The 144,179-nt window shown below is 43.8% G+C and overlaps 1 protein-coding gene across 1 annotated transcript; it reads left to right on the plus strand.

Moving 5' to 3' along the window:
• The first annotated feature begins 645 nt into the window (after positions 1–645).
• LOC126248426 (uncharacterized) lies at positions 646–66,821 on the plus strand. Its single transcript, XM_049949394.1, has 5 exons — positions 646–917; positions 46,337–46,564; positions 50,725–50,967; positions 52,039–52,145; positions 66,495–66,821. Exons 1-5 carry the CDS (start codon positions 698–700, stop codon positions 66,591–66,593), a joined length of 897 nt encoding a protein of 298 aa, XP_049805351.1. The 5' UTR covers positions 646–697; the 3' UTR covers positions 66,594–66,821.
• The last annotated feature ends 77,358 nt before the right edge of the window (positions 66,822–144,179 follow it).

Here is a 144,179-nt window from a genome sequence, read left to right on the forward strand (position 1 = left end):
TTTTTTTTATTCCGTCCGTCAGTCATATATAGGCTAGTAAAATTGTACCATACTACGCTGCAGTGCCACAGATGTGGATGGATGTAAGTAGTGTAGGCAATCTCTTCAGTAAATATACTGCACCTTCTAAGTATTCTGCCAACAAAATACGGTCTTCGGTTCAAAAATGGCTCTGAGCACTATGGGACTTAACTGCTGAGGTCATCAGTCCCCTAGAACTTAGAACTACTTAAACCTAACTAACCAAAGGACATCACACACATCCATGCCCGAGGAAGGATTCGAACTTGCGACCGCAGCAGTCGCGCGGTTCCAGACTGTAGCGCCTAGAACCGCTCGGCCACTCCGGCCGGCAGTCTTCGGTTCGCCTTCCCCCACAACATGTCCTCTGTGATGGTTCCAGTTTTAGTTTTTCGTAAATGTAATCCATAGTTATTTAATTGACTCGACTACCTTTAAATCTGGCTTTGTCAGGTAATGATTATGGTCACTGTTTTCTTTTGTAAAGTGTTAAGCCGCATTCGTTTGCTCGTTTTGAATTGGCGCGTCGCTGCGTGGAGAGCGGCGAATCCCGCCGAGCGGCGCTGCCGTCGGCTGCACTGGGACCGCGCGGCGGCACCCAAACTGCTTGGCAGTGTTGTAGCAGCCACCGCCCGGTCTGCAGCTATCATATTGAAGTCAGAGCGCCTTTTCTCATATGTCACAGCAAATGGTTACCGCTGCGGGGCCCAGCGGCGTGAACCCACGCCGACGAAAGCTACTCGACCAAGATGTTCCTCCTGAATTGCGCACGAAAAGGGCTAAACGAGCGCGTATTGCTCGTCGCCAGCGCCGGCAGCGTATTATTGAAGAGGAGGAAGAGTACCAACAGCTTGTACTTTTCTGGATAGGAGTCATCCAGTACTTCATGAATAAGGGTGAGTAAATCAGCAAGGCTCCGTCCACATGTACAAGCTTTACCGCGCGGCTACCTGTGTATTCCACTTTGTTACGGAAAACCTTTCTGTGTTTCCGTGAAGCTCGCGGAAACTGATGAACGTCTTACATATACATGCACCTGTTTAAGATACTACTTGCGCAAAATCATTTTGCACGGTAAAGCTTGTACTTGCGGACGTGATACCGGTCATGATACCTGTTTATCAATATTTTAGTTTTGTGACTGAGCCTGTAGAATAATTACTATTATGGCTCTGTAAGATAATAGAAGAACACAGATCAAAATGAGAAAAATTGGAGGACGTAAAATTTATAGCAAAATTGCATATTATTTGAATATTCTTTTTATTCTTAATACTTTTTGGTATAAACACTATTAACGTTTAAATTTGTAAACTGCTCTGAACTCAAATTTCATCCTGTCAACTGTTGCAATGAGTGTTTTATTGTGTTATTTGTTTTTCTCTGTCTTAAGCGTTCTGGAATTCAAGAGTGTTTGAAACCAGCCTTTTTTTACATTTTGTTTACAAAGCGTCATCAGCGGTGGTTGTTGTCCATTACTCTTTCTGTATACATGTTTTAAAGTCGACAGATTGTCTCTTTGTCCTTGGAACAGGTTGCAGTCGAGAACTTTTGCTTACATTTTATCCCTTCACGATTTTTCTATTACAGGAATCCGCTTTCTCTTTGCTGCCCTCGCGTCATTTACACTTCAGTTTCGCGAAAGCTCAAACAAACAAATTTACTATGGTTTCACCCTCTTTTCAGGATATGAATTCACTGTGCTCAGTACAAAACAGGTGAAACCACCATAAAAATGTCTATAAAGGCAACGTGTATGAAGTATAACGGAAGACAACTTCAGTGCAAAGAACGAAAATGTATCAAAGGGAAACCGGACCCTAAAACCAAACAATCATGAAGCGTGAAATTGCAACCAAGTTTTTTTCTGCCTACAGCCTCAGTTAATCACGAGGGGAAAACCTGTCAACTTCAGAAGCTATAAAAAGGAGTAACTGACACCAACCACCATTGATGATACTTTTTAAATAAAAGCGAAACGCATTTAGTGTAATACTTTCTTAAACTGCAGTATGCTTAAGACGGACGAAGTAATAACTGACTAATACACTAGCACTGTTTGAAGGGTAATGTTTTCATTTTTGACTGTCAGTTCAATTTCATCTGAAAGTACAATGAGAGTCATAGATGAAAATGGTTTCCTTCAACAAGTTCTACATGTCTTCTTCGACAGCTGCTCCAGAAAATATCGTCAAATACACTACGGAGATAATTATAGCACATTTACTGTAATTATACCTGTAAACGATGCTATTATAACGTATTGTCTACCAAAGAATGTTCAATTGAAATTGACTTCAAATTTCTTATGGCAAAGGAGAAAACTATATAAGTTATTTGTATAGTGCTGACGCTATGTCTTGGCAGTCAGCCGTGGTGTAAATAAACGAGAGCTTTGAAATTCCGATAGGAGAGGAGCGGAGAGGGAGAACGAGCCGCACCCCCTCTCGCAGCTTACGTCTGTTTTCTGCTCGCCTGATAAAGCAGAACTGCTGGTCATGTGAGGGTCGTACGCGAACCCCATCATGGATCATTGCAAAATACGAAAAGAAATGACCGACGGCACAGACGCGGATGTCGGAAGAAATTTATTCAGCTGGAGGAAGGGGGGTGAACATCAGTGAATTGCCCAGTTTCAAGACGTATCTTTCCAAGAAAAGTAAACTCTATAGGCGACACAAAAAACTTCCAGTACTCAAGAGAATATTGTCAGTTATCCATTCAGTATATGAATAAAAAAAAAAAACTCAGTAGTCCAGATACCGGAGGGTGAGGGCGGGGTAAGTGTTCTCCTTATGAACGCCTATCAACGCACGACACAACGAAGAGAGGAATACACAAAGCACTCACTAACGATTGCAGCGCAATTATTTGCTGACGTGGGAAGTGTCGCAAACGTGGCACTTCGAGCTCAAATTGACCAGTATCTTAAGCAATCATAGATCAAAAGACCCCAACCTAAAACTGCCACGATAAACTGCCAGCATAAATACACTATCTGATCAGAAATATCTGAACACCTATTAGTGGACCTTAATGTGGCCTATGGCTACTATCGCTCCTACAGGGTGTTCCACAATTCATGTTACACGCATCTAGAGCTTGTAGAGGAGACTTAGTAGATCAAGTTTTACGCAAGAACCTATGTACGGAAACGTTATCCAACGACGTTACAGAGCGTCAGAGTTATAAGCACAACGCTGCTTTTAAATGTTTGTATAAACAGGATGATTCGGTGACGATGTTACAAACTGGAATACTTGTTCAACAGAGGAAGTATGTTTCAAAGTAGCGAAAATGATCAATTGCTCATAGATCCTCAGGTAGGCATTTTAGAGCCCATATTTACAGGACTTTTTTCCTTGTTTTAGTCCATACTACCACCACTGAAAGCTGCCTACCCTACAGTCTTAGCAACAACAGTACCAGTACATATAGTTCACTGTTGGAGGAATCACAACGGATTTCGATTATAATTTTCCACTCGTTCGTTTCTGGTACAGGGACCCTTACCTCAGATTACTAAATTTATCCATCTCCAACATCCTACAAAGTTTGTAACATCGCCACGGAATCACAATGCATATACAAACAACGCCGGAGCCTGTAAATTTGACTCTCTGTAGCGTCGTTGGAAGACGTTCCCATATATGGATTCCTGTGTCAAATTGGTTGTACTAAGTCCCTTCTACAATCTCTAGAAGTGTGTAACATGAATTGTGAAACACTTTGTATGACGGATTGAATTCTGCTTGAGACATTATCAATCACTATTTGAATGCCTGTGGAGAAAAGCCTGCCCACTCTTCCTCAAGAGTTGAAAGCAGAGAACATAGTGAAGCCTGATGTTGCGATTGGGGCGAAGCCTGTGTCCTAACTCTCCCCAGAGGTGTTCCATTGGGTTGATGTCGCCAATCTGAACAGGCCAGTCAATTTCTGAAATATTGTTGTCTATACCGCAACATAATTTCTTCTGTACACAACTGATGGTGCTAAACATGATGGCAAATGCCGTTCTCCAAGCATTCGCCAAACCGAACCCTTCCATCGCATTGTCACAGGTTATAGTGTGATTCATCACTCCAGATCATTTCTGTCTTATCATCCACTGTCTATTTGCGTAGCACTTTATAATACCTCAAATGTCGCTCATTACCGACTACAGAAATGTGTGGTTTATGAGGAGCAGCTCGACCATTGTACTCGATTTTTCTTAATTCCTGACCCACAGTTACTGTGCTAGATGCGCTGTTGTTAGCACTTTGGAACTCGTGAGTGATTTCTTCCTCTGATCTCATGCGATTTTTTACGACCATCCTCTGTGACGCTATACAATCCCTGTCTGTCAGTACCTGAGAGTAGTGGAACAATGCCAGCGTCGCCCCAGTCTACATTGTTGCCACATTTATTCAAGATGGTGGATCCCAGTTGTTGGTGATAAATATGGCAACGATGCAATGACATCAACATGGGAAGTTCAAATTTTTGCGGTAAAATACGTCATTTGGGCTACCTCCACTAACCTAACCCCCTCTCCTCCCCCCCACCCCTACTGCCTCCCCCAGAAAATGGCGAGAAGTTCAAATTCCTGCAGGACAATGCAACACACTAACCTAAGAAAGTAGAGAGAAAAAAGGTCATTTTGGCAACCCTCACTAACCTAAGTCATCCAACTGCCAACTCTTCCTAGTAATTGGTGGGAAAATGAGTCAGCCTGTGCTGGATTGGATGGATATTAGACTTTATTTTCAGTCTTTATTTAAAGAATTTGAGGCAGTAGCTCCATCTAGTGTATTCACCATTAGCTCTGAAGTCCAACTGAACCAGTACACAGTACCACCACCAGAGGGTGCCATCGCCCTTCCTGTGACGTCATACAAGATGGCAGTCTGGAGGGCGGATTTGACATAGTGTATTTGTTCACTGATACAAAACACTCACCCTGACGTGATTGAGGTCACAGTAAATAGTCTACAGACCTGCAAATTACTCGTAAATAATGCAGCACACTGATGTGCAGAGACGCAGACAACTCATAATTAACAGAATAAGACAGTACACAGCGTACAGATGTGCAAACTACTTGTAGATCAGTGAAATAATATATGTGTAACACTGTACAGACATGCTAACAACGCTTAAGCAACCGAAAATAATGCAGTACACAAACACACAGTGCACGTAAAAAACGCATCGTATCAGAGAATTCTTCCAACGTGCGTATGTGCCTTGCAAGGCCAGCTGGACGCAGCCATTGCTGTCACGCTGTTGCCGACGACAGGTGAAAGTCAAGCCTACATTTACAGTTCTTCGAATGTTATACTGACATCACATGTCTATTTAAATAAGCGCCAAGTCAACCTGTGGGACGTGCTGCATGTTTACCATTGCTGGCGCTAAACCTCTCTACCTATGGACGCTATTGTCACAGGTCACACTATAGAAATCTGTTCCAATGCTTCCCATAATGACATCGACGGCTTTCTCCCTCGCAACTGCATCTGGCTGTGCATCCATTTACCTGCCTTGTAATGTCTCATCTTGTCTGCATGGATATTCCTGCCCTAACAGGAGCTATTTACGAAAATAGCTCAGAATAACACCGAATGCAGCCTTCCTGATGGTCCTAATGGGGCACCCTGTCCATCACATGTTAGCCTTCCTGGACATCGATAAGTCCTGATTTCAACAAACATCTCCAAAACACAAACGTTCTCACAGCTATGTAGGGGCACCTACGTCCTGGGACAAAGCATGTCTTGTGAATGGGTGGAGCCTTATTGTTAGCTGTTACTGAATTTACCTGCCAAACTGCTGATACCGCCAGTGTGTAAGCCCTGTCCACCTTTTTTTCTGCAGATGAGACTTTCAATGGCAAAAAACTCGTTTGTACAGTTCGCCATAATGCATCGACAATTAAACCCTGAAAAGAGGCCTACAAATCTTCAGATGCAGAAAAACTCTTGCTGATTCACACTGCTCTGCCACTGAGGATGGAAGATTGAATATTAGAGCGTGAAAACGATCGCCAACCCGGAAATATATCACCACGTGCCATGTAGATTTTATAAACATACAATTCGAATCCTGCACCATACAAAATCGTGCCTTTTACATAATTCATATAGCTATCGACCATCAAATATTCGTACATACGAGGTGAGACAAAGTAATGAGACTGATGTGAAAAAGAAAATGTTGCTCCCCGTTTTAGTCAGGTTTGTGTCGTCTCCCTTCTGATTGCACACAATTTTTCGAGCGCTGCTGCGATTGATGGTAACATTTCTGGAACTCATCTTCTGTAATATCTTCCAAGACCCTCGTCAGAGCTTTTTGGACATCTTGTGTTGTTTGAAAATGGTGTCCCTTGACCGCCGTTTTGACTCTTGGAAATGGAAAAAAGTCGCACAGGGCGATATCTGGTGAATAAGGTGGCTGTGGTAGTACTGGCATTTTTTTGTTGAGGTTAAAAATTGCTGTACTGATAGAGCAGTATGGGATGGCGATGCAGAATCCAATTATTAGCAATGTAGGCATGGACACAAGGAACTCTTTCATAAAGTCTTTCTAAAATATTTTTGTAGTAATATTGGTTAACTGTTTGTCCAAGAGGCATCCACTCTTTATGAACAATTCCCTTGGAATCAAAGAAGCACACAAGCATGCATTTCACTTTTGACTTTGACATGAGAGCTTTTTTTGGTCTGGGTGGTCCCCTTGTGCACCATTGCGAACTTGGCGTTTCGCCTGTGGATCGTTCTGAAAAATTCTTCTTTCATCATCAGTGATAACATTCTCAACAATTCTGGATTGATATCCGTTTGCTCTAACACATCGGCTGCCACATTTTTCCGTGTTTTTCGCTGTTGTGGTGTGAGACTTTTGGGGACCATTTTTGCAAAAATCTTTCTCACCCCAAGATCTTCAGTTATTATTAGATGAAACATTTCTCGATTGGTGTTCAGTTATTCTGCAATCATTTTCATGGTTAATCTTCGATCAGATCATATGAGTTCACACACCCTGGCCAAGTTGACATCCATCTGTGAGGTTGATGGTCGTCAACTGCGATCTTCAACTTACGTTCTGCTTTCACTAAACATTTTATGCCAACTTGAGCTCTTGACATAACCTCCTCTCCGAAAGCCTTCTGACGCTTAACGTAAGTTGTCGTCGCGCTTTCACCCAATTTAATTCAAAAAGAAACGGCATACTTTTGTGCAATATTATGCAATTCTAATTCCATAACGAGAGACACAAACACATGTTAACTTATTATAGCACAACTCACGCCTGAGCAGTTGCATCGATGTGCCGCTTGGACTGGGAGCAGCTTATAGACCAAGGTCAAAGATACTGTTCCTACGCAAACCTGCAGGGTTGCCACATCATCCAAAGAAAATCAGGCTCATTACTTTATTGTCGCACCTCGTGTACCGCTAAGATAGACAGCATAAGCATATGCATCATATACACTCCTTGCAGTACTAGATATTTTCCAGCAAGGTTGGATGGTCATCCACCACAACCGATAGTAATAAGTCATCCGCCCCCGACACGTAACCAGAGCGCCCTCAGTGGATCGAAGTCACTCTTAGAACTGTTGTACAAAGTTAGGCTCGGCTCCCCTCGGCACAAATGCATTACTGTCTCTGGTCCTGACATGCTTGCTTGCTTGCTTTCCACACCCTTCTCCACTCACTGGGATTACAAGAACATATGCAATTTCGCACGGTTTGCCAGAATATCAACCATTTTCGCGATACTTCTCGATATCAAGCACATAGCAATATCGATTGCTTAGCAGTATCACTTACGCAGTATAATTTCGATGATATAGACCGGAAATTATTTCTCTAGAAATCTGAGACCTTAGCGAGGTGCAGAGTGCTGCAAACCACTGAGTAACTAGAAACTGATCTCATCAACGAAGACCTTTACGTGAAACCTCCAAAAGAATAAAAGAAACTGATATTTCCACTCGCGAATACTGATGTCGTGATATAAGAGATTCAAAATCATCCTTATAATTTACAAAGTCAACTAAGGTGTTTCTCATGTCTAGAGAACCAGCAAATGTTTCCTCCACCCGTCTTTCACTTGCTAGATGCACTCAACACCACCACAATCGATATTCTCCCAGCCAAATAAAGAAAGGAAATGTGACGACGCAGTCAATCAGAAGGTTCAAATGGCTCTGAGCACTATGGGACTTAACATCTGAGGTCATCAGTCGCCTAGAACTTAGAACTAATTAAACCTAACTTACATAAGAACATCACACACATCCATGCCCGAGGCAGGATTCGAACCTGCGACCGTACGCAGTCAATCGCACAACTTACATAGGAGGGAATAATGGCCCAGTGCAAATACATGTCATAATGGATTTTCCCGTCTGCGAAGACCTTTCTGTGAAAACTAGCAAAAATAGAGGAAACTGATATTTCCACTTGCTAATGTCGATGTCGGTGATATAACAGATCCCAAACCATCCAGATAATTCATAAAGTCAGGTAAGGTGTTTCTCGTGTCTAGAGAACCAGCAAACGTGTCTTCCACCCGGTTTTCACCTGCTAGATACGCATACCACAGTCGATGTTCTCTCAAGCAAATAAAGATGACGAATTTGAAGAAGCAGGCGACCAGACAAAAAAATGACTCTAAGCACTATGGGACTTATTATCTAAGGTCGTCAGTCCCCTAGACTTAAAACTACTCAAAGCTAACGAACCTAAGGACATCACACACATCCATGCCCGAGGCAGGATACGAACCTGCGACGGTAGCAGCAGGGCGGTTCCTGACTGAAGCGCATAGAACCACTTGGCCACAGCGGCAGGCAGTCAACCAGACAATTTAAATTGGAGGGAATAATGTTCCAGCACAAACACACATCCATATTGAATCTTCTCAAATTTCTGCCCGACCCCGAAAGCCATCCAAGACACACTAAGTATTAGTTCGCTATTCGGCCGTCTAGAGGAAGACACGATTAAGTCACCTACATTCCTGCATCCCAACAAGCCTCTCCATTCGGACAGCTCCTAACGTTAGCTGGAAACTTGAATCATTTCCGCGACAGGCCACCGCCGGCACGCCACGCAGCCCTAGACAGAATCGTTCTAGGAATATTTGATCGCTATACTTACAATCAAATGTTACGATTGCGGTCTCAATTAAACAACATCTGACAGTGAGCGAAATATCAAAAATACACGCTGTTGACGACTGTGGCTCTGGAAATAAATATATCTGTACCATTCTTATTACTTGACGTACTCTTCCCCATTGCTATCACAGTATTCCACATCAAATCCATACCTTCCTTAAGATTGGACATAGTAATTTCATTTGCACACATCGGAACACAATCACATACTTTATAAGCGTGACGCTCTAGGTGAACCTATCACGCATCCTGTAATACTCAGCCAATAACTGATTGCTGGAGATACAAAATAATACTGAGATAAATTCAACGATGGGCGGACATGTCTCATAAGTTTCTCTTTGCGAAATGCACCACTGTGTCTTAGAAACAGAGGCGTAATCGTCTTACAAACCTCCAGATGTTAAAAAAAACACGATCGCAACAACTGCTATATGTTACTGTCACAAGCGGTCTTGGTTCTACAGGTGCAGGCAAGTATCCATGTTGAAAGTTATACACGCTGCTGTCTGGGATTTGGAATCAAGTCTTTCCATTCAAACAAATAGCTGCGTTGAATCGTATTGAGAAGTCCTTTAATGATTACAGCCACTAGTGAATCAAATTTCTGGAACCCTCGTATCCTGAAACGAATCACCTTTCCGAACCTATCAGTTGCAGCAAAATTTTAGATAGTTCCTATGCCTCTTGCAACTGCCACCCTTTTTGCAGTTTTGCGCATGTAATCGTTCCAATTTAAGTAGGACCTGAGCAGAATTAGTAGAGAGCTGTATCTACCACCTTCTGCAAACCATGTAGAAACAGAGTGACCTGAGTTAGTGCGAGAGGACCATGTTTTGACCATTCAGTGGAGATGGGAACATGTAGCCCACACTGTACGATGTGTAATGTCAGCACCAAACGAAGCCAGCTCCTGATGCACGAGGTAGTATAAAAGACAGTATGGGAACTGGGAGTAGGAGGAGGATTTTGCTACTGCATTGTGGTACGAACCCAAACTACCGGGTGATCAAAACGTCAGTATAAATTTGAAAACTGAATAAATAACGGAATAATGTAGATAGAAAGGTGCAAATTGAAACACATGCTTGGAATGACATGGGGTTTTGTTAGAACCAAAAAAATACAAACGTTCAAAAATGTCCGACAGATGGCGGTTCATCTGATCAGCATAGCAATAATTAGCATAACAAAGTAAGACAAAGCAAAGATGATGTTCTTTACAGGAAATGCTCAATATGTCCACCATCATTCGTCAGCAATAGCTGCAGTCGAGGAATAATGTTGTGAACAGCACTGTAAAGCATGCCCAGAGTTATGGTGAGGTATTGACGTCGGATGTTGTCTTTCAGCATCCGTAGAGATATCGGTCGATCACGATTCACTTGCGACTTCAGGTAACCCCAAAGCCAATAATCGCACGGACTGAGGTCTGGGGACCTGGGAGGCAAAGCATGACGAAAGTGGCGGCTGAGCACACGATCATCACCAAACGGACGCGCACAAGAGATCTTCACGCGTCTAGCAATATGGGGTGGAGCGCCATCCTGCATAAACATCGTACATTCCAGCAGGTGTTTATCAGCCAGGCTGGGGATGATGCGATTCTGTAACATATCGGCGTACCTCTCACCCGTCACGGTAGCAGTTTTGATGTCCAGCGCCATCTGTCGGACATTTTGTGAACTTCGTTTTTTTTTTTTTCTAATGAAACCCCATGTCATTCCAAGAATGTGTGTCAATTTTTACCTCTCTGTCTACATTATTCGGTGGTTCATTAAGTTTTCAAATTTATACTGACTTTTTGATCACCCTGTACATGACGGCCGGCCGGCTGCTACGGTTGCAGGTTCGAATCCTGCCTCTTTCATTGATGTGTGTTTTGTCCTTAGGTTAGTTAGGTTTAAGTAGTTCTAAGTCTAGGGGACTGACGACCTCAGATGATAAGTCCCACAGTGCTTAGACCCATTTTAACCATTTTTGAGAACTCGATAAAATTTTTCCCGTATCTCACTCCTCCCAGATATCGAAAACAATTAGCGTCTGCGTTCTGGCATCGACCACAAGTGACGATCCTATTAAATAGACAGCTGTTCATCCATTGCACGCCGGCCGAAGTGGCCGTGCGGTTAAAGGCGCTGCAGTCTGGAACCGCAAGACCGCTACGGTCGCAGGTTCGAATCCTGCCTCGGGCATGGATGTTTGTGATGTCCTTAGGTTAGTTAGGTTTAACTAGTTCTAAGTTCTAGGGGACTAATGACCTCAGCAGTTGAGTCCCATAGTGCTCAGAGCCATTTGAACCATCCATTGCACGGATCCGTGTAAAGTTGCTACACCTGTACTGTGTAAGGATGACCATATCCCACAAACTGTACAGTAAGTCTAAGAGACTCTCCCTGTGATCCTGTGTCGATGTTTGACACATTGATTTTTGTTCTGTAACACACTTTGTACAATGCCATACATTTTGTTTTTTTCCACTACGACTTCCAGGTCTGTGTCAGGTTCTAAACTGACATTAATACGTTCTGTTCGATTCCTTCCCACAGAAAACTGGATGGTGCAAGGTATAAGTCATGTTGTTACTGCTGCTACCATAACACACCACACACACTGGATTTTTAAAAATAAAATGCAGTTACAAGATAAGGAAAGTGGAAGGATTTGGCGGCGTTGTGGAGAGTTTCCAAACAGCTATCCGAAGGTGATTGACTACGTACGTCCATATATTGTTAATTCTCGTACACATACGTCATCAAAGTATACCTAACAGCACTCTACATATTTCTAGCACCTAGAGCATAGTGATTAATTAAATGTTGTATCTGTATGCGGATGGGAGTCAAAGAACACTCTCATAGTCTTCGGATAAAATTAGAGAATGAAAGACCCCTTCGCACTGTCTTTGACCAATCCACCCTGCAGCACTGTTACCGATTTAATCTGCAGCCGACCAGAAGTAGTCCGCTACATTCCACGTCTCATGAATGAATGGAGCTTACCAGGTCCTCACACATCCAACTGCACAAGATTTCTCCAGATGCATCCATGTCGTGGAGATTATCAATCGTTATCGATGTATAGTAAGAGATTTGAAATTGTCATGATGTGATAGCAGACAGTTAAGAAAAACAGGATACGGGTGATTTTTATGCATGGTGGACCTCCAGATGGATGGAGTTCGAAGCATTTTACGTAAATCAACTACGCTAGTAATTTTGAAGTATTGTTCTAGTGTATGGGATCAGTACCAGGAGAGTATTGGTAAGACGGAACATAAACACATGCACTCCTAAGGCTACACGGTTCTGCACTCAAAACAGACTATAATGTTGCATCGCTTCAGTTACCAACTTATCAGTCATGTGGAATGCAGCGCTATTAACATTCCAATGTAAGCAATATATTCCAAGCGGATGACATACATCCTTCCTGCAGGTTTCTCTACGTTAACTATGGTAACAAACTGTAAAATGAAAAAAAAAAAAAACACTACCTTAATATATCGATTCTGTGTGGTACGTGCTCAATGTAGTTTCCCAGAGATGTATAATGTCCACTGCTCACAACCGATCACGGTTCAAAAATTATACTACTCTCGGATCAGTCCTATATAAAATGGATGTTAGTAACGGAGAATAGCTCTTACAAGGAGCCAGATAAACGCACAGCAGCGGCGTCCGACATGTGAAATTACACGTGATGCCGCCACTAACTCTCTAAAGAGGACATCTGCCATGCAGCTGTATACTTGGGGATTTCTGTATCTCATAAACACTTATCGCTAACTTAGAATCATCTTAGTTGTCGAAACTTAACTCTCGATTTTAAACACAAGATGCGACATGCGATTGGAGTACATCGCATAAATCTTCGTTAGTTTAGAGGAATGTGTCGAAACAGGATGGTCTCGTTTCACCACACATTAGATGGATGTCCTCTGATGACGGAGAGGTTTGCCGTCAACGATCACAAGTAGCCAGTGCTCTAAGTCAAATACAGAACACGGTCTTGTATACGAGTCGAACGCAGGCTGTGTCACGCAACTGATACATCCTGACAGAACTGCAGAAGAAACGGTCAAATGACCTGCACCACCTTCTCCCTCTATCAAACAATCACGCTGTCCACTCTCTGTTATCCTGTAATGCAGATTCATGTTAATTTTAGAGGCAGGTGGTTCTCTGTTTTCCTCAAAAGCGTCAATCACTGTAGTCAAATCGCGTGTATCAACGTTACTCACAAGGGAACCTCCCCATCGCACCCCCCTCAGATATACACTCCTGGAAATGGAAAAAAGAACACATTGACACCGATGTGTCAGACCCACCATACTTGCTCCGGACACTGCGAGATGGCTGTACAAGCAATGATCATACGCACGGCACAGCGGACACACCAGGAACCGCGGTATTGGCCGTCGAATGGCGCTAGCTGCGCAGCATTTGTGCACCGCCGCCGTCAGTGTCAGCCAGTTTGCCGTGGCATACGGAGCTCCATCGCAGTCTTTAACACTGGTAGCATGCCGCGACAGCGTGGACGTGAACCGTATGTGCAGTTGACGGACTTTGAGCGAGGGCGTATAGTGGGCATGCGGGAGGCCGGGTGGACGTACCGCCGAATTGCTCAACACGTGGGGCGTGAGGTCTCCACAGTACATCGATGTTGTCGCCAGTGGTCGGCGGAAGGTGCACGTGCCCGTCGACCTGGGACCGGACCGCAGCGACGCACGGATGCACGCCAAGACCGTAGGATCCTACGCAGTGCCGTAGGGGACCGCACCGCCACTTCCCAGCAAATTAGGGACACTGTTGCTCCTGGGGTATCGGCGAGGACCATTCGCAACCGTCTCCATGAAGCTGGGCTACGGTCCCGCACACCGTTAGGCCGTCTTCCGCTCACGCCCCAACATCGTGCAGCCCGCCTCCAGTGGTGTCGCGACAGGCGTGAATGGAGGGACGAATGGAGACGTGTCGTCTTCAGCGATGAGAGTCGCTTGTGCCTTGGTGCCAATGATGGTCGTATGCGTGTTTGGCGCCGTGCAGGTGAGCGCCACAATCAGGACTGCATACGACCGAGGCACACAGGGCCAACACCTGGCATCATGGTGTGGGGAGCGATCTCCTACACTGGCCGTACACCACTGGTGATCGTCGAGGGGACACTGAATAGTGCACGGTACATCCAAACCGTCATCGAACCCATCGTTCTACCATTCCTAGACCGGCAAGGGAACTTGTTGTTCCAACAGGACAATGCACGTCCGCATGTATCCCGTGCCACCCAACGTGCTCTAGAAGGTGTAAGTCAACTACCCTGGCCAGCAAGATCTCCGGATCTGTCCCCCATTGAGCATGTTTGGGACTGGATGAAGCGTCATCTCACGCGGTCTGCACGTCCAGCACGAACGCTGGTCCAACTGAGGCGCCAGGTGGAAATGGCATGGCAAGCCGTTCCACAGGACTACATCCAGCATCTCTACGATCGTCTCCATGGGAGAATAGCAGCCTGCATTGCTGCGAAAGGTGGATATACACTGTACTAGTGCCGACATTGTGCATGCTCTGTTGCCTGTGTCTGTGTGCCTGTGGTTCTGTCAGTGTGATCATGTGATGTATCTGACCCCAGGAATGTGTCAATAAAGTTTCCCCTTCCTGGGACAATGAATTCACGGTGTTCTTATTTCAATTTCCAGGAGTGTAGTTATAAGTTGGCACAGTGGATAGGCCTTGAAAAACTGAACACAGATCAATCGAGAAAACAGGAAGAAGTCGTGTGGAACTATGAAAAAAATTAGTAAAATATACAAACTGAGTAGTCCATGCGAACATAAGCAATATCAAGGACTATGGGAGTAAAGGAGCGCCGTGGTCCTGTGGTTAGCGAGAGCAGCTACGGAACGAAAGATCCTACGTTCAAGTCTTCCCTCGAAAAATTTCATCTTTTATTTTGAGTTTATGTGACAAACTCTTATGATTTCATCAATTTTTTGGGAGTGATTATCACATCCACAAGAAAACCTAAATCGGGCAAGGTAGAAGAATCTTTTTACCCATTCGCTAATTGTACAAGTTAGGTGGGTCGACAACATATTCCTGTCATGTGACGCACATGCCGTCACCAGTGTCGTATAGAATATATCAGATGTGTTTTCCTGTGGAGGAATCGATTGACCTATGACCTTGCTGTCAAATGTTTTCGGTTCCCATTGGAGAGGCACGTCCTTTCGTCTACTAATCGCACGGTTTTGCGGTGCGGTCGCAAAACACAGACACTGAACTTATTACAGTGAACAGAGACGTCAATGAACGAACGGACAGATCATAACTTTGCGAAAATAAAGAAAATAAAGTTTTCGGTCGAGGGAAGACTTGAACCAAGGACCTCTCGTTCCACAGCTACTCACGCTAACCACGGTACCACGGCACTTCTGAGCTCTCATTCTCTTCGATGTTGCCTATCTTGCACATGGACTACTCAGTTTGTATATTTTACTAACTTTTATCATAGTTCCACACAACTTCTTCCTGTTTTGTCGATTGATCTGTGTTCAGTTTTTCAAGGCCTACCCACCGTGCCAACTTATAACTAAATCTGAGGGGGGTGCGATGGGGAGGTTCCCTTGTCAGTAGACGTACAGTGGAGTGCTGCCTCAATAGAAAAGAAGTAACTGTTTTCCTGTCTCCCTTCTCTTCCATGTCGACGTTTTTTCGGATTCCTCTTGCTGTCGCGCCAACCAAAAGAGACGCAATTACTTCCTCAATTTACCCGCATTTCAGCGTATTTTCCCGTAATTTGTACACTCCTGGAAATTGAAATAAGAACACCGTGAATTCATTGTCCCAGGAAGGGGAAACTTTATTGACACATTCCTGGGGTCAGATACATCACATGATCACACTGACAGAACCACAGGCACATAGACACAGGCAACAGAGCATGCACAATGTCGGCACTAGTACAGTGTATATCCACCTTTCGCAGCAATGCAGGCTGCTATTCTCCCATGGAGGCGATCGTAGAGATGCTGGATGTAGTCCTGTGGAACGGCTTGCCATGCCATTTCCACCTGGCGCCTCAGTTGGACCAGCGTTCGTGCTGGACGTGCAGACCGCGTGAGACGACGCTTCATCCAGTCCCAAACATGCTCAATGGGGGACAGATCCGGAGATCTTGCTGGCCAGGGTAGTTGACTTACACCTTCTAGAGCACGTTGGGTGGCACGGGATACATGCGGACGTGCATTGTCCTGTTGGAACGGCAAGTTCCCTTGCCGGTCTAGGAATGGTAGAACGATGGGTTCGATGACGGTTTGGATGTACCGTGCACTATTCAGTGTCCCCTCGACGATCACCAGTGGTGTACGGCCAGTGTAGGAGATCGCTCCCCACACCATGATGCCGGGTGTTGGCCCTGTGTGCCTCGGTCGTATGCAGTCCTGATTGTGGCGCTCACCTGCACGGCGCCAAACACGCATACGACCATCATTGGCACCAAGGCAGAAGCGACTCTCATCGCTGAAAACGACACGTCTCCATTCGTCCCTCCATTCACGCCTGTCGCGACACCACTGGAGGCGGGCTGCACGATGTTGGGGCGTGAGCGGAAGACGGCCTAACGGTGTGCGGGACCGTAGCCCAGCTTCATGGAGACGGCTGCGAATGGTCCTCGCCGATACCCCAGGAGCAACAGTGTCCCTAATTTGCTGGGAAGTGGCGGAGCGGTCCCCTACGGCACTGCGTAGGATCCTACGGTCTTGGCGTGCATCCGTGCGTCGCTGCGGTCCGGTCCCAGGTCGACGGGCACGTGCACCTTCCGCCGACCACTGGCGACAACGTCGATGTACTGTGGAGACCTCACGCCCCACGTGTTGAGCAATTCGGCGGTACGTCCACCCGGCCTCCTGCATGCCCACTATACGCCCTCGCTCAAAGTCCGTCAACTGCACATACGGTTCACGTCCACGCTGTCGCGGCATGCTACCAGTGTTAAAGAATGCGATGGAGCTCCGTATGCCACGGAAAACTGGCTGACACTGACGGCGGCGGTGCACAAATGCTGCGCAGCTAGCGCCATTCGACGGCCAACACCGCGGTTCCTGGTGTGTCCGCTGTGCCGTGCGTGTGATCATTGCTTGTACAGCCCTCTCGCAGTGTCCGGAGCAAGTATGGTGGGTCTGACACACCGGTGTCAATGTGTTCTTTTTTCCATTTCCAGGAGTGTACATATTTTCCATCTTTTTCGCAATTCTATCGATTTTTTATGTCAGTTCTACCCATGCAATCATAACATAATCTCTCGTTCTGTGTTTTAAAACTGCTTGTAAATGTAGTACAGCTGCAAACACCTAACGCAAATTCACTATTTTTCTAATCGGGACGGGTAGTACAGCACTCTATCGATTGCATCCATTCGCCTCCACCCACATATTCCACATTTGCAGTGCGTTTGCTCTGTTTTCTGTATGTCTGTGTGAGTGCGTGTGTTGTGGATGGCACGCAGGGCCCAGTCCTCCCACTAGTGGGCCCAGCTTCGAACATAGAACACGTCTTCGGATGTAACACGTGGTGGACCCACCTTCAAATCCTATCCCAGAAGTGGCATATTGTGGATTTACATCCCAACATTGCCCTGGATATAGAGCGCGGTAGATCCACACTCGAACGCAAATTCGTGTCTACTGCGGGGTCCTTGGGGCCATCCGCGACACATGCACATACACAGACATACAGAAAACACGGCAAACTCACTGCAGATGTGGAATATGTGGGTGGAAGCGAGTGGATGCAATCGATTACAGTGCTATACTACAACGCCTAATCAGAAAAATAGTGAATTTTCGCTAGGTGTTGGCAACTGTACTAAATTTACAAGCAGATTTAGAACACGGAACGAGAGGCTATGTCATGATCGCATGGATAGAACTCACGTAAAAAATCGATAGAATTGCGAAAAATGATGGAAAATACGTATAAATTGAGGGAAAATATGTTGAAATTTCGGGAAATTGAGGAAGTAATTGTGTGTCTTCTGATTGGCGCAGAACAGTTCATGTACATGGGGTTAAATATGCGACATCAAGAGGAATCCGAGAAAACGCCGGCATGGACGCGAAGGGAACCAGGGAAACAGTTACCTTTTTCTCCATCGAGGCAGCATTCGACTATACGTCTACTGAGGTAACATTGATACACGCGAGTTGACTACTGTATCTGGCTCTTTTAAGGAAAACATAGAACCATCTGCCTGTAAACTTACATCTACATCTACATCTACATTTATACTCCGCAAGCCACCCAACGGTGTTTGGCGGAGGGCACTTTCCGTGCCACTGTCATTACCTCCCTTTTCTGTTCCAGTCGCGTATGGTTCGCGGGAAGAACGACTGTCTGAAAGCCTCCGTGCGCGCTCGAATCGCTCTAATTTTACATTCGTGATCTCCTCGGGAGGTATAAGTAGGGGGAAGCAATATATTCGATACCTCATCCAGAAACGCACCCTCTCGAAACCTGGCGAGTAAGCTACACCGCGATGCAGAGCGCCTCTCCTGCAGAGTCTGCCACTAGAGTTTGCTGAACATCTCCGTAACGCTATCACGGTTACCAAATAACCCTGTGACGACACGCGCTGCTCTTCTTTGGATCTTCTCTCTCTTCCGTCAACCCGATCTGGTTGGTTCAAATGGCTCTGAGCACTATGGGACTTAACATCTATGGTCATCAGTCCCCTAGAACTTAGAACTACTTAAACCTAACTAACCTAAGGACAGCACACAACACCCAGCCATCACGAGGCAGAGAAAATCCCTGACCCCGCCGGGAATCGAACCCGGGAACCCGGGCGTGGGAAGCGAGAACGCTACCGCACGACCACGAGATGCGGGCCAACCCGATCTGGTACGGATCCCACACTGATGAGCAATACTCAAGTATAGGTCGAACGAGTGTTTTGTAAGCCACCTCCTTTGTTGATGGACTACATTTTCTAAGGACTCTCCCAATGAATCTCAGCCTGGTACCCTCCTTACCAACAATTAATTTTATATGATCATTCCACTTCAAATCGTTCCGGACGCATACTCCCAGATATTTTACAGAAGTAACTACTACCAGTGTTTGTTCCGCTATCATGTAATCATACAATAAAGGATCCTTCTTTCTATGTATTCGCAATACATTACATTTGTGTATGTTAAGGGTCAGTTGCCACTCCCTGCACCAAGTGCTTATCCGCTGCAGATCTTCCTGCATTTCGCTACAATTTTCTAATGCTGCAACTTCTCTGTATACTACAGCATCATCCGCGAAACCTGCGCTGCTTTAAGGGATAACAGAGAGTGGACGGGGTGATCGATTGATATGGAGCTGCAAAGAGGTACGATTTAATGGCATACTCATGAAGCATTCTAGAGAGGGAGGGAGAAGTTGGCGCAGGTCGTTTGACCGTTTCTCCCGCTGTTCTGTCAGAATGTACACTCCTGGAAATGGAAAAAAGAACACATTGACACCGGTGTGTCAGACCCACCATACTTGCTCCGGACACTGCGAGAGGGCTGTACAAGCAATGATCACACGCACGGCACAGCGGACACACCAGGACCCGCGGTGTTGGCCGTCGAATGGCGCTAGCTGCGCAGCATTTGTGCACCGCCGCCGTCAGTGTCAGCCAGTTTGTCGTGGCATACGGAGCTCCATCGCAGTCTTTAACACTGGTAGCATGCCGCGACAGCGTGGACGTGAACCGTATGTGCAGTTGACGGACTTTGAGCGAGGGCGTATAGTGGGCATGCGGAAGGCCGGGTGGACGTACCGCCGAATTGCTCAACACGTGGGGCGTGAGGTCTCCACAGTACATCGATGTTGTCGCCAGTGGTCGGCGGAAGGTGCACGTGCCCGTCGACCTGGGACCGGACCGCAGCGACGCACGGATGCACGCCAAGACCGTAGGATCCTACGCAGTGCCGTAGGGGACCGCACCGCCACTTCCCAGCAAATTAGGGACACTGTTGCTCCTGGGGTATCGGCGAGGACCATTCGCAACCGTCTCCATGAAGCTGGGCTACGGTCCCGCACACCGTTAGGCCGTCTTCCGCTCACGCCCCAACATCGTGCAGCCCGCCTCCAGTGGTGTCGCGACAGGCGTGAATGGAGGGACGAATGGAGACGTGTCGTCTTCAGCGATGAGAGTCGCTTCTGCCTTGGTGCCAATGATGGTCGTATGCGTGTTTGGCGCCGTGCAGGTGAGCGCCACAATCAGGACTGCATACGATCGAGGCACACAAGTTCAACACCCGGCATCATGGTGTGGGGAGCGATCTCCTACACTGGCCGTACACCACTGGTGATCGTCGAGGGGACACTGAATAGTGCACGGTACATCCAAACCGTCATCGAACCCATCGTTCTACCATTCCTAGACCGGTAAGGGAACTTGCTGTTCCAACAGGACAATGCACGTCCGCATGTATCCCGTGCCACCCAACGTGCTCTAGAAGGTGTAAGTCAACTACCCTGGCCAGCAAGATCTCCGGATCTGTCCCCCATTGAGCATGTTTAGGACTGGATGAAGCGTCGTCTCACGCGGTCTGCACGTCCAGCACGAACGCTGGTCCAACTGAGGCGCCAGGTGGAAATGGCATGGCAAGCCGTTCCACAGGACTACATCCAGCATCTCTACGATCGTCTCCATGGGAGAATAGCAGCCGAATAGCAGCCTGCATTGCTGCGAAAGGTGGATATACACTGTACTAGTGCCGACATTGTGCATGCTCTGTTGCCTGTGTCTATGTGCCTGTGGTTCTGTCAGTGTGATCATGTGATGTATCTGACCCCAGGAATGTGTCAATAAAGTTTCCCCTTCCTGGGACAATGAATTCACGGTGTTCTTATTTCAATTTCCAGGAGTGTATCAGTTGCGTGACATAGCCTGAGTTCAACTCGTATACAAGAACATGTTCTGTATTTGACTTAGAGCACTGGCTACTTGTGATCGTTGACGGCAAACCTCTCCATCTTCAGAGGAAATCCATTTCATGTGTGATGAAACGTGGCCATCCTGTTTTGACACATTCCTCTAAAAGAACGAAGATTTATGCGATGTACTCCAATCGCATGTCGCATCTTGTGTTTAAAATCGAGAGTTATGTTTTGACAGCTAAGATGATTCTAAGTTAGCGATAAGTGTTTGTGAGATACAGAAATCCCCAAGTATACAGCTGCATGGCAGATGTCCTCTTTAGAGAGTTAGTGGCGGCATCACGTGTAATTTCACATGTCGAACGCCGCTGCTATGCGTTTATCTGGCTCCTTATAAGAGCTATTCTCCGTTACTAACAACCATTTTATGTAGGACTGATACGAGAGAAGTATAATTTCTGAACCGTGATTGGATGTGAACAGTGGACACTATACATCTCTGGAATACTACATTGAGCACGTATCACACAGTATCGATATTTTAAGGTAGTGTTTTTTTTTCATTTTACAGTTTGTTACCATAGTTTAAAGTAGAGAAACCTGCAGGGAGGATTTATGTCATGCGCTGGAAATATATATCTTACATTGGCATTTTAACAGCGATGCACTCCACTTGAGTAATAGGTCGGAAACTGAAGCGATCTAACATTATAATCTATTTTAAGTGCAGAACTGTGTAGCATTAGGAGTGTATGTGTTTATGTTACTTCTTTCCAATACCCTCCTGGTACTGATCCCACACACTAGAACAATACTTTAAAACTAATAGCGTAGTTGAGTTGCGTAAAATGCTTCGAACTCCATCCATCTGGAGCACCATCAGGCATAAAAATCACCCGTATCTGGTTCTTCTTAACTGTCTGGTATTACATCACAACACTTTCAAATCTATTGCTATACGAGGTGCATTCAAGTTCTAAGGCCTCCGATTTTTTTTCTCCGGACTGGAAAGAGGTAGAAACATGCGGATTGTTTTAAAATGAGGTCGCGTCCATTGTCAATACGTCCTAGAGATGGCAGCACCGTACGGCAGATGGAATTTTACCGCCAGCGGCGAGAATGAGAACTGTTTTAAATAGTTAAAATGGCGACGTTTTCCTTACTTGAACAGCGTGCAATCATTCGTTTTCTGAATTTGCGTGGTGTGAAACCAATTGAAATTTATCGACAGTTGAAGGAGACATGTGGTGATGGACTTATGGATGTGTCGAAAGTACGTTTGTGGGTGCGACAGTTTAATGAAGGCAGAACATCGTGTGACAACAAACCGAAATAACCTCGGGCTCGCACAAGCCAGTCTGACGACATGATCGAGAAAGTGGAGAGAATTGTTTTGGGGGATCGCCAAAGGACTGTTGAAGAGATCGCCTCCAGAGTTGGCATTTCTGTGGGTTCTGTGCACACGATCCTGCATGACGACCTGAAAATGCGAAAAGTGTCATCCAGGTCGGTGCCACGAATGCTGATGGACGACCACATGGCTGCCCGTGTGGCATGTTGCCAAGCAATGTTGACGCGCAACGACAGCGTGAATGGGACTTTCTTTTCGTCGGTTGTGACAATGGATGAGACGTGGATGCCATTTTTCAATCCAGAAACAAAGCGCCAGTCAGCTCAATGGAAGCACATAGATTCACCGCTACCAAAAACATTTCGGGTAACCGCCAGTGCTGAAAAAATGATGGTGTCCATGTTCTGGGACAGCGAGGGCGTAATCCTTACCCATTGCGTTCCAAAGGGCACTACGGTAACAGGTGCATCCTACTAAAATGTTTTGAAGAACAAATTCCTTCCTGCACTGAAACAAAAACGTCCGGGAAGGGCTGAGCGTGTGCTGTTTCACCAAGACAACGCACCCGCACATCGAGCTAACGTTACGCAACAGTTTCTTCGTGATAACAACTTTGAAGTGATTCTTCATGCTCCCTACTCACCTGACCTGGCTCCTAGTGACTTTTGGCTTTTTCCAACAATGAAAGTCACTCTCCGTGGCCGCACATTCACCAACCGTGCTGCTATTGCCTCAGCGATTTTCCAGTGGTCAAAACAGACTCCTAAAGAAGCCTTCGCCGCTGCCATGGAATCATGGCGTCAGCGATGTGAAAAATGTGTACGTCTGCAGGGCGATGACGTCGAGAAGTAACGCCAGTTTCATCGATTTCGGGTGAGTAGTTAATTAGAAAAAAAAATCGGAGGCCTTAGAACTTGAATGCACCTCATACATTGATAAGGAGTGCTAACCTCCTCTACATGCATCTGGAGAAATCTTGTGCACTTGGATGGATGGGGACTCAGCTAGCTCCATTCATTCCCGAGACATGGAATGTAGCGGTCTACTTCTGGTCGGCTGCAGATTAAATCGGTAACGGTGCTGCATGGCGGGTTGGCCAAAGATAGTGCGAAGTGGTCTTTCATTCTCTAATTTTACCCGAAGACTATGAGAGTGTTCTGTGACCCCATCCACGTAGAGATAGAACGTAAATTAAGCACTATGCTCGAGGTGCTAGAAATATGTAGAGCGCTGTTTGGTATACTTTGATGACGTATGTGTACGAGAATTAACAATGAATGGACGTACTGCACAGTCATCAATCTGCATTCACAATGATACTCGCAAAGTAGAGAAGAGGCGGCTAAGCTATGATACTGAAATTGGGAAACATGCTGTCGCATCATTGGTCTGTGTTGAAATTACTTTTAGGAAGCCCACTACACCTTTTTGCTCTTTTTCTGAAGCCACCATTTCTCCGTTTTCAGCAAGACAGAGCAGTGCACGGTCGATGGCTGCACGTGATCGCTCTGTCGACATGTGGGTGTGCGCTCACGTCCCTCTAGTGCCGAGTTTGGGGACTCAGCAGTCATACGTGGACAACATCATCTTTTGTAGGCAATGGCCTTGCGGTACCTTCAGCGGTTTTTATTTTACGGGCCCCGCATCGGTTTACATTCATCATCATTATCGTCCATTTAACATCCACTGCTGCATACAATCTTTATTGGGACTTTACCAAGCCTTAGTTTCCAGCTACGCATATCCAGATTTCTCCGGCGTGTTTCCGAACGTCATCTCTTCTACCTTCCATTACTTCACTTCTCGGTCACGTCTCACCTCGTGGACTCTTGCAAAGAATTTTTTGGTCCATCTACTAGCCATTCAGCTCGTTGCATGTCCCGTCCACCTCATGTGTTTTTCATTACGCGCATAATTACGTTTTCTACCCTAGTCTGTTCACTGTCCCATTTGTGTACTTCCCTGTGTTTCCGCGTAATTTCCAAAATACCTGCCTCGATTGTTTGCTGAGAAAACTCAGTTTTTGAATCGTTTTCGCTTTAAGAACCACTACCTGTATAAAATGATGGTTATGAGCTTTTATTGTGAGACACGTCAATATCTTGTTTCGAAAATGCTATTCGTTGCGCCAAACGCACCGCAGGTCATTTCTACTCTTCTTCCCGTTCCTTTCACTGTGCATCTAGTCGTTTTCTTCAGTTTCTTAAATAGAAAAGACCAATCAGATGATTTTATGGCTTCACTGTTAATGCTTTTAAGTTGTACTATGTTTTCGCCATGATAGTTACACTTTATCTTCATCTTACAGTAAATGCTTTTCAGTTGTACTCTTACGCTTGCCAAAAGCGTACAAAATCCCGAAATATTACGTAGGTAAGCGCAGCGAGAGAAGGTGAGTTTGAGATGCTGGCAGAGGCTCGCTTGACGCCACCATTCCGACAGCGTCAAAACGTTGTTCCAGGGAGTCCTTGACGTCTCATAAAGACGTCCCGTTCTGCCGTCAGCCGCTGTGGGTGCCAACATTTGAGATGTGATTCCAACTTTCCGGAAACGACGAAACACCGTAACATTGATACTGGCCGGGGTTTTGAATCCTGGTTCTCCCGTACGCGAAACCAGTCAGAAAAAATGCGCCTCTTCGCTATGTGGCACGTCCGTAGGGTTTATATACTCGCACAGTCATTTTGGTCACGATCAGTTCTCGAATGGAGCAGACAGCGGTCAGACAAAAATCAGTGCGTAGTACCCACAATCTATAGGCCCAATGACCTGAGAGTATTCATGCAATTGTAGGGATTCCATCGAAAATATTTGCATTGGTTGTAGAATGTGTACACACTTCAGCAACACTGCTCGCCAACCTGAAATGAAAGTGTAGTTATCTGAAGATGGTGGAAAACCTACATGATCCATACGTATTTCTTTTCAACGTCTAGGATATCTTACTATTTTTTCAACTGTAATCTATCAATTGCAGAGTTTTGTAGAGAAATAATAAATGGTCATGTGTCAAACTTGCTAAAATGTCTTTCTTTATCATGATATGCTCCTGCGTAACTAATAAATAAAAACTTTGTTATATTCTTTAAGAAAGGCTCATGAAATAAACGCTCCTGGTTTGTCTGACTTAAAATGATGTACCCAACGGAAAATATTGCAGTAATCTTTTGCAGTTACGAACACAGACATTACAATTCTGGCAAGATCTACGTCGTAAGGAATACGTAATTCATAGTGGATATCTGAACTATTACGCTATTACTTCAACACTTTTACCTGAGTCCCCGTTACTTTTGGTGCTAGTGAAATTTCGTCTTTTTAATTGTTTCCACGCTGGCTATGTGGCCTCGTCCATTGATCATCTGTAAATAATATAATATTACTAGTTGCCATATGGTATGGTGATTTCTTCCAAATAGCTCAATCTTGTGCAATAAACGTGTAAGTAGTACAGTTGATTGCTGTCAGTCCGTTCAGTGGTCGTAGCGCATTTCCGGAACTAGGCTGCGACTCTATGAAGCGTATGGCCACCTGTTGAATACACGGAGTACCTCTTGAAATTCAGTTCCTGACTGCACAGTGCCGGAGCGGATAAATCTACAACTTCACTTATCGATAAGTATTTATTCTAGGTCGTTATTCCTTGTGAACGCTAAAAGGAACATAAAATACTACCGAATATACTATCCAATGACGTAAGAAAGTGCAGCAAAAATTTTATAATTATCGAAGCTCTTTCCATGTTCATATTATTGCGTACTAACCGAGCAGAAAAATATTTGCCATTTGCTTTTCCAACTTAGGACTGCTGGTGTTACGTGTAAACAAATAATCTCCCAGGCAAAGTCAGTGGAGGTGGCGCAATGATGAACATATTTAACTCGTTCTGGAAGGTCGGGCTTAGCATACACATCTGACCATCCAGATTTAGGTTTCCCATAATTTCTCCATAATGGTCAGCATATTCGGCACTGGTCTAAGACAGACGACTCGTGTTCGGGGTGAAATCATCTTCTGACTTCCGAGATTTAGGTTTCAAGTTTATATAAATTACTCAGGCAAGTGCTAGGATAGTCCACTCGGCAAAAACAGAGATCAGCAACGCCGATGAGCTATTAAATTCTAACTTTCCCTCCTTTGCCGGCCAGGGTGGCCGAGCGGTTCTAGGCGCTACAGTCTGGAACCGCGCGACCGTTCCGGTCGCAGGTTCGAATCCTGCCTCGGGCATGGATGTGTGCGATGTCCTTAGGTTAGTTAGGTTTAATTAGTTCTAAGTTCTAGGGGACTGATGACCTTAGAAGTTAAGTCCCATAGTGCTCAGAGCCATTTGAACAATTTGAACTTTCCCTCCTTTGCTGCGTGGGGTGGTTGGAGATCCTTCAGATGGTTTGATGTGGCCCGATAAGACCTCCTCTCCTGAACCAGTGTCTCCATCTTAGAGCAGTCCTACAACCACCGTTGTCGACTGTTTGATATATTTCAATATCTGTCCGCCTCTACGATTTTAGCCCTCTGCTGCTCCTTCTAGCTATTCCCTGATGTCATATACTGAATGGATAACCGCCAATATATGTCCCATCTTCGTGTTCCCTCCTCTAGTCATATTCTGGGAGAACCTCCTCATTTGTTGTCCTATCAATCCGTTAAATATTCAGCATCGTTCTGCATCACCATATCTCAAACGCGTCGATTCTCATTTCCGGTTGTCCCACATTCAGCAATTCAGTTTAATAGAATGCTGTGACCCAGGCATACCTTCTTCTTCTTACGAGTGGACTTCGTTAGAGAGCCATGTTCTTTGTGCCTGTGCTAGCTTGCTGCTTTATCATGATTCTCATTTTTGCTATACCTCTTTACTTTCGTATATTTTCAGTCCTTATACCGCATTCATTAGACTGATAAACCGATTCAACAGATCCTGTAATTTTTCTTCAGTTTCACTGAAGATAAGTGTCCTCAGCCAAACTTATCATTGATACCATTTCACCCTGAATTTTAACCCCATTCCGGCATCTATCTTTTATTTCCGTCACTGCTTGTTCGATGTACAAGTAGAACAATAGAGGAAGTTTAATTACAGTATTTAGGCTGTTTTTTATCCGAGCATTTCTCTGTTGGTCTTCCATTGTGTTTATTCCCTTTTGGTTTTTATATAAATGGTATATTACTCGTCTTCCCCTATAGCTTTTACTTAATTGTCTGAGAATCGAAAATATCTTGTACCAATGTTTGTTTCGGAAAGCTTTTCATGAGAACAGAGACAGTTAAGGCATCTTTATTTCTCTTAACTCTTGTTTCCATTATCAAGAGTAACAGCAGGACTGTCTCTCTGGTTAGGCAAGACTGTCCGTCATTTAATAGCTTCAGAATTTTCTTTTCCATTCTTTTATATATCATTATTTTCAGCAACTTTGAAGCGTCCGACCAGGGGGTTCACCACTCTTTTGCGGGTTCGTTCTTGGCTACCACAGGGCCCCAGCCTTTGCAGCATCTTTTCACTTCCGTGCTGCATGTCTATGCTCTTTCTATTCTTTTTCCCCTCCCTTCGGGAACATGTCTGGGATGTTATTGGGAATGATCCGCATTGTCTGTCACTGACATAAGAACAGTCTCGTTGCCTTTCGCTTTCTTTGATTCCACTCTCCTCTCGTTCCTCCACTTCGGCGTTTGAGGGTCCTCTTTTTCTTCTTCGTCCCTGTGGCGCTCCTGAAGGCCGGCTCATGCGTCTGACGCGCAACAGGTGACTGGGTAATGCGTAATTCCTAGCCCCAGGTCGACAGGTAGGGTGTGCATGTACCCCCTGGTACAGGTCACGCCCAGGGAGGGGTTATTGCCTGAGCTGCTACCTTCCAAAATTGTCGATTGGTCCCTCTGTCAGGTGTTCGGGAGGTGTGACCTGAGGTGTGAACAATCACCTAAGGCAGTTGCACCCCCTCGAGAAGGGGACCACCAGTTGGAAGGAGCGCACCATCGGAGACGCTGGCAACCATGGGGGATTTTCTCACAATGACCCAATCATCTTCACAATCAACGTCTACGAATCGTAAAAGGAATGAGGCCAATGATTGAAAGACCCTTCCAGCTGCACCACTGTTCCTCGTGGTCTCACGCACTGAATGCAGTTAGTCCTTCACCAAGGTAAATCCGTTTATTATTCAGAAAGGTGTTTGTGCAATTGCCGTCGGTGTGAAATCCAGCTCTCGTTTAAAAATGGCACTTTAATTTTGGAGACTACTTCGGATTCTCAAGCACAACAACTACTTGCCGCCTCACTTCTGCTCGGCTACCCTGTTCGTGTCAGGGTCCATGAAAGTCTGAATTCTTCCCGTGGTGTTACTTACACTAGGCTGCTCGATGGTCTGACTGAGGCCAAAATCCAGTCTTAGTTCTGTGATCAGGGTGTCATTGCCTTTCATCGGGTGATGAAAAAGTAGATTCCTCCTTAGTGCCCACACTCTTTATCTCACCTTTGATAGAGTGGTGCTTCTGCCCAAGATTAAAGCAGGCTATGAAATTACCACACATTCCCAACCCAATGCGTTGTTACCAGTATCATCGTTTCAACCACACCAGAACGTCTTGTCAACACAACGTATGGTAGGGATGCGCACAAGGTCGATTATGCGCCTCCTTCTCCCCACTGTATCAACTGCAATGGTGGCCATTCCGCCTCCTCTCGGGACTGTCCCATGAATCTAGATGAGTGTGTTGTCCAGGAGAATGGATAAAGCAAAAACTGCCTAACCCAGTCGCTCGCAAGTTACTGGCTAGTCGCATACCTTACATACTCCTGTCTGGCACCTATAGTTCTGTTCTTGTTACCACTCGCTCCATGAAGGACATGGCGATGCAGACATGCGACCTCAAATTCAGCCCAGTGTCAAGATAGCACCGCCATCCCCCCATCCAGCTGTGCAACAAGCCATCAAACTCTCACCTCAAGATGCGAAGACACCCGCTACACAACCGGTAGGCCAGAAAGGATAGAATGAGTACTCCCTTGAAGACTTCCTACGTCTCTCCTGCCAAACAACACCTGAGTATTGCTCTGCTAGCCGGAAAGGCTAGAAGAAGTACACCAAAAGCAAATAGTCTTCTCCTTTGCCGACTCGAAAATCCGCTTCACGGTATTGCCACGTGATACCTTGGCACGGATGGCCTCCGTGACGCCGGTGTGCACTGCCAATAGTTTTTCTGTGTTGTATTCCACAGGACAACAGAATAAGCAAGCCAATGCTTCTGTGGACCTCGTGGAACAGGATCCTCGTGCTTCTGTGCCATATCACAGCAAGTCCTCGCAGGTTGTCACTCGGCAGCCGCCGAGTTCTCATCCCTTTATCTCTTCCTCATCATGACTCGCCTCCAATAGAACGTTCAGGGTCTTCAGTCCCACAAAGAGGATTTACAGCTGTGACCCTTCAAGCTGCTTTTAACATCGCAGCGTCCCCTTGTACTCTGCCTTCAGGAAACAAAATCGCATCCTCAGGACCACTTCGATCTTCCACTTTTCTTCCCGGTTCGTTTTGACCTTCCTGCTGAGGTCAGCATTCCATCTCATGGGCGTGCCACGCTGCTCATATGGGATGATGTTCATAGTTAACCCATCTCCCTGACCACCCGTCTTCAAACTGTTGCAGTTCGCCTTCTCCTTCCTCATCTGACTTCTCCCCTCTGTACCATTTATGATCCTCCATCATTCGATGTCATCAGGGCAGACTTACTTTAGCTTACTGGGCTGTTACCTCCCCCATTTCTGCTACTCAGTGACTTTAATGCACGTCACCCCCTTTGGGGTTCTCCCAGAACCTGTCAGAGAGGCGCCCTCTTGGCTGATCTTCGTAATCGACTCATTCACTTCAGCCTTACCACTGGGACACCCACATTCCTTTCCTACTCCTCGCATACCTATTCCCATTTGGACCTATCCTTCTGCACTGCCCAGCTTGCCAAACGTTCTATCAGGTGTGTAGTTTCGAGCACTGGGCTTAAGCGATACTACCTCACATCTTTTGCCAAGAGACTAATAACCTCACATCTACGGGTACGTCGAGCACTCCGAACAATCGCAGCCAACAGAATTCTCAAGTTGTACAGACTGACGAACCCAGAAATATGTGGGCAGTTATGTGTATCATTTCAATAGATTTACACTTGTGTGAGAAAAGTCATGGAATACCCCCTGTCGGACCTCCTTTTGCCCGGCGTAGTGCAGCAACTCGATGTGGCATGGACTCAACACGTCGTTGCAAGCAAACTACAAAAACACTGATTCATGCTGCCGTCCATAACTGCGAAAGGGTCGCCGGTGCATCGTTTTGTGTACGAACTCATCTCCAGACTATATCCCATACATATCGACGGCATTCATGTCGGTCGACCCGTGTGCCAAACCATTCTATCTAACTGTCCAGAATGTCCTCCAAACGAATCGATTTCTATTGTGTCCGGGTGACACGACGCATTGTCGTCTGCAAAAATTCCATCGGTGTTTAGGGACATGCAGTCCATGAGTGGCTGCAGATTCAAAAAATGGTTCAAATGGCTCTGAGCACTATGGGACTCAACTGCTGAGGTCATTAGTCCCCTAGAACTTAGAACTAGTTAAACCTAACTAACCTAAGGACATCACAAACATCCATGCCCGAGGCAGGATTCGAACCTGCGACCGTAGCGGTCTTGCGGTTCCAGACTGCAGCGCCTTTAACCGCACGGCCACTTCGGCCGGCTGGCTGCAGATTGTCTCCAAGCAGCCGAACATATACTTTTCCAGTGAATGATCGGTTCAATTGGACCAGAGGACCCTATCAATTCCAGGGAAACAAAGCCCACATCATTATGAGGCCACAACCAGCTTGCACACTGCCTTGTTGACAGCTTGAGTCCATGGCTTCGTAGGGCCTGCATCACACTCGAAGCCTACCATTAAGTATTATCGAGTGAAATCGATTTGCCAGTCGTCTAGGGTCCAACTGATGTAGTCACAAGCCCAGGAGAGGAGCCCCAGGCAATGTCTTGTTCTTAGAAAAGGCACTCACGTCGATCGACTGCTGCCATAGCCCATTAATGTCACATTTCGCCGCCGTGTCCTAAAGGATACGTTCGTCGTACATCTCACAGTGATTTCTGCAGTTATTTCACGCAGTACTGCTTGACCGTTAGCACTGACAACTCAACGCAAAACGCCGCTGCTCTCGGTCGTTTTGTGAAGGCCGTCGTCAACTTCGTTGTCCGAGGTGGAACGTAATGTCAGTAATCGGTTATTCTCGCCACACTCTTGACACTGCGTATCCCGGAATATTGAATTCCCTAAAGATTTCTGAAAAGGAATGTCCCATGCGTCTAGCTCAAACTAGCACTCCGTGTTCAAAGCCTGCAAATTCCCGTCTTGCGGCCATAATCTCGTCGGAAACCTTTTCACATAAATCACATGAATATAAATAATGACAGTCCTGCCAATGTATTTCCCTTTTATACCTTATGTACGCGATTCCTTGACTTTGTCACCTCAATGTAGTTACTATAGCGGCGAGTGAGTTTTCAGTCGTTAAAATCTATTTATCAAAGAAACGGCAGTTATTTAGTTCTTCATTTTAGCTGTTTGGACCTGGTGTTAGTCTTACTTTTACAAGTGGAAGAAACGAGACATCTGTTTACTGCACAGTAAAAACGAATTTGAAATCTCGTTTTGAACATTTTTCAAATGGCTCTAGGCACTATGGGACTTAACTTCTGAGGTCATCAGTCCCCTAGAACTTAGAACTACATCAACCTAACTAACCTAAGGACATCACACACATCCATGCCCGACGCAGGATTCGAACCTGCGACCGTAGTGGTCACGCGGTTCCAGACTGAAGCACCTAAAACCGCTCGGCGACTACGGCCGGCTGAACATTTTTCAACTGTGGCCTTATGCATTGTTCTTACGTTATTATTATTACTATAATTATAATCATAATCATTATTACTATTATTATTATTATTACTGTTATTGTGATTATTATTACGGTTAAATAACCAAAGGAAACCGCACACCATCGGCATAGCAAGTGAAAAGCGTCTCTAAAGGGCAAAACCTCTGAGAGAAGTATTCGGCCGGCCGGAGTGGCCGTGCAGTTCTAGGCGCTACAGTCTGGAACCGAGCGATCGCTCCGGTCGCAGGTTCGAATCCTGCCTCGGGCATGGATGTGTGTGATGTCCTTGGATTAGTTAGGTTTAATTAGTTCTAAGTTCTAGGCGACTGATGACGTTAGAAGTTAAGTCACATAGTGCTCAGAGCCATTTGAACCATTTTTTAGAAGTATGCGACAATCATGGTGAGGGAACAGCATCTGACGAGGCGTCAATTAGTGTCTTAAAAATTGCAAACGCGTTCAGTGACGGAACTTCTTCGTATTCAGTGGGATCTGATTTGGTAAGGTGAGATGAAGAGAAGTCTTTGAACCGAGCACGTTACTAGGTCACATAATGAACGGCTGGTTGTTGTACCTTGCGGCCGGAGTGGCCGTACGGTTCTACGCGCTACAGTCTGGAACCGAGCAACGGCTACGGTCGCAGGTTCGAATCCTGCCTCGGGCATGGATGTGTGTGATGTCCTTGGGTTAGTTAGGTTTAATAAGTTCTAAGTTCTAGGCGACTGATGACCTCAGAAGTTAAGTCGCATAGTGCTCAGAGCCATTTGAACCATTTTTTGTTGTACCTTGAATTATCACATCATATGAGACTGTTACTCTGAATTCGTAATCATTCACCGTCGATATCTCAGAGGTAAAACATTTATAGTGTATGACATACCCATCCACGGTCATCACGCATTGTCCAAGCATTCAGTTTGTCATGTTATACACTCTTGAGCAACTGACTACTATAGCACCTCAATTTACAGATTGCGCGTCAAATGGAATGGTTAGCCCTGTCACGTGGACAGGGTGTCGTCAGGGCATTTACTGACCGTCGTCGTCATGGTCGAGAGCAGGCAGTGCGAGAGTCAAGCTGCAAGTTGATGTGACCACGTCCTGACGGTGGATGCCCGTCACAAGAGAACAGGATCTCCGAGGTAGTGCAGGCACTGGGCGTCTCACGCTCCACCGCGTCAGGCGTGTACCGTGAGTGAAGAGCCCCCACCCGACTCAACCGACACTGGCCACAACGTGTTTGTGACAAGGATTGCTGTCTGCTATTGCGTACTGCTCTAGCGTAAATACTGACAGATTTGCAGCATATCATCAGACAATCGAGCAACAACCGAAGAAAAGTCGTACAATCTAGAATCACTTCCTCACTGTGGGATGCAGAAACCGTGTCCCACGTGTATTCTGCTTTTTTCTGCACGGACACCGCCACTGGACGTTAGAAGCCCGAAACGCGATTTCCTGGACTGACAAGTAGTTATACACATTGGTACAAGACGACCGAGTTCTTCAAAACCCAAATGAGATGATGTACCCCATTTGATGGCAGATAACCATTCAGGCAGTTGGTGGAGGCTTTCAAGGGTGGCTATGACAATATGGGATTAAATGATGCTCCTGATTCTTTTGCCCTCATGTTTCACCGCACACTGATAGAAGAACCTTCTCTCCAACCACGTGTACTCACTAATTGCCTACAGCACCCTGCAGTCCAATTCAATCTCCAGCAAGACAATGCATCACCTCTTCGCTCCCGAACTGTGTCTTAATAAATTGAGGAGCACTCCAAGCGCATGAGAATACTTCTGTGGCCCCCATCTCACTGCTACTGAGTACGCCCAGGATGATATCGTGCAAGATGATACGTTTTGTACGCAGCTCCAAACAATGGACGTTAATCATCTTGTTGGGATTGGAATCTATTGTTGACGTTTTTCTCCTTGTTTGTGAATGAAGTCTGGATTTTAAAACTTTCCAGTCTGCACAACACGTTGCGTTTCTTTTTTCTATTCGTTATCTAAACATGTTTCAACATATATACGTCATTTTCAATGGGTATCGTTTTATTACTGTAAAAATAATAGACTAAGTTCGTAGTTTGTTTTATGTGTTAGGGCTAAAAAGATAATTTGTGCATTTCTTTAAATACTCAAATAAAACTGCATTATTTGTGAAGATGGAGCTTCACAGTTTGATTTGCTCTCATGCATTGTATAGATTTACAGCATGTTGTCTGCAAAGTAGTCGGAAGAATTATCTTGGGCTGAACATACCTTCGAAATGATGAAAATATGGAATTTCTTTCTTATAGATGACTATGATGGTTTGAAGTATGCTTTGTGCGAATATAAGTATTTCGGACCAAATCCACAATCAAAAGTCTTAAATGTTAGTTTAAACGACAGCTTGCAGAGTGAGACACACCAACTTGTTGTTCTGTGGCTTCTCGACTTTGAATTAATGGTTGTTTTTATAACAACAACGTAGCATGTGAGTTTCTTGTTTCTGCGAAAATAAATTTCGAGATCGATCTCCAAAGTTTACATAAAAGGTCTAAAGGACGTGGAAGAAATAAAATAGTGAAAATATAATAAAAACAATGTTAGGTTTGTGTAGGGCATGTGTACTAATGGAAAGAAGTTTACAGCAGGGAAAACTTTATGTGCCATTATCAAGTTACTAAGCTCTCCTACAAAATTTCGAAAATATAATTCTTTACTACATCCTGCTTGCAAATTAGTGGCAGAGAAATCTATACAGATGGGAAAAAAATCGCAACACCAAAAACTCATTAATGTAGAGTAATGAAATTTCGGGAATACATTTGTCTAGGTAACATATTTAAGTGATTAATATTGCAAGATCATACGTTTAGTATAAGTGCGAGATCAGCCACTGCAAATCTGAAACGCTGGTACATTAATAACTGGTGTAACCGCTACACTGTTGAACGCAAGCACGCAAACGTGCGTGTATTGGCTGGTTCAAATGGCTCTGAGCACTATGGGACTCAACTGCTGTGGTTATCAGTCCCCTAGAACTTAGAACTACTTAAACCTAACTAACCTAAGGACATCACACACATCCATGCCCGAGGCAGGATTCGAACCTGCGACCGTAGCAGTCGCACGGCTCCGGACTGCGCGCCTAGAACCGCGAGACCACCGCGGCCGGCGTACGTGTATTGTGTTGTACAGGTACTGGTTGTCAGTTTGTGCGATGGACTTCCATGCCTGTTCACATGGAAGGGCAATGGAGGGACTGTTAATGCTTTTTGTGGATGACGCTGGAGTTATCGTCCGATTGTGTCCCATATGTGTTCAATTGGAGACAGATCTGGTGATCGAGAAGGCCAAGGCAACATGTCGACACACTGTAGAGCACGTTAAGTTACAACAACGTTGAAAAAACAGAACCCTGGAACGCAGTTCATGAATGGCAGCACGATAGGTCTGCTCACTAGGCTAACGGACACGTTTGCAGTCATAGTGCGTGGGATAACCGCGAGAGTACTTCTGGTCTCATACGAAACCGCAACCCAGGCCATTACTCCGGATGTAGCTCCAGTGTGTCTAGCACACAGACAGGTTGGTTGCAGGTCCTCAACTGGCCTCCTCCTAACCAACACACGGCCTTCACTGGCTACGAGGCAGAACCAGCATATATCAGAAAACACAAAAGATCCACATCCTGCCCTCCAATGAGCTCGCGCTTGATACCACAGAAGTCGCAAATGTTGATGGGTTGGGGGCAGTGGAATGCATGCTACAGGGCGTCTGGCTCGGAGCATTCCTTGAGGTAAACGATTTGTAACAGTTTGTTGTGTCATTGTGGAGTCAACTGCTTTTCAAATTGGTGCTGCAGATGCACTACGATGTGCCAGGGCCATACATCATATTTGATGGTCTTCCCTCTCAGTCTAGTGCCACGTGGCCGTCCAGAGCCCAGTCTTCTCGCGGCTGTACATTCTCGTGAACACCACTGTCAACAGTCATGTACAATGGCTAAATTCCTGCTAAGCCTTTGTGCAATATCGCAGAAGGAACATCCAGCTTCTCGTAGCATAAAAACACGACCCAGTTCAAGTTCAGTGAGATGCTGCTAATGGCGTCTTTGCTCGTTAAAGGCATTTTTCCTTAGCTTCCTAGCTATAATATAAAGGGACCCATGACACTTTTATTTCAGAATTTTGCATGAAAAAGGGGTCAGTATTGAAACAGTTTTCAAATTTGTAGTCGTAATATTTTAGTCTTAAAACAATGTCAGCGCTCTTGTAAATATATGAGGAAAAAATTTCAGTGTTCTACTGTTAAAAATTACTGAGAAAAGATACACTCAAAACGGTCAGTTTAACATGACGTGGGTACCTTCTTCCCTTGAAGAGTTATTACAGTGAAGATTCAAAGGAAACGGTACACCTGCCTAATATTGTGTAGGTCCCTGTGACCACGCAGAGATGCCGCAAATGACATGGCATGGACTTGACTAATGTCTGAAATTGTGCTGGAGGGAATTGCTACTATGAATCAACCAGGGCTGTCCATAAGAGTTCGAGAGGGTGGAGATCTCTTGTGAACAGCACGTTTCAAAGGGGTTCCAGATATGCTCAATAATTTTCATATCTTCTGGGGAGTTTGGTAGCCAGAGGAAGTGTTTAAACTCTGATGAGCGTTCCTGGAGACACTCTGTAGCAAGTCTTCACGTGTGGTGTGTCGCATTGTCCTGTTGGAATGCCCAGGTCCGTCGCAATGCATAATGGACATGAATGGATGCTTACGTATGTGTCAGCTCTCAGAGTCGTATGTAGACGTATCAGGGGTCCCTTATCACTCCAACTGCACACGCGCCACACCATTACAAGTCTCCACCAGTTTGAACAGTCCCCTGCTGACAAGCACGGTCTATGGATTTATGAGATTGGCCCCATACCAGTGCAAGTCCATCTACTTGATACAACTTGAAAAGAGACTCGTCCGACCAGGCAACATGTTTTCAGTCATCAACACTCCAATGTCAGTGTTTACGGATCCAGACGAGTCTTAAAGCTTTGTGTCGTGTAGTCAACAAGGGTACGCGAGTAGGCCTTGAGCTCCGAAAACCCATATCGATGATCTTTCGTTAAATGGTTCGCATGCTGACACTTGTTGATGGCCGAGCACTGAAATCTGCAGCAATTTGCGGAAGGGTTGCACTTGTGTAACGTTGAACGATTGTCTTTAGTCGTCGTTGGTCCCGTTTTTGCAGGATCTTTTTCCGGCCGCAGCGATGTCGGAGATATGATGTTTTTCCGGATTCCTGAGTTTCACTGTACACTCATGAAATGGTCGTACGGGAAAATCCCCACTTCCTTGCTACCTCGGAGATGCTGTGTCCCATCGCTCGTGCGCCGACTACAACACCATATTCAAACTCACTTGAATATTGATAACCTGTCATTGTAACAGCAGTAACCGATCTAACAACTGCGCCAGACACTTGTCTTACATAGGCGTTGGCGACCGCTGCGCCGTATTCTGCCTGTTTACATATCTCTGTAGTTGAATACGCATGCCTATACCAGTTTCTTTGGCACGTCAGTGTATTTCCCAATGCTGTTTCCGAGAGTAACAGTGATGCAAGTTCTGTACTTCTGTTCTCCGTTTCATTTTACAGCTCTGGTCTGTTTTCTTTATATGTTTTAAATACACTGCCGGAACAAAAATTAGTACAATTAGTACACATGGAAAGTGTTGTCGATTTTGATCCGATGGCGGCATATGCCACCTGGGGGCTAGTAGATGTACTGATACTGGATTTAATGTCATCCTCTAGCAGATAACGTATTGACTTAGCTAGCAGAGCGTCATCTGTGTCTACCCTTTCATATGGATTGCTTTCAGGCAGAAGGCTCTTTGTGGTGCACATGTGAAGCAAGCAAGCAACCCAACCGCGGAGACACACGCGTACTTCCTTCAGCCAACTAAGCGAATCAGAAAGTGGTTTAATTGTGGCCTGCCGACCCGCGGCATGCCACACAAGTAGAACGCGCTGTATCAGTAGTACAGCGATGCTCGTATCAACGGTCACATGAATATTCTGACACCTGTACGTGAGGTTCTATACGTCCACGCACCACAGACTCCCGCCGGGGTCGTCGTACTCCAAGGGCAGCAGTGGCAGATCGTACAGCTGCCATAACATTGATAAGACGCCTTGTAAGCCCAATTGTGTCAGCATGAAGTGTTGCGAACCGGTTATTAGCAGTGGGCCTAGGGGCACACATAGCTGTAGCCCGTCTTCCACTCACGCCACAGTATCGTTGTGCAAGGCTCGACTGGTACCGTCGGAAGATTGCTTGGGATATGGAATGGCGAGCCGTGGTCTTCAGCGATGAAAGCAGGTCTGCCTGCACGCAAGTGATCGTCGCTATCCCGAGAGTGCATTCGACCTAGACACAACGGCCACGACCGAGGCCTCATGGTCCCAGCTGCGATAAGCTGTAACTGCCGCACACCTCAGGTGTTTCTGGAGGGGACGCTAACCTGCGCTCGGTACGTGCAGAATGTTGTTATACCGATTCTTTTGGCGTTATTGCAAAAGGAAGATGATGTTTTGTTACAACAGGATAATGCTTGCCCACATACTGCCCCTGAAGCTGAAAGCGCTCTGCAAAACATGCAGAAACTTCCCTGACTAACGCGATCTCCGTACTTGTCTCCAATCGAGCACGTTTCGGATACGATGGGACGAGAAGTGACTGGTGCGACTCGTCAGCCAACAACTCTTAGAGAATTACGTGAGCAGGTCGAGCAGGTGTGGCATAGCGTATCGCAGGTCAGTGTTCGCCATCTGCACTATCAACTGGATGCCCGAGTGACCTCCTCCATTTCCGCCCTTGGAGGCTACACCAGTGTTGCAGCATGGGTCTATATTTGAAACCTCAGAACTGCTTGTGCTACTGGTCTGAAAATGTAATTATTTCAGGTACTCCAGATGCACTCATGCGCAACAATAAATCTTGAGTGAATTGAAATCATGTAATAGTGTGTATTAACTTCTTTCCTGCAGTGTATATACACTGGTTTTCCTATATTTCTCATTTCACTCTCAACGAGTATCACACGTTTTCACACGCGAAAGAGATGACGAATAACCTCATTTCACCATACTAATCGAGAGATGCTATATTATTGTCGCTGGTCACTTGTTCACCGTTTTGGTTTTATCCTGTGTGGCACTACTTCCAAATATTTAGTGTGAGTTTGTGTGCTGCTTCTGATGGTGGAAATTGTTGGTGTGTGTGTGTGTGTGTGTGTGTGTGTGAATGAGAGAGAGAGAGAGAGAGAGAGCAAGAGAGGGAGAAAGAGAAAGATAGAGAGAGATGGGAGGGAGTTGGAAAGGCACGTTGTTTTTGGTAAGCGGCTTTGTGTAATTCATTAAGTGCACTAAATAGCGTTTTACTGGATGCGCTTATGTATTTCTCTTTACATTTTCTTCTGATTTATGTGTATAGAAATTCTCGTCTGCTATTAGTTTCTGGTTTTCATTAGCGCCACACTGGTCCAAAAGCCGGTGAGCGGCGGCAATGACGTAGCATCTCTCGGTGAGTCTCGCGACATAAGATTTTTCTTCATCTATTTCTTGTGTATTAAAATGAGAGATACGAGATGAGAATGAAATGAGAAAGATGGAGAAAACAGTGATTTTAATTACAGCCAAAAAAGAAATACACCAAAGATGTACAACACATCGAAAAACTTAATTACTGTCTATTAAATAGCAACTTAGATACAAACTGACATTAGACTGATATTATGTTGAAATATTTCTTTACATGATACATTTTTACGGAATAATTCTGAATATAACTATTTTTCCCGTGTAACACTGTGACAAAATTAACTAATTGCGCAAGTAATTCAAGCTTACAGGATTACAAACATTGAATAACGATATAAGATATTCTCAGGATATCATATTTAGTGAAATCTGTTTCAGATTTCAAGTTTTGTGCTGGTTGTAGACTTGAAAACAGACTTCTATATTCCACGGGCAGTTTGTAATTAATTCCATTATCTCAGAACGCCCACTGATCGACTAGGAGTTTCACCTTATCACTAGTTCCTCTCCATATCTTAAAAACTCCGCAGACGTTCTCCAACGACGCTGCAAGCCCAGAGCCATTGCAATGAGTGAGCGAAACTTCAGTTCTCCATTCCTGCCGTACATGTTCACGGAAGAGCAGAGGGCAACATGAATGCAAACTGTCAAGGATTTCATTAATAGTTTTATTGGCACCTGTGACCGAGATTCGTCCTTTCTGAAAACCACAGATTAGTGCTTCCTGTTCAGTCCGAAACACGACAGGAGTGTATTAGAGTCGCAGTGCATAGTACACCGTATAACATTTCGAAGGACAACCGAAGGCCAGATTACAAATGAAACCTTCACTGAGAGCTTCTAGCAGACTTAACTTCATAACCATTACTTATAGGCTAAGTAAAACATGCAATGGTTGGTGTACTGGCCTCTCTTTCGTCTCCGGCCGGGGTGGCCGAGCGGTTCTAGGCGCTACAGTGTGGAACCGCGCGACCGCTTCGGTCGCAGGTTCGAATTCTGCCTCGGGCATGGGTGTGTGTGATGTCCTTAGGTTAGTTAGATTTAAGTAGTTCTAAGTTCTAGGGGACTGATAACCTCAGAAGTTAAGTGCCATATTGCTGAGAGCCATTTGAACCATTTGAACCTTCTGGACACACCTCCCTAAAACAATGTTAGAAGATGACATTTAAACATGAAATTACACACTATGTTATGTAGCCGATTGCAAGAGAATCAGGTAATCGTTGAGTGAGCTTTATCTCCAGAATCTCCTAAAGCTAGAACGAGTATACCACGCTAAATTCTTTTTCGCCACGTGCAAGGATGGAGGATGGAATTACCAGAAGGGTACACAAGGACAATGAAATTTACTAGTGTGTGAGGGACTTGGTCTGGGTAAAGGAGGTGCCAAAGTAACTGTAAGTAAGTGCTATATAAAACGTACTTTACACCCATATTAACATCTGAATCTGAGACCTGGGGAATGACAAGAAGACAGGAATGTAAAGTCGAATCTTCGGGAATGAAATCCCTGAGAAATATATTCGGGAAAACGAGGAGATACAGAGTGAGAAATAACATGATAGGAAGGTAATAGGAGTAGAAAAGTTGAGTGATAGACTTGAGAGGAGTTGAATACAATGATTTTGACATTTTAAGAGAATTTACGATGGCAGGATCTCAAAACGAATCATGGTAGCCAAGTCTGAGGGCAAGAGGGAAACCCATAGCGAAATTTATTGATTCGGTCGAGACTAGTTTAGCAAGAAGGAATATGGCCTGGAAACAAACAGTCACAAAAGAACAATTGGTGAAAGTGGAGAAGTACTATAAACGTCCCTACCTGTCCTGAGGCTGGATAATGTTGAACTGAAGACGAAGACGACTCATTCATACCCTAGGAACGTTGCTCACACAGGTTTTTTTTTTTTTCTTTTGTAATTGAAGTTATAGCATCCGTTGTCTCTCTAGTGCACAGCGTTCCACGATCGCGTCTCTATTCAGCTGGGTGGTTAAACGTTGCAGTAGGGCTATCTCACTGAGGATATACTGTGTACGGTGGCCGAACGTTATTACTAGATATACCGCATTGTGCGATATCCGAGAAATTATTTACAGGCAAGTGTGCAGCGAATGTCATGACGGGGTGCTCCTTAACCGACTCTGAACGGCGGCTGATATTGGTACTAGACGCTTGAGTCATGGTATATAAAAGATTACACAAGAACTCGGATTTCCGAGATAAAAATTGTGTAGGATGGATCTAAAATATGGAAAAGACAATGTCTCTACGTACATTAAGTGGCACACACAACGACCAGAAGTGCCTGTCAAGTGGAATTCGCGTCGCCCCTGCAGTTCCATACGAGCCGATCGACTGAAAGTTGGATTACCGCTGATTTGAACGTGGTGTTTCAAGAATACATTTCTGCCAGAACTGTACTGAGACAAAAGCACCCCATACTCTTTAGCAGCCGGCAGGAGTGGCCGAGCGGTTCTAGGCGCTACAGTCTGGAACCGCGCGACGGCTACGGTCGCAGGTTTGAATCCTGCCTCGGGCATGGATGTGTGTGATGTCCTTAGGTTAGTTAGGTTCAAGTAGTTCTAAGTTCTAGGGGACTGATGACCTCAGAAGTTAAGTCCCATAGTGCTCAGAGTCATTTTAGCCACTCTTTAGCAGCTGATGACCGACTCGTGTCCCGGTGCTCCCACAACATTTGGCGATATATAGTAGCTGACATTGCAGGTACGTAGCTCAACAATTATGGGACTATTCGCACAGACCATCTCCCCGTTTGGGATCCATGTTTTAGTGCTTTATGTCAACATTTATACTCTTCAACATTGCCCAAAGTACGTTCATCGTGCTAGTGATTGACACTTCTTACCGTTCTGTTCACGGAAGGATCGTGAAAGAAATGATTGTACGATGCCTATTCGAAAGAAAAAGCCGTTTAGTTACAGTTAAATGTTTGCAGCTCTGAATGAGGTTGCAGGAGTACAGTAACATGTGTCGTTTTTTAGGATGTCATAAATGTAACAATTGTTGCTTAATAATCATCTGGCTTTTAGCGATAGCAGACAACATTGACTTACAAAATCGTTACTCAGAGTGCTCAGGAGTTTTGCCTACCATATGGGGCAGGTATGCTGTGTTAGTGAAATGCCAGACAATGGTGTCAAGATTTAACAAGGGGCCGTATGAATGAGCACGAGAAACAAGTGGATTCACGGTTTTGCTAGCACTGTTCGAAGAAGTCGTCGTCAACGTCGCTGCCACTGGTCACCTGGTGCCTCCGGTCTTCCGGTTGACCGTTGTTGGAAGATATCGCCACTGCCAGGCGTAATCTAACCGCCTTAATACCGGGAATCGCCGCCCCACTGAAGCCGGTTAAAGGAATCTCCCCCGTCGTCGTAGTCGTCACCATAGTCGCTACCGCCCGCCTCTTCCACATTGTTCCACCCAGACGTGTTACACGAAGAACGACGTGGGACCGTAGCACCGTCTCATGTACAAGCAGTTCAATTACAGCCACTGCCCTCACATCGTTGTATTTTACATCCTCCCATCCCTCTCTGCTTTCCTCAGTGTATAAAGCGTTAACTGCTATAGCCGTGTACTTAATACAGGCATCGACACCAGGCACCGGCACGCTACTCTTCGAATATTCCAGCAGCGGCGACCTGTGGTGGGCCCCATGAGTTGTATTCACGGAGAACTATCTGCCGCGCCGTCTACCGGAGGGCATGTTTACGTGCATGTTCTCAACTATTGTTCACTTGTATGTGGATCAAGATTTATCATTGATTCAGTGTGGCCGTAGTGTTGACGACAGAAATGACTATGAATAAGGTTCTCACTTCCACGTGCTCAGTTTGTTTAGTGCCTCCTTCGGTTCTTCTGTCCATGGAGGCAGTGCTTCAATCTCTCCTCGAGTAGCAGCAGGCTCTGGCGGTTGCTACCTCGAACCTGTCGGGAGCATTGACTAGGGAGGCTTTCACGCCGACGTCTTACCCGCCGCCATTTCTCACTTACGTGGATGCGGCCGAGGACTAAAAGGCTTACGATAAGCGGCTGTGGCAACACCTGATGTCACTGATACAAACATACGTAACGGTTTGTTTCTTTCTTGTATTTATGCTCGGATTTACCAATTGTTGTGCCAGCTAGCCCCGCTCCAGGGACCCGCGTCGCTTCTGTTCGACAGAAAGTGTTGGTTCACCGTAAATGCCAAATTGTAAAGTTCTGTCGTTGTCCATAAGTACTACCGCGCTTGGGCGGTCGAACTCCTGTCGCAGATTGCTACCGATGTTCATCACGACTCCCGTGCCATCATTCGGTTGGCTCCTGACAAGGAGGTGCGTCAACACGCACTAGAAGTCATCTTTGGCAGAAGTGTTAAATATTGCTCAATCTTTCGAGGTATCTCGTGATGCTGGTGACCAGATTGAGGCTTGGTGTGACACCGTCTCGGTAGCTCCTGCTGCTGGCCGTCAGACATCAACATGCCAAAAACGACAGCAACGGCAGTGCTCCGCCGAGCGCCCGTCTTCCCCATACTGTTTCGCGCAACGTTTGGGCCGCGTGATCTAAGCACTGAGCGACGTGCAACAACTGTAGGAAAAAAGACATACAGCGTCTGCGGGTCGTCCTCAGTCCCTTCCTGTAGAAATGGTCACGTGTGTCAGTTGCCTCTAATGCTTAAGAATCATAACAAAAAACTATTTATCGCAGTGCGAGTGATGGGCAAATTCCCCCACTACAAGTGGAAATGGGTGCAGCCATGATTTTATTGAACGTACAAACTTCTGTGGATTTGGGATCTCCGTCGTAGTCTCCAGTTACTCGACATTTGGTGAGTTACAACAAGTAGCATATTCAAATTTTGGGGCAGTTTACGCTGCCCAACTTATATAAATTGTTGTTCGTTGCTTGACATTTTGGTAGTAGATAATGCTGGTATCTCAAATTTGTTCGGTCTGGATGCTTTCAGTACTTTTGGTTTTTCCATTCGTCCCTTTTGTCGGATGGTTTAGGTTGGGCCACTAATTTTGAAGTCCACATTACTCTGAAACATATTGGGCGGCCGCGCTTTTCCCTTTCGCGCCGTATTCAAGTGGTTTTGTGTGATCAAGTGAAATTAGAATTGGACAGTCTATTACATCGAGTAAGTTGTTTACGTCTCGTGACTGTTAAGAAACCGACTCGTCAGCTTCGCCTTTGAGCTGGCTTTAAAGTTTCAGTTAACGCTCAATCTATTATTGACACCCACCCTTTGCTCCATCCGGACGAGTTATTGGCTAAACACGCTAGCAGAAAGCTTTTCTTCAAAACTGATTTATCTGAAGCCATCTTACAGGTTCCGTAGGATGAGGATTGTAAACAGTTCCGTGTAATTAACACGAGCCGCGGGTTGTAGCTACATCAGCACCTCTCGTTCGGTGTGGCTAGCGCCCCCGGCAATTTTTCAGCGTTTCTTGGAACGACTGATGTTGTCCATTCCAGAGTCCATCAATTACCTCGATGACGTCGTCGTGATGAGTTCATCCATGGAAGAGCATTTACGTAACTTACGTTCCTTGTTCATGGTCTTACATACTGCAGAGTGGAAATGCAACTTGACCAAGTCAGCTTTTTGAAACATGACCGAGCGAGGTGACGCATTGGTTAGCACACTAGACTCGCATTCGGGAAGACGATGGTTCAAACCCGCGTCCGGCCATCCTGATTTAGGTTTTCCGAGATTCCCCTAAATTGCTTTAGGCAAATTCTGGGATCTTCCCATTGAAAAGGCACGGCCGATTTCCTTCCGCATCCTTCCCTGATCAGAGCGTGTTCTCCGTCTCTAATGACCTTGTTGTCTGCGGGACGTTAAACATTAATCTCTCCTGTCTCCTCAAACATTCGTATTGTAGTTGGAGTTTGAGATTTCTTGGAAAGGTGTTAATCCTCCATGTTATCATATCGCTACAGTCACAGTTCTGCCTCGCACTACAAATGTCAATGAACCTAAGGAATTTTAGGTAAAATTGCTTACTACTACAGATTTACGCCGGGAGAGGCAGTGTTGGCCCATTCCCTCCATGAGTTGTAGCACAAGAACGTTCTTTTTCAATGGACGTCGGTCTGAGAGTGCGTGTTCTCGCTTTTGAGATCTAATTTACATTCTTCTCCTTCTCTGGCTACTTTCCATCATGGTCACCTTCTGGTTTTGGCTAGATGCCTCTCATCTTGTGTTCACTGGTCGTCAGTAACTGCTGGTACCAGTACATGTATTGCTTCTGTGTTTGTGTCTATGTTCTCATCTATTGTTCACTTGCATGTTAATTGTGGTTGTGCGTTTGTTTCTCTTACAGCATAATGTAACCAGAACTTTGAAATTTTCAGCCGCAAGAGCAAAAGAAGCAATAGATTCTCCCACAGCGTCAGAGTCCGGCCCATCATCAGGGTCCGGCCCATCATCAGGATCTGGCCCATCATCAGGGTCCAGCCCATCGTCAGGGTCCAGTCCTTCATCAGCGTCCGGCCCTTTGTCAGCATCCGGCCCTTCGTCACCGTCCGGTACTTCCTCAGTGACATTGCGACCACCGGTGGCATCACAGGCATCACACAATGGTCTGTATGTCAGGAGAGTTTACCAAAAATAGAAAAAGCTTTAGATTTAAACCTGAATTTTGATATAAGGGTTTTTGAGGTCGCTGATTAGAAACTTCATAACATAGTTTCAAAATTCAAAATGACAAGTAATGTTTATAATATTTTGAAAACTGTTAACATACCAGCTATTATGTAATAATATGTACTCTTTAAAAAATCTAAATCAGAAAACATCATAAAAATCACCCGCTCAGGTGTCGGGATAGTTTTCAAGATTCAAATCAAAGTCCGTATCATACTTATCAGGAATTTGTAAAAAAAAATTCATACTCATCATCAGGAAAAAGCAAAAGCTCGTGGGCGTCCGTTGACAAATTTTTACTGTTTCTGGGTTTAATTTTGCTCATGCTCAAAACAAGTGGATCTGAAGATACCGGGAAGCAACGTTACACATCTTCCATTGAATTTGTGCTTGAATTTTTCCAGGATAACCCTGCAAGATATTTGTTTTGGCCTTACTTCCAGTTTCCTGAGAAATTTCATATAACTGACCTTCTTGCAATATTCTTGATTCTGTTGTCTAGGCACCGTGCAGTAGGACTTTATGAACTGTCATATACATGTAATACCAAGGGAACTTGTCTACGTAAACTTTCACAGTATCACGACAATGGTTTTTTTAAATTTTTCGAAGCTCAAGTTATAGGCACATGGCACGACCTTCAAGATAACGCGAAACGGGAACGGAATCTTCGTCCAGCCCCAGGATTTGTGCAACACTGATGATTACTGAAAAAAATGACGAGCAGTGTTGCTGTCGTTGGAGTTCCTATACCCAGCCTTTCAGCGATCAACAAGAAGCCCTAGCTGCCTTTGAAACCCCTTGTGAATTGTTTTTTCCCTAATCTAAAAACGATTTTTGTCTTCCGGTGATCGCAACTGCCAAATATTTTACTCGCAAATTTATATCCAAGGTGAAGTAAACACTGAAAGCAACGAATGTAGGCATGTAAGGCTGATAATCCCTAACGTATATTGGAAACATGTATCACTATATTTTTTACAAAATCGAGATTATTAAAATGTTTAGACGTTGCTACACACTGGTAGAAACGCATGGATGATGTAAAAGTTCGCAGCAAAAACTATTTGGTAATGGATTATTATTACTTTACAATCGCAAATGATTTGAAACGAACTAGTGACACAATCTGATCGTCAATATATTTTTTGTCCTTTGAAGTAGACTCTGTGTTTCCATATAAAAATTGTAGCCTTGTTGGTCTACGAAAACGAAGTGACAAAGGCGTAGGATTTCTCCGTATCACTACCTTTTTTGTAACAGAATGTCTAGATGCTAGCTGCAACAGAACCAACGATGTAATATAAACATTAACGCCGTATCACTTCCATTAGTAAGTTTTGTTTCTGTTCGCTGTGCCGAAGAACTACCTAAATCCTATTCTTAAATCAACCTGACATTGAACATATAAAATACTTTCTGATGTGATTTAAGCGTATTTGTACTCTGACTTTGAAACGAGTTTCGATTATGTATATATCTGATAGGTGACACCGAATTTAGCTTCTACCATTTTTTCCTAAGTGGGTTAGATAAGAGCATTGTGTTTTTTCATTGAATTCCTAATAATCATGTACTAGTATTTAGATAACTTTACGTCGACGACTTCGGAAAATGCGTCATCAGCAGACGTTTTAATACTGTGTGTGTTGCTGATATTTTGACGCTGATTTTTATTTATCAGTCTGCAATGGTGACTATCAGGGTTTCATTGAGAATACTGGCAACTTTAGTGACAATGGAGTAACGAAGGCTCATTTGATTAGCCAGCGACAATTCCTGTTATAGGCTTGTCTTCTTTTGCTTCAATCTGTTTCTTAATTGAACTCCATATTTGGTCAACCATGCTTCTTCCATTCCGTGGATCTGGTTTCCATGTACTAGTTATCACTGTATTCGGATTGACAGATATTTTACAAAAACTATAAAAATTTAATGACACGTTAAAATAAATAATCTGGTGTATATACACTATGTGATCAAAAGTATCCGGACACCTGTCTGAAAATGACTTACAAGTTCGTGGCGCCCTCCATCGTTAATGGTGGAATGCGATATGATGTTTGCCCACCCTTATCCTTGATGACAGCTTCCGTTCTCGCAGGCATATGTTTAATGAGGTGCTAGAAGGTTTCTTGGGGAATGGCAGCCCATTCTTCAAGGAGTGCTGCACTGAGGAGAGGCTTCGATGTCGGTCGGTGAGTCCTCGTACGAAGTCGGCATTACAAAACATCCCAAAGGTGAAACTTCCTGACAGATCAAACTGTGTGTCGGACCGAGAGCCTAGGGACCGATGACCTCAGGAAGTTTCATACCAGGCACACTCCGCTGCAGAGTGAAAAATCTCATTCTGGAAACATCCCAAAGGTGTTCTGTGGGATTCAGGTCAGACTCTGTGCGATCCAGTCCATTATAGGAATGTCGTGTAGCCACTCCTCCACAGGCTGTGCATTATGGAGAGGTAGAAAGATGCAATCGCCATCTCCGAATTACTCTTCAACAATGGGAAGCAAGAAGGGGCTTAAAACATCATTGTAGGCCTGTGCTGTGACAGTGCCACGTAAAACAACAAGGGGTGCAAGCCCCCCTCCATGATAAACACGCCGTGCGGAGTGGCCGCGAGGTTAGAGGCGCTATGTCACGGATTGCGCGGCCCCTCCCGACGGAGGTTCGAGTCCTCCCTCGGGCATGGGTGTGTGTGTTGTTGTTAGCATAATTTAGTTTCAGTAGTGTGTAGGTCTAGGGACCGATGACCTCAGCAGTTTGGTCCCTTAGGAATTCACACACATTTGAACACTTTGGAAAAAACGACCACACCATAACACCACCGCCTCTGAATTCTGCTGATGGCACAACACATGCTGGTAGATAAGTTTCATCGGGCATTCGCCATACGCACACCCTGCCATCGGATCACGACATTGTTTACCGTGATTTGTCACTCCACACAACGTTTTTCCACTCTACAATCGTAAAATGATTACGTTCCTTACAGCAAGCGAGGCGTCGTTTGGCATTTACGGCGTGATATGTGGCTTATGAGACCCCGCTCGACCTTGAAAACCAAGTTTTATCACATTCCGCCTCACTGTCATAGTACTTGCATTAGACCCTGATGCAGTTTGCAATTCCTGTGTGATGGTCTGGATAGATGTCTGCCTATTTACACATTACAACCCTCTTCAACTGTCCGCGGTCTCTGTCAGTCAACAGACGAGGTCGGCCTGTATGCTTCTGTGTCCCTTCACGTTTCCACTTCACTATCACATCGGAAATGGTGGACCTAGGAATGTTTAGTAGTGTGGAAATCTCGTGTAGAGACGTATGGCACAAGTGAACCCAATCACCTGACCACGGTCGAAGTCTGTGAGTTCCACAGGGCACCCAATTCTGCTCTCTTACTATGTCTAATGACTACTGAGGTCGCTGATATGGAGTACCTGACAGTAGGTGGCAGCACAATGCGCCTAATATGAAAAACGTATGTTTTTTGGGGTATCCGGATACTTTTGATCAAATGCTGTATATAGAAACGATAAAGAAACGCAACAGTGTTCGTAGCAGTCGACGACATATCCTATCAAAACAACTGCCCAGTGTGCCTCGGCGTCGTGTATTACTAACGTCACAAGTAGAGACAGAGAAGGTCAGAAATTTCTTTCACGTTTCTACTACAAAGCAATACAAGTTAAAAGCGTCACGAAGGAAATTCATGAATAACGCTGAATACATATCTTTTTTTCTAATTTTAGGTTTACGAGAAAGAAAATTTTATAGTCACATATTTGACATGGATTTCTAGCACGCTGTAGTGCAAGTCAATGGAAACATGATACACGCTAAATTTTTCTACATACCTACACTGATACCCTCAATCAAACTGAACTCAGTAAAAAGCTACACACACTTCCAATAAGGGTGATATTTATGAATCATTACCTCTCGTTAACGCTGTGCCGAGAACAGTAACTTTGAGCTAACGTAGCGTCTCAGGTATCAAAGGTAGGCTACTTCTCTTTTGGAGTGATGTGCACTAGAGCCTCCTCTACAAGATTCTATAATAGTCAACTTATTCAGTGAGTATCACTTTTTTCAGATCCAGAGCACTGTGCATTGGCGGCATTGGCACCATCAGCGGCATCGGCACCATTGGCGGCAGCAGCAGCTGAACAGCCCAAGACATCAGCTGAACCACCACTACCGCCAATATCAACACAGCCAACAGCAGTTCTTCCGGATACAGCACCATTAGCACCAATGTCGCCAGCATCTGCACCATTAGCTGCAGTACCCAACGAACAGCTCATCGCCACCGCAGTGCCGTCATTGCCGTTTCCAGGTAACATTCGAATAGATACTTACCTCTTATCTTCCACTGCCCAACAAACCCCATCCCATATCCCTAGTAAGCCTCCGAAATGTAACACCGCACACGCCCATTTTTCAAAACGGCCAAAAATCTCAAACGATAAGTGGTTACAGATTACATGGTCACAACACCCACCCAGAATACTCCCTCCCAACCATCCATTAATAATCCAGCTACCGATATTTTTAACCAAATCTCCCAAACACATAAAGCTTTGTTATCAATATCAGAAGCCAAATTCCTAAACCCAAAGACTCACCTCCAAGAAATCTATAATTAAATACTCTATTTCAAAAGAATTCCCAGGAGAAACTCAGTTATCATAAAATTCACTGATTCCAATCCCATCAACAATCTACGCCAGTAAGTCTTCTATTTGTACCCATGCCACCTTCACCCTGCTGTCCCCTTGCAGGTCAAAACCAGATTTGCCTCATTGCCCACCGATCCTCATTGATGTTGTCAGTTAGGTGGACCCTGAGATCACCGTAGAAAGGTTGTGTGGAAATTAAATTCCAATCCCTACCTTGAAATTTGCATCATTTTGCACTCATAAGAACCACAGCCATGCTTATTTAGTCCTTTCACCGAATCAACAGACACCACTGGCCACCTAATCCATAACGGAACGTTCCTATGCCTCAAACGGTATGCAGCTGAACTGGGATTCGCCAGTCCTAATCCATCCGACGCCCCCATTGCCTACTGTATAATGATCACTTCACCAGTAAATGTAAGAACCCTCAGTCCTTCCCACCTGTCCACACTGACAACTTCCCAAAGACTGTTTTAATCCGAAATCTCTTCTCACCTGTAAAACATGCAACGAATCCTATCCCTTTTGTTCCAACATATGTACAACCAAAGCACCCATCAAAAAGAACAAACCAAGTTCACGGATCTTATCTTTTAGTACTCCAATCCATACTAACAGCTCCAAGTCAGATGTGCGTTAGTTTATAGATTACAGCTTATATAAAGAACGGACTGAACTTGCAGAATGTTTCTATATTGGAACATTGTCTCTGTTTCTCCTTTCAGGTGAAGATGCAGGCAGTGCTGATGTGGTGTTAGCGCAGGGATCTGACGAAGAACTGATTGTGGAATATACCGATTCCATACCATTGTTCGAGAGCGATACACATGATGTAAGTAACAGCACTGTAGCTGACACAACGTTGATACACTCACAAACGCCGTCTTGGTTGCGGTATCGATTGTCATGCGGATTGTGGAATTTTTTTAGAACTATGTCGGTATTCTTTAAGCAGTTATCCACAGTTTCCGGGGTAATGCTTCATTTACTCTTTACCAAACTATGTCCATCACATTGCACCTACAACGAAAGAGAAGTTCTTCAGGTATTTCGATCACGTAATTTACAGACTGCAGTACTAAATGTAAGGTAGTTGTGCATATTTGCATCCAAATATTTTCATGTTTTCAGTGGCCGTCTCTCCATGCGAGAACAGAATGTGGCTGAGTTAAGGATGTCATTTTATCGGACCTAGTGATTGTCAGGCAGCAAATTATAACTTTTATATAATTGTGTTACTGTTCTTTTTCCCCAGCATCTGGTTTCTCACTATAATTACATCTCCCTTCGACCCCCTCCACCACATTTAGCTTCCATGCTATGTTTTTCATTCTTGAGATTAAATTTCAAAGATCTTGGTTAATGTTCACGACCATCTACAAATCAGTCGGTTATTCGTGTATATCATGATATGGAGAATGATGTCACATATGTTTTCGTACTAAATTACCTTTCATACTCGTCATACCTGCTGTTATCGTTGCGGATAATGGTTTTCATTTGCGGCAATACTTTTCGTAAAAAGTTGTGTATGTCATCTCATAGCCTTTACCTACCACTGTTCTTGTACGGCATGCATCGGGTTCCGTTGCATCGTCCGGTAAAATGCCTACATTTTTACAGGGATCGGAGGCGGGATACGTTATTTTCAGTACCATCTAGTTCGAACAGTTTTTACGTTTGCGTAATGAGTGTATCGCCTATGTTGCACAATTTTCCAGATGTCAGCATTATTTGCTCCTTTTTGTTCATTCAGTATGTCCCGTGCTGTCCATTACGGCTGGACTTTAGATGTTACTAGTAGCATCCTATTGCTTAATATACATATTTTCTCACATTCTTTAAAATGCACATTTACTTCTAATACTCAATAACGTCTCGTTCCTACTACCGTCTAATCTTTTCTCGTAGTTCGTCCACTAGGAATCGATTAATCAAATGGTTCAAATGGTTCAAATGGCACTGAGCACTATGGGACTCAACTGCTGAGGTCATTAGTCCCCTAGAACTTAGAACTAGTTAAACCTAACTAACCTAAGGACATCACAAACATCCATGCCCGAGGCAGGATTCGAACCTGCGACCGTAGCGGTCTTGCGGCTCCAGACTGCAGCGCCTTTAACCGCACGGCCACTTCGGCCGGCGATTAATCAAATCTCACATACTAGTGGAAAATGAAAACGTGAGTTTGGGTACCGGGGGCTCTTATTCAAACTTCTTCACCTTGGGATACCAGCGTCACAAGTTCACCTCATCAGTGTCTACGTCGAGGGATGGACATTTTACGTGGGAGCTGCAAATACCTTGTTCACCGTTCGTCTAATTACTGCAGGCATGCCGCGGGGCTCTGTACTCGTACACCTCAGACGCACCGAAGATCGACATCGCACAGCTCGCTCTTTACGCAGACGATACGACGCTCTACAGCAGAAGTCTGAACGCCCATGTACTGCGACGTAGATTGCAACTCGCTGTCGACACACTTGCAGCACGGGGCGTCAATGATGTCTGCAGTTCAACGGCGCAAAAACGCCGTTCCTGTTGGTGGCCAGGCGCATCATCCCTGCACGCGTGTCACCGATTCTCATCGGTGGAAGTGCCGTCCCATGGCGTCTTACGGCACAATATCTCGGCGTCACCATCGACCGCCGCCTTACTTGGCACCCACACGTCCAGGTGGCGAAGAAAAAAGCCAGGGGCAGACTCACCAAACTCTACCCCTTGCTGATTTCGAACTCGAGGCTTCCCTCGCGGGTGGGCGTTACGCTGTACAAGGCTCTGCTCTGTCCTCTCCTTGGGTACTCTTTCGTCATTAGGTATTCGCTGCCGACACACACCTGAAAACACTTCAGACCGTGCAGAGTCGTGCCATTCGGCTGGCTCTGCAACTGCCATATGATTTTCCTGACACTCCACTTTATGACATGGCAGAAGTTCCTCAGCTTCGAGACCGTTTGAAAGTGACCACCTGCAACTAAGAACGTGTTGGACGGTCCCGCAACAGCAAGGTATACAGGCTGTGCTGCAAACTGCCGAGCAGCGTCACCACACGACGGCCGCATCTGCTTACTATTCAGGTAGCGCCGAAGAAACTGCGTGTAGGACAACGAGAATACAGTCCAGAACGAAGACGCCCAACACACCACAAGCGTGGAAGGCAAAGCAAGAATTTGCTGCGAACTGCAACATACGTCGGAGGGACAAGTGGTTTATCAGTTAAGTCCTCGAACTGGGCCAGTTGGATGCCCCTGCTGCTATATCAGTTCCGGCCAATGGATCTCTCGTTCTGCACTAATAATGGCAAACGGATCACAACACATCGGTAGAAATATCAAAAGACTGCTAGAAACACACACCTACATTACGATGAACTACTCCCCTGTACTTGTTCGGTATCGACGATAGGGTACGGTATTCATCATGTGATCCCAGCCGCCAGGACTTAAACTAGAGAGAACCATATGTCTGCCAGACTACGCCAGACCGTTTCTTAGGCATGGTTGAGAAATTGACACTACTTAAACAATACAGGATGTTCATTTTCACAGAAGACAATGAAATATCTCGAAAAATACGCATCAGATCCAGAAACGTTATAATTCCAATCTGCTTGTGTTGGAAGGGGCCATCCAACGATACCAAATTCGATCCCACCCCACCCCGTGCCTGGGCGGCGGGGGCAATTTTGAAATCTTCAGTGGTAACCCCAGCTTTTTATTGCAGATTACGATTCTACGGCAGAGTCTACATACGTTTTGCCCGAAGTATTTTCTTCGTTTCGCAACAGATGACGCTGTGATCGGAGGAGTAGAAAAGGGTACACAATCGTAATGTACGACATACTCTGCAATGGCCCTTGAATATCCCATGGCACATGGGACCCCACCTCCATGCTGCGAGGGTAGGACAGGCCAATATTTCATAACTTCTAATCTGAAACCCCAAATAACAGTCAGTCCACTGTGACCGTTGCTCACGTATCGTGCAGACGTAGAACAGATAGCGGCTCTAAACATTACAATACTTGCGCATTGTTTATTGCCTGCACACCTACCTACAATTCGGACAACAGATGTGCAAGTGAATGATGAATGTTGCAACCGCAGAAGAAAAGACTAATATGATCCTTATTTACAGAGAACGTAGGAGGAATGTTGAGGCTGATGTTGCCTTGTATGTCAAGCGTTTCCCTGAGAAAGCTCGCTGTCATTCGTTCTTTTACAAGGCTGTGGACGCCTTTATGTCTGATTGCAACGCACAGACCGGAAAAAGAAACGAAGCCACGTGTTACAGGAGATGCTAATGAAATAGCTACACTAGCGGTAGTGCACCACAACCCATGTGTAAGAGTCCGCCAATTATACCACGATTCCTGTATGTCCGTAGGTAGTATTGTCACAATACTACATCGTCATAAATAATATCCATACAACGTGTCATTGCTTGGAGAACTTCATGGCGCCGATTTCAATAACCGGGTAGTGTTATTTGAATAGGCGGGTCAGCAAATGCACACGACCCCCACATTCCTCGCCGAGGTATGATTTTCCGATGAGTCTACATTCACAAACCCTTGGCAGCGTTAACCGACATGACATACATTACCGTAGTGTAGACGATCCCCACTGGTTGGTTAGACACTGGACTCGGATTCGGGAGGACGACGGTTCAATCCCGCGTCCGGCCATCCTGATTTAGGTTTTCCGTGATTTCCCTAAATCGCTCTAGGCAAATGCCGGGATAGTTCCTTTCAAAGGGCACGGCCGACGTCCTTCCTCGTCCTTCCCTAATCCGATGAGACCGATGACCTCGCTGTCTGGTCTCCTTCCCCAAACAACCCAACCAAACAACCCCCCCACTGGTTACGGCAAGCTGACCATCAACACCCTTGATCGGTTAACGTATGGTGTGGCATCGAGCGGAACAAACGCATTGGTCCGTCCGTATTTTATTGACAGCACGTGAATCGACGCAAATATCGAACGTTTTTGGGATAGGAAGTACCGGTTCTGCTGCTGGATGTTGCGCTGGCCGTTAGACAAAGTATATGATTACGGTTGCCTAGCGCATTACGCAGTTGACGCACGGGAGGTATTACGCCATGTATACACTGGTCGGTGGTACGCCAGAGGTGACTGGAGATATTTAAAAGATAAAGCGTACTAGCAAGTGCCAAAAGATCGTGAAGGCATGGTCGACCGCATCAGAAACATATGTGCTGACATTCCCGCAGAGATGGTACTGTTGTCCTATGTTATTTGAAAAGCGGATAGCTAAGGGTATTGAACACATACTGTAATTGGAAAAGTACAGTAGCGTTCGCCTCGAGCCAGGGACACAGCGGCGTGTCGAGTAGTCCCCTGTTCGATATATCGGAGGAATACAACTTTGCGTATGGGGTTTACAATTAGCAGTTATTAAAGACTGGCCTGCCCTACCCTCGCAGCATGGAAGTGGGGTCACACGTGCCACTGGATGTTCAAGAGCCATTGAGTAGCATGTCATGTCATGAATTACGATTGTGTACTCATTTCTATTCCTCCAATTACAGCGCCATCAATGGCGAAACAAAGAAAATACTTCGGACAAAAAGTATTTAGAGTTTGCCATAGAATCGTAATCTGCAATAAAAAGCATGGGTTCCCACTAAAGATTTCAAAGTTGCCCTCGCCACCCGCGCACTGTGTGAGGTGGAATGTCGACTGTGGTATCGTTGGATGTCCTCCTCAGAGACAGACAAATTGGAATTCTAACCTTCTTTAATGCGATGTGTAGTTTCAGGGATATTTAAATGCCTTCAGTTGAAATGAACGCCTCCGATGCGAGCGACAATTATGGTGGCGCAAATGGCACTCCCTCCCCTTTCTCTCTTGATCAATCAGAAACAAGCTTGCCATCAAAAAATGGTTCAAATGGCTCTGAGCACTATGCGACTTAACTTCTGAGGTCATCAGTCGCCTAGAACTTAGAACTAATTAAACCTAACTAACCTAAGGACATAACACACATCCATGCCCGAGGCAGGATTCGAACCTGCGACCGTAGCGGTCGCTCGGCTCCAGACTGTAGCGCCCAGAACCGCACGGCCACTCTGGCCGGCAAAGCTTGCCATCCTCCACTCTCCTCTCCCAACAATCATGCTCTTGAAACTTGCATGGATGACTCCAGTTACAGCCAGGTAGCATCCCCAGGTTGAATGAAGCCTTATTACAATGTCTAAGCAAAATGAACCGTGCAATGTTATTGCTATATGCGAGATTGCTATAAGTCTTGTATAGTAATTACAGGACAGTCATGGTATGATCATTGGTATTAATGTAATTTCGACTGACCCATAGCTAAAGACACACGCTTGACAACTAGCACACTGCAATGTTTAAAAACTGGTTGCTGCGTAAACTTAACTTTGATTAATAGTAAGTATGCTTCAAATGTGGGCAGAACTCATATATGACAAGCAATAGTTCTGTGCGACGTCACTACAAGACTCGTAAATAAACTGACGAAAAGAAAGCTCAACGCCGGCAGCTGTGGTCGAGTGGTTCTAGGCGCTTCAGTCTGGCGCCGCGCGACTGCTATGGTCGCAGGTTCGAATCCTGCCTTGGGCACGTATGTGTGTGATGTCCTCAGGTTAATTACGTTCAAGTAGTTCTAAGTCTAGGGGACTGATGACCTCAGATGTCAAGTCCCATAGTGCTTACAGCCAGTTTTCAAAAAGCCCAACACCAAAATATAATTAATATATACCAATGAATTTTAGGAAATACATTAGTCTCGGTGGCATATTTAAGTGATTAACATTGCAAGATTTCACATTAGTGTAAACGCGAGATACAACACAGAAAATGTGAAATGCTGATACATTAATAAATGGTATAATCGCCAGAATGTTGAAAGCAAGCATGCAACCGTGCGTGTATTGTGTTCTACAGATGCAGCATGTCTGTTTGTGGGATGGGGTTCCATGTATGTGGCACTCGGTCGGTCAACACAGGGGCGGTTAATGCTGTTTGTGGATGACACTGGAACTGTCGTCCGATGATGTCCCATCTGTGTTCGACTGATGACATATCTGCTGATCGAGCAGCCACTTTCTGTACAGCACTTTGGGTTACAACAGTGTTATGTGAGCGAGCATTATTCTGTTGGAAAACACCCCCTCGTGTGCTGTTCATGAATGGCAGCGCAACAGGACGAATCACCAGACTGACGTACATATTTACAGTCTGGGAGCCTGGGATAACCACGAGAGTGCTCCCTCTGTGATACCAAACAGCATCCCAGTCCATAGCTCCAGGTGTAGTCTAGTGTGTCTATCACACATACATGTTGGTTGCAGGCCCTCAACTGGCCTCCTTCAAACCAAAACGCGACCATCACTGGCACCAAGCCAGAACCAGCTATCATCAGGAAATACAACAGTTCGGGCAGAGGCGGTAAATATACAGGGTTGTTTCCTACTGGTGAGGGCCCCCATGAAAAACGAGTGAACGTAGGACACTGAAGCTTTTTGGAAACATTCTCAAGGACATGCGGAAGAGAAATAAATGATAAGCCATTGAACGAAACACATTTTAATTTCTACGTGAGAGGGTAACATTTGTTAATTGCATATAATGTTTACGCACGATGTTACAAATGCTGCTCAATATGAGGACCATCAGTACCCGCGACAGCCTGCAACCCCACACGAGATACCGTTTCACTATTGTTTGCAGCACTTTTCCAATGTTGGACCACAGAATGTTCAGCTGTCGTGACACAACTCGTGCACAGCTTGAAGATCGCAGATTGCGTGCAGCATTATCAGTCATGGCAGCAGTAACTACTCCAACAATTGGTATAGCAGTTGGTCATGGGCCTCTACCAGCAGCAAATTCCCAAATCGCCAGCTAATTCTAACTTCGGAACCACAATCTTCAATCCCGATGGGGAAAGAGGACCTCTCCGTATTCCTTTAATGCGTCGATACTCGCGAAGAGCAGCATCATTACTGCTGTTGTTTCGGTAAAGTAGCTTCAACAGTGAAGCCCTCCTCAGTGCGTCCAGACTCATGTTGAATGTTTACAACCGTAAAGCTCACTGATTTTTGTGTTTCAGCCCTTCGTCGCCGTACCAGCACCGTTCCTAACGGCAACTCATGGCATTAACACTGGTACGAACGCAAATCCTGCAGCGTTCAGACTGAACATTATTTCTATAAAGTTTGTCACCCTAACGGTAAATAGTTTTCCGTCTACACTGGCTATTGTAACGAATGTTTAACTGCAAGCAACCCTATAGTTTTGGGCAAATCTCAGTGTTCGATTGTTAAGGAGATAAAATAGCAGTTTTGGTGTGACCGGACCGTTAATAGTGCGCGAATTTCGAACGAAGCCGCGTGTGAAACTTGACGCGGCACCACGCCACTTCGGTGAATGAATCAAAAGTAAGTTTCATTCTCTCTACGCAGCTAACCCTTATCACATTTATTTTTGGCCTTCCATCTCTTTCTTCAGAGGGTGTCGATTTTCCCAACATGTGAATCTAAGCATTCCACGTTAATAGTAGTAGAATATTCTTTTAATTAACTTGTGGCTTCTAAATGAAGATATTAGTAGACGTAAATGATCGCTCTATTAAACGTAAATCTCCAAGACTCTCAAACCTTGAAGTGATTTCACCACTCAACTTAAATATGACGTTTCAGTGCTTTTGTTATTCCGAATTACGATGCAATCTTCCTTTGGAGATGCATGCATGTCCCAAGGAAAAGGTACTGCGCCGACTACAACAGTTGTGAAATGCAGGAAAGGTATTTGCAATTGGCAATATGGGCAACCATCAGCTGTATAATGGAATGATGACAATGAAAATGCGTGCCGAGCTGGGACTCGAACCCCGATTACCCTCTTATTGTGCCCGCATCTCGTGGTCGAGCGGTAGCGTTCTCGCTTCCCACGCCCGGGTTCCCGGGTTCGATTCCCGGCGGGGTCAGGGATTTTCTCTGCCTCGTGATGGCTGGGTGTTGTGTGCTGTCCTTAGGTTAGTTAGGTTTAAGTAGTTCTAAGTTCTAGGGGACTGATGACCATAGATGTTAAGTCCCATAGTGCTCAGAGCCATTTGAACCGCTTATTGCAAGCGATCGCGTAATCATTAGGATATCCGAGCACGATTAACGGCGAGACGCCAACTTCCATATGTTGTCAACTACGTGTCAGCAATACCTGTACTCGTACATCTATTACGTACATTCCCGTACAGGCGGCGAGGAATATTGTGTCGCAATTCGAAATAGCACGGGAAATGCAATTTCGTTGTTTATCCGCGGACACAGGGCAAGCGACTTTCAAATAAAATGTCACGCCTGCACGGGAATATACATAATGAGAGTAGGGGTACAGGTTGTAGACACATGTTTCACGACATATGAAGTTTGGGTCTGGCCGTGGAGCTTGCTCGGATAGATTAATGATGAGGCCAACCTCTCGCGATAAGTGAGAAATCCGGATTCGAGTACCACTCCGGCACAAATTTTCATTATCGCCAATCCATTATACAGTTGATCGGCGTCCACATACACAACTGCAAATACGTTTCATGTACTCAGATTAAAGAATATGGTGCTTTCGAAACAGTTTTCAGTGGAGTAGCTGTCAGGACAAAAGGCAGTTAAATACATACTAGGAGTGGATGTCCGAAAATCCGTTCCGAGAGGAGTCGAATGAGCGCCGCAGAGCGTAGCCAGCCACGGGAGGGATCAACATAGAAATAGCGGCCGAGCTCTGACCTGCTGCTACGTCGTTTTACCAGCAGCTACCTAACGAAAAGCCCAGATGTCTATAACTTGAACTCTTAACCTTACGCCAGCACACTCTACGATGGCATGTCAATCGTATATGACTAGGAAGAACAGCTGATTGATTACGATGGTGCGCCAGCATAACAAGCCGAGCATACATTAAAAAAAAGCAGATGGAAAGCATTATCCCGCCGTGAGGCGAACTACCTACATCAACATTCATTCGACGACTTCATTGGAATGACTTACGATACAGCTATTTCGGTGGTAAGAGACATATTGGAATTTAAGGATGAGAGCTGAGATAAGGTAAAAAAGAAGGAAGTGACGACATAACAGGATCAGATTTCTGCTTACATTACAAAGCAAATACAACTTTTAGTAATATAACAACAATCAGTTACATATGTTTAATGAACTTAATTTTGGTAACCCATTAACTTCTCAGTTATGAAGTATGAACAACGTGTTAGGACTTCGTCGTTATTATATTCTTAATAAGTAGCAAGTCTTTTCTCTTAATGGTTACCGCTTTATAACCAACAAGTCGGCAGTGATGCAACTAAAGTCACACTCTACTGAGAAATATACTGACAGTTTCTGGTCACTCCAGTAGAACATACAATGAGGTGACAAAGTCAAGGAACAGCGATATGCACATATACAGATGGCGCTAGTATCGCGTAGACAACATATAAAAGGGCAGTGCATTGGCAGTGCTGTCGTTTGTACTCAGGTGATACATAAAAAAATGTTTCCGACGTGAGTATGTCCATATAACGGGAATTAAGGCACTTTGAACGCGGAATGTTTGTTGGAGCTAGACGCTTGGGGCATTCCTTTTCGGAAATCGTTAGGAAATTCAATATTCAGAGATACAGCGTCAACAGTATGCCGAGAATACTAAATTTTAGGCATTGCCTCTCATCACGGACAACGCAGTGGGCGACGGCCTTCACTTAACGATCAAGAACAGCGACGTTTGCGTAGAGTTGTCAGTGGTAACAGACAAGCAACAATTCGTGGAAATAACCGCAGAAAACAATGTGGAATGTACGACAAACTTTTCCGTCAGAACAGCGAGGCGAAATTTTGCATTAATGGGCTATGGCTGCAGACGACCGACCCAAGTGCCTTTGCTAACAGCACGACATCGCCTGCAGCACCTTTCGTGAGTTCGTGACCATTTCAGTTGGACCCTACACGACTGGAAAGCCGTGGTCTACTAGGAGACTATTTGGAGCCACTCATGGACTTTATGTTCCAAAACAACGATGGACGTTTAATGGATGCAGTGCGCCATGTCAGAACATTCTGGACAATGTGAGCGAATGATTTGGTCACCAAAATCACCCGACATGTACCTGTATATCATCGAACATTATGGGACATAATCGAGAGGCCAGTTAGTTCACAAAGTTCTGCACCGGCACACTTCCGTAGTTATGAATGGATATGGAGGTAACACGGCCCAATATTCTACAAGGGACTTCCAGTGACTTGTTGAGTCCATGCCACAACGACTTGTTGCACTACGCAGCGCAGGAGTAGATTCGGCACGATGTTAGGAGGTATCCCATGACTTGTCAGCAAAGTGGACAGAGTACGCTTTTACGTGAATGAGGCGTAACTCATTCGTGAAAATGCCTCCTAGCAGCTACCGAGGAACGGGAAATTCTCAAGTTGTATTTCAATCAGAAGATGATCAGTAAATGCTTCAAGACATCCATGGTTTAGGGAATTAGATTCCTTCAACACTTGTGACTAGTTCCTGCCGTTTCAGTACAATATATCCTTCAGAACAATAAATTTATTCATTGAGTCTGTGCAGATTATAGCTCTAGTAAATGTTCAGAGGACTGGACTTACATTTCTTGACAAATAAGACAATTACACCGTTGATTATACTTTTTGCTGCGTTAATATACATGAATTGTTTCAGTGGGTTAAGCAACACCATGGCGCTCCTAACCTGGACGTTTACGACATATTCGTCGACCACAGTGTGAATGCACCTACGACTGAGGACGTTTAGTTCAGCCTATAGTGATTCTTTATCGTGGTATTTCACGGAAGCACGCTGAACCACTTAATGGTATATGCACAACTTTCTTAAAATGATTCACTGTGCGACGAGCTTTTTTTATTCACCTCTTCACTGGAGGTCACTGTCGGCTTGTAGGTAACTATACAACAGGCAAAAACTTGTACGCAGTTAACGTTACTTTGTGAGTGGTCTCCCTCACAATATCGATTTGTGATCGTATTATCTGGCAGCGCCATCGTCAGAAACACGTTAGTCAGTATACATTAGTCACTATGTAGTATATAGCGTCTTTCAAACATACTAATCGCATGCCACAAGACTACATCTTCATTTATACAGGAGCCAGCTATTTGGGGTAAATTTGAAGTTAGGCATCGAAGAAAAAGGTTTACCTTGAGGCCAGTTGTAAGCTGGAAGATGTTGTTGCAGAGGTCACCTCATCTCACAGTATGCGATTCTACTTTTTTGTGAAGGTTGGTGAAAAATCTCCGTGTATGTGCCTACCCTTCCAACGTATTTGAGTGAACTGTTACCCGCATACATTGAATGCATCAACTCCAGCCATTCTTTCAAAAGTATGGGACGAATCTGACAATCGTCTGTATGTTTGTCGTTCGTTCGGTGAACAGCATATCGAACAGTTGTAAAAGGTGAACGATAATTTAATTCTAAACGTATCTGCTGATGGTACCAGGGCTACATGTGCATGCATTTAAAAAACATCATTGTAAAATCGAATGGTTCTTTCGATTAAAAACCTTAAAAACCTACACATAAGTTAAAGTTCACCCTGAGTTTTTGTTTTCATTCTGTATAGGATAGAGTTTTACGATTTCGGATGTATCTTTCTCAAACAACCTGCGTTGTATGAGGACCTCAATTCAAGTAATGAAAGAAAAACCTTTCTTGGTGGAAATATGATTGTTTTCAAATTTTTACCTTTAAAATTTATTTACTTTTGAATGCGATCGAACCAATTCGGGAAACATTTTTCAACTCTGATATTCAACCTCAAAAACTTGTCTTTGGAAGGACTCAACCTTCTTGAGATGAAAAGCGTTATCCAAACAGATTTGTTTACCATTAGTCCGCATCTCGTGGGCGTGCGGTAGCGTTCTCGCTTCCCGCGCCCAGGTTCCCGCGTGCGATTCCCGGCGGGGTCAGGGATTTTCTCTGCCTCGTGATGACTGGTTGTTGTGTGATGTCCTTAGGTTAGTTAGGTTTAAGTAGTTCTAAGTTCTAGGGGACTGATGACCATAGCTGTTAAGTCCCATAGTGCTCAGAGCCATTTGAACCATTTTGTTTACCATTAAGGAACAAAAACTCGTTAGGCGGCAAGTCAAGTGAATACTGCCAATGATATATTAGTCCTATGTTTTTCTCCATAAGATATTCAGTTGTTTAACATACTGATTTGCATGAGGAGGAATGAAGCTTCGTTTTCGGTTGTATTGCCTAATTTCATCGATGACTTTCCGCACGTGGTATTATTGCATCACATGATACATTGCTGAGAGAATAAAAATACATACAGGAGCAAGCTACTGGTATGCATATAAACACATTAGGCATGTAGAAATACCGACAATATTATGAACCATGCACATCCGGTACTCACAAACAATATATTTCAAAAATATATTAATTAGTTGTTACTTTCTGTACCTATTTTCATTTTGCTTGGTAAGAATGTGTCAGCCAACATACCTAGAGATGACAGACATTGTACAGTAAAACTTGTTCAAAGTGGAATCGCACGCGACTAAAATAATTTTTCAAATTGGACAAATATCCACATTACATAAAACATTCTAGGCTACATAACATTTGTCAAGTACCATGCACAAAAATATGAATTTGTAACTATGCACGTATTTACTTACCTTTACTCATGTACCGTCGATGTTCACTTAATATATAGTCTACTGTAAAATAGAACACTAGGCTACTCCTGTGTTTATTTTATTTACATTTCACTTTTTTCGCCACATACCAAGGAGAGAAAGCTGTTAAATTACATGTTTAAATTGTTTTCTCTGTGTATTTTTTGCGCTATACACTAGTTTAAACAGGTTGGGACAATTTTCATGTGTTGAAAATCTGATGACATCGTTTATCCATGCAATTGTTTCTTCTGGCGCATTAATTTTTCTAGCTACGTTATTTTGCTCTTCTAATTCTTAATCTTCGTCCTTTTACTCTACCTTCGTCTCCGTCTCATCTTCTGTGTTGCGGATTTCTATCAGATCTGTTGGTCAAGTACTTGTAAAAGTGGAGTGAGTTGACAGAAAGGAAGTCATCTCTTCGGATGTAGTCGCCTGGAGTAAGTGAAATGCTTTTCATTTGAGTTAATACACCAATTGCTGTTGCATTTCCTTGAGCTTCGAAGAAGTACAGAAGCGTCTTATTCATCACCTCAAGACCCAGCTTCGTTGATGCACTTATTTACTGTTTCGGCTCTATTTACATTTTTGACAAAATAATACAGTTTACCGCATCCAGGACAAACCGTGCATGAAAAAATGCACTTTCGGCTTCTTCAACACTAAGAATAAGACGCTGCATCAGTAATCGGCCATAATGATACTTGAATGTGTAAATAACACAATAGACCATGGGCCGTGATAGGCTCGTTGAAGCTGGCCGAAAAAAAAGCCAATTTCACGTTTGTAAACGTGACTTTTGGGTGGCAAGTTGCACTGTCTAGGTAAAGGTGAACTTGGCTATTTCCTTTTCTCATTTTCGCGCTGAAAGAGCCCAGCGACGCTTCCGTAAGACCACTTACTACGCACGCCTTTTTGTTACTTCGCCTGGAAGCTTACTGAAGTCTGTTTTTGCCACAACTGAGTTTTGCCACCTTTCCAATCGCTAGTGGCTTTGCTATTTGACCAGTTTCCACACAGCAGTATAACCAGTCTTTCCTTGAACCTTTTTGCGTCGACTCTTTTTTCATCTCGAATTGCTAGAGGTTTTGAAGTTAGTGTACCATAAAATAGTTCCGTTTCATCGGTATTTGAATATTTCATTCCGGTCATAATCCGCATTTAGGTCGTGAATTATTGTCCGCAATTCTTTACTACACTTTCCTGCATATCCTTTGCTTCCCCCACACACTTCATTCCACACGATGGTGTCTAATGTGGAAACAGTCCAGTCAGCCTGTGGATATCTTGAACTCCGTATTCACAACCTCTATAGCGACTTTCAGAGCCTCAATTTGCAACATGGGTCCAGACAAAAATAAGTTTGTTTGTCCGCGCACTTATGAACCATTCCCATAACATCTCGTTAATATCATTTCCTCGTCTTGATTTGCCTGTTTGTCAAGCTGCAATTTTCTTTCATTGTTTCAGATGTACGTGATCGTGGATGATTCCGAATACACCTTCGAATTGCCCTTCGAGTGTATGGAACGTGAAAGGGCGAACATCATGGAAGATATTTTTTTTTGAATTATCCTCATTCTCAGCTGAATATCTTATACCTTACGTGTTTTACTATTATCAATTTATTGCCTATCATAATATAGAAATAGTGTCTTGTATAACCTATCATGTAGTAGTGAGAACTATTATCAATTATTCATAAATATTAACATTTTATTGAATATCATAATATAGAAATAGTGTCTTGTATAACCTACCACGTAGTAGTGAGAAATAAAGTACTTTCACCCCCTATTCACTGTAAACGACCAACTGAGACTTGTGTTACCTTATATGGTGGCTGCGGACTGTGTGACAAAGGGGAGGGGCCGGAGCTCCCACAACACCTCACTTGTTATTTGTGCTCTGTAGAATGCTGTTGTATGTGCAATGCGCGTTGTGTCCCCGGTTTGGCACAGCTACTTTTAGAGTTAAGACTCACGTACGAAGCGGCAGCAACACTCACGGCGCGTCTACCCAGCCACCAGGTAAGATAACGTTAAGACTCAACAGGTCTCCTGGCGATTACGCCTGTCTTCTTCTGCAGGCTGTGCACCAATGTGATTAGAAAAAAAGTAAACAGCAAGTAAACAGATCTCATACTAACCCTAGCTGTATCAAGGCATTTTCCATTACGCACATTACCAAGGGGGTATGGAGGTTACTTTATCCCCCCCCTCCCCCCAGAGGAAGTTACAAAACAGAGTTAGTTAATTCCTATAGACTTGTACTAACATTCTTTTTAAAGAGGTATTGACGTGTAATTAGGCTGTAGAACCTGAAAATTTCTGTTAACCTAGTCTTAGCAACATTGAGTTTTCAGTAAAGTGTACTACCCTGCTAGGGGTACTTAATGATCATCAAAAAATTAAATAATTAAAATTTCAATAACTGTTGTTGACTTTTACTCACAACATATTGTGTAAGCCGATAGTGATGTGTAAGTAAGGTCCTAAACCCGAAGAAGCTGAATATGACTTTCACTGTACAAAATGACATCTCTTACTTAACGTATATTTTTGACCCAAGTAAACTGAAAAATTTAAAACATTTAAGGAATCTGATAGAAGAAATCATTAAAACAAATATTTGTTTCGGAGAGGCACGGTGGTGCTCCTTGCACAACTAGTTGAGGATTTTGAGACTGTTGGCAGTGCGATTTGCCTATTCAGTTCGTGAAGATAGTATAGCATTCAGCCTAACTGCTTGTTCTAACTACTGCCAAACTTGTGATGTTCGAAAGAAACCCGGTCGTGACCCAATAAATGAATAGTAATAAATATGTGATGACTTTCATTAATCATTAATATTACTGCCAAACAGCTGGGGAGCTCAAAACGGTCAAGACGATCTTGACAGTACGCTATACACAGAAGCCAGAACAGCGAAAAAGAAGCCACAAACAAAATACTCTTCAACGTACGAGAACAGCGGAAACAGTAATATACACTTACAGAAGAATATTGCGACACCAAAACTAATGTGAAATGCTGTGTTGAATGCAAGCATGCAAACCTGCTTGTATTGTTTTCTACAGGCGCTGGATGTCAGTTTGCGGGATGTAGTTCCCTGCCTGCTGCACTCCGTCAGTCAATACACTGACGGTTAATGTTGTTTGTGAATGACGCTGGAATTGTCCGATGATGTTCCGTATGTGCTCGATTGGAGACAGATCTGGTCATAGAGCGGGACAAGTCAACACGTCGACACTCATTAGGGCATGTTGGGTTACAATAGCGTTATGTGGGCGAGCCTTACGCTGTTGGAAAACACTCCCTATAATGCTGTTCGTAAATGGCAGCACAACCGGTCGAATCACCAGACTGACATACAAATTTGCAGTTAGGTTGCGTGGAGTAACCACGAGAGTCATCCTGCTGTCATACGAAATCGTACCTCCCACCATAACTCCAGGTGTAGGTCCAGTGAGTCCAGCACGCAGACAGTTTGTTTGCAGATCCTCAACTGGATTCCTTCCCACCAACACTCTGCTATCACTGGCACCGAGGCAAAACCTGCTTTCATCAGGAGACAGAACAGATTTCCACCATGCCCTCCAATGAGCTGTAGCTTGGCGCCACTGAAATCGTAAATAGCACATTGCATGGGGGCTTAATTATATATAATGCTAATAATTTTTATTTTTAGTCGCTGTTTGTCCGGTTACGAAGTCTCGTAACCGGTTGGCCCTGACTAGTATTAGTACGCAATCTGACTGCATAGAACAACAACAAAGAATGAAACGAAATTTCCGTTAACACAATTAATTAATTAAGTCCCCAGCAACTATGAAAGCTACGAAACAACAAGGCACAAGTGTAGCTGTTCTGTGTGTGGAAGTGTGATTCAACGGCACGGTTCTTCCTCAATACGACAAGATATTTTAAACACCATTTATACTGAAGTAATTAAAAAAAGACAGAAATACAATAATTGCATATAGAAACCAGAATTACAGTCTAATACAGAACATGAGCCAGATGCTTTGTTGATTGAACCTGTGACCAAGAGGCATTATTGTTTAAGACATTTGAAATAAAAAAAGTTTCTTTACCTTCATATATATTGTCGAAAAGTACACTCTGATCATTACAACATCCCCAATCCAACAACATCTGGTGTCTAGCCCATCAAAACAACTGCACACAACATGGCCTCAAATAGTACAGCTATCATCATCCTCTCAGCAAGGCACTAACCGCCACAACTTCTGAACAAGCACTCTCCACAACGATTTCTCAACTACGACTGCCAGTGGAGGTGGCTGAATAATACTCTTTGGCGCAATCTCTGGGGCTGAGACTCAGTGTAGCCACCTTTCAACATGTTTGGGGTCGGTGGAACGCGCGCAGTCTTCTCTCTCGGTAGTGCCACGTGGCCGGTAAGTGCGCCATATTCCTGCGACCGTATATTCTCACGACTATCGCTGCCAGCAGTCATATACAGTGGCTACAATCCTGACAAGCCTACAGTATCACAACAGGAGCCTCAAGCTTCTCGTAACCCTATTATACGACCTCGTTCAAACTCAGTCTAGTGCTGATAATGACTTCTTTGTCTCCTTAAAGGCATTGGTGACTAACATCAGCTCACCACACCCTCTCTCAAAAGTAACTAACGCTCACGACCGTTACAGCGTGTACTTAAAGCAAACCTGCTGCCTCCACTCTTATGCGAATGACGCGAAATTTGAAGATTCATCATCTTTCACATGTAGAAACACGGCTATCAACTGTCTTCTACATGGCACGACTCCCCCTTGGTGCTGCGTGTATGTTGTGAGTGTATAACGTGCTGTCAGCTTAAAAAACTAACGGTTGAGTACAGCAGCAATCACCAGAATTCAGACGTAATGGTATCTACCAATTAAACAATCAGAACTGCAAGATCTGTATCTGGGAGCGATTGGTATAACTTTTGACATATTTCCCAAAGAACACATCAAATCACTGAATTATATACATTTCACTTGTCACTCGTGGAACTACTGAAGCAAGTACATCATTCACCAACAATCACTAAATGGAAACAACTGGAACAGTCAGCAGCAGACATCTTCGTCTTCTGGAAAACTACCACACAAGAAGCAGCATCACCAGACAGAGGGAAGAATGATAAAAGTGATTCCTCTACACACTGATTATATTGCATATAAAATCAGTCACACAAGAGTACAGGAACAAAAATCCTTATCCCTTAAACAAAGATATAGTATATATGAGTTAAGTAGACATGGATGTGACCTTAAAAAGGTGGTAACTTCTTGCAGGAAACAGCTCTTTAGTTTCTCCGTTTATGTTATGACCTTCTGAAACTATTGTGTTCTGTCTTTCTTAACGTATTGGATTTCACAGTGGCTATTAATAAAACGTTGAAAAATGCTCTGACCACGGATTTTCACAGCTCTACAGGCGAATCACAAGATTTCATCAAAAACTTATAATCAGTCGTAGCGCTACGAAAAATTGATTTACTTGCTGTTCGAAGCCTAGTAATGGGCCTCCCTTTGGTGAACTACGAAGACCAGCTAGTAAATTTACTCAATCCAACAGGTTTTTCTGCTTCTGACTTTCTTGTTGGTGCATTTATTGTAACACCAATTTTCCAATCTACTGCTGCGTTTAACGAAGTCTATCGCTCACGAAATAATACAAATGACAGACCTACAAAAAATTAACTCATAATGCGAATCGAAGTTTCACCCATCACATACTTTCTTTAAAAAGAAATTTACCTGCCATTGGAGGTTTACTGTGAACGTAATTGCCCCTTTTGATCAGAGATATCCTTCACTTGCATATCTACATCGAATGATTTGTTTGTAAATGCTATTGTAGTTGTAATTAGTGACATACCCAGGAATACAATAATTCTTCACCTTTCCAAATATTAACACTCTACTGCTAAAAACAGTATTACCTGTTATCTAGATCTATAACATCTATACTACCCCTCTCTCCATTTCGCTCAAATAGTAAAATACATACCAACATAAATGAAGCGACATAGGACGCATATACAAAGCATAGATCAAAAGAACATGTTTATTTAAAGCGTAACAGCTCTAACATAAATCGGAAATACTGCTCGCACAAAATGCATAGACGTAGGTCAGTCAGAGGAGTGTAAAAAGAGATTTCTGTGTAATAGTGTTGTAACATTTAGTCGTACTATCCATTATGAAATGTGTAGTGTTGTAAGTGCGTGAGCAAAAAGACGAAAAAGACAATTATAAAATGCAAAAATGTCTGAAACTTGTGCATGCTGACGACACTTCCAGAAATGAGCAAAAACTGACGAAATGAGGTTAGTAAATCTAAATAAAACTCACACTTCGGTAGCCTATGAAATGAGCTGGTTTTGGATCAGGATCTAGAACTAAAGCAGAAATGTAAATACTGCGAAGACAGCATTGAAATACCTCAAGTACTTATATAGTAGCTATGGACGCCATGACCACAGAAATGTAGAAAGACAGCATTGTTCCATACATAACTAACAAACAAACCCTCTAATTTATTTCTGAGTAAAAAAAACACCACATTATTACTACAGTCATATATTTAGTAGCAATATTTAGACAATACAAACGTATTTTTAACATTCGTTAGAGAAATCTTTGACAATTTTGACAAACACAGTCTTTGAAGTTTTGAACGTAACGGTGATAAAAAAAAAGGCATAGAGCAAAACGTTACTGCAGCTTGTACAGAAAGAAGTCTCCAGTAATAAGAGTCGAAGGACATGAAATCCAAACAGTAGGTGTGTTGTTCCATCTGTATATAGAGCACGCCACAAAGGGAACCAAAGAGAAATTTCTAACAGGAATTAAAGGTCAGGTCCTGTGCTACAGGAGAACGCCGAGGACTAGATAAATAGATCGGGTAACAAATGAGAAGGTACCGTAAGAAACTAGAAAAAAAAGAAATTTGTAGCACAACTCGAGTAAAAGAAGTGATCATTTGGTAGAACACAACCTGAGGCATGAACGTATCATCAATTTGGTAAAAGAGAAAAGTGCGTAGTGTGAAATCTGTAAAGAGATATCAAGCCAGGAAACCCGATCAATTCATTCTTCAGACGGAAGACCACAACGACAAATGTGCATCACGTTCACGCGAATACTGCTGCATGTGGTTATAGCCATAAAGAATGAGTACCTATACAAAGCAAAAATAGCCAAACACGATATATACATTCCACTGACGCCTGAAATATTACCTCTGTCTTCCAACGATATTGATGTGTTGTGGACACATAATGAGGCCACGGATGCCCTAACTGTTACGTACTCCTCGACTTTGACAGGGATTTCTAACGCTAACGTCTTAATGTGCCCACACTGGAGGAATAATAGAAAGGAATGAGACTCAGCGCGCGTAATCAGGTTGGAAATCCTGCTAGCAGACAATAAGAATTCTCCGAAAAACACCCATTAAAAGATATACGAATGAGTTTAACATAATTAAAGGTAAGTTTTCCTGCGCACACATTGCAATTAGTTGGATTGCATAGTCACTGCCACTCGATATGTGACGACTATTTTAATAATTTTCAAATTCAATAATAATTATTTACTATGATGAAATAAACACTGCCTACAGAGGAAGTTCTAAAATGATAAAACAAGAGATAACTTGTTCAGCTTTTGGCAGAAATTCTAGTGAATTAAAATCACTGGTGTAAGATAGCCATACGAGAAAAATAGCTAGTTATTTCAGTTATTTGTACCCTTATGATGAGTCATATAAAATATGCTTACCATTCACAACCAATATGGGTACAATATCTTACTAGATCGCATGAGGAAGGAGCTGTTAACTACTCTTGGACTCAACAACACTGTGACTCAAGTTATATTGCTGATACACAATAAAAGTTGTTGCAATGGTTGTAGACCGTAATACAAAATATCTGAGGAACTAAATTAGGCATCAAGTTTCAATAGCAGGTATCGACATTATACCATGCACTGAACTGAGTAATTAGAATTGTCCATAGAATGAAATACCAAGAAGTTGCAGAATTGTCCATGCTGCAATGGGGGATTAACGAAGAGCCAGAAGTCCTCACCTTGAAAGCTAAGGAAGAAAATATTCAAAAACTACAATTTTAAGCTGATTCGATACTTAATGCATTAGTTGGATTGCATAGTCACTGCCACTCGACATTTGGCGACTATTTTAATAATTTTCAAATTCAATAATAAATATTTGCTATGATGAAATAAACACTGCCTACAGAGGAAGTTCAAAAATGATAAATAAAAATAGATAACTTGTTCAGATTTTGGCAGAATTAATGCAAAACTGTGCTCTACCTTAAAACCAAAAGTTTTAAATTTAATGAAATGTGTAGCATTCACAGTCTTTTTCTGAGTAGCTTCATTTATATAACTGTTAACATGAAAATAACAAGCTCTAATTTTGATCAACATAGAGCTGTTAAGCAAATTAAGAAGCTAGTAAATTGAAATTGCAATAAAATGCTTTTAAAATGGTTGCTTTAATTTGTTAATAGATACATTTATTTCAGTTGACTTCGTAAATATATACACTCATCTTTTTTCAATTATTTGCAAAGTCTTGAATGGAGACTTAAAAGCATTTTCTAATGTTTATTTTCAATATAATTTAAAACGACATTAAATCTGAAACAAACACAGTGGAAATAAATATGCAATATCCACATAATTGTATTAAACAATGTATTTGAGACTAATAAGTCGAAAGTAGTCCAAGGTAAACAGTATGAAGGATATTACACTGTTACAGTAACTAGAAAGCTTACTTAAGGTGCTTAAATGCTCAGTTTTTCATTTTCTTTAAAACAAAGACTGGTTAAAATGAAGCATATAAGATCTTTTTACTAAAAATTATTGTGTTTATATTTTTCATTTTAGTTCTCCTCTCGTACAGTATATAATTGGCATCTTTCATGCACACTATCATCTGATTTTCGCTTTTTTTAGTTTTTTTAAAATTTAATATAGTAATATAACTAGCTGAATGCCAATTACTTGATCATTTTTACAGCACAGAGGAACAATTATCTTTCTGCTGTCAGTACTTAAGAAACCACAGTACGACAAGAAAGGATCAACAATAACGATCTTATTGAAGGGAAAATTTCTGTAGTGTAAAACAGCAAGTACTTGGTATAGCTTGGTGGAAGTGTTCTGTCTGAATCTTCCCTTTTGCATTTAGCCAATTACAGTTCGATCTCTGCCTTTAGATTAGAAATTCAGTCACTTTCATACTCCCAGTTACTTTATAATATTTTGTAACCAGAGTTTTAGCATATACTAATTACTGATTCGATGGGCGTTGTTGAAAATGAACAGATTTTTGGTAGAAGTGTGTTCAAGTTGTAGAGACTGATAACGTCTTTCGAGAATCTGTTTTATATATAGGTGTTTATTGTGTCAAGAATAGGGATAAAGTCATTCGCCCTAAGATAACTTCCCAAACTTGATGAAGTAACGTTATGCCTCTTGACTTGTCGAGATATGCTCTTGGGTGTTTGAATGTTGCTTCCCATGGTATCTGCCAGGTTCTTTTTTTTTCTGAACGTTCGGCATTTTCCGGCTTTGTTTTCAAAACTGAGAAAGCATCAGTCAAGATTTTATTTCCTTTGCTAACAACAATAGTCTATTGCTGGAAAGCCTACTGAGAGATAATGTTTGGCTGAGTACATCAGCAAGGTACAAAATAATTACGATGAATTCTCTTTTAGTAACTGCGTATAAGAAGGTCGTAGCTGTTAGGCTATAAGTATCACCTGAAAAAATTTTATTCAATGTCAATTTCTTACAAAAGACGCGACAGGCTGATGCCTGCAGATCATTCCATACATGCCTTATGAGTACAACACTTCTTTTCAGTGAACCTGTAAACAAAGAGACAACCGCTTTAACGATCCCAATTGAGTTTCGCACTAATTGTACGTCAGAGCATACAAACAGACAGTTCTAAAGAATAATTAAAACAAGGAGTTCGTCCAGCGTCATTACCTTCTTTCCTTGTTGTCATGACTGCCCCAAACCCTTGTATCTCATGGCAGAGCTCCCACATGTTGCAATACCAATCATTTTATTAAAAACGATGTTAAGAGTTCTCATAGCGTTTAACATAGTTTTGTGTCATTTTATTTTAGTCGTTTGGGGATCCTTATTCTCCTCATCTGCCTCATCTTTATCACAAATGTTGGCATATTTGTCATCTTCAAAGGCTTATGGTTGATCACTGTCACTTTCAGATGTTGAAGAGAGATATTCGTTTACTTTAAGTTTGCGGTGGCCTTTGAGAGTTTATTCCACACACTTTTTTTGGCTCCTACCGATTAAAAAAATTTATGAAATCTTCTCTGATCATATCTTGTTAAATATAACTTAGAAAAATGCTCTTTTAAGTTCTGTGACCCATCTCAGAGGTCTCATCATACCTAACATTACCGAGTACTGTGAAACATTTGCGAAATAATTTCTCTGCTACAGCATTCAATTAAGTTATTTTGTACAGTTTTACGAACAAGTCTACCTCTTTTACTATCAGAACTATACTGTGCAGCTAATTCAGTATCTCACATACTCCACACTAAATTTCATGAATTCTTTAAAGTTAACTATGATTGTCTGGATCCTTTCGAGAAAGCGCAGCAGTCATCATGATGCCCTCTAAAAAGAATCTTCTGCCTCTCAAGAAATATAACAATTTGTAAAGAAAAGACATTTTCGGTTTCTTTTTGCCCTTTCATTCTGTGTGTGTCCACTTGACTTTCACCGGATTTCTCTGGGTTTTTGTAAGAAACTAGAAAGTCGTTAGTACGTATAAAAGCCTGCTGATGACACAGCGTTTCACTGTGTAGCAATCTAAGACATTGTCGTTTCCTAGTAACGTAGAGAATTGGGTTTAGGCTGCAAGGCCTGGCGTAAGGCTCTAGTCAATTTGTTTTGCCACCGACATGCACCTAGTACCCCTCTCGAGGTGCAAGTCCTCCACTACAGGCCAAGTGTTTGTAAAGGAACTGTGAACACAGAAATGGAAGGAAAGAGTTGGCCTTAACACATGAACTGTAGTTGTACATTAACAATTACTAAGTAGTGATGGAGACTATCAGCCACTGTAATGAAACAATGGTTACAAATTACGTAAATTTGTTGTTATGACTTCAGTGATTTCCCGGGTTCGATTCCCGGCGGGGTCAGGGATTTTCTCTGCCTCGTGATGGCTGGGTGTTGTGTGCTGTCCTTAGGTTAGTTAGGTTTAAGTAGTTCTAAGTTCTAGGGGACTTATGACCACAGCGGTTGAGTCCCATAGTGCTCCGAGCCATTTGAACCATTTGAACTTCAGTGATTGCTCAGAACAAACAACGATCAAATATTCATCACGAGAGAATGAGTGCATACACTGAAAATTCAAAACATTATGACGTCTACACCCCGTGACGTTGGATGCCGCCAGGTGGCGTTGAGGCCACGTAACGCGGTTACGTATGTGAGCGAAGCAGACGTGGACTGGGGATTACCATATCGAAGACATGGGTTGCAAGTGGGGAAATCCATTGAGATAAGCGACTATGACAAAATGCAGATCACTATCACGCAGAATCTGTGAACGAGTATCTCGGGAACGGCGAGGATGTTCGAAAATTTGTGTGCTGTTGTCGTGAGCATCTACGTAAAGAGGTAGAAGGACAGTAAAACTACCACTAAGTGCTAAATTGTTGGACATCCACGACTCCTCACAGAATTTGGCGTTCGGAGAATTGTCTGCTCTGCAAAGTAGGAAATATGGTGATCTGTGGCATCTCTGCCGAAATAACTCGCTGCTGGTGCACGCACAAGTGTTTCGAAGCATACCGTTCATCGAACATCACTGAACATGGAGCTTCGCAGCAGACTACTCATAAGTGCTCACATGTTGACGCAACGACATCGCGTTCGCAGCTCGTGGTCTCGCGGTCGCGTTCTCGCTTACAGATCAAGGAGTCACGGGTTCGATTCCTGTCGGGGTTACTACTATTTTACCTGCATCGAGGATGACCGGGTGTTTGTGTTGTCCTCATCATTTCATCGTCATTAATGAAAGTGACAGTCTGCTTTCGGCTGCGGTGGGGCGAGGACGTCCGCTGCGCCTCGCCGTGCGCGACCGTGAGCGCTTGCTTGTGTTAACCTTCTCGCGGCGCGAGTTGTATTTGTTCCAAGTTCAGTGCGACTATGGCACACACATGGCGCCACGATACATTCAAAATTACTTTCCAACCAGATCACGCGCGCTCTCGAGCCTATGAAATAGAACAGTTCATACTCGACGATCTACGTTTAAATCCGGCGACAGTCGTCGAAATACATTTTTCTATAACGGCGAGCGTGGTTTATGTTAAAATGACCAGTGCAGAGGTCTGCGCGACTGTGGTGTCTAAATACGCGAACTCACTCAGATTCAAACATTCTGATGGGCATATTGGCGCAGTGACAGTGGATCATGCAGGCATGGGCCTAAGGACTATAAGGGTTTTTGAGTTCCCCTTCGAGATCCCAGAGGAAGTTGTCAAGGACGCCTTCCGACCATATGGCAATGTCATCACCCACGTTGCAGAAAAGTGGCAAACTTTTTCGACGTATAAGGTTTACAATGGTGTACGCCAAATTAAACTTGAGCTCAAGAAACATGTGCCGTCCTATTTGAACATCGGTGGCTGTCGTGCAATCATGATGTACGATGGGCAACCACGTACATGTTCCGGATGTGGGCAGGAAGATCATGTTCGATCGAGCTGCTTACAATGTAGAATTAAGCAGACACCAGTGGGAGACTCCGTTTCCCCGACGGGGACGACAATCCTGCCCCTCACGTACGCTCAGACGACGATGCGCACCATAGATGAGGACGAAACGGGCGATCGGGCACATCCATCGACGTCAAAAGGACCAAGGGAGGACGAGGAAGAACCCCGGATGCCAACCCATATTCGCCCCCTCCACAGCAACAACAGCAGCAACAGTCCCACGGAATCCAGAAGCAACATAACATTCAGGACGAGATGGACGTGGACGCGAACATTGTCCCGACCGCGGCTTTCCTAACACAAGGTGATACGACGGTGGATTGTCTCCCACATTCGGATACGGATGTCCACGTTCGAAAGCAACGTTCGCCTCGACGACGCAAGCGACGTCGTCGGACGCCTTCTGACGATTGCCTTGTAAGTTGTCAGGCAAATCCAACACCTTCCATGAAAACCCTGACATGATAAGCAAATCCAGTAGTATGTCACATAGCTCCGAATAAATCGTGACATTAAATTAACCAAAGTAATATGAGTAACGAGCGAGCAAATGGAATACCACAGACTAACACAAGAATGCCTAAATGCATGTCATACCTTCCCACCGTGAGACAGACGCAGTTCCGAGGTGAGAAACGAGAACAGAAGCCGAGAGCAGAACCGTGTTAAGCTAGAAGGCCCTACGATAAGGGACGGATACCCACGTCGCCAGCTAACCGACAGGACCACTCCCCAGCCCATGTTAAAAGCTAGAGCCCTCCAGAAGAACAGTATAGATCTTACGATAACACTAAAAGGGCCACACCAGCCGCAAGTTTTAGCGTGAGACTTTTTCGCATCTCTGTTACGTTGCAAACGTTAAAAACATTGCCTCACCACGAAAAGTAACCGACAGGACCACCCCCCAATCCATGTTAAAAGATAGAGCACTCCAGAAGAACAGTATAGATCTTACGATAACACTAAAAGGGCCACACCAGTTGCAAGTTTTAGCGTGAGACTTTTTTGCGTCTCTGTTACGTTTCAAACTTTAAAAACATTGCCCCACCTCGAAAAGTATAACGTTTCTCATTGGATAGACAGAATTTTTGTAGGCGGAGCTTAAGGTTAACATTGAGACCCTGATTGGTCAGATGAAAACACAGCCAGATAGGCTTTTTTTTAAAACCGACTTCGGTAAATTGTAGTAAGGAGAAGTTAGAAAAGAGTTGCTTCCGAGATGGCGAGCTGTATGGCTGCGCCGGCCGCCGCCCCCTGACGAACACCGACAAGGTAATGAACGCACACGATGCCGCATTTTTGAGCGCATAAGGCTTCACTCAGAACTGCAGAAGTCTCATCTGTTACACCCCCGTTTTGCGTAATACTAGTGTCGATCGTCAATTAAAGCTCATGGTATTCACATTTGCTAGGTAAGTTAAAATCTGAAACGCGATGATTTTTCTGTTATATAATTATTGAGAAGCCACATCAGCCACTGTAATTTACGACAAGTTAGATAAGTAATTAAAGATAATTGAGGGTCACTGTAGACCATTTTGATAGTTTCCTCTTTTGTGAAACTTAATTTAAACCTAGATTATAGATGTGATATGGCATAGGTCATCCTTCGATCCATTGTAGAACTTGGATACCCATTCAGGGAATATTCGTTCACATTTTTGTTGAACGCAGTTGGTTTTTATCATCCTGTATTAAAACAATTCCTTTTGTCAATAGTGCAGTTTATAAACAATGTTTTGTGAGTAGAATAAAATTTCCAATGGTAAAGTTAACTGCTTTTTCGACGTAATTTTACCAGCTAACTAAAAATAGGAAAGCCTTGAACCCCTTCCACTAAATTTAGTTAGTATTAAGATTCTTTTACAGGGAGTGCAGTGGAGCTGACGCTGAAATCATTAAGTATTTGGTTATATCATCGCTAGTCTCACTGAACTCTTCTGAACTCTACATGTCATGTGTGGTCTGGCGTCTCCTTACCAGCAACAGGTCCCAGATTCAAACTAGTCAATTCCCTAAAAAACACGCTCAGAGCCTCGTTGCGCGAAATAGGGAGACACGACAAAGAACAACAGACACACACCACGGAGAACGTTAGAGCCTCCTACACACGGCTGGTCAAGAAGGTGACATCTCGTCAGACGGCATAGATGCTGCGCCTGCTGACGATGTAAGTGGTGTAGACGGTTCTCTTGCCCATACTACGACTGCCCAGTTACTTCCTGCACCACAGATGCAGCAGCTCGCGTCGATGGATGGCGCTCCGTCTACCTCTACCATAGACGACGTGCGTGAGAGAGATTTAGGTGCCGATCAGCTACACAGCATCGTGTTGCACCCACTGTCGTCGGACGATGTTGAAGAAATTTCTGGAGAGAGCACGGGTGACGGGGGAGGGGATGGCATTGGGGGTGCCACTCCCAGCGTGAAAGACTCATAATGTGTAACGGGTTCGGCGAGTCCGGCTTCTCTTGTCGTTATCTTCGATTGCCATGGCGTCTACCCTACGTGAAGAGACTAGGCAGCACACCTTTCGCCTTGCCATAATCAATATCAACGCGATAAGGGTACCGCACAAACTGACAATGCTACATCGCATGCTCGATGCGGCGGACATCGACGTGGCCCTCTTACAGGAAGTATGTGTCGCTAGTTTCCCTGACTTCTATGGATATACCGCCCACATCTCCCACGCCTCTTCTACCGATTGTTGTGTGGCTGTCCTGCTACGGGAAGGCTTGGCGGCCACGGACGTACTGTACTTACCGAGTGCAAGAGCCATGGCCGTAAATGTCAACGGTGTACGACTCACCAATGTATATGCCCTTTCAGAATCAGGGAGACGGAGAGATCGGGCCCGCTTTTTTTCGGAAGATATTACGCGTCTACTTGTGGGCCGCATAGACGATATGGTGATCGGAGGAGATTTTAACTGTACATTATCTCCGTCTGATCAGCAGCCACATCACGTCCCGTGTGCGGAATTGGAAATGCTAGTGCGTGACCTCCACCTGATCGACACGTGGCGCCACATCCATGGCCCAGCTCCTGGTTACACCCATTATACAAGTCATTCGTCCAGTCGGTTAGATAGGATTTACGTGACAAGCACCCTTTCGACGGCGACTAGTGGAGCAGAGCTCTGGCCCACTGCATTCACCGACCACACAGCCTATATTTGCACGATTGCCCTCCAACCTGCACGTGTGTGGCGCAGTAGGGCCCCCTGGAAACTGAACGTCGCCCATCTGGACGAGCCGGCATGTAAAAGTGCTATCGATGAGTCATGAAACGCGTCCTTACAGCGCCGTGGTCGTTACCGATCGACCCTCAGTTGGTGGATTGAATGTGCGAAGCCTGCTCTTAGGCGCACCTTCATGGCTTACGGGCGGGAAGCGGCGGCATGGAGGAGGAGCACGGAAAACTTTTATTACACCGTCCTACGGGAATGTCTTGCTATGGGGCCTACACCTAACAGGCAGATCATGGTCAATCGCGCAAAAGCGCAGCTCGTCTCCTTAGGACGCCATCATTTACAGGGCGCTGTTATACAGTCGCGTGCTCCAGACATGATAAAATCAGAAAAACCATCTATGCACCACGTGCTCCTAGAGCGTAGGAGGCGCCGTAGGGCACTGGTAACCGACATGATAACGGACGACGGTCGACACGTGGTAGCACAAGCAGATATAGCAGAAGCCTTCTATGGGCATTACGCTCATCTTTATTCAGCAGTGCTCCCTGATATGGCGACGGTAGACACCGTTTCAGCACGTGTCGACGGTGCAGTTCCACCAGACATGGTGCCGACTTTACTGGAAGAAGTGACAGAAGAGGAAGTGTTCGACGCCATTGGTAAAGGTGCTCCCCATAAGTCACCAGGAATCGACGGATTACCATTAGAGTTCTATCGAGCCTTTAAACAACTGTTGGTACAAGTGTTGAGTTGAAATTTGTCAGGAATTGATGTCCACAGGTATACCGTTGCCTACACCGTTCTTGGAAGGACACCGTTGGGTGGCTTGCGGAGTATGAATGTAGATGTAGATGTAGATGTAGATTGTCCCTATCCATAAGCCGAAGGGGCGTAATCATGTCCGCGATTATCGCCCCTTAACGTTATTGATCAGCGACTTCAAGATCTTTTCGAGGCTGCTATCAGAACGTATTCGGGGCACACTATTGCACGTCCTGTCCAGCGATGAGATATCTTTGGGGGGACCCAACAACATCAGTACTGCGTCATGTCGTTACCCTGGCACGGGTGAGACGTTTACCGGCAGCCCTGGCGTCTATCGACTTTAGCCAGGCTTTTGACCGTGTGGACCACACTTTCCTCCCGGCCGTTCTACGGGGCATGGAATACCCCGACCCCTTTATCAGAGTGTTGACACGCCTTCTGCGTGGTGCTACTTCTCGAGTTCTTGTTAATGGAAGACTGACGGCACCCATGCCGATCCGCCGATCAGTACGACAGGGATGTCCATTATCAAGATTGTTATTTGCACTGTCCTTAGAACCTTTGTTGTGTGGTCTCCGAGACAGGCTCACTGGGATACAGTTCGGCGGCTCCATCTATCGCTGCACCGCATATGCGGATGATTTGATGATCGTCATACGTGGAGCTGACGATATGGCGGCGGCTTTGGACTGGATTGCAACCTACGGTACAGCTTCTGGTAGCCAAATCAACGTTGACAAGTCCGTAGCCTTGAGCATCGGGATTGGGCTACCGCAGGAACACATTGCCCCCTTACGCTTCAGTGATACTGTCCGCTGCTTGGGCTTAGATTTCACGAACGACATGCGACGCGCAACGACGCTCAATTATCGACGCCTTCTTAACCAAATTCGGGCCGGAATTGCAAATCAGCGCTTGCGATCCCTCAACATCGTTCAGCGGGCGTGTTATGCCAATGTATACCTTGCGTCCCGCATACCGCTTGTCGCTCAAAAGCTACCCATTCCGAACCCATTGGCGCGTAGCATTATGGCAGCGCTGGGATACTTCGTCACCGCTGGTATGTTACTGAAGATCTGGTATGTTACTGAGATTACGTATCTCTTACCCTCCCCAAGGACAACGGTGGTCTCGGCCTAGTTAACGTCCATGACAGGGCCATTGCCCTCTATGTTAGCTCACATTTATGTCTGCTACGCCGTTGTCCTACGAGCCTCACGAGTCTGCTTCTCACGGCGCTCCGACCTGCTTCACTAAGAGCGCCGGTGCCACTACAGGACATCCCAGCGCCCCTCTTTTATATAGGACGTTTCTATTTAGAACAAAGTTACTCCAGTGTAGCGCTCACGACACCACGACTGGCCACAACTCGACGTCTATATCACGACATGCTGCAACGCCGCCCCCTAAATGTGGTCGAACTAAAATATCCTGACGTACGGTGGCGCGTGGTATGGAAGACTGTACACAATGCCATGCTTGATTCCGATGTTGTTTCCCAATGGTATGTAGTCGTTAATGTGAAGCTGGTGACACAAGAACGTCTCTACCATATCCTCATGGCAGAATCTAAAAATTGTGTGGGTTGTAATACATTAGATTCTGACGAGCACGGCCTCAGCTGTGGAGAGGCGGAACCGGTTTGGCACCTAGTGCGGCAGATGCTGGCTTATCTCTTGCGAGTTAGGCCGGAGCATATATCTGCACGCACGTTATTGTTTCCAGATGAGACATTTTACCCCAAGACTCGGACCAACTCCGTCACTTGGATACGTGGACATGCGGTCCATTACCTCTATCGACCGAGCGAGGTTGCGCAGTGGTTAGCCACTGGACTCGCATTTGGGAGGACGACGGTTCAATCCCGCGTCCGGCCATCCTGATTTAGGTTTTCCGTGATTTCCCTAAATCACTCCAGGCAAATGCCGGGATGGTTCCTCTGAAACGGCACGGCCGAATTCCTTCCCCATCCTTCCCTAATCCGATGAGACCGATGACCTCGCTGTCTGGTCTCCTTCCCCGAAACCAACCAACCAACCAACCTCTATCGTGTCGGACACAAGAATTTACTTGTCTTCTGGCTCTTTTTGCAAGAAAGACATCATGCTATTTCCGGGCATACTAGATATCGACAATGCTTCGCAAACTACCTATGGAGTGCCTTTCACAACCCTCCGTGTAGCTGGAATGTTCCAGGCAGTGGTAGATGAGGTCAGAACGAACTGCAAACGATCATATATTGAACTATCTTTATCAGTGGGCGCAGTCGCTGGGAAGCCTAACTACGAAGTGGTAGCTTTATTTTCATGTTATTTATGTTTACTATCTTCGGTGGTGTCTTCATTCTGTTTTAGTTTTCCAGGCTTGATTAACTATGACTGTTGGCACATTGATATCTATGTAAATAAAAAATAAACGAAAAAATAAAAAACAATAAAAAAATAAAAAACTTCTTTCCACACCCTACTAGAAATACCCTTCCCCCCTTCCTTTCATCGTGTTTTGTGGGTTGACGTACACACGTTAGTCCCGTATAGTGTAGTTTCTTCACATTTTAGATTGGGGATGGGGGGGGGGTGGTTATGTATGTTAGGAAGGCAACGCCTGAGCAGGTAAGAGTTCATTTTTGTTTAGCAGGGACACAAGTGGCGGTGCCCCGTAGGGATGGCTATGATTTTGTTTTATTTCTTTTGTTAGGGACAAGAAAAAAAGTGGCGAAGTAGGACTGAGCAACGGTTGGGAATATTTACGGGCGCTGATAACCGATCAGCTGAGTGCCCCACAAACCAAACATCATCATCATCGTCACCAACGACATCGTCAGTCACGACCGCAGTTGGTACTGGACCATCGGGATGCGACTGCCGATCAATGGAAACGTGTTGGCTCTTTGGATGAATCACATTTTTGCTACACTACGTCGCTGATCGTGTCTTCAAATGCTGTCATCAAGGTGAACAGCGGCTCGAAATGTGCAGCACGCCATTGACGCAGGCTGGTGGGAGTAGTATTATGATGTGAGAGACATTCTCTGGGGCTTGCAAGGGATCTGTGGTAGTAACCAAAGACGCGCTGACAGCTTCGTACTACCTGCATCCCTTTATGTTCATATCTTTCCCGACGTCAAATTGGTTCAAATGGCTCTGAGCACTATGGGACTTAACATCTATGGTCATTAGTCCACTAGAACTTAGAACTACTTAAACCTAACTAACCTAAGGACATCACACAACACCCAGCCATCACGAGGCAGAGAAAATCCCTGACCCCGCCGGGAATCGAACCCGGGAACCCGGGCGTGGGAAGCGAGAACGCTACCGCACGACCACGAGATGCGGGCTCCCCGACGTCGATGTCATGTTTCAGCAGTATAACTGTCCGTGTCTCGGAGCAACAACAGTGCTACAGTGGTCTGAGGAGCATTATAGTTAACCAACATTGATGTCTCTGTGACCAATTTCGCCTAATGTAAATCGTACGGAACCCATCTTGGTCGCTGTCGGCCGGTGACATCGCGTACGCAAATCAGCGGGCCGTTATTTAATCTAATTACATGACAAATGCATAGACATGTAATGCCATAGAACTCCACAAATCTAAAAACAAACTGCCGAATCCCTGATACGCAGAATTAGTGACGTATGTCGTTCCAAAGACGGACAAACAAGCTATTAAGCAGCTGGTCGTAATGTACTGACTCAACAGTCTATCCAAATATGAGCGTGTGATAATTTTGGCTCTTCGTGTGGAAAGGACTGGAAAAGTTCTTATAAAATAGGTCAAACGAGCAAGAAATCGTGTTAACTGACTACTAATCGCGAAATTCAAATGTTGAAGATGATTGCATCGTTAGGTTGGTGAGTAAAGAGAAATAGAACCGCAAAGCGTCAAATCATGGCTTAAAGGTCACAGCAGGGTGACTGACTGATCAATTTAAACTAACATGCCCATCATCCCGTACGAATTTCACACTCCGTTGCTGCGACACATCATTTTCACGAGACAGGTCGTGGTGAGGTTGCAGGTGGGGTCGGACGCTAACATGACGTGACCTGACTGCCCGAGAATTGCCTTCTCCTCTTGCAGTGAAGAAGACCGTTCTCCGCGCATCTGGACGTCTTGACGACCGTTCGATTCCCGGCGGGGTCAGGGATTTTCTCTGCCTCGTGATGGCTGGGTGTTGTGTGTTGTCATTAGGTTAGTTAGGTTTAAGTAGTTCTAAGTTCTAGGGGACTTATGACCACAGCAGTTGAGTCCCATAGTGCTCAGAGCCATTTGAACAATTTTTTTGACGACCAAGTCCTTCTATTATGGCTCCCGGAAAACAAATGTTTTCTGTGGTTTCCCCTGAAGAAGTGTTTACTATGGCCCCAGCGAGATAGTGTTTGATACTTTCCTCTCCTGCTCTTTCTCGGTGAGAACCCACCAATACTGCCATTTTGAGCAAAGTGAGACCACATACCTCGTGGCTGCTGCACACATGTAGCGATGTTACCGCACGGGAGACGCCATTTGCGTAGGTGGCCTGTCATTCGCAGAAACTTATGTACTCATATTCGCCATATGATGAGGACGGGGTGAGTTCGATGAACCCAACACTCAAGTGCATTCTTTTTCAAGCGTGGCTAAGTTTGGCCGCCCTCTGCTGCGGTGAAAGCGACAGCGGCTGGCCACACGCCGGACTCAGATGGCCCACGTTACGCTCCAGCGTGTGTCCAGTCAGCCGCCAGGCCAAGGCGAACGGAAACTGTGAGTGCCGTGTTTCCAATTCAAGTACCAGACTGAATCCAGCTAGCACTTTAGAATCAAGACAACGTATGGGAGATCTTCTACAATCATCAACCCGTTCCCATGGAGAACACTGCTGTTTTGCTTATACACCATGATTTATTGATTAATTAGACCTGTCTTGTAAATGGATTAAGTGTGCAGAGTAAAAAGCAGAATCAAACGTGAGGCTGGCTACAGCCTGACACTTTTCATCTCCCGACAAGCCATTTGTAAGAGTTACATTGAAGTTGTCTTACGAAGACTTTTCCAAGTACGGTAAACACAAGCAAGTACTAAAATTTTGTGCGATCATGTCCCTAGCCTGTTGCAGGACGCTAGGTGAGATGGGAAGTGCTGAACTTCGCCTTACGGTTTGATTTTCTTTATTAATGTTTCTGCTTTAATCACGGACCAAACCATCTCCCTCTGTCATTCGAAGTTGTTTCAGTTTTAACTTTACATACAGATCTGAGCAAGATACCAGCACAGCAACACACACACCTTTCTCCTGGAGCTGGTTTCAGAAGAGATTCAACTGCGGGACACACACACTCCAGCCTAGAGAGGGCACAAAACATGACGAATTTTTTCTAACTCACACTCACTCATTCAACCTAGAGTCGGATTTCTCAAGTACGTACTCAAATCTCCATAAGATCAAAATACATACGATAAAATACATCAATAAAGAAACATAATCAATATTTGAACATGTACATAGCGCTAATCCTTTGACATATTTCATCAGCGACTCAAGTGGGTGTTCACATTAACGGAAAGTGTACAAACAGATCTAAGCCACCAGAAAAACATACTAAACTACACAGAATCAGTCGCGGAAGGGGCAACCAAATTACCTGAGTTACTGTAGGTAAGACATCGAAAAACACCACAATACCAGAATGTACTGGGTGATCAAAAAGTCTGTATAAATTTGAAAACTGAATAAATCACGGAATAATGTAGATAGAGAGGTACAAATTGACACACATGTTTGGAATGACATGGGGTTTTATTAGAACCAAACAAATAAAAAAGTTCAAAAAATGTCCGACGTATGGCGCTTCATCTGATCAGCATAGCAATAATTAGCATAAAGTAAGACAAAGCAAAGATGATGTTCTTTACAGGAAATACTCAATATGTCCACCATCATTCCTCAACAATAGCTGTAGTCGAGGAATAATGGTTCAAAAAAAAAATGGCTCTGAGAACTATGGGACTCAACATCTTAGGTCGTAAGTCCCCTAGAACTTAGAACTACTTAAACCTAACTAACCTAAGGACACCACAGACACCCATGCCCGAGGCAGGATTCGAACCTGCGACCGCAGCAGTCCCGCGGTTCCGGACTGCAGCACCAGAACCGCTAGACCATCGCGGCCGGCGAGAAATAATGTTGTGTACAGCACTGTAAAACATATCCGGAGTTATGGTGAGGCATTGGCATCGGATGTTGTCTTTCAGCATCCCTAGAGATGTCGGTCGATCACGATACACTTGCGACTTCAGGTAACCCCAAAGCCAATAATCGCAAGGACTGAGGTCTGGGGACCTGGGAGGCCAAGCATGACGAAAGTGGCAGCTGAGCACACGATCATCACCAAACGACGCGCGCAAGAGATCTTTCACGCGCCATCTGTCGGACATTTGGGAACGTCGCTTTTTTTTGGTTCTAATAAAACCCCATGTCATTCCAAGCATGTGTGTCAATTTTTACCTCTCTATCTACATTATTCCGTGATTTATTAAGTTTTCAAATTTATACTGACTTTTTGATCACCCTGTACATCAAATTACACAATGTCAATCGCAGAAACTAATGACCAGAATTATTATCTGAAATTATGTAATATATCGGAAAACATCACGGTACCAGAAAATAAATTAAACTATGCAGCTTTAAACGCTCAATGCCACGACCAAAATTACTGATTTACCTTTGGTAAGACATCGAAAAATCATCAGAATACAAGAGAATCCGCTAAATTATCACATGTCAGTCATAGAGGCCGACCACCAAAATTATTGACTGAGATTAAAGAAGAGCGATGGGACGCCTCGTACAAAACATAAACATCTGTAAGTTTCTTATTGTACACGACGAAGTATTGCATCTAATAAGCGGCCATGACCTGAAGACAAAACTACTGTTGCTAAAACTGTCAAATGAGGCATAGCACTTTCATAATCTATAGGTAATAACATTAACATGGTTAGAGACGAAATGCCCATTTTATGTCACGTGATAAGCGCTTTACAGATTGTGAGACTAATTATTGTTTAGGATAGGTACAATTGACCATGGTGCTTTGTTAAATTACGAAGGACAACAACACATTACATAATGCATACGAAAATGGTTTAGACCATATAAAGGCACCGAATTCCTATGCAGATGAGGTGACGTCAAACATACAGCGTCCACTACCTTTACACGGCACTGACACTCGACATTGGGACTTGGCGGCAGCTGAGTCTGTGGAGTTCGTTTGGCGGAAAAGGGCGGCTCCTGTTCTGGCAACGACTGCGTCTGCTCCCATGGAACACAGGGTCGTCTTGTTGTAACACTTATATCGATTGGAAATAGGTTCATTTTAAGTGACTGTGTATCTGTAATTTATGAAGAGTGCGTTCTGTGTTGTTTGAACTCCTTAATATATGGTAAGAAAATTAGGGTTTTGTAACGTATATATGAAAAAGCAAAAGGATATGTTGAAATTTTAAATTAATATAATATGGATATGTTCAAGAATCATGAAAGAAGGTTGTATACATGGAAGAAACCTGGAAATACTGACAGGTTTCAGACAGATTATATAATGGTAAGACAGAGATTTAGGAACCAGGTTTTAAATTGTAAGTCATTTCCAGGGGCAGATGTGGACTCTGACCACAATCTATTGGTTATGAACTGTAGATTAAAAATGAAGAAACTGCAAATAGGTGGGAATTTAAGAAGATGGGACCTGGATAAACTGACTAAACCGGAGGTTGTACAGAGATTCAGGGAGAGCATAAAGGAACGATTGACAGGAATTGGGGAAAGAAATACAGTAGAAGAAGAATGGGTAACTTTGAGGGATGAAGTAGTTAAGGCAGCAGAGAATCAAGTAGGTAAAAAGACAAGGGCTTATAGAAATCCTTGGGTAACAGAAGAAATATTTAATTTAATTGATGAAAGGAGAAAATATAAGAATGCAGTAAATGAAGCAGGCAAAAAGGAATACATACGTCTCAAAAATGAGATCGACAGGAAGTGCAAATGGCTAAGCAAGGATGGCTATAGGACAAATGTAACGATGTAGAGGCTTATCTCACTAGGGGGAAGATAGATACTGCCTACAGGAAAATTAATGAGACCTTTGGGGAAAAGAGATCCACTTGTATGAAAATCAAGAGCTCAGATGGAAACCCTGTTCTAAACAAAGAAGGGAAAGCAGAAAGGTGGAAGGAGTATATGGAGGGCCTATACAAGGGCAATGTACTTGAGGGCAATGTCATAGAAATGGAAGAGGATGTAGATGAAGATGGAATGGGAGATATGATACTGCGTGAAGAGTTTGATAGAGCACTGAAAGACCTAAGTTGAAACAAGGCCCCGGGAGTAGACAACATTCCATCAGAACTACTGACAGCCTCGGGAGAGCCAGTCCTGACAAAACTCTACCATCTGGTGAGCAAAATGTATGAGACGGGCGAAATACCCTCAGACTTCAAGAAGAATATAATAATTCCAATCCCAAAGAAAGCAAGTGCTGACAGATGTGAAAATTACCGAACAATCAGTTTAATAAGTCACAGCTGCAAAATACTAACGCGAATTCTTTACAGACGAATGGAAAAACTGGTAGAAGCCGACCTCGGGGATGATCAGTTTGGATTCCGTAGAAATATTGGAACACGTGAGGCAATACTGATCCTACGACTTATCTTAGAAGGTAGATTAAGGAAAGGCAAACCTACATTTCTAGCATTTGTAGACTTAGACAAAGCTTTTGACAATGTTGACTGGAATACTCTCTTTCCAATTCTGAAGATGGCAGGGGTAAAATACAGGGAGCGAAAGGCTATTTACAATTTGTACAGAAACCAGATGGCAGTTATAAGAGTCGAGGGGCATGAAAGGGAAGCAGTGGTTGGGAAGGGAGTGAAACAGGGTTGTAGCCTCTCCCCGATGTTATTCAATCTGTATATTGAGCAAGCAGTAAAGGAAACAAAAGAAAAATTCCGAATGGGTATTAAAATGCATGGAGAAGAAATAAAAACTTTAAGGTTCGCCGATGGCTTTGTAATTCTGTCAGAGACAGTAAAGAACTTGGAAGAGCAGTTGAATGGAATGGACAGAGTCTTGAAAGGAGGATATAAGATGAACATCAACAAAAGCAGAACGAGGATAATGGAATATTGTCGAATTATGTCGGGTGATGCTGAGGGAATTAGACTAGGAAATCAGACACTTAAAGTAGTATAGGAGTTTTGCTATTTGGGGAGCAAAATAACTGATGATGGTCAAAATTGAGAAGATATGAAATGTAGGCTGGCAATAGCAAGGAAAGCGTTTCTGAAGAAGAGAAATTTGATATCATCGAGTATAGATTTAAATGTCAGGAAGTCACTTCTGAAAGTATTTGTATGGAGTGTAGCCATGTATGGAAGTGAAACAATTGACGATAAATAGTTTGTACAAGAAGAGAATAGAAGCTTTCGAAATTTGGTGCTACAGAAGAATGCTGAAGATTAGATGGGTACATCACATAACTCAAATGGCTCTGAGCACTATGGGGCTCAACTGCTGTGGTCATCAGTCCCCTAGAACTTAGAACTACTTAAACCTAACTAACCTAAGGACATCACACACATCCATGCCCGAGGCAGGATTCGAACCTGCGACCGTAGCAGTCGCACGGTTCCGGACTGCGCGCCTAGAACCACGAGACCACCGCGGCCGGCGATCACATAACTAATGACGAGGTATTGAATAGAATTGGGGAGAAGAGGAGTTTGTGGCACAACTTGACTAGAAGAATGGATCTGTTGGTAGGACATGTTCTGTGGCATCAAGGGATCACCAATTTAGTATTGGAGGGCAGCGTGGAGGGAAAAAATCGTAGAGGGAGACCAAGAGATGAATACACTAAGCAGATTCAGAAGGATGTAGGTTGTAGTAGGTACTGGGAGATGAAGAATCTTGCACAGGATAGAGTAGCATGGAGAGCTGCATCAAACCAGTCTCAGGACGGAAGACCACAACAACAACAACAACATGTTTATGAAAGAAGTATGTATGTTAAAAGCGGGTTCATTCTTAAGACACTTGAATTTGTAACATCTAAACGCTGTAAGGAAGTCCCTCCGCAAGAAAGTAGCATAGCGCGATGTAAAAGGTTGGTTTGGCGGTCGAACTGAGCGGCTCTTTTGTGTGAACAGCACACAGTATGTGGCAAGCCTTAGCACGGTAAACCTGACGGTGCTAAGAGAGGTAACTGGAAGCTGCATTACAAGGGACTTGCCTCGGATGTGGATCTGGCTATTATTTGGTATTCACGGAATATTGGAATGGCTCTAATACGTTGAAAATCTGACGCCGAGAAGAGATTTTGTAGAGCATTCGCAATTTAAGAGCCGTGAGTACAGTTAGCCGCCATTTCGATTGCCACTAATCTTCGCCACTGTTTCACAGACTTCTTACATTCAGTTACGTAATGTGTAATGGCATAGACCAGTTAATTTTGTGTGTTGTTTCAATAATAATCACATAAAACGTCAATTCGTGATCGAAACCATAAATTCAATGCTGATCATGAACCTACGCAGGATCCTCGCCTAAGTGCTACTAAAACCGAGTATCCTGATTTAGATGAACAATTCCGGCATTCACTTGTTTGAAAGTGATTTTTTGTCCAAAGTAAAAGGAGTAGCAAAATTTAAATTAAGAGTAAAATTGGGATGCTTTGTTTGTGGACTACTCCAAGTAAAATAGTTAAGGTAGCAAGTTTAAGTACAAAAATTTAAAGATCAATCTATAGGAAAGTGAAAACCTTAATTATTTAAAAGCTAAAACCATAAAAGTGAAGTTGGATGGGCTTTTGCTAAAGAATCCTTAGTTGACTTAAAAATATAATTTTGGAGGATTACAGTGCAAGATTGTGTAAATATTACTGCCAAAATTTCCTGCCTCACAGGTAATTAAAGTACAAGTACATATAAACCTTTAATGGACCGATTTGCGGTAGTACTATTAGAAGTGAAGTTACCCAGATTTTCAAAGATAGTGTAGTTTGGGTACCCATCATGAATGGTTCCTTTTGAAGTTAATTAAGCCCAGTGTAGCATTTTATTACCTTGCGAAATAATTTAAGTGAGTGATTAGCCTTAAAAGATATTTATTACTTTTGCGATAATCAAAGAACCTTGGCTAGTGAAACTATACCAGTTTATGGCTCCCCATCACATTGTCCTCCTATTAAGAAAAAATGAACTATTACTGTTACTACGGAAAACTACTATGTGCAGTGGATCCTAAACAATGTATTTAAGATGTTATTCATCTTTATTTGTGTTATTCATGTCAGTCAACATAGAAACCCCTCATGTCCAAAATTAGTTCTGCACTTCATGAGGCCGAAGTGGCCGTGCGGTTAAAGGCGCTGCAGTCTGGAACCGCAAGACCGCTCCGGTCGCAGGTTCGAATCCTGCCTCGGGCATGGATGTTTGTGATGTCCTTAGGTTAGTTAGGTTTAACTAGTTCTAAGTTCTAGGGGACTAATGACCTTAGCAGTTGAGTCCCATAGTGCTCAGAGCCAGCCACTTCATGCAGTGATGTTTGAGTATTTTGATTAAGTAATGCTATTGATTGTGGCCGTCATTAGAATGAGCTCGCTGCAATTTTGTCCCCATAATTTACTGGGGTGTGTGTTATCGGTAACTGCTGCTACACACAGTACAGAGTGCACTGTGTCAGTTTGTAAATTGGAAATTTGTGTTAAGGACTATGGGACCAAACTGTTGAGGTTATCGGTTCCTACCCTTACGCACTACTTCATCTAACTTAAACTAACTTATGCTAAGGACAACACACAGACCCATGCTCGAGGGAGGACTCCAACCTCCTACGGGGGGAGCCGCGCGAACTGTGACGAGACTCCTCAGACCGCACGGCTACCCCGTGTGGCGTATCAATTTGTATCCTGTTTGCTATTCAAAGGGAAATTTCAACAAAAGTAACTTCAATAACTAATATGCAATTTTCTCAAATGTATATTTCCCAATTAATGTGTCTACTTAGGCTGGCGACCGTAGATTTTTCTTCATTCACCTGTAATTTTACCACTTCTGTTAACTCCCAAGGTTAAGGTCCATTTGCTTTTACTGTCAACTTCACAAAATTCGTAATTATAGTCCAATACCCTTTCTCATTAGACACATGCAAGGTCGAATTTTTTATATCCTCTCAGAGTGTAACGTTAGCACGTTTCGCGGCACGTTAGTGTTATACGTAGCTTTTCCTGTGACAGTATTAAAGGTTCATTTATTAGGGAATAATTTTATAATGTCCACCAACCATCACGGTTTCGTCTCAATCTGCAGGTTGCTAGAGCGTTTTGGGCCTCTACCCTCTATGTAATATGCCGCTGCAGGTTGCCTCCGGAACAAGGATGGCAGATTCTCATCCATTGCACCCAGCTTCATTCATGAAGTGCTGCATGTGTTACTCGACCAGGAATCGACAGGATTGTTAGCTCTATCAACTGAAAATAAACCAGATGACCAAGGAATACCAAGATGCAGAAATTAGCGACATCGGAGGGCCGAAGCTTAGTGCTTACCCAACAAAAAGAAGGTATGTGGAAGCAGAGACACCTGGTCTGGTTTTCCGACCAAGCATGTACTAAGAATAGCTAGTTGCTCTCGCCATGATGCCTTGGCAGATGAAAGTTGTGACCTCTCACACTGAGAAGACAGTTGACTTGAGCACTGGCCTGAGTCATGTCTTGCGCCATCTGAGTCAGTTATTTTGTTACTGAAGCAAGATATTACTGCTGGAGCCAACAACTCAGTTACTCAGTTACTACATCAACATGCACAGGTATATATACTAATGTCCATGCTCCACTACACTGATCCGGCAAAAAGTTGGTGGGACGAACAGTTTCCCGGGTGCAGCATCTATCCGTCATCTGTGCAGAATCTGCTGGTTCATCTGACTTCTTGGCGTCCGCAGCAAGTCGCTTGTATAGGATCACATGTCTTTGGGTTGACAGCTAGTGACGTGTGACGTAGCAGCAAGCTGCCTCTGGAGGGTCGCACCTTAGCACCACCACTTGAGCTGTTTGGGCCTCATAAGAGGATGGGTCTCTATTCCCCTGTACTCAGCCTATTCCACTGGTCGCACACCATCCCCCTGCTTGTCAACACGAGTCGCCTCTACGCGTCCATATGTCCAGAATCGCATGTTGTCCACGCAGTTCTTAATGACTTCCACGTCCCACACACCAGAGGTAGATCTGTCACTTAGTTCTCAGTACCGGCTCCTCACATACTGGTATTGTAATCGTACATGGTTGAATCTACGACTCAATAAACGAAGGACCACGTCTACACAGGTGTAGAGTGATATCATCTAACTAATCTTCGTTACTTCATTATTGAATAGTGGAGTGGCATCTTGTGCCACGACTGTCCTGAAGGAACTTCAAGAATATATAGATCTACAAGGACGTCCTTAGGGGGCGTGATTAAAATTTTGGCATGATAACCAGAAAAGTCCAAATTATAAAAATATAGAATAAAAAGAACAATTCGTTGATTTTCGTCCTTAAGGAACTAAGGGTCAACCACTCGCAAAATTCCTGTAGGGAGACAAAAACATCATTAGTAACGATCAGGCTAATGTCAAATGTGTTAATTAAAGGACGTTAATAAACGCGTTCAAGAAGAATAAGTGCAACTGCTGCAGAAAAATAATTCTGATACTCATACCCATCTCTTGCTGCCATCTATACTGCTGAATAAACCAAGCAATATTTTCTTGAGCTTCGCTGGCTTCGTAATTCCCTGGGTATCACATCTGACTTACGTCATCCATTATGTCATCTGTAACAATCCAAGAACCAAATAACACTGCACATCGCAAAGGAAAATAAGCATAAACTCCTCACATCGTATTTTTATTAATGCCATTTAGTAACATTTTTAAAAAATAAACGACGAGCTACTGCATATTTCCCGAAAACATTGCATCAGCTTACAATATCCAGTTGTATAATACCACTTCCAATGTTCTTTCGGCGTGAAACCTTAATTGCGTCGCCACTTGTCCTGGCTATTTGTGCATATGTGAACGTCTGATGCTGCATATTATGTGCCATTCCTTCCCTGTACGTAACGTCTTTTATTAGCCTCTTGTCTTCTACTTCACCTCCATACCACGTTATGGATCTTCGTCTTCTGTTATTAGTAAACAAAAAAGTACGTACAGTCGTTACCAGTATTACGTCTCTAGTCTCCGTGATTGGCAGTTGGACGCCACACAGCAACGAGGACGCTCTTTCATCTGGAAGTCTGGCCGTTGCCACTTATGTCCTATCGCCATTCAACGCTTCAGTGAGAAACTACAATAACCATTGCTCTGCGAAAAGTCGACCCCCCCCCCCCCCCTCCCCTGGAGCGTGCCACGTCAACTTCACCTCACTACTAAACTGCAAAACGGCTGGAATTCCATTAAAGCGAGCCAAATCAACGTCACCTCATGAATCACCTCCAACACTCATTCGCACAGGCTCAAGAACTTCATTCATGTACTTACTAACCTAAAACAGCAACAACTCCCTGACAACACGAACTACGTCTGAGGGCCCACATGCACTGTGTAACGACGATTCCGTCAGACATGAGCTACCACGCTCGCAGTACACCATGTTTTCCCTGTATCGAACACTTCTGAACTATCACTTGCAAAACTACTTCACCACTTCCACAAATAACATTTTGGACCTCACCTAGTGCTCTGTAAATAATATCTCATCTTCATTATATAAGTACATCTGTATGTACCGGTATCATAATATCAAAAACTAAATATTACCGATGGTCAAACTCAGTAGCTTTCGCCAATTCCACATCAACAAACAGCAGACTCAATCAAAATGCGCCGTTGTCGTGGCACAGATTCACTTACTGTACCCCGTAACACTCAGTACTCATGACACTTATGAGGCCCTGAAACCAACGGTTGCAAATAGACGTAAAGATCAAATTATCCTCACTGCCATATCCATTTTCATCCACAAAATTTATTTTAACGATGCTAATCGCTTAAACCTATGACACTACTCTATGAAGAGTTTCACTATGAGCAAATGGTGCATACCGCGGGATTTACGTGATCGATGGTTTCAGTTTCAGTAACATAGTTGGTGAACAAAACGTCGAATGCACAGCGGCCCACAGCAGAGTGTGAATAATTTCCAATACAAGACCTTTAACAAGTTAAATCGACTGTGAAATTTAATAAGCAAAAAGTCCCATTCATACCAAGACTTCGTCTACGTTTTTGTCAAGCTTCACGAATCATTTTTATAGATGTGGTAATTATTTCTCTATGGCGGTGACTCTCAGTGGGCGGAAATTGCACCAGCTCCCTGATCCTGTCTTCTGACAGCTGATTCGTGAGTACGGTGACAGGTGGCATACCGGTGACAAGATTGTTCACCACTTCTTGGCAGTCTGCAAGGAAGACGTCCTGTGCCACGTGCTATTTTCAACAATATAGGTGGCATAGAATGTCCATGTCATGGACGATTCAGCTGGCCGAATCCGAGCTAAGATGTAACGCCGAAATAAAAACTGCACGAATTCTGTGTCTCCTTAGCACGGTTTTCCACACCGAGATCGAAATTTTTGACCATATGTCGAGACCAACTTCTTCACTCTTCCCACATACTGTTGAAATCAACACTGTAGTGCAGTGGACAAGGTTTCACCTGCTACCTTGGATGAAGGAAGCGAAGTTGGATATTTTGAAATAAAATCGATGGTGACGAGCACATAACAGTATCTGTTTCTCATTCCCAGAAGAGGCTCTAGGATGTAACCTTCGTAAGGTGGCAACAATTTCGTGTCTACAATTTTGCACCTTACAAGCGCTCATCTAAATACTTTGCCGTGGTTTACAACCGGAATTAGGTATCATCTGATAGGTTGTACATCGTATACACGAATATTCAAAGAAGACTAGCATTTTCAAGTACACCTCGTAAATAGTTGTTAACGCTTACTGCCTGAAAGGTGATGGATTGTCTTTATTATCAAAAGCGTAATGAATGGTTACCTATACTAGCAGAGGTTGGAGTGCCAGTGGAAATGAAACGGCAGGTGTAACTCAGACCCTAGGTGGAAACGCCCGCACAGGTGTGTTGGTCTGCTTAACACAAGAAGTATCCCAACATGGAAGCACAATGCAGCGGCGGCTGGCCGGTTTGAGTGGGGCCGGAAAGATAACTGGATAATACTTCGGAAACGCTGAAAATCTTGGACGCCACAGAGAAAAACGAGGAAGCATTACTTCGGAAATCACGCAGGCTGGGTTATTTCTGAGGATTTTTATTCTGAGAAGCGTACCATTGTATGAATTCCTAATTAACGGGTGTAGGTATTTCCTCGAAAACTCTCCGTGCTGGACGACAAAAGTTTAAAATATGGTTGATCAGCGTTTGCAACAATCTGTAGAGAGGGAGAATATTCCGTGGTTTCGAGAATATGATTCGCCTTCTGTAGTTACGAGGGAGGGGAGCCGAGCTTTGCTGGGAAGCCAGCGGTGAAGAGAAAGAGGTCTTCCCTTCTAAACGCCCATGTTTGACAGTTGGTCAGTTATCAGCTTTGTTGTTACAGACACACTTGCTGTATTTGTTGTCAGGAGATTTTATAGTTAGAACGGTTAGGAACTGTAATGTTGGGAACTTATACAATTCTGGACTTCGCCTCCCGGTAGGGAGTCGTCATTGAGTATGCAGCGTTCAGTGACTGAGAGCGCTTCTTCTGCCTATACTCACGTTTAGAAGTTATCTGAACTCCATCCTCGTGGCTGGGAGTTCGCATTTCTCGTCTGTAGAACACAGAGAGGAGAAGACAGTATTAGATTATACTAGTAAGAGGACCTTCTTCTGCCGTCCTAGTGTTTGAATGAGTTTTTGATATATTTTGTGGCTGGAGTTCTTCTGTCGTCGCAGACGTGTACAAGAACAATACTCCGACGCACCCGACGCAGTACATAAGGTGGTATTGCTAACTGCTTTGGCTTATTAATGCTATAAAACTAATCAAATGTGTTCACGTAAATTTTATTTCCACTGAGGTTGCACACCACTGTAGATCATCTTTGAAAGTAGTTTTTGCCATGTAGATGTTGTCAGTCATCCCGCGTTATTTATATTAGATGGCGTAGCCATAAAAAGGGGCAGAATTGGGCAACTGATCAATCATATTAGTTAGGAAATTCATTTGTATCTCTTTATGTCCATTGGACATTGATATACACTCCTGGAAATGGAAAAAAGAACACATTGACACCGGTGTGTCAGACCCACCATACTTGCTCCGGACACTGCGAGAGGGCTGTACAAGCAATGATCACACGCACGGCACAGCGGACACACCAGGAACCGCGGTGTTGGCCGTCGAATGGCGCTAGCTGCGCAGCATTTGTGCACCGCCGCCGTCAGTGTCAGCCAGTTTGCCGTGGCATACGGAGCTCCATCGCAGTCTTTAACACTGGTAGCATGCCGCGACAGCGTGGACGTGAACCGTATGTGCAGTTGACGGACTTTGAGCGAGGGCGTATAGTGGGCATGCGGGAGGCCGGGTGGACGTACCGCCGAATTGCTCAACACGTGGGGCGTGAGGTCTCCACAGTACATCGATGTTGTCGCCAGTGGTCGGCGGAAGGTGCACGTGCCCGTCGACCTGGGACCGGACCGCAGCGACGCACGGATGCACGCCGAGACCGTAGGATCCTACGCAGTGCCGTAGGGGACCGCACCGCCACGTCCCAGCAAATTAGGGACACTGTTGCTCCTGGGGTATCGGCGAGGACCATTCGCAACCGTCTCCATGAAGCTGGGCTACGGTCCCGCACACCGTTAGGCCGTCTTCCGCTCACGCCCCAACATCGTGCAGCCCGCCTCCAGTGGTGTCGCGACAGGCGTGAATGGAGGGACGAATGGAGACGTGTCGTCTTCAGCGATGAGAGTCGCTTCTGCCTTGGTGCCAATGATGGTCGTATGCGTGTTTGGCGCCGTGCAGGTGAGCGCCACAATCAGGATTGCATACGACCGAGGCACACAGGGCCAACACCCGGCATCATGGTGTGGGGAGCGATCTCCTACACTGGCCGTACACCACTGGTGATCGTCGAGGGGACACTGAATAGTGCACGGTACATCCAAACCGTCATCGAACCCATCGTTCTACCATTCCTAGACCGGCAAGGGAACTTGCTGTTCCAACAGGACAATGCACGTCCGCATGTATCCCGTGCCACCCAACGTGCTCTAGAAGGTGTAAGTCAACTACCCTGGCCAGCAAGATCTCCGGATCTGTCCCCCATTGAGCATGTTTGGGACTGGATGAAGCGTCGTCTCACGCGGTCTGCACGTCCAGCACGAACGCTGGTCCAACTGAGGCGCCAGGTGGAATTGGCATGGCAAGCCGTTCCACAGGACTACATCCAGCATCTCTACGATCGTCTCCATGGGAGAATAGCAGCCTGCATTGCTGCGAAAGGTGGATATACACTGTACTAGTGCCGACATTGTGCATGCTCTGTTGCCTGTGTCTATGTGCCTGTGGTTCTGTCAGTGTGATCATGTGATGTATCTGACCCCAGGAATGTGTCAATAAAGTTTCCCCTTCCTGGGACAATGAATTCACGGTGTTCTTATTTCAATTTCCAGGAGTGTATAAACATTTGTAATACATAAAGGGGTTTTAATCTATAATAAATGTATAAGTAGAAACAGCATTTATCATTTCCCTTAATCATTCATTTATGTTTATGCTGTAATTTATATGTTAAAGAGCAAGGAGGAGGAGATAATATCACCATTAAGAGATCCTAAGACCTGCTTCAGGGGGTAGTCAGACAGGACCAAAACTTCATTTTCGCATTCAGTATTTTCCGTTGCGCACATTCATTTTACACCCGCCTGGAGTAGAGTCTTGGAACCTTGCCACTATAGTATGAAACAGTGGTGGCTAATGGAATGAAATAGCGGGTTAGGCATTTTGACGCCGCTTGCATCTTGCCAACACCTTCCGGATTCGACGTTCAATATCCGGAAAATAGGATGTGGCACAAAGCTTAAAAAAATATCTGCGTGGTCCAAAATGTACATGTCTTAAAAGTGTATACCAAATTGATTTGTTAACAACTCTTCTGGGATACCGAGCAACCAAAGTGATTCGTCTATATTTCGATGCCGGAACAAGATGCCTTTCCACAAAAGACAAAACTGCCGGATGACCGTCTCCTCAACGTCTCGTCCTTTATTCTTTAACTTCTTTAGTGCTGGGTCACGGTCCTGTTCTCTCACAATTTCGCGGGGCGAAGACGCCACGAAGTTCTCGAATGGCGCGTTTTTCATATAAAGGAGGCTAAAATTGCTATCTTCTATCTGTTCGACGGCATTTTCTTTTAAGCCTAGGGGAGATTGTGGAATGGATCAGCTACAATGTTTACAGAACTGGGGATGTGGGTATCTGTGAAGTCAAATTCTTGAAGGTAGAGTAGCGAGTGATACAAGCGTCTGTGTTATAACTTCGTGGTTAACAGCAACTGCAACGCCTTGTGCTCTGTAAATACTTGGGTCATCGTTCCATACAATAAATACTGGAACTTTTTCAAGCTCCACACTATTGCGGTGCTTCTAGTTCAGTAATCGAATAGTTTTTTCTCACACTTCGACAGGACTCTAGCCGCCGAATGCAGTTGCTTTCCTCAAAATCTGTCCATCTCCCTCGCACTCGTGGAACAGGACCACTCCCAATCCCGTCTTGACGCTATCAGTAATAATGCAAAATATGTTAGCCAAGTCCGGATGTGCAAGGATTATCGCCTCTAACGATGCCTTCTTAAGGGACTGAAACTCTTTTTCAACAGCATCGTCCCATATTCATACCGACTTCTTTCCCATCAACTCACATATGCGTGGGGTGTACAACGGCTCCATCTTGGCGAAATACTTGAACTGCTATGCACTTTTACGAGTCCTAGAAACTCACATCACTGTTTTTTGTAGTGGGTGTGGGGTACTTGCGTACTGCCTGAAATTTGGATGAATCTGGGGTGATGGAGCCCCCAGTAATCACGTTCCAGAAACCTGTGTCCCTCCAAAACTCGATTTCTCTACACTGGCCTGACACTGGTTGATGGATATGAGAAAGCCAAGGAATATTTTGAATGAAGTTCTCACAGGTAGGATATTGAGATGAGTGACTGAATGTCATTCATTGAACCATACACCTATAAAGCGTGGGCACTGAAGAGATCCAAGCTCCCACTGCATCGAACACAAGGATTAACGTTGAAAGGGATGCTGCTTGGTACTGAACACAAGAGCTGAAACGATCGTCTACCTCGATTGTGTAACTACCACAGCTTATCGACTGCTTAGGAAAACGTTGTAGTGCAGGGGAACCTAGGCAGCACATTAGTAGTTGAAGATCCAGAATCAATTTGAATAACAAATGGACAACGCTGATGGCCACCTCCAATGCGAATAAACTATCAGAGATGGGGTAGACAACCCTGACATGGGGGACATCAGGACCATAGACACCTTCATCGTCGTCAGAATCAGAACCTCTGATCCTAGTTGGGCGCAATCGACAGTCATCTCCGTGGACATTCAGCGTAGTTCAGCTTTTTGTCCATTTCTACCACGAAGTAGCACTGCTGATGACGCTGTTTTACAATACATTCACTGCTTTAAGGTACTTGCTGGGTATGCTATCCATCCACAACATCTTTGTCAGAGGAGGACTTGACCAATGAAACAGGCTCGCCGGGTTGTAGGGCTAACCCTGGGTCCAGAGAGTTGCGTGGGTAGCAAACACCTCACAATGTGTCCTGCAGAGCTTCCAAGCACCTAGTGGACTTTTTAAATGGTTGGATGATGAGAAAGCAAGAAGCTTCATAGGGCTGGTTGAGTTTTATGAGGTCAGTCTGGTTTCTGCCTAGGGAGTAGAATAGGTGATATGCATAACCAACGATTGCACGTAAGACTATTTGCACTGATGACAGGAACCCTGGAAACGGTAACCTGTAGAAAGACCTTGCAAATGGGCTGTCCATTCCTTTTATGACTGACTTATTTGTTTGTGCCTGCTAAGAACCTTGTGGTGGGCGGCTGCCACTTACGCATCAGAATAGCCCAAAAACAGGAGTTTAAACATTTTTAAGCCAAAGCATGAAGTTCGACCTCAGGATTGAGCTGCTACAACAGGTGAAAGATTATGCCCCTGTTTAGACCAAAAAATGCTCTGCACCGAATGTCACCTGAGATCCCTTGGGACATAAAATGCTGTTACAGGTGGGAGAGACAGTTGTCACACAGCTCTGTCTTTTTGTTAATCGCCTTTAACAGCAGGGGTACCGTCTGGTATCCCTGTACTAATGAGTCTATTCAAGACAACCGTCATGTGGAGATTTCTAGCGATGGCTGCCATCTTCTCCAACATCAGCTCCTGAGCATGTTCTGTGTTTTGTAGAAGCAGGAATACCATGAGTGGCCACGTCTGTAGATGCAGACGTACTGGAAAGAACAGCAAATTTAAGTCTGTCAGAACCTTGGAAAACACAGGAAGAAGCCGTAATGGAAACTTGCAGACTGAGTCCACAGAATAACTCATCGCCAATTGAAGTGGCCCATTCCCGGTTCGTTGCAGAGCAACCAAATTCCAGATAGATAACTAAAGGCGATGGACATTCTCATTCTTTGTAGATTAATTGCAAAGCACAACATACAGTTCACAGCTGACTATCAATCTTTCAGGTGAGTGAGATAGGCATATGTGCTGGACCATCAGCCACGGAAAACTGAATCACAGTTATTGAAGTCAAAGTACTGGTTCAAGTGTAACTGATTGTCTCAGATTATAGAACAACATTGTAGCGCCAAAATACTGAGGCCACGGAGGTCTGCACTACAGAGGTAAGTCTCGGTGTAGTTTAAGGACTACTACTGTGGATTTCACTTAGTATCAGAGGCAAAGATCAAAGGCAAGTAAACTGTCGTCTGATGACAGTCTGTGGGAGGACTCCAGGAGAGTTTGAAAGATAACTCTTGTGGGACTATTTAAATGATTGAGAATGTGGGCAAAATTTAATGTGCTAATTACATTTATTTTTCCAAAACAGATAAATTATGCTGAAAAAGTTGTTGATTGAATACCGTAAACAACTAACTGGTGGTTTAAGACTACATTGGGTGGCTCCTGGGTGGCAGAAACAGTTTAAATGGTTCAAATGGCTCTGAGCACTATGCGACTTAACGTCTGAGGTCATCAGTCACCTAGAACTTAGAACTAATTAAACCTAACTAACCGAAGGACATCACACACATCCATGACCGAGGCAGGTTTCGAACCTGCGACAGTAGCGGGCGCTCGGTTCCAGACTGTAGCGCCTAGAACCGCACGACCACTCTGGCCGGCAGAGACAGTTTAACTAGGTGAACAGTGAGTCAAGTACTCTGGCCCTAAAAATGTGGATAACGGCAGCTGAATTGATATGACGCTGAGTTGACTTTGACTGAAAAAATCTGCTGAAGTTTCTCTGATAGGTGCAGCTGAGAGCAAGTAGTGATTGAGATCTGTACGCCCGCCCTGACAATGCCGGAGAGGCAGTATGTTACCCTGTTTGCTTCCTACGGCGATGTAACTTGCAGCTGGCGAGATGTGTGCGGCGGAGGTGAGACGTGGAGACGGCACCTGTGAATCGATCGCGGCCAGGAAGGAAATGCGAAAATCTCACGATCTAGCGATCAGGCAGACGGATCGCAATTTACTCTCTACCAGAGCCCTGAAATCACAGTAAATTTCAATGTGTTACACACCCGTTCGCTGGTCGTACCAAGGACCAATTTGGCTCACTTATACGACAGAGTGCACAAGGGTACCAAACGCCACGACTGGTAAACCAAAAACGAATAAGTGTGCCCTTGGCAAACGAGTAGTCCGAGACGTTTGAAGTCAAACTGTCGGTACAGTAAGAACTTCACCACAGGCTCCCCAGTCTAAACTACTCAGGACAGGTCCCAAGTACCAACCATACATGCCACAGCTTCGACTAGAAGTGCTTACCAGACCAAAGTCCCTCACCCGAGTGCTTCGCACCTTTACAGAGAAATGAAAAACCTATTTTTCCGCAAAGTGCACAAACGACACCACCTTCTTCAGCCAATCACAGATCTCTAGAGGCTCTAAATCACACCTCCCATACGACAGCACAAACTCATGTGGAACGATGACAAGAGTTGAGAAACCTGCATCTCCGAAAAAAAAGAAACCCCCTAATTATTGTTTTTTTTAAGTTTTCACAGAGGGGGAAGGAATGATTTTTTTCTGAAGTCATGTCTCTTCCCACAGTAACAAGCAAACAAATACAATCTCATAGATCTTTATCTAAATCATCTGTGCCTTGGAGGTTGTTAAATGGTTCAAATGGCTCTAAGCATTATGGGACTCAACTTCTGAGGTCATTAGTCCCCTAGAACTCAGAACTAGTTAAACCTAACTAACCTAAAGACATCACACACATCCATGCCCGAGGCAGGATTCGAACCTGCGACCGTAGCAGTCGCGCGGTTCCGGACTGAGTGCCTAGAACCGCTAGACCACCGCGGCCGGCGGAGGTTGTTAGTCTTAGCCATGAGGTGCAATGAGAATTCTATCTTCAAACGTTTTTCAGATGACGGATTTTTCTTAAACAACCGAGGCAGCCGGGGGAGTGATCCATTGGCCTATCTGCACTATCGGTAAACAAGAAAACTTGTCAATTTTTATTACACTCTGCTTACAACTCAACTGTGTAGATGCGTTCCTTTAGATGGTCGCCATAGCCCAGGCTTTTGCTGGTGCCGTGGCAGGTAGTGCGGTATTGTTCTGCTGGAGTCCTGTCTCAATGAGTGGCTGCCCTTCCTGCACTGTACGTCTGTGGGCCTGTCCAGCAAGATTTACTAAGGGATGGGCTCGCTGCCAATTGCTTTCAACTCCTAACAGGCCGTTTCTATGAGCTAAGAATCATAAAAATACCTCGTGCCTTTAGGGCCCTACCAGGCTCCATGAACATATGCTCAGGTCGCTAATTTTCTAGCGTTTCACTCAAGGTGCGTCACGTTGTAATGAAATCAAATAATTCTCCATATACGAAAAATAGGTGAGAGAGTAACTTGTCCTCTCTCACTGCCCCCTACCTGCTGTTGATTTCTGCATGGGTAGTGTCTCACTTCAATATTGTTTAATGTGACATGAACCAGAGGAAATCATTGAAAATAGTAGGAGAATCTGATCCTGATAACTGATATATATGTGAAAAAGGTAACTTTGCCTATTAGGATTGCCCAAGGCTAAACACATCCTAGATTGACTTCATTCATTCCAGGGGTCATACACTCGCATTAAGCTGCAAGCCAGCAAGTGTACATGTAAACATTGCTTTGAGTAGTATGAATTACATTAGACCCAGGGGTCACTGCTACATCACAGACTTCCGTTAAACATACGATATATGTTTAAAAGGCCTTGCAGCAAGGAAATGTTCCCATTCACACAATATCCTCAGGTCAGAGATGTCTAATCTCCATAATCGTCTAGAATGTCCTGGAATATGAACTATTTTCTGCTTATTTGTTTACCACTGCTCTATCACCCAATTGGTGTCAATCATCAAACACATAAATTCTCAAATTCTCAATAAAGGAAATCACAGTGTACTCTGTTTGTATTATTACCTAAGTTGTGTAAATTTGTGTATTATTTTCTATAACATGAAAACAAATACAGGCACATAAGCAGTGTTGAGAGTATTAATAAATATGCAGAAAAACGTAGACCTCACAATCGAGACAGTTCAATTGATACATACAAAAACACAAAATGATACTAAAGAATAACACTACGGAAAGGTATCCTATTGCTCCCTCCACAAGGGTCCCTGGGAAGACAAATTTTACAACTGAAAATGTCACACGAATTGAGAACATGGTACTTATGCACACACACAAACCGTGACTGGTAGACTGAAGAACAGCAGTTTGCGCCAGAGTGGAATGGCCTCTCACTCAGCACATGATGTGACAGCAGTGGCGGCAGACGTCTCTGGGGTTCTCTCTCGTCTCTGGCAGGATCTGGTGTCTGGGCAGCATCTGGCATCTTTGGCAGCTTCTGGACTGCAGCCGGACCCTTGGCCTCATCGTGGTCAGGTCACAGTCAGCCGTCAGGGACTGGCATGACAGCATTGCATTTGATATACAACCCGCCCCCTGGTGTAGAAATCCATTCAGTGTTAGTGGGACATGGGACAGCCCTACTCTTCCCGTTCACCTCTGCATCGTAACACGCGCCTGCTGGCAGGGGACACTGGATTACCTTGCCTTTTGTAAATAACACACGTCACTCTCGGCACCCCTCTGAGTCAGTTAGGCTCAGTGCGCGTGTTGACTGTGGTGCCACAGGACTCGTTTGTCCCTCGATCAGTGGCCTTGCAGGTCGTTGGCATCTTGAGGTTTGTTGTTGGCATGGGGTGGCATCCCACTGTCTGCGCTGTTTTGAAATGTGCCACCTCTACTGGGGCTGCATGACATAGATGTGTCAGCTGGCAGTGGCTGGTTCTGTTGCAGCGGGTGGTCCACTGCCCCTCACCTGGGCTGCTACAGCTGACTCACTATGGCTGCCTGCTCTGCACACCATTTTCTGGCTGGCGTGGGCTGTAACGTCCAGTCTGCCATGTTGGTTCTGGAGTCTACACAACCCTTTAGTGCCATATTCTCTCACAAATGTCATTGCATCGTTATAATCAATTTAAGAAAAGAAAATAGTGATGAGTAAAAAAATTTTTTTAGTTAAAATATTTATTTATTTATTTAATTTTTTATTACTGAGGATGCAAATTCAAAAATAAATTTAATGACTGCAAGGCCCTGTTAATATTGTATGTACATAAATTATGTGGTGTGAGATGTCTTTGTTAGTGTGTGCTCGTGTTTTTGTTAGTTTTTGGTTAGTTCTACTCCTGTCCTGCACCCTAATATTACGCTGGCGCTACCCTTATACCTCCACAAAACATAAAGACTTCTCCCAATACTAAATACTAACTTAATGTACTACCGTATGCCTTTGCTAATACTACAAAAGCAAAATTTCATGCATTTTATTCCCTGTATACTCCTCTTTTATTTTTCGATTTCCGGCGGAGTTGTCTGCTGACGCGTTGTCAGGAAGTACGTCTACTCAGTCAGATGCTGGTGATTTGCCTGAGATCTTTGTAGTAGCATTTACGATTGTGTATATGTAATTTTACGTATTACAAGAATGCCTCCTGTCTCTTCTGTAAGGATCGCTCCTGGTGAAATGAAACACAAGCATACTGCATTTTATATATATATATATATATATAAATCCATGGTCCGTCATTTCGTTTCTGCTTCCTATTTCCAGGTCTGGAGTTTTCCACCCCACCGTGACTTGCACTTTCTTCTTTCTTGTGCTAATTGCCCATACACAATATTTCGTTGACGGCGCTCACATGTCGCTGGCAAAATTCCACCACGAAAAAGGCTACACCGCACTACAGGCAATGGCTCATGACACACTGAGTCTTAGCGTCGACACACACTAAAGCGTGGACCGTTAAAACCATACGAAACACATCCGAAGATCGAGACGCACATGCTCATATCACACTGAGTCTTCGCATCGAGATGGGCCCAAAGCGTGGACTGTTAACATGATACGAAACACATCCGAAAACTGAAACGCACGTGTTCTATGGCACGATTTACCGTCTTCACACCACGAAAAACATAAAGTGACGTACATGTGTCCCTTGGGCCGCGTACAAGAAACCACGGAAAGTAAACAGAAACAGTTTCATTGGCCATGGTGATACTTGTGAAAGCTCTTCTTCGAGAGTAATACGACAGAGCACAATGCTCAATCGCTGTCAAATTGCAGTAGTTCTCCTTGCTCTCCTGGGAACGGAAATCGGACAACAATTGTGAGGTCCAATGAAATAATAGCAATACTCAGTTGTTTGGAGTACTCAGTATTGCAGCGTGCCAGGACTGGCATGCCACAAAAAGTGCCAATGGTTGATGAGATATAACTTGCAATGGAATTTTAAATCAATCTGTCACCTGCCAGTCAATGTTGGCGTGAAGATGTCACAAATACGCAACTCATTTGACCACGTTCAACAAGGACTCATGCTGAAACCTAATGGAAATGACAACAAACAAACTAAAACCGAGATAGATCAAGTGGAAAATTACACTAAGCAACACAATATCAACATTAAATTACGTTGAACAGTTCATCCACGGAGATTGCTTACATACTGCATCTTATCTTCCCGTAGCAGTTCTTTGTGTCTTCGTACTCGAACAGGTTAATATCGCCCGTTCCGATAGTTTTTGCGGCATTGTTTTGAGCTGAGTCTGGAGCGGCTGTGTATCAATTCCTGTTTGATTTTCTCTGCGTGACTCCTGCGATGGGTTAGGTGGCCTCAATTCCATATATTCGCTACATTGGTCACTCCACTGACCTCGACCGTTGTATGTCCTGCTATTGCTTTGCTGTTGGTACCTAGAATCCTGTTGGCACTTGTTCGAGTTCTGTTGCTATCTTCAGTTTCCGTTTCGTCGGTTGTTGTTGTCATGATTATAATTTCCTCGTGATCTTCTATATTCCCATGATGGCTGGTTATTCCCACTGAAGTTTGAATTTTGTTGTTGTCATGATTATAATTTCCTCGTGCTCTTCTATATTCCCATGATGGCTGGTTATTCCCACTGAAGTTTGAATTTTGGTTTCGATTCGATCGACGTTTTCCCCCATTTCGTCTATCGTCACACCTCTCTGGCGATTCTGGCCAGTTACGGTCATTATTTCTACTTCTTTCCCGCGAGTTGTGAATTTCACTCACGTACTCGAGTTCGCACAGCGCACTCTTGAAAGCATCGACTGAATCGCTGCATCTGCCGATGAGCAGTTGCTGGTAACGTATAGGTAATTTAATGTAGCAGTGCCTTATAATTTTTTTGGGACTGTTGGGGTGATCCAAAAATCGGTTCTCCTTGACCACGGATTCGAAGAATTTGACAGGACTGCGGAATCCTGACGCTACTAAGTCCTTTCCTAACATGGTCTCCTGTTTTATCTTGTCCTGTGTCTCTCGTGACCAGTATGTGCTAAGCAATGTGTCCTTAAATTCTTAGTAGGAAGACAAATCTCCGCAACTCCGCGCGTATGTTCTGCAATCGACTCTTCTAAGAAACCGCAGTTAAGCTGGAGCTTGTGTCTCAGTGGCCAAGATTCTGGTAGCACGTGGTCGTACTGTGCCATCCAGGTCTTTGGATGTAATGCGTTGTTTGCCTCCTTGTAGACTTGAAAATTCTGGATGGTCAAGGTCCGACGTATCCACCGTACGAACTTTCCCTCTCGTCTGCAGCGTGTGATTCCATGTATCCGTGCCCAAACGATCCTCGTGCACTGTTATGGTGTCCCCTCGTGTTGTCATATTCGCATAATAACGCTTCTGACCTCCGTAGAGGTGTACAGTTGTTTTCCGGCTCGGTCTCTGACATGCTGCGTGTTACCGACGGAGCGTGTTCTATTATGCGTTTCACCGCTACAGGAGCATATACCTGCTGTATTCGCCCATGTGCAGGGTGTGTGTCCTCATATAGCGGTTCGGAGAGTCGCAAAACATTTTCTTCTGTGATGCTCTCGATGGAGCTCTACCGTACGAGATTGTGTTTGCAATTGTGCGGCCCTCTCATGTGCCTGCCGAACGTCCTTAGCCTACTCATTTTATTGCGCTGCGACTCGGGTCTGCTGACCTTTGACTTCAGAGATTTCGGGCTGTTTGATTTCTATCTGTTCGATTCGCTTCGCAGGCTCACTCATTTTTTTCTTGTGTTTCTTGAACTATTTTTTTTGTCTTGCTTTTGGAGAGTTGCAAGTGCCTTTTTTGTCTTACAAACTTCAGTTCTTGCCAGTTTAACTTGTTCTTTGGCCACTGATGCCTCCTTTCGTGCTACCTGCGCTGCCAATCGCGCTGTTTTGGCATCGCGCTTCGCCTGGTCCGCGACCTCACGCGTTCCTGCTGTCGTTTTCTTGACATTCTCTAGCTCTTCTTGGATTCCTGCGATCTCGTTCTTGACTCCATCTATACAGTCTGTGACCGTTCTTATGACTAATTGGTGTCTTTCCCCCTCTTCCACCCGTCTCTTTTTCTCTGCCTCTTGTCTCTTCCTTTCTGCCTCTTGCATGAATTGCATGAGAGCCTCAAACTGAGATCCACCGCTAACACCTTTCGGTCTAGATGAAAGAGATTCCATCATTCTGTGACGTTTCGTTCGTTATTCTGTTCTGCAAGTCTCAATGATGGTGCGTCTCGTACCAGCAGCCCCTGTATTTCGATCTTCCGCAGTCTCCCATTTACTTTCGTCACCTGACTGAGACATGTCATCATACTCTGGAGGTTCTACGTTCGACATTTTTGCCCAGTCTGCAACTTCATTTACCTAAGAATCCCGTGTAATATCTGCCTGGTCACCGCTAAAATCTGACGTTGATCCATGGTTAACAAAATACAATTACTTCCGCTACTCTGTAGCAAATGTGTATTGCTGCTTGTAAGCATGCACTCTAATACCGACCCAAACGAATTTAAACACTACACATTCCTATGCCACACAGAATCTACTCTAAATTACGCTCCCGTTAGCTACTGCTTCCTAGTCCCTGACAACGTCAAATAACAGTACGCTTGTCTATACTCCCAAAGGAAAATCTCAATCAATCCTAACAAATCAGCACAACGCCGTTTGCCATCTGACACAATCAAGTGACAGAGAAGTAACAGCCACAACATGAAAATACACTCATACAATAATTAAGTATTAGTATTATGTCTAGGCGCCAGCAACACGAATCTACTCTATCCAGTGCACTACATTAAACAGGGTGAACAGAACCTTCACTAGGCTCAGAAGGCGCCATTAACTCAAAATTCTGCGCAAGGGACATCAAATTGAATGACTACGCTAGGCAACGCGATCAGGCGGTCACAGAAGGTGCCACCAATCCGAGATCCTGGCATGGGACGCCACAATGAAAGGTAACCGAGGTGGGACTGTTTAAATGGTTGAGAATGTGGGCAAAATTTAATGAGCTAACAACATTTATTTTTCCAAAACAGACAAATTATGCTAAAGAAGTTGTTGATTGAATACCGTAAACAATTAACGGGTGGTTTAAGACTACATTGGGTGGATCCTGGGTGGTAGAGAGTGTTTAACTAGGTGAACAGTGAGTCAAGTACTCTGGCCCTAAAAATGTGGAAAACTCAACCTGAATTGATCTGACGCTGAGTAGACTTTGACTGAACAAATCTACTGAAGTTTCTCTACATAGGCGCTGCTGAGAGCAAGTAGTGATTTAGATTTGTACGCCCTGACAATGCCGGAGCGGTAGTATGTTACCCTGTTTGTTTCATACGGTGATGTAAGCTGCAGCTGGCATGATGTATGAGGCGGAGGTGAGACGTGGAGGCGGTACCTGTGAATCGATTGCGGCCAGGAAAGAAATGTAAAAATCTCACGGCCTAGCGATCGGGCAGACGGATCGCAATTTCCTCTACCCAGAGCCCTGAAATCACGGTACATTTCAGTGTGTGACACACCCGTTCGCTGGTCGTACCAAGGACCAATTTGGCTCACTTATACGACAGAGTGCACAAGGGTACCAAACGTCGAGACTGCTAAACCAAAAACGAATAAGTGTGCCCTTGGCAAACGAGTTGTCCGAGACGTTTGAAGTCACACTGTCGGTAAAGTAAGAACTTCACCACAGGCTCCCCAGTGCAAACTACTCGCAAGTGAAGTCAGTCTCAGGACGGGTCTCAAGTACCAAGCACACATACCAGAGCTTCGACTAGGAGTGCTTACCAGACTTAAGTGCCGCACCCGAGTGCTTCGCACCCCTGTTGGAAAAAAATCCGTTTTCCCGCAAAGTGCACGATCGACACAGTGTTAACACCGTCTTGAGCCAATCACAGGATGTAGGATACCGCGGCGAGATGCGGAAATGTGCGCTGAACCCGGGCTTGAACACGGATCCTTGTTTCAGAGTTTTCACTTCCACCAGTACCTCTCCGCTAGCTTTCAAATTTAGCAGCAATTCTCCTGCGTTCTTGTCTGCTTACAACAGGGCAACCTCATTTTTTGTTATTTGTTTTCTGTACTCACACCATCTTCATCTCCCTCCATTCTACCATGAACGACGTCCCGTCTGCTACACTTGGGTTTCTTGCTTCTAGCAAATACTCCTGCCGTCGTCAGGCCACACCTCCACCATGTGTGAAGTCTGATGAAGACGTTGTGAGTGAAAGCACGCACAAAAGTAGGGAATAGTCTAAAATATTTATTTATTATATCAAAAACCAGTTTTCGGCCATCATCAGTTACAAAGATAAGCATTTATTTCAGTGTAATTTTGTTGGATAAAAGTTTTTAAACTAGTGCATCTACAGAGTATCTCCATTACCAGTGACGAAAAATGTTGATATTAAATTTTTGTGCAAAACAACAGGGTTTTTTTCAGTTTATTTGCGATGGATGATTATTTAACTATAATGAAATATATGACACGTTAACTAATGGATTTTACACAAATTACAACGATTGATCATAGAAGGAAATAAACTTAAGAATAAACTTTGGTGACATATTCCAAAGGTCGGACTGAACAAAATAATCTCGTGTTTAATAGCCTTTAAACTACATAGACATAAGTTATACTAGTGAGATTAAGCAGGTAAGTGAAGCAGCTAAGATTAGACAAATTAAAGTTGTTTTTAACTAAACAAGAGGAATTATAGTAAGTGAAACAATGGAAAGTGGGAAATGTGAGTAAGAGGGGCGATTCACAGCATGGCTTGCGTCGAATTGTGAGTAGTATTTGCAGTTAAAATTGGCGAGTAAGAGAACTGTGTCTTGTCATTCAGTATTAAGCTTGGGCTGATGGACATATGTCTATAGGTGGTCTGACATAGTGAAACCCCTTTTTCTAATTTTCCAACTTCTGTGTTGTTCCTTTAACCGGGTGCTCATTACCCTGCCAGACTGACCTATATAAAGTTTGTCATTGCCCTGCCAGATTGACCTATATAAAGTTTGTCACATTTACAAGTGGATTTTTTTTTCAATCGTATTGACCAACTAGGATCACGTTAACAACGATAACAGCTTCAGTTCATCTTCTTCCTTTATTGTTGTTTCCTATTTTTCCAGTATTCCCTCATTTTCTCCCCATGAAAAAAATGGTTCAAATGGCTCTGAGCACTATGGGACTTAACATCTATGGTCATCAGTCCCCTAGAACTTAGAACTACTTAAACCTAACTAACCTAAGGACAGCACACAACACCCAGCCATCACGAGGCAGAGAAAATCCCTGACCCCGCCGGGAATCGAACCCGGGAACCCGGGCGTGGGAAGCGAGAACGCTACCACACGACCACGAGATGCGGGCAAATTGCCTCCCCATGAAGTCTCTTCCTTTCTTCTGTCCATGTTGTGCCCGATTTCTTATTTCTTCTGCTTTGAAAGCCTTCCAACTTTAGTATTTTGTTTTTAAAACGGTTTCTTTCTGCTATTTCTGATTCTTTGATGTTGTTTCTTTCAAGATCTTTTCTTACTTCTGTAATCCATGCTATTGTCGGTTTCTTCTTCCAGAAATATAGGAGTATTTGTTTTGTTAGTCTATTTCCATCCAATCGGTAGAGATGTCCAAAAAAGGTTAATCTTCGTTTGGCCATTACTTCAGATATTTTCTCTATATTTTTGTAGATCTCCTCATTACTTCTTATTTTCCAACCATCTGCAGTTTTCATTGCACCCATTATTTTTCTAATAATCCTTCTTTCCAGTACCTCTAGTTTGTCCATCTTATAGTTCATCGTTAGGCATTCAGATCCATATAAACATTCTGGTCGTATCACTGTGGTGTAGTGTTTGAGTTTTGTTTTTCTAGATATACGTTTCTTGTTGCAAATATTTTTGGTCAAACCATATGCTCTTCCCATTTTGTTAATTCTTACATCTATTGAAGATTTTTTTAGTCCATTCTGTTGTATAGTTTCTCCGAGATATTTAAATTTATTTACTCGCTCTATTTTACCTATTTGTGTTTCTATGTATTTTGGTGTATTTTTATATTTGTCATGAATTTTGTTTTTTCAGCTATAATTTTTAAGACCAGTTCTGTTTGCTAATTTTTCCAGAATGTTTATTTGAGTAACTGCTTCTGTCAGGTTTTCTGAAAGTATTGCGAAATCATCAGCAAAAGCGAAGCACTTTACCTTAATTCCATTTGTTTTCCTTCCTAGAGTTATTGGTTCAATTTTGTGATTTTTTAGCTCCGAATTCCAGATCCTTACAATTTTTTTCTAGAACACAGTTAAACAGTAGAGGTGATAAACCATCACCTTGTCTAACACCAGTTTTTATTTAAAAGGCTGAGATACTTCTCCCATAAATTTGACTTTAGATACTGTACCTGTTAGTGTTTCACGAATTATGTTTGTTAGTTTTGATTTAACATCAAATTCTCTAATGACGTTATCTATCGTTTCTCTGTCTATACAATCAAATGCTTTCTTGAAATCTATAAATGACAGTAGTATTGTTCCATCATCTTTCGGGCGTGCACTCGGGACAGCGACAATTCTTCTTGCGATATTTCGGCTAGAAACCTCCCAGCGATCTTCAAGGCGAGTCAGACATTGAGTTCATAGCGTTTGCGTGCTGGGAGGTTTCTAGCCGAAATATCGCAAGAAGAATTGTCGCTGTCCCGAGTGCACGCCCGAAAGATGATGGAACATTATGTCCGCCGGGAAAACTTCAAGAAACACATGACAGTAGTATTGGTTTGCTGGTGAACATTCTATGGCGAATTATTGACATTAAGCTATAAATTTGTTCTGCACAGGATCTTCCCTTTCGAAAACCACCCTGATATTCTCCTAGTTGTTTGTCTAAAGTATCTACCACTCTGTTGAGGAGAATTTTTGATAATATTTTGTATGCCACTGGCAGAAGTGACACTCCTCTGTAATTACTGACATTTTGTTTGTCTCCCTTTTTATATAGCGGGCGGATTAATGCCGTTTTCCATTCAATGGAATCTTTTCAGTTTTCCAAATGTTCTCAAAAAGCAGCTGTAGATCCTTTATGATTTTTGGTTCTGACCACTTCAATAATTCTGCTGTAATGGAATCTTCACCACTTGCTTTATTGTTTAGAGTGTTTTGATGGCTTCATGAATTTCTAGCTGTGTTGGTGGGAAATCTTCCTCTAGATTTTGAGGTGTCACTGGAAATTCTAATTTATCTGTTGGAACTGGACAGTTTAACAACTTTTCAAAAAAATTTCCTAAAATTTCACAATTTTCTTTATTATTTAATCCTATTTTGCCATTTTCATCTTTGAAACAAATACTTGGTGCCTGATATCCTTTAAATATGTGTTTAAAGGTTTGGTAAAAATTTCTAGAATTATTTTTAGTGAAATTGTCTTCTATTTCAATAAGCTGACAATTTTCAAAGCTCCTTTTGATTTTCCGGATTACTTTTGATGTTTCTTTTCTTTGTTGTCTGAATTGTTCAAGGTCTTCCTCTTTTTTCGAACATCTCCATTTTTTCCATTTTTGAGCTCTTTGTATTAGTGCTTCATCACACTCCTCATTCCACCATGTCTTCTTTTTATTCTTGGCTAATCCTAAAGTTTTCTTTGCTGCTTGAGTTATTTTCATCTGGAGTTCACGCCAATCGTCTTCTTTATTTGTCTCAATTTCGTCTCTAAATTATTGTATATTTTCTTTTGTAATATTAGCTGTAGTGGTGTTGTATCTGATCAGTTTCTTGGTCGCCATTTTTGGTTTAGATGGGAGAAATTTTATTTTAAACTTAGAGAGATAATGATCTGAATCAAATTCCCCATTTCTGACTATTTCAACATTCATAATTTCCGTAATGTACCTTTTTTGGATTTGGATGTCTCCAGGTTTTGGCTTTTCTTGGAAGTTTGCGGAAATGTGTGGACATTAGTTTCAACTGGAACATTTTACACATGTTGATCAGTCTTTCGCCATTTCTATTTGTTCTTGAGTGTGCTGGATATTCACCTACAATAGTTCTAAATTTCTTTTCCCTCCCAATTTGCGCATTGAAGTTACCAAGAAGTATTTTAACGCTCTTTTTAGGTATTATAGAAATTTCAGATTCTAAAAGATCCCAGAATTTATTTACTTTCTCCAGATTTCTTCTGTTATCAGTATTTATAGGTGCATGACAGTTTATGAAGGTGTAACTTTTATTCTTGCACTTCATTGTTAACATGGATACACTTTCTGAATTCGATCTAAATTCTGTTACACTATCTACGATTTTTTTTCTTTACATTAAATGCTGTTCCAAACATTCTCACTGCTGGTTTCCCTTTATAAATTCTATCATGTTGTGTATCAACTACATCCTCATCTAAGAATCGTGTTTCCTGAACTGCTATAATCTGTATATCGTTCTTCTGCAGAAATAATTCTAATTCCTTTTGTTTCCCAGTTTTCAGAAGAGAATTTATATTTAAGGTTACAAAGCAGTACTTCTTATTGAACTGAAACTTGGAAGGCTTTTCTATATATTTCATCTTTTCTTCACCGCAAATATTGGGACTCCCCAGAATCCTAGGTCCCATTGCATTACATGATGTAATGGTGGATTCCTCATCAGAGTTACCACCTGGGGTAGAGCATCCATTGTGCGAATTCCCATATTGCGACTTGATCTAGCGGTTCTGGCGATGCAGTCCGGAACCGCGGGACTGCTACGGTCGCAGGTTCGAATCCTGCCTCGGGCATTGGTGTGTGTGATGTCCTTAGGTTGGTTAGGTTTAAGTAGTTCTAAGTTCTAGGGGACTTATGACCTAAGATGTTGAGTCCCATAGTGCTCAGAGCCATTTGAACCATTTTTTTTTTCGACTTGAAGCTGTAAATTGTAAAGAGTAGGGAATCCAAGGTCATCCCTGGATTCCCAAAGTAAGACCAGGTTGTTAGCCTGGAATATTATTTATTCAGCCGCCACTAACATGTGGAACAACCGCTGTCGGGGTGCCGCCACTAACATGTGGAACCGTCGTGCCCTCTGTCCATTTTACCGAGCGAGGTGGTGCAGTGGTTAGACACTGGACTCGCATTCGGGAGGACGACGGTTCAATCCCGCGTCCGGCCATCCAGATTTAGGTTTTCCGTGATTTCCCTAAATCACTCCAGGCAAATGCCGGGATGGTTCCTCTGAAAGGGCACGGCCTACTTCCTTCCCCATCTTTCCCTAATCCGATGAGACCGATGACCACGCTGTCTGGTCTCCTTCCTCAAACCAACCAACCAACCAACCTCTGTCCATTTTGACCTTGGACAAGAGGCTGCCACTTCCGCCAGCTCCGCCGTACCGAAGTCATTCTTCTCCGCCTTCGCTGCCGTTGAGGTCCTCACCGTATCCCTGGCAAGGGGACCTCACGAGGTACTATCACACGTGCCAGGTGAACCAAGGTTTTTTAACGAGGTGTTACTCCTCCCCCTCCTCCTTTCTCAACCGGGCTTAGGACAGGCTATGGCGGAGTTTACAAGTGGTTTTATACACTCCTGGAAATGGAAAAAAGAACACATTGACACCGGTGTGTCAGACCCACCATACTTGCTCCGGACACTGCGAGAGGGCTGTACAAGCAATGATCACACGCACGGCACAGCGGACACACCAGGACCCGCGGTGTTGGCCGTCGAATGGCGCTAGCTGCGCAGCATTTGTGCACCGCCGCCGTCAGTGTCAGCCAGTTTGCCGTGGCATACGGAGCTCCATCGCAGTCTTTAACACTGGTAGCATGCCGCGACAGCGTGGACGTGAACCGTATGTGCAGTTGACGGACTTTGAGCGAGGGCGTATAGTGGGCATGCGGGAGGCCGGGTGGACGTACCGCCGAATTGCTCAACACGTGGGGCGTGAGGTCTCCACAGTACATCGATGTTGTCGCCAGTGGTCGGCGGAAGGTGCACGTGCCCGTCGACCTGGGACCGGACCGCAGCGACGCACGGATGCACGCCAAGACCGTAGGATCCTACGCAGTGCCGTAGGGGACCGCACCGCCACTTCCCAGCAAATTAGGGACACTGTTGCTCCTGGGGTATCGGCGAGGACCATTCGCAACCGTCTCCATGAAGCTGGGCTACGGTCCCGCACACCGTTAGGCCGTCTTCCGCTCACGCCCCAACATCGTGCAGCCCGCCTCCAGTGGTGTCGCGACAGGCGTGAATGGAGGGACGAATGGAGACGTGTCGTCTTCAGCGATGAGAGTCGCTTCTGCCTTGGTGCCAATGATGGTCGTATGCGTGTTTGGCGCCGTGCAGGTGAGCGCCACAATCAGGATTGCATACGACCGAGGCACACAGGGCCAACACCCGGCATCATGGTGTGGGGAGCGATCTCCTACACTGGCCGTACACCACTGGTGATCGTCGAGGGGACACTGAATAGTGCACGGTACATCCAAACCGTCATCGAACCCATCGTTCTACCATTCCTAGACCGGCAAGGGAACTTGCTGTTCCAACAGGACAATGCACGTCCGCATGTATCCCATGCCACCCAACGTGCTGTAGAAGGTGTAAGTCAACTACCCTGGCTAGCAAGATCTCCGGATCTGTCCCCCATTGAGCATGTTTGGGACTGGATGAAGCGTCGTCCCACGCGGTCTGCACGTCCAGCACGAACGCTGGTCCAACTGAGGCGCCAGGTGGAAATGGCATGGCAAGCCGTTCCACAGGACTACATCCAGCATCTCTACGATCGTCTCCATGGGAGAATAGCAGCCTGCATTGCTGCGAAAGGTGGATATACACTGTACTAGTGCCGACATTGTGCATGCTCTGTTGCCTGTGTCTATGTGCCTGTGGTTCTGTCAGTGTGATCATGTGATGTATCTGACCCCAGGAATGTGTCAATAAAGTTTCCCCTTCCTGGGACAATGAATTCACGGTGTTCTTATTTCAATTTCCAGGAGTGTATATTTCGCTCTTTTGCAAAGCTGTCTATACCATCGGAAAAAGGTATTCAACAGCGTCTTGCACATACAATGAGGTTTCTACGTTCCTGGATTTAAGATTTCTTCCTGCATCCAGTGAGACATTTCCTAAATATGAAACTGTGGACCACTAATTGCATTTTTTAGTTATTGGGTAGAGACGAGGTAATGAAGAGAGTGCACATGTTGTTTCTTCTTTTAGTGCATTATGGAGTCTAACAACGTAGGAGGATAGCCATTGTTTGAAGCTACTTGTATGATCGTATTTTATTCCATTTGGGAGGGGCCTTCGTTTGATGAAGACCCTCATATGGCAGCTGCGGTGGCACTCGTGAATAGGCAAGTACTGCGCACCGTAAGGTGCCTTGTGGAATGTATATGTAAATGCAGATTAGACAGAAATGCCTCCATGTTATCGTACAATTGCATAAAAATGGATATGATACCAGTCGATTATACTGTTGGTTGTTGAACTTGTACACACAGCAGGCCTACCATAAATCCCTCAGGCAGTCAATATCAGTCGAGTATCATTGTGGAGATCATCGGTTTTTTCATATTTCAAACCTTCTGCTGGGCCTGCTAGCAAAATTATCGCATCGTCAGCAATAATTTGTTCCAGATTATTTAGAACGACTTCGTAGATGCCACAACGTTTTACAGTTCCTGTCAGATAAATTTAATACCTTAGCTTGGAGCCACTACAATGTTAATGATTATTTTACTGTGTGAAAATAAATAAACATAACACATTCAACTTGTATATTTTTTACACCAAAACAAGTTTCTGATATGTCAGAAGATGGCGGCGAGTGTGTGACGCGCTTTGGTTTGGCTTGCAAGTTAATCCGAATTTCGTAGGTGTTGTTAAGCAGTTAGGTTCTTCTATATGTTACGAGAAGCGTGTGGCGAGTGTCTAGAGTCATATTAGTGTTTGATTCTAAAAACCTATAACCTGGAACTACATTTAAAACAGATAATCGTGGAAAAACGCGCAGCAACGCAAGCAGCCAGTCTGGAGAGGGCGCTGGGGTCCAGCCCACACAGCGAGCTGCAGCCCCACCGCCCGGCATCCCCGACGTCGCAGCGCTTGTGAAGGCTGAGGTGAGTGCCGCGCTTCGTTCACAAGACACGCTCGGGCTTTTTGTATGAACAACCAATGAAGTAGTGATGGCCAAAGACAGGAGACTCTGAAGACAAATGCGTTCGATGTCCGTGCTCTGAAAAAAACTTTAAAAGAAAATTAGGACAGGGCACTGTAGCACTGATATAGTACGCCGTCTACCTACAGAACACGTGGATGCAAAGTAGCAACCAGTCTAGAGCCCTCTGACAAAGTGAGAGTGCCCTAATAAAATTTAATCAATACTGCTGATAACAGATTTAGCTTTGACCTTAAATTACGAGCTGTTTGGTATAAGTTACGGGCTTATTGGCTCCGTAGTTTACAATTCGATTTCACTAACTGCGATTAAATCGTATCAAATGAATTTTCCGCTAACATTAGGGGACTTCGTACGCTTATCAAACAACATGAGTCCCACCTAGTGAAGAGATTGTACTTTTCTGACGCCTGGTTTAATTAATACAGAATTTGTACAATACGGCGTATTCGCAGAGCGCTAAAGTAGCCATGAATCGCAGTTTTTCTTAGCCACTGGTGGTGGGACACACGCCCTGCCCTCCGTTTCTGAGGAAATCTCTCTATTGCAGGTGTCCTAACTGTGAGGTTGCCGACACAGCCTTCATGGACCGGAACGATTACGCGAGAGGAGCACCTGTTAAGTTGGTTGTGGAGCTCATCTACATCTAGATCTACATGGATACTCTGCAAATCACATTTAAGTGCCTAGCAGAGGGTTCATCGAACCACCTTCACAATTCTCTATTATTCCAATCTCGTATAGCGCGCGAAAAGAATGAACACCTGTATCTTTCCGAGCGAGCTCTGATTTCCCTTATTTTATCGTGTTGACCGTTTCTCCCTGTGTAGGTCGGCGACAAAAAAATATTTTCGCATTCGGAGGAGAAAGTTGGTGATTGGAATTTCGTGAGAAGATTCCGTCGCAACGAAAAACGCCTTTGTTTTAATGATTTCCAGCCCAAATCCTGTATCATTTCAGTGACACTCTCTCCCATATTTCGCGATTATACAAAACGTGTTGCCTTTCTTTGAATTTTTTCGATGTACTCCGTTAGTCATATCTGGTAAGGATCCCACATCGCGCAGCAGTATTCTAAAAGAGGACTGACAAACGTATTGTAGGCTGTCTCCTTAGTAGGTCTGTTACATTCTCTAAGTGTCCTGCCAATAAAACGCAGCCTTTGGTTAGCCTACCCCACAACATTTTCTGTGTGTTCTTTCCAATTTAAGTTGTTCGTAATTGTAAAACCTAGGTATTTAGTTGAATTAATGGCATTTAGATTAGACTGATTTATCGTGCATCCGAAGTTTAACGGATTCCTTTTAGCACTCATGTGCTTCGGCGGAGATAGACAGTATCGTTGTGTCTTGGCACACATAAATGACGGGAGACGCTCTCGGCATCCCAGTGGAAGCCCGTTCTTAATGGCTACAAGTTTGTGACCATCGCCCGCGACTGAGTTGCCCCCATTTTGCACAGACGTGCATGCTGGTTAAATCGATAGCGGCTATTGATCGCGCGACATAGTACAGCACGCTCAGTTATCAAATTGAGATGGCTCTGAGCACTATGGGACTTAACATCTGAGGTCATCAGTCCCCTAGAACTTAGAACTACTTAAACCTAACTAACATAAGGACATCACACACATCCATGCCCGAGACAGAAGTCGAACCTGCGACCGTAGCGGTCGTGCGGTTCCAGACTGAAGCGCCTAGAACCGGCTCAGTTATCAGTTTCCGCATGAAAATCGAAAGTAATTCAGATGCGACACGTTAACGTATACACAAGACTGTTGGTGCGGGAGTCGTGTTGTCCTTCCCTAAAAGCTATCTCAATGATCGTTGCCTGGGCTGGTGTCATCAGTTCTTACGACTTTCAGCTATCTCTCGATGCACTCTCTCTTTGTGCAGGGGCTGGAACATTGAACGTTATGTCCGTAATTTCTACTATATGATTATTATTGTGCCTTGACCTGCAGCAAGACGAGTCTTGCCAGTTTCTTAGTTTTGTTGGCGAGCAGTAACTGTTATTCTCGTTTAGCAGGCTGCGTCTCATTAAATGTGTTGTCTTGACACAACATCGTACCAGATCTGTCTGTTTATTTTCTTGGTCACTGGCTTCCCCCTGTTATCTGTTCCTTCATCAGTTAATCACTGAACCCAGGTAGACGTGATGGAACCTGATACTAGCAGCGGTTGGGACAGCAGAAGAATCACAGGTGAGATTTAATATCGCTAGTTGTTAGGGGAACAAGGAAAACTCACAGCCAAATTAATTATTCAGTCCTTCTTCAATGAACTTCACAAATCTTCATCAGCTACCGCACAACTGCTCGAGCAGAAGCTGATCGAGAAATCAGACGTATTTAAACAATACCAGAGACGCAATAATTTTAGGTTATTCGGGATTCCTGAAAACAACAGAAAGAATACAGACGAATTTGTGATCAGTCTTGCCTGAGAGAAGCTACGCCTTCAGATGACACTGGATGTCGTTAACAGAAGTCATAGAATGGAACTTAGAAATCCAGGGTCTTCAGAACACAAACCGATGATAGTGTAAATCAAATAAAAGCTGTCTCGATCACGTTTTCAGATTTTTGTTCCTCAGACCACCTTCAGGCTTTTTTCAGCTGCAATACAGTAATAATACACATTCAACATAGAGGGATGAAAATATGGCTAAACAACGTCTAAAATATCAGCCACAATAATTACGAAGTAAGATGTTATACCGATTTTTCCCGCTTAAATCAGTCCTTAACTATAAGTGTTTTCCCTGACACCTGGAAACTTGGACTAGTTAAGGCACAACCTAAAATAGACGTTGCCAAAGCTCCCTCTGATCACCGATCTATCTGTTTTCTTCCCGCACTGCCCAAGCTCTTGTATTTCATACTCCACGACCAGCAAACAAAATACGAATAATCAACTAGACGAATACGAAACAGCAACACGTAAACATCACAGCACAAACCTGCCTTAATAAAGGTAACAGATGACTTGAAGCTTGCCATGGATTCATAAGAGGCAACTCTCATGTGCTTCTTAGAGTTCAGCAAAACCTTCGACACTGTCGAATTAGACATTATACTTGCCAAATTAAGCAGCTTAAATATCTCACCAGCTGCAGTGCAGTGGTTTCTCTCATACCTGGCGTCTCGCCAGGAGTGTGGCATGTCCGTCACCGTAAAGTCACACTCCCGTTTTATACTGAGGTGACGGAACTCGTGGGATAGCGATATGCACATATACAGGTGGCGGTAGCATCGCGCACGTATAAGAGGAAAGTGCATTGGCACAGCTGTCATCTGTACTCAGGTGATTCATGTGAAAAGGTTTCCGACGTGATTATGGCCGCACAGCGGGAATTAACAGACTTAGAACGAGGAATGGTAATTGGAACTAGACGCATGGTACATTACATTTCGGAAATCATTCGGGAATTCAATATTTTCAACACCCATATAGTCAAGGGTGTACCGAGCAAGATGGTGGTGGCTCCATAATGGTGTGGGCTGTGTTTCCATATAATGGAATGAGTTCTTTGGTCCAACTGAACCGATTATTGACTGGGAATGTTTATAATCGGCTACTTGGGTACCATTTGCAGCCATTTATGGACTTCATATTCCCGAACAACGATGGAATTTTTACTGATATCAACATGCCATGACGCTGGGCCACAGTTGTTTGCAATTGGTCTTGAGAACATTCTGGACAGTTCGAGAGGACATTTGCGAGATTTAAACGAGATGTGAGTTAGTGCTCAAAATCTTGCACCGGAAACACTTTCGCTATTATGGACGGCTATAGAGACGGCATGGCTCAGTACTTCTGAAGGGAACTTCCAACGGCTTGCTGAGTCCATGCCACGTCGATTTGCTGCTCTACACAGGGGAAAAGGAAGTGCGACACGGTATTAGAAGGTAACCGATAGCTTTTTTCACCTCATTGTATAACGAATGCCAGTGCTTATCACGACAACATTCATCATTTTCGAAGTATGTATGGGTAGCCGCTTGCTAGAACTGAAGCAGCAGGTACATTTAAAATAAATTAAAAAAAAAATCTGGAGAAGGAATCGTTTCCCCAGGAACATTACAGCAGAAGATACGGAGCTTTTGCTTAGAGGTATCGCTTTACTGCACAAGAGACTGGTGTGATATAGTCACAACACTGAATGTGAGTTCGTGTATTGTGCAACCATCCACGAACTGCAGAGGATTTTGGAAGCATAAGACAATTTTCATCCCAAAGTGCATTAAGAAATTGCAGTCTTTGCTGTATTCAATCGTGAAGAAACTAGTTCCATAGATTCATTAGGTCAATAATTATCACACACCTTAGAGAGGCATGTCGAAACACACAAACCGGGATGCCACAAGCAACTATATTAACGTAAAATTATCGGGAACACTAGTTGAGAAATACAACTGCCTACACACGTAAGGTCAATACTGGCTCTCGTAACGTAACAATTCGTATTCGTTGCTGGTAGAATACTGACGCAGCAACTGTGAGAGCATCCCTAGGACATAAAGCAGAGCGCTATGACTACGAACTAGTGTGGACTGTTACATAAGAAAGTGACCCACAGTACTGACCAACGCATAGTATGTATCGATGTGAGCCATAGCCAGGCTATCAGCTTTTGCCAACCCTGTGACAGCACTGACATGTCAAAATCTTTACAACACAGGAAAGACGATACATTTTGTTCATAGTAAGATAGGCACTAAAATACGATGTGAGTGGATCGATAAAGCGATGGAAATATCACTCGCTCCTTCACTAGAAAATGAAAACTTACGTAGAACCTACCAAAACATCCTAATATCATCCATTTTTCAGGACAAACTCACTTAATTTCATATAAATTACTACTTCCCCCTCCCCACATTATTGGTTTACGTATTATGAATCACAACTGCAGATTTTGCTTGGTGTCTGTTTTTCCGGACATGTCCGAAGGAAAGAACATCACGCATTCATATAAGTAAATGAGATGTCTGCAACTTCAGAAAAATGGCGACCCAATCTTCTGCAGTGTCTCGTACAGCAAACACTTCATTTCCACCAAAAAAGAAATAACGGAGGAGGGCAGCAACACCTCTAAGACAATATTTATCACATGTCAGTTTGAATACCATCTCTGAAAATCACTAGCGTCATAACCTTAGTGGACTATTAGCTGGGGAAGAGTGCATCTGTAACATTTTTGTCACATGAAAAAATGTTTGTTTTGTCTCCTCTGAAGACTCTAAAATTCTGTATACTTAGTATTTTTACACCCTATGTACAAATCAGAATAACTCTAATGATTATCAGAATTACCCCGTGATTTTTCTCATTCGAGCATAATGCAGGTAGTTAGCTGTGTGATTTTCTTAGTAATAGAAGATTTCATTGAAATTTAAGTCCTATGCCAAACTGTACGCTCCATTCGAAAACAAATTTTGTTAGAGGAAGTAAGAAGTTGAATGCAAGATGATTAGATGATTGAAATAGCCTCGAGATATCATATTTGTTTGTAGAAGTAACTAGAAATTAATTAGGCTGTGCTACAAACATTTTATTACCTCATTTGTAAGAAGACTATTTTTGTTCAGCAATTTTTATAATTTTCGCTATTTTTTGTTTTCAAATCGTGCATCCGTCACCTACAAAGGCTTTTCTGTGGTTTATTTATTTCAGTTCAGATGAGTACTGGAATAGTTCCTTTGAAATGTCACGGCCAATTTCTCTCCCCTTCCTTGTTCAAACACGGAAGATTAGTGTTTAACGCCCCCTCACCGAATCGGTCATTTGCGACTAAGCGCAAGCTCGGATTTGGGAACATAAATTTCACAATCGAACCGTCTTGGCATTTGCCTTAAGCACTTTAGTGAAATAATGGGAAACCCAAGTAAGGCGTTTTGAACTGTTGTCCTGCCGTCCTATGGCTGCGCCACCTCACTCAGTCCTTGCTTGTTCAGTATGACGTTGATCTCCTCCTTTAATGACCGAGTCGTTGACCGGATATTAAACGCCAACCTCATTTTAGTCTTTCTAGCTCTTATTAACTGAAAACGTATGCCCTCCACTCTTCTGAGGGCAAAGGATTAGTTGCGTGGTGCCACTGTACAGTTCCGTGCTCGGTTCATACACCATTTAGCCTGATATTTTTATAAGACGTTCACAGTTAACGGTAACTTATAGACTGCAAACGATGCTGCCTGTCCCCGAACTGTGTGAGTTTCCTAGAAGTTCGGTTTCTGTATTTATGAAACGATTGCTCATCGATTTTGTCTCCATCCTTCGTGATCGTGGCTGGCTCTGAGCACTATGGGACTCAACTGCTGAGGTCATTAGTCCCCTAGAACTTAGAACTAGTTAAACCTAACTAACCTAAGGACATCACACACATCCATGCCCGAGGCAGGATTCGAACCTGCGACCGTAGCGGTCTCGCGGTTCCAGACTGCAGCGCCAGAACCGCGCGGCCACTTCGGCCGGCTTCCGTGATCGTGTCCGTGATGTTTGGTACAAGGAAGGGCTAGGGAGAAGAATATGTAATGTTTTGCTGCTGAATAACGCCATGTCCTTAACAGACCATCCAAGAACACCGACGCCCGCCCCCCAGAGAGGCACGACACAGAGGCGAGGGGAAGGGTGAAGCTTGTAGCTTCCTCTGTCTCTCCCAATAAAGAAACAGGTTAGTGTAGCTGAGCCATGGGAAAGGCTTTTGTGTAGAGGGGAACACGCAGATACTGCACATCGCTGCATCTTAATCCCATGCCAGTCTGGATATCTCTGGTTTAAATCTTCACCACACTGGGAAGCACAGACTCACAGGCAAGAGACATACTGTAGGGTCTATAAATCATCACATGAAAACAATATCCACATACAATAAAGCGAACTTCCACAGATCAGAAACGAGTTATTTCGGTGTATTGGCTAGACTGAAAAGTCAGTATGATAGTGATGTGCATTCACAGTATTCTAGGGAAATGGTACCTACCCACAAGAATTGGGTGAGGGAATGGTACAGTTAGTTTATTTCGCTTTGCGTTTGACGCCATTTGTTAATATCCGCCCTTCGAATAACCAAAAATGTAGATTCGTTTTCCTACGCTTCGGTAATGCATATGTCGCCGGCGTTCCAATTATCGAGTACTATGAAGCGTTTGAGGCGCCCCGCACAGGCAGGAATTACACCAATCGCTACTCACCACCGTCCCCTACATTCTGTTTGCCATGCACTCGCCATCGACAGGTATGAGGTAATTTCTGGAGTACCCCAAGGAAAGTTATACGACTATTATTGTTTACAGTATATGTTAATGATCCACTGGATAATGTCAGAAGTTCAATAAGAATTTTTACGGACGATGCTCTTATCTATAAGAAGGCTGCGGTGCCAAATGGCTGTAGCGGAATGCAGAATGACCTGCAGAGGATCGATAATTGGTACAGGGACTGGCTTTTCTCCCTGAACGTAAATAAATGTAACAAATTGCGCGGAAATAGCCACAACTAGACTAAAAGAAGGGCTCTTTTGATTGGACACATCTTGGGACATGAAAGAATACTTAGTCCGATAATTGGTGGTAAGTAGTCGTGACCAGAGAGGGCGATAGAAGGACACCTTAGAGAGTACACAGGATCTTACCTCAGTTGACAGTCGACAAGAGAAAGTAGGATCGGCTCCTTGTAGTACTTTGACAGCAGGTAGAGTAAAATCTGGAATTATTTCAAAGTACGTACCTTTGTGTCAATCTCAAAGAAGCAGGATAGAAATCAATGTCAGAATGGATTCATCATAATGGAACTCTACTCCAGGTGCCACTCACGGGATGAGACATTCTTAACCACTTCTACGTGAACTCGTGCTGAAGTAAGTCGGCTAACTATTTCTCAGAATCAGTCTCGTTAGCAGCGGTGGCAAGCCGAGGTTAACAACTGTTCTAAGTCAGAGATAGGGCGACGAGGGACACAGGGTACTCACCATGCTACTGCAGACACGTTCTCTCCTGGGTCACGGATCCGTGTTTATAAAATTTTCACAAAGGTCGTTTTCTTGGACCATACCATATCAGGGAGCATGAGGTATTTACTTTGTTCACAACTGTCGCCTCCTTGGTCCACACCATATTAGGAAGCGTGACGTAGATTTGTGTTTGGCGTGGCTGTAGTCACACACAGAGTACAATCCTTCCTTCATTTGTGCGTGGAAGCCCTGTTAGTCTCTCGGCGCTTGGATGTCGGCAGTTTGAACGAGCTTGTTCAAACGATGTCACAGTACTACGGCTGGTAATGCCTTCCAGCTACTTTTTTCAGCTTCGGAATAGTTTATGAGTTTGATTCTTTTTGTCTCTTATGTGATCGTGGTTGCGAGAAGACATTTGGGGTAATAATTATAGAGGTGTGCCAAGACCTGACGACAGTAAGATTATTGAAGTGGATTTGGGTTGTACTAATTATGGGGAGATAAAAACGCATAAGAGGATGGGCTGTCACGGAGAGCTGCATCAAACCTGTCTACGGACTGAAGACAGCAACAAAATTTCTGAAATCTTCTGGTAAGTGATTTTACAGATTTTAAATTTATTCGTCAATTGTGAATTAGTTGACATCAGCCGCATTCGGTATAGATGTGCTACCTATTAGCGACATTTGAAAATTTGTTCTGGACCGGGACACAAGCGTGATTTCTCGCTTGTCCTTTACAGTCGCCTTAACCACTTTTTTTTTTCTTTTTTGATAATGTGTATCTGGAAGTATTTTTTGTTTTTGCAGTTAAATTTTACAATAACTGTTTTACAGCAGTACCAAATGCAATATCTCAATTAGGAATGCTGATAACAAAACAATAATAACAATAACAATAATCACAGTTTTTACATGAAGCAGGACTAACACTAAAGTCAATGTGTATCCATTGAGTAGGAAGTACAGATGGCGCTATGGTTGGCCCGCTAGATGGCGCTGCCATAGGTCAAACGGATATCAACTGGGCTTTTTTAAATAAGAACCCTCATTTTTTATTACATATTCGTGTAGTACGTAAAGAAAGATGAATGTTTTAGTTGGACCACTTTTTTCGCTTTGTGATAGGTGGCGCTGTGATAGTCACAAGCGTGAAGTACGTGGCATCGCGTAACATTCCGCCAGTTCGGACGGTATTTGCTTCGTGATACATTACCCGTGTTAAAATTGACCGTTTACCAATTGCGATATCGTGTTGATGTATGCTATTGTGATCAAAATGCCCAACGGGCGTGTGCTTTGTATGCTGCTCGGTATCCTGGACGGCATCATCCAAGTGTCCGGACCGTTCGCCGGATAGTTACGTTATTTAAGGAAACAGGAAGTGTTCGGCCACATGTGAAACGTCAACCACGACCTGCACTAAATCATGATGCCAAAGTAGGTGTTTTAGCTGCTGTCGCGGCTAATACGCACATCAGTAGCAGACAAATTGCGCGAGAATCGGGAATCTCAAAAACATCGGTGTTGAGAATGCTACATCACCATTGATTGCACCCGTACCATATTTCTATGAACCAGGAATTGCATGGCGACGACTTTGAACGTCGTGTACAGTTATGCCACTGGGCACAAGAGAAATTATGGGACGATAACAGATTTTTTCCACGCGTTCTATTTAGCGACGAAGCGTCGTTCACCAACAGCGGTAACGTAAACCGGCATAATATGCACTATTGGGCAACGGAAAATCCACGATGGCTGCGACAAGTGGAACATCAGCGACCTTGGCGGGTTGAGGCATGGTACGGCGTTGTGGGGGGAAGGATAATTGTCCCCCATTTTATCGATGGCAATCTAAATGGTCAATGTATGCTGATTTCCTACGTAATGTTCTACCGATGTTACTACAAGATGTTTCACTGCATGACAGAATGGAGATGTACTTCCAACATGATGGATGTCCGGCACATAACTCGAGTGCGGTTGAAGCGGTATTGAAAAGCATATTTCATGACAGGTAGATTGGTCGTCGAAGCACCATACCATGGCCCACACGGTCACCGGATCTGACGTCCCCGGATTTCTTTCTGTGGGGAAGGTAGAAGGATATTTGCTATCGTTATCCACCGACAACGCCTGATAACATGCGTCAGCGCAGTGTCAACGCATGTACGAATATTACGTAAGGCGAACTACTCGCTGTTGAGAGAAATGTCGTTACACGTATTGCCAAATGTTGACAGACATCATTTTGAGCATTTCTTGCATTAATGTGGTATTTACAGGTAATCACGCTGTAACAGCATAAGTTCTCAGAAATTATAAGTTCACAAAGGTACATGTATGACATTGGAACAACCGAAATAAAGTTCAAACGTACCTACGTTCTGTATTTTAATTTAAAAAACCTACCTGTTACCAACTGTTCGTCTAAAATTGTGAGCCACATGTTTGTGACTATTACAGCGCCATCTATCAAAAAGCGAAAAAAGCGGTCCCACTAAAACATTCATATTTATTTACGTACTACACCAATATGTAATAAAAAATGGGGGTTCCTATTTTAAAAAAACGCAGTTGATATCCGTTTGACCTATGGCAGTGCCATCTAGCGAGCTAACCATAGCGCCATCTGGTTTGCCCCTTCAAGCTAGACAAGTTTCGTTCTTTGTAGTTTTCTCGTTTGACTCTTATTTCGTGAGATATTTGGCCAAGTTACGATCAACAAACCATCCTGTATAATATCTTCATAGTTGTCGGCGCCTGTAACTTTCACACTCTGTAGTGTCGTTGGATGACGTTTCTGGATAGAGATTCCTATGTAAAACTTGATCTGCTAAGTCCCCTCTACAACCTGTAAAAGTGTGTGACATGAGTCGTGAAACACCCTGTAGATACTAGCCTTTTCCCAGAGCTTCACTAGTGTACACATTTGATACAAATATTGCACTATTGCACACAGTACCTCCTCACCCTCTTGGCATCCACCTCTTTCTCCCCCCTTCCACCTCTCCCTGTTCATCTCCTTCAGCCCTCTCTACCAATGTATTTGCCTCTGCCCTCCTTTTGTCCATATCCTTCTCTGCTGCTCTCTATCCATCCCCTCCTCCCCCTCCCTCTGTCCAGCTCATTCTCCTCCCTCTGGCTCTGTCCATCTTCTCCCCTCTCTGTCCATCCACTACTCCCATCTTTCTCAGTCTATCTCCTCCTTCCTCCCTCTTTCTCTCTCTCCATTCCCTCCTCTATCCATCTTAGCCTTGCCCTGCCTGTGTCTTTCCACAATTTTAGCCTCTGCCAAACAAGTAAATAAAACAGGCAGTATGACTCCAACACAATATGCCTGTCATGCAGGGTAGACTACACCAAGGTGAATAGAGAATGAGATATGCTCCTTGTGAGCAACCAATTCCCAGACGCAGTTGCGAGCCTTGAAGTCACGTTGAGAAAACTCGTGGCTGTGCATTCGGTTTAAAACCGGAAGGCGTCGTGTGCATCCAAAGAAAATAAGTTGTTTCGTGTCAATCGTGAGCAAGGATTACTGTAATTACGCTGTGATACAATTCATTAATAGTGCTCGAAATACGGAAAACGTTATTTATCATAGTTTTCCCAAAGATGAGCACTTGCAACGTGAATGGACTGTACGATGCAAACGCGCGGATAAGATGTATATGAAGACTGTATGTATGTTTCCAGTTCATATTCAGTCTTACGATTATGAAACGAGATTTTAGAAACGAACTTTTAGGATTACCTTCAAGAGAGAAGCTATTATTCACAGCAATGCCCAGCATAAACATTCCAAACTGGAATGGGGAAGAAATTATAGAAGCAGAGATACATGCTTAAAGATAAGTAGTCAGTAAATAAGTAACGTTCAGGATAGTTATAACTCAAACATTACTTTAAAATAAATTAATGCTTTTTCTGTCGCGGTACTGGATTACTCTACGACAGTGAATGACTCGCTATATCCTGTAGGAAATAAATATATTATGTTGCTCTGGTTTATTAGGTTTTGCTCTCAGATACTATAGCTTCATTTGTGTTGGAATAAAATGATATATTTTTCGTATTCTCGAGATGTGTCAGCTATCTTGTTTAGGAATATAGTGCAACTTCCGACTCAGCTGCACATTTGGCTTGCTGGTATAATATCTCAGTAATTAAATTTTACATGCCTGCCGCTGTGTAGCTCAGTTGATAAAGTCTATTGATGGCATGTTGAAGGTTATGAGTTAGAAACCTACCAAATCTCTGAAATTTTGTCGAAGTAAGATATTGTGGCGATTTCTGTCACTGATATTTATTGCTTTTGGCTATTATTTATTTGATTAATAATGAAAAATTAATGTAGATGTGTAGCAAATAATAAAGAACTCCGAGAATAATTAATGCAAATTCATTTCTTAGAGATTACGAAGTCGTGCACATTGCTGCGCAGCAAGAAATGTGCAATAATGAGTTTTGACAACTTTAGAAACAGTGTCACCAGCAAAAGAGGAAGTCGACTAAACCACAGCTAACGATCCCATCCATGAGCTCAGGAAAGTAGTGAGTAAGGATTTAGAAATTAAGGGACTGACCGCCGAGACTAAACTTTTAATGAAACAAACTGGACAGAAAGAAAGAGCACCAAAGAGATGTGATGTAGTCTTATGAAGTGAAGCAAATGCTCTTCACCGTGTTCTTCGTTAAAAAGGGTAAAACGGTCATCTGACAGGAAATGAAATAACAAATTGCACAGAACTGTGAGCAAATGTGTTTCCAAAATATTTTACACTGCCTGAAATACTCTGCATGTTAAAAGAAAGCAAAAGAATGGAGAGGCATTTAGAGGATATTGCCGAGGCATTACTCAGTCACGAAAAGCGTATGCTTATTTGCGAAAGCGAAAAATACCTATGACGTGCAAGGCAACCCTTCAGAACTGGACTAAGGAAATTAAATGCACGCTAAATCAAACAGTTTCAATACCCAAGAGAGACTAGCCCCTTTGACATTTGACGGAATGAATACTGATGTTCACATTTGTTACGATTCGTCGGAAGACATATTAGTCGGTCTACAGTCCAACGTTTAAATTCTCATGATCTGTGGGTTGTATAATCTGTGGAAGAAACCACTTTATTATGACTTCGACACAGTTATACTTCCAGTTTGATTCAGATTATCATTAAGGCACTTGAGGCATCTGGAATAAAATTTTGCAGATGTGACATCCGATATGGGTGGAAAAAGTACGGAAGTTTGGAAGAACTGTGTGTCGATACAGATAAAACATATTTTGTACATCCAGCAGACGATACCAGGAATGCATGGATTTTATTCGATGTACCACATATGTTAAAGTTATTGAGGAACAATTGCGTGACATAACCAATAATTAAAACTGCTACACAAGAGCTTTTTAAAGATAAAAAGTGACCTAACGATAACACACTACATTACTGGAACACAATTAAATGGACCTGGACGAACTCACACCTATTTTCACAACGAACAAATTAGGCCTTGATTTATGTTGTCCACAAAGACATTGAAAGTAATTTTATTGAAATTGTTAACGACGTCTTTGATGTCTTGAGCACTAGAGTTCCAAAAGATGAATGTTCATGTGCATTTGGAATGAATTCCACAGTCCAGAGGAATACACTCAAGAGATTCCTAGACAGTTGTTCGGCAGTGCTAGTTGTTGAGCGAGACAGATTGTTGCTTTTCGAAAAAAGGTCATGGAAGCCGACAAAATCTCTCTTTAATGCTTTAAAAAGTCTAAAATATTTGAATGTAGGCTATATATTAACTCCTGTTAATTTTTTCTGTAGGACTAATAGTTTGAGTGCAGCAAGCGAGAGAATATGAAAACCTCTTACATGGTTTTTGAAGGGGCTGCATAAAACCTATTGGTCGGAGCAGCTGAATCACCCTGCATATATTTTGTTTACCTTCTTATTCTTATTTTTATTCTTATTCTTATTACTATTAAAATCATTAGTATCTGTAGCACGTTGGAACTGAGGGTGATGGCAGGTGATTCCTGAGGTTCAGGACAAGAGCCAGTAACGAACTGTGCTGCCCCCTCCCACCTGAACCAAGCCGTGGATCTTTGCCAGCTCTTGTTATGTTTTTGCGGCTGATTCTAATATCGACAGTGTTGTGTACATAGTTCCGCGTAGTCAGCGCGTACACAACTTTCCCACTAAGCACAACAGTGCAGGCGCAGCGCTCGTCCGTCTCCGCACTACAAGATGGCACTGCCATAGAGACGGACCAAGTTCTGCTTCCGCCGATCAGCGTATTAATATGTAACGCAGCCAATGAGACTGCTGCTAATGTAGAACCTTTTCTCCTCGCGGATCACACTCGCGCAGTGATACATGAACGCGCGAGCTATTATAAAGAGTGTACAGACCTCCGATTAGTCAGTCTGCATTTGTCTGCACCAGTCTCCACCAGTCTATAGTCAAGTTGCAGTCTGCGCCTAATAAGATTACCATATTCCTGTACATAGCCATGAAGATAAATGTATAGACACTTTTGTCAAGTATCAGAGATATATGTGAGAATAAGATTAACGTACCAATACCACAGGAACGTTAGATTGTCAATTGTAAATAGCATCCAGAACCAAGTTAAGTAATTTTTATGCTTGTTATTATTTTAATAAATGTGTGTGAAAATTAATCAAGTTCTGTTTAAAGTTGGTCACCGTCAATCTGCTACTCTAAGCGTGCAAGTGGCATTTCTATCGTCTGACCTAATGGCAGAAGATAAACACGCCATGATAAGACCACGAGACATATTGCTGACACTCGCCTACTTCGTTAGAGCGACAAGTCAAATAATCTGATGGTGTGTGTACTGAAGGTCTTACAGTACGCACACCACAGACAGCTAACCGAAATGGGTTCACCAAACAAAACATCTAGAAGTGAAACGAAAGCAATGTTGGACTTGCGACGATGGAAGCTAGCCATTAAGTTCAAAAAAGTCGCTAATGCATACATCGGAACTCACAAGGGAGGAGCCCTCTTCCCAGGGGCAGGTCCCAGACTGGCCCTTCTCCCAAGAGAGGCATGTGAAGAAGGAAGTGTCTCACATTTTTATGAAAACTTTTTCCTCCAATGGGATTGGAACGCCTACAAGGGTATCAACTAATCTGTATCTTCAGATGCCAGATGGCAACAAAAATGAGATTTGGCCATTCTTAGCAGATCTCATCGGACTTGGGACAGACTCACGAAGCAAGAGCCGAGAACAGTTGGTGTAACAAACTTTTAATCAGATGGAGTAAATTACGCAACACATTTTCAGAGCTGCATTCTTTCAAGTTCTGAAGGCGGCAGGGATAACATGAAGGGAGAGATAGGTTATTTACATCTAGTACAAAACCAGACTGCAGTTATACAAGTCGATGGACATGAAAGGGAAGCAGCAGTTGAGAACTAGTGAGACAGAAGTGTAGCCTATACCTGATGTTATTGAATCTGTACCTTAAGCAAGCAGTAAAGGACACCAAGGACAAATTCGGGAAGAGAATTAAAGTTTAGGGAGAAGAAATATAAAGCTTTGCAGGTTTGCGACGACATCGCGATTCTGTCAGAGATGGCGAAGGGCTTGGGAGTAGTTGAATGGAATGGTTAGTATCCTGAAACCTGGTTATCAGATGATCACAAAATTAAAACAAAAATAAGGGGATATGACCGAATTAAATCGTGAAAAACTGAGGAAATGAAATTCCGAAATGAGACATTGTTAGCGATAGATAAGTTTTGCTCTTTAGCCAGTAAAATAACTTATGATCGCCGAACCAGAGAGGATGTAAACTGCGAACCGGCAACAGCAAAAAGAGCATTTCTAAAAAAGAGCAATATGCTAACATCAGAGTCTTCTTCTGCAGTTATTTGGCTGGATTTCAGCCTTGTATGGAAGTGGTACGTGAACGAGAAACAATTCAGAAAAAACATGTATAGAAATAGAAAATAAGGTGGCAAAAATCATGGGATAGCGACATGGATATCTACAGATGGCTCTAGTATAACGTAAACAAGATATAAAACGGCAGTTCATTGGCGGAACTGTCATCTGAACTCAGATGATTCATGTGAAAAGGTTGCCGACGTGATTGTTGCCGAATGACGAGAATCAACAGACTTCGAATGAAGAGCGGTAGTTGGAGTTAGACCCATGGGACATTCCATTTCGAAAAACGTCAGGGTATTCAATATTCCTACATCCACTGAGTGAAGAATGTACTGAGAATACCGAATTTCGGCCGGCCGCGGTGGCCGAGCGGTTCTAGGCGCTTCAGTCCGGAACCGCGCGACTGCTACGGTCGCAGGTTCGAATCCTGCCTCGGGCATGGATGTGTGTGATGTCCTTAGGTTAGTTAGGTTTAAGTAGTTCTAAGTTCTAGGGGACTGATGACCTCAGACGTTAAGTCCCATAGTGCTCAGAGCCATTTGAAAATTTGAACAATACCGAATTTCAGGCATTACCTCTCACTACGGTCAACTCATTGGCGGCGGCCTTTTCTTAGCGACTGAGAGCAGCGGAGTTTGCAAGGAGTTGTCTGTGCTAACAGACAAGCAACACTGCGTGAAATAACGGGGACGTACGACAAGTTTATCCGCTGGTACAGTGCCGTGAAATTTGTGCTTAATGATCTATGGCAAAAGATGGCCGACGCGAGTGTCTTTGCTAACAGCACGACATCGCCAGCAGTGCCTCTCCTGTTCTAGTGACAATATTGGTTGAACCCCAGGTGATTGGAAATCCGTAGCCTGGCCGGATGAGTCCCGATTTCAGTTGGTAAGAGCTGAAGATAGGGTTCGAGTCTATCACAGACCCCACAGCCATGGACCCAAGTTATCAACAAGGCAGTGTGCAAGCTGGTGGTGGCTCCATAAAGGTATGGGCTGTTTTTACATGGAACTGACCGGTTTCTCCAGTCCAACTGAAACGATCATTGTGTGGAAACGGTTATTTTCGGCTACGTGGAGAGCACTTGAAGCCATTCATCGACTACATGTTCCTAAACAACGACGGAATTTTTGGTGGATGACAATGCGCCATGTCACCAGGCCACATTTGTACGCGATTCATTTGAAGAACATACTGGACGATTCGACGGAATGATTTGGCCATGCAGAGCGCCCGACAAGAAACCCATTGTCCATTTATGGGGCATAATCGAGAAATCAGTTCGTGCAGAAAATCCTGCAACGACAACACTTTCGCGATTATGGGCAGCTATAGAGGCAGCATGGCTCAGTATTGCTGAAGGGAACTTCCAACGACTTGTTGAGTCCATGTCACATCGAGTTGTTGCACTAAGCCAGGCAAGAGGTGGTCCTGCAAGATATTAATAGGTATCACATGACTTTTATCACCTCACTGAGCGAGGCCACGGTTCAAACACAGTAAGCAGGTTCAAATGGACACAGGCTGTGGTAACTATGCAGAGATGAAGAGACTTGCACAGGATAGACTCTCGTCGAGAGCTGTGTCAAACTAGTCCTTGGACACAAGAGCCCGACATCAATAGTTCGATAAGATCGATTTGTGTTAACGTGGTTTAGTATTTGCTTTCTACAATAAATGAAGACAAATTCGCTATATTCTCTTGATCTGGGAAAAGAGGCCGTAACGACTTGGGGGCCTGTGTTTGCAGAGCTCGCCAATGGCTGCGTCGACAGCGATGTAGTTGATACTAACCGGGAGCACAACCACTCTGCGTGCAGTTGCCGCTGTTATCTGGAACATCACGACTAAATTCACCCGCCGCTGAGATACATGGTGGTTCACAGCACTCACATATATTGTCATGATAATAACCCAGGATTCTTCATAGAGAGCGGTAGAATTCAATGTAGAAACTACGAGGGTAGGTCAACTATTATCCGCAAAGTAGTTATAAAATTTTATTGTAATCAAACAGGAAACTTAGAAGAACATCATTTTTCGACATAGTCTCCCTGCATTTCAACGCACTTGATCCATCGTTGTACAAGCTTCCTGATGCCCTCATAAAAGGAAGTTCTCGGTTGAGATGCGAGCCAGGAATGCACCGCATCTTTCACTGCTTCGTTCGAGGCAAATCGACGGCCCCTTAATGCCTGTTTGAGTGGACCAAACAAGTGATAGTCAGAAGGGGCAAGATCGCTACTATATGGAGGATGATCCAGTACTTCAAATTTTAGTTTCTGGAGCGTTTCAGCAGTGTGGGCAGCAGTATGCGAACATGCATTGTCGGGCAACAGCACAGCACCTTTTGGCAACAATCCTCAGCGTTTGCGTCGAATTGCAGGCTTTAGCCTGCCAGTAAGCATCTCACTATAACGTAAACTGTTTATTGTTGAGCCCCTTTCCCCATAATGTTCCAGTACTGGACCTTGTGCCTCCCAAAAACCGTAAGCATCAGTTTTCCTGCAGACGGTTGGGTCTTGAACCTTTTCTTGCACGGCGAGTTTGGATGTTTCCATTCCATACTCTCCGGCTTGTAATGATGGATCCATGTTTCGTCACCAGTAATGATCCTGTCTAAGAAGTTCTCCCCTTCGTTACCATAGCGATCCAAATGTTTTTTGCGGACGTCCAAGTGCGTTTGTTTATGCAACTGTGTGAGTTGTTTTGGGAACCTTCTTGCACAATATATACGAAACCCAAGTTTGTTGTGGATGATTTCGTAGGCAGAACCGTGACTAATTTGAAGACGATGTGCCACCTCGTTAATAGTTAATCGTCTGTCTATGAGAATCGTTTCATGTGAACGCTCAATGGTTTTTTCATTTGTGGTGGAAAACCGTTTTCCGGCTGCTTCATCGTGGGTAACACTTGTGTGGCCATTTCGAAATATTTCAATCCATTCGTAGACACTCCGTCGTGGAAAAACACTGTTCCCATACTGTATCGAAAGTCTTCGAGGAATTTCAGTCCTTGATACGCCTTCCGACCAGGCCAGCGATAACGAAAATAACCTATCATCTTGAATATTGCAAAGTATAACAACAAATAAACAAAGCACGCGTCATCAACGTAAAACGACAGTACTACCAGAATGAAAAAAATATAACTAAATGGTGGATAATAATTGACTTACCCTCGTAGCTCAAAACGAGAATATACGTTAAATACGGATATCATTACTTGTATTTTCTCCATAAAATAAATACGTTTTAGTGGCTGGTTTCGACAAAGCATTCGTTCATAGAAGCGGCTTTAATCACGAAGCCATAAAACGTTATATGAAATTTTGTTCGATACGATACGTGGGTACTTGGCACGTGTTTTTGCTTCAAATTCAGATTAAGCGTGACAGGTAAAAGTCCTTATTCCACTGGCATGTCACCATATGCACTGAATATTAACAGGATAGAGCAATTAGTTATCCGCATTTTCTTCTGCCAGTCACTTTTATGGGCTTTATGTTTAATTTAACAAATTGCAGTGCATTTAGAGCATGTTCTGCTTATCTTCAGGCGTTCAAACATACAGCAATTTGCTACTTAAAATTAAACTGTCATAAACTAAATTAATATAGAACTCTTAGTTTGTAGTTCACTGCTGGTGTGGCTGTTGCGGTATGTGGAGGGAAGAAGGGTAGTGGTTGGCCGGAAATTGATGAGTAGTGATGTCTTCCACTTGAAAACAGTATGTGGAAATTGGGCGTACACCAAATCCTTCATTTCACTGTACGTGTAAGCAGACAAAAATTAATGTTATGTACAATTATTTTTCTGTAATGTTTCATTAACATGGCGATATCTATATGAATACAATCAAGATAAAACTAAAGAACGATTCATGTCTTATAAAGACTAAATCGTGAATCAAAGTGTAATAATGACGTCAGTATCGGTGAATTTTCAAAATAACAACAAAGGAAAAGTATTTACTATTAAAAACAGTCTTGGTCACGATTTATTTATCAAGGTGACCCGTTTCGACTACTGCTGTGGTCATCTTCAGATAATTGAGTAGGTATCTCTTTCTGTTGGAGAATCACTACTAATGAGTAGTGATTCTCCAACAGAAAGAGGTTCCTACTCCATGGTCTGAAGATGACCACAGCAGTGGTCGAAACCGGTCACCTTGATAAATAAATCGTGATCAAGACTGTTTTTAATAGTAAATATTTGTAACACATTGATCACTGCCACTCCTATAATGTATTCAAAAGTAATAAAAAAAGGAAAAGTAGTTCCTACTGATCCAAGAGAATATGCACATGTGACAAAAATTATTTGTCGGTTGATTTCACTAGTACTGTTGAACATTATAAAATGTTACGGCAGTGGGTCCTATGTTACGAAATGTTATGTAACGAACCACTGAGGCCATCAAAATTGAGAAGGCATCTCGAAACAAAACATGTTGGAAAGAATAAGAAAGGTCGTTAGAGATGGAAAGGGGAACGAAGAGGAAAGATATCTGACGTGTCTTTTTCAAAGGATTAATTTCGTCATTTACCGTAAGTGACATAGGGAAGCTATGGAAAACCTAGATCTGAAAGTCCGGACGAAGTTTTTAAATACCGCCAAACGGACGATGAGTCCTGTGTCTTACAGCCACGCATTCTCCCTCGGTAAGACATTATAGACATCTTACAGGAAGTTTTTTAAGTTACTATAAGAAAAATGTTCTGAAAACAGGAACCCCTTTAAAAGAAAGGCATTACAAAAACTGTGGTCAGAGACTGTGTTGTGTTTCATCTGCTCATATGTAACACTGTCAAACCACTTACAATACCTCAAAATCTTGTATAGTATCAAGTCGGAATTGTGATTTATGAAGTGAAGAACCATAAAACTGTAAATTACAGAGTGGTTATAATTAAACTGTCGCTATTTGATAGGGCCAAACGTGATCGTAGGTCAATGAAATATTGTGAAACATTTCTGACGGAAATAACGAATAAACCATTGAATGAAATAAATTTTAAATTAGAAATGCGTAGCATGTTTATGTTCCAGGTTGCAAACGTTGATCAATGTGATGACCAACTGCATCCACAACAACGTGCAACCGCGCTGAAGGTTGCTCTACTGCTGCCCGAAACATCTCAGGTGGGATGTAGGCTAATCCCCTCACTACGTTAATCTTCAACCTCAAATGTGTAATAGTATCCCATTGATAAACCCTGTCCTTGAAGTAACCCCACAGTCAGAAATCACACAGATTCAAATTTCGTGATCTTGGTGGCACCGCGGTTTGGAATGATCGGCCAATTATTCCGTTGTTTTTTTTTTCCGAATATGTTACGCAGCAACCTAGTCACCCCACCAACAATCCGTCGACACTCGCGGAGGGCAGCGGCACTATTGTCGTTGTTTCGATAAAATAGTTTTACGTGTAAAGCCCTGCTCACCTTTTGCAGACTCATGTTGGCTGTCTGCAACTGTAATTCACACTGATGTTTCTGTTTCAACCCTGCGTCGACGTACCAGTACCGGCGCTTAACGGAAAGTCATGACATTAACACTATTAACAAAGCAAAGTCTGAACATCACTCCTGTAAAATTGGGTACCCTTACGGCAAATACTTTCCGTCTACGCTGGATCAAGTAGCGGAAGTTTAATTATATCAACTCTGTACATATCACTGATTCAGCTCTAACTTAGCTAAAACCACACCTCGATGTATTTGTTCGTTTTTGGATATATATGGGGTCGTCCGGCTTAGGTGCCTCACCACGTTAATGAATCTCATGGTTGATCCAATTCTGGCATGGGTTCACTTGAGCCAGAAAAAAATTAATACTTTCGTTAGACAGTTTTGTTTAGGATAAATGTTGATGTTGTATGTGTAGAAAACTATGGTGTATGATTTTATGTTTTTTAGAACAAAGATTATTTTATTACCAATGTATCTAATAGACCATACATGTAATCAATGAGTATTTAAATATTGTAAGAATATCCTTTTGTCTGTAATGTTGCGAGATGCACGGAAGGGTCTGACTGATTGGGTGTCGTAGCGCTGAGATGCTATGCAGAACGCGCCCATACTGCTAGCGGGAGGCCAAGCTGACGTCGCCAAGGGAGAGGTGACATAGCCGCTGCGCTCCCCACTCCACTGTCGGTCGGGGTACACCCCACGCGCCTGTTACAACAGGTCAACGGCCTGACCTGAGTGAGACAGGGTTGTAGCCTCTCCTCGATGTTATTCAATCTGTATATTGAGCAAGCAGTAAAGGAAACAAAAGAAAAATTCGGAGTAGGTATTAAAATTCATGGAGAAGAAGTAAAAACTTTGAGGTTCGCCGATGACATTGTAATTCTGTCAGAGACAGCAAAGGACTTGGAAGAGCAGTTGAACGGAATGGACAGTGTCTTGAAAGGAGGATAGAAGATGAACATCAACAAAAGCAAAACGAGGATAATGGAATGTAGTCAAATTAAATCAGGTGATGCTGAGGGGATTAGATTAGGAAATGAGACACTTAAAGTAGTAAAGGAGTTTTGCTACTTAGGGAGTAAAATAACTGATGATGGTCGAAGTAGAGAGGATATAAAATGTAGACTGGGAATGGCAAGGAAATCGTTTCTGAAGAAGAGAAATTTTTTAACATCGAGTATAGATTTAAGTGTCAGGAAGTCGTTTCTGAAAGTATTTGTATGGAGTGTAGCCATGTATGCAAGTGAAACATGGACAAGAAGAGAATAGAAGCTTTCGAAATGTGGTGCTACAGAAGAATGCTGAAGATAAGGTGGGTAGATCACGTAACTAATGAGGAGGTTTTGAATAGGATTGGGGAGAAGAGAAGTTTGTGGCACAACTTGACTAGAAGAAGGGATCGGTTGGTAGGACATGTTTTGAGGCATCAAGGGATCACAAATTTAGCATTGGAGGGCAGCGTGGAGGGTAAAAATCGTAGAGGGAGACCAAGAGATGAATACACTAAGCAGATTCAGAAGGATGTAGGTTGCAGTAGGTACTGGGAGATGAAGAAGCTTGCACAGGATAGAGTAGCATGGAGAGCTGCATCAAACCAGTCTCAGGACTGAAGACCACAACAACAACAACGTCTAGTTCCGTAGGACAAATTGAG

The sequence above is a fragment of the Schistocerca nitens genome, chromosome 3, assembly GCF_023898315.1.
Source record: "Schistocerca nitens isolate TAMUIC-IGC-003100 chromosome 3, iqSchNite1.1, whole genome shotgun sequence".
Taxonomy (NCBI): domain Eukaryota; kingdom Metazoa; phylum Arthropoda; class Insecta; order Orthoptera; family Acrididae; genus Schistocerca; species Schistocerca nitens.

Excerpts from the sequence above, each read along its gene's own strand:
- LOC126248426 (XM_049949394.1), top strand. The coding sequence starts at position 698 with ATGTCACAGCAAATGGTTACCGCTGCGGGGCCCAGCGGCGTGAACCCA. Across the intron at positions 50,968-52,038 it reads GCCGTCATTGCCGTTTCCAG|GTGAAGATGCAGGCAGTGCT; the intron begins GTAACATTCGAA and ends TTCTCCTTTCAG. Across the intron at positions 52,146-66,494 it reads TCGAGAGCGATACACATGAT|ATGTACGTGATCGTGGATGA; the intron begins GTAAGTAACAGC and ends TCATTGTTTCAG.